The sequence below is a fragment of the Prionailurus bengalensis genome, chromosome B4 (genome assembly GCF_016509475.1).
Source record: "Prionailurus bengalensis isolate Pbe53 chromosome B4, Fcat_Pben_1.1_paternal_pri, whole genome shotgun sequence".
Classification (NCBI taxonomy): Eukaryota; Metazoa; Chordata; class Mammalia; order Carnivora; family Felidae; genus Prionailurus; species Prionailurus bengalensis.
The window spans coordinates 4,621,284-4,732,575 of record NC_057358.1 but is presented as its reverse complement, the minus strand read 5'-3'; the positions used below and the strand labels follow the sequence as shown (position 1 = coordinate 4,732,575).

The window sequence follows — 111,292 nt, the reverse complement described above, 5'->3', positions numbered from 1 at the left end:
AGTGACAAAGGAGAGGGCAGCCCTCCCTTTAGAATTGAGGCAGGACTTGCTAACATAATTTTGTTTTCAGAACACTGATTGTTACTGTTTCCTCCTATTTGTAGCAAGGGAAGCTGGTTTTCTACTTAATAATCATGACATAAGGTGGTCATTTAAAAGAAATACAGAACATGTAGACAACAACATATTCAGTAGAGAATAGGGCAAAAAAAAAAAAAAGGCAAAATAGAGATAGTGACTCTCAGATGAGTGACCTTCTGGAAACACAGGGGTAACCAGATGTCCCCTACATGGAGGAAGGGACCCAGGCCACAGAGGGATGGGCCTGACAAGAGTCCCTGAGGACACCAGGGTGATGGGCCTGGGTGTGGGCAGGCTGGAGAATGGGGGACACAGAGGAGAGACAGCAAGGGACACAGGGAGAGAATGTCACCTACAGAGACTCCCAGGGAGAAGCAGGGTCTCAGGACTCAAGCTGGAGGCCACAATCTGGCTGCAACCACAGAGGGGACCTTTTAAAGACCTTTTAAAGTCACGGCTTCCAGCTCTTCTGATTCATTTCATCAAAGGCTTGGGGAAATTCCGCGAGGCCTCAAAACTTTTGTTTTTGCTCATCAAGAAAAACAGTGGGGCCACTTTTTTTCTGTGACCTGTAGCTTTCGTCTTCCCAGCCCACAGTCAGGCAGAGCAGCGGGGACCGTTAGCGGGGTTGGCACGATGGGCCCGAGGTTCAGAAACAGGAGGACACTACTGACCGTCAGGTCCAGGAATGTTGGAGAAAGAAGGTGCACTTCGATGACGTCAGGAAGTGTTCCCTTGTGGACAGGTGACAGCAGACCGGCCTGTGGCATGCATGCATGGGCTCTGAAGCCAGGGTCTCGGGCCAACCCCTTCTGGAAGCTTCTGATGTACACAGAAGTGCAGACAGGTGCCGAGGGGGCATGCTCTGCCCAGGATTACCCTCCAGGGTGGTCCTGTCTGCATCTCGTCCTCCTGCCGGGCCTCCCAGCTCACGTGGGCTCCGTGGCCCTCAAACACTCCAGCGGTGAAGCAGTTCAGGGATAAGCTCCTGGGCAGAGGTCGGCAGAGCGAGGCCTGTATCAATCAGTCCACAATTGTTTCTTGGGTTCAGATTCATAAGCCAAGCTGTGGAGGAATGGCCACCTGGCATTTTCCTGGATAATCTTCCAACATCATCTCTGTGGAAGTCCTGCCCACGGCCAACGGGCTCCACTAACGAGCCGCGCCTGCCACTCTGAGCTTGTCCCAGAGCGTGACTCCGATTGGCAGCTGATATTTGATGTCCCCATTTGTTATCTCCGTCCGTGGCATCTTGACGAGTACAGCACGTGTGTCCCCATTACAGTCCCTTGGGGGGTGCTCAGCTGCCGAGGGTCGCTGTCAGTCTCTTTGAGTGTCTGCTGTGCAGCTGCCATGCTCCCTACAGTGAATTTCAAGAACACTGGGCCCAAAAAATGAACAACTCGGGCAACAACAGATGCTGGCGAGGACGCGGAGAAACGGGAACCCTCTTGCACGATTGGTGGGAATGCAAACTGGTGCAGCTGCTCTGGAAAAAAGTATGGAGGCTCCTCAAAACAATTAAAAATACAACTACCCTACGACCCAGCAATTGCACTACTAGGTATTTATCCAAAGGATACAAAAATGCTGATTCAAAGGGGCACGTGCATCCCCATGTTTATAGCAGCGCTGTTGACAATAGTTGAATTACGGAAAAGAGCCCAAATGTCCATCGACTGATGAATGGATAAGAAGACGGGGCTTATAGTGTATATAGTGGAATACTACTCTGCGATCAAAAAGAATGAAATCTTGCCATTTGCAACAACGTACATGGAGCTACAGGGTATTATGTTGAGTGAAATAAGTCAAAGAAAAATATCATATGATTTCCCTCACAGGGGAAGGGGAGGAAAAATCAGATAAAAACAGAGAGGGTGACAAACCGTAAGAGACTCTTAAATCCAGAGAACAAACTGAGGGCTGCTGGAGGGGAGGTGGGTGGGGGGAGGGGCTAAATGGGGGATGGGCATTCAGGAGGGCGCTGGCTGGGATGAGCACTGGGGGTCGTATGTAAGTGATGAATCACTAGGCTCTATTCCTGAAACGATTATTATTCTATATGTTAACTAACTTGGAGTTAAATACAATTAAAAAAAAGAACAATAGAATTGAAAAAATAAAATAAAAGAACTTGCTTAAAATGTGAAAAAAAAAAAAAGGAAAAAGAAAAAGAAAAAGAACATGGAGCCCATGGGGTTAGATCAGGCCACACCAATGCCAACCCTGTCAGTCCGTGGAAATACCTCTCTGGCCATTTCCTTGGGATGTAGCAGCGGACAGGAGCTTGAGTCCATTAAGAAAATAAGGTTGAGAAGCAGAAGCAGGCGCGACGGCATTGGGGCACTTGGGGCGCATGCAGGATACAAACTGGCACCAGTGCAACAGCCGTGGGCTCCTGGGAGCCACCATCACGTCCCTGACATGGGGACCAAACATCTGCGGGTCTTCCAGAGCATGGGCCTCAAGGCGCCCGCTTCACAGCCGCTGCACCACGGTGATCCGGCTCCGCGTCCCGTGGCGTGTGAAGAGGAGGGTGTCCTGGCTGGTGGAGGCTGCCATTCGGGGCCCCCTGCACAATCGAAGGCTCTGGTCATGTGCCTCGGTCTCCCCAGCTTGGCGACTGCCCGCGGTGATTGTGTCTGGGCCTCCCAAGCCCAGGCCAGCAGCAGGCAGGACTCAGGACGGCCCCGGGTGATGATCTTCTACGCTTTCGGGGAGCTCCCCTGTGACTCCAGGCCTGTGGGGAGACTGGTGATCTGGGGCTGCAGAGGGAGCCTGAGGAAGGCCTCAGACCCGGTGCGGCTGCTCCCCGCGCCCTGAGCAGGAATCTACAGGATGTGTGGCCAGGCTGGGTGGGGTTGCTGGGCTGCGCCCTGTCCTATCCCCCCTGGGCTCCCCTGCCTGACATCCTCTGGGATTCTGGCCTTGGGCTTGGTGCACCAGCGACTCCCTGTCAGTCACTGGGCCTCTCCACCTGTCACCCGGGTTTGCTGACCAGGCCTCGACCACACAGTTAGCTCCCAGAATGCTCAGAGTCAGGTCTCTGAGCAGGTGGCCCTGGGGCTTCCTGTGCGATCAGACTGAGCCACATGTGAGCCTCGGCTCTGCCGTCGGGCAAACCTTCAGACGCTGTCCGTCATGAGGAGCAAATACAAGAAGTCATGCTTCAAGTGTCTGGGAAGGCACTGCCAACAGGCCTGGGAAATCAGGGCCGCTGCTCTGGGCTCCTCACTTTGGAGGCCACTAGGGCGTCTCCCCACCTCGCCAAGCCCAGAAGGTCAGGAGTCTTCTGGGCCAAGGGATCATGCCAGCCAGAGCCCCGCCCCACTTCTGGATCACGTTCCTGGTGCAGGAAAATGTGGAGTCCCCTCCCAAGTGACCCTGCACCCACTTACAGGGCCTGTTTGCTTCTGACCCGGGGACTGGATCACTGCCATTTGCACACCTTGGCCCAAAGAGCGGGGAGAGAGGGTGTGGGTGTGGACACAACTTGGATGTGTGGGTTGAGCACATGTGAGGCCCCTCTCTGGGCAGGACAGAGCTGGGCAGGAAGAACAGGGGACAGACTGCAGGCTGGAGGCCGGCAGGAGTGGTGGGCCTGGCTATAAATGCATGGCGGGTGCCCAAGAAATGGTCATTCTCAGTGGTCCCGTTATTGGACTGCGATGTTTAGGGGTCTGACAAGTGACAAATCTGGTGGTGTTGTTTTGCATCTAGCAATGTTATCCATGTGGGAGAGAGAGGTGGGGGAGGGAGGAAGAGAGGGAGGAGAGGAGAAGATGAGAGAGAACCCGCTTCTCCATCCGCGAGGGCCGTGCCGCCAGAAGCGGACCAAGCCCGAGCCGGAGAGCAGGGCCCAGCCCTCGGTGCTGCGGCTGCAATCCGGCTGTACAGCATCGACAGGTCAGTGCCCGGCTGTGAAACCAAGTATGATTGTGAAAGACCAGGGCAGTTAAGGTCAGTTCATCTGCTCTGTCCGCTGGGACGCAGGATTCAGGGAGAGAGGGCAGCTGGCCCCAGGGCTCAGACCACAGTCATGTCTGCTCAGTGTTTGTGTGACCTATGCCTCTGTTCTGGGCCCCGGGAGACAAGCCTTGGTTTCTCGTCCTGATATTTACTTCTTATTTGTTCCCTCTGGCTGGGTCCAAATCCCAGGGCACCAATGCGTTCCTGCAGGCCGGACTCCTCCATGATTCTCCCCGCATTAGCAACAACCCAGCTGAGCTTTTAGGGCTTGTATGAGCTATCTATCGCTGCGTAACAAATGATACGAAAACCTCGTGGCTTAAAACTGTAATAAACACGAATTATCTCAGTTTTTCTGGGAGCAACTTAGCTGGGGGTTCTGGCTCAGCACCTTTCATGAGGTTGCAGTGGGTGAGGCCTGATTCCGAGTTGGGGGGCTCTGCCCCCAAGTGACCCCCAAAAGCTGGGGAACCTGTTGTGGGCCAGGGGCAGGAGGCTTGGCTCTGCCTCCTGGGGCCTCTCCGCAAGCCTGTTTGGGTGTCCTGACGGCATGTGTCTGGCTTCCTCCAGAGTGAGTGACCAGAGACCTCCAAGCAGAAGTGGCTGGGAAGTCACACGGCGCCTTGTCCATCTCCATCTGTGCCACGCGGAGCAGCCATGAAGCATTGTGGGAAGGGACCTGAGAAGGTGTGCGTCCAGGAGGCAGGACTCATCAGAGGCCATCTGGAAGGCCCGCCCAGGTCTGGGAGCCTGTGCACCCCGACCAGCTAACTCCCTGTGCCTGGATTCTGGCTAACACGGAGCTGAAATAATTTGGCCTCTGTGGTTCATTCAGTAAACACATTCTCTGTGTTTGGTAGCTCAGAGATTGGTAGCTCAGGTGATACTCAAAGTGGAAAGCGTTGTGTCGCAGCAGCCACAGATCCCTGAGCGGGCGGGTGCGGGCCTGTCGGGGGGGTGGGGGGGCAGAGCAGGCTGTCTAGCAGCGGTAAGGCCCGACTAGGTCTTGCAGGATGAGTCGGAGGTTGCCAGGCAGAGGGAGGGAGGGAGAGAGGGCAGAGGAACAGTGTTCCAGGTGGCGAAGCTGTGTGAGACGTGCAGACCTGAGCGGCCTGGGGTGGAGGGGGGTACGCGGGATGCTGGACGCTGCCCGGTGAGGGTGCCACTTCTCACACGTGCTCGGATTTCAGAACCTCTCAGAAGCAACGGAAAGCTTCACATCCTTTGAACGTGGGCTGTTGGGCGGACAGACGCTAAGGCTGTGCTTGTCTGTTACCGCAACAAAGAAGCTCATTGGAAAGTTCTGGCAGATCAAGCCTGGAGGACCTGGCTGTGAGTTACAACAGCAGGGAAAGACAGAAATAGTTTCCATGGCTGGAAAAGATTGTTCCATGCGCCTTCCCTGTAGGCAAACGTGGTTTCGTGGTTGCTCGCAGATAGGGTGTGCAGGGGTGTGTACCTGCACGCCCCGTGCGCCATTTCCTTTGGGAAAAGCGCATTACCCGTGGGGACGAGCACTCATGACCACAGGTGTGCCCAGACCCCCAGAGTCTAAAGGCTGTGTCTGCAGAGTTTCCAGCTACATCTGCCACCCCGTAAGGTGCACTACACCTTGGATGGAATGGAAGGGTGCTACGCTGGCTATTTTATACGTGTGGCTTGTGAGGTTTGCCCCACGTCTCAGGTCACCGGTTCCTTTGGGGCACAGACTTTGTGCTCAGCCCCTCCCACCTGTCCTGTCCCTAGAGAGGGTCTGTGCAGAAGCATCGGAGATGGGATAGGAAACAGGGGTTCCAGTTCCACGCTGAGTTTTGCTTCCCCAGATCTTCCCCCTCCTCCCTCTCCACAGGCCCTCAGGGAGCGCTCCCCTCCCCCCTGCCCTGTGATCACAGGATCCACATTCCTCCGACGGTTGGGTGGGGAGTGGAGGGCTGAGCTCACACCTGGAAAGCACCCAAGAAGAAGAGAACACAGGCAGGCAGGCAGGCAGGCGCGGGCAGGGTGTGCTGGGGGCCGGGGAGGAGACACACGAGGTCTACGCTTGAGGGTTGGCAGAGGGTGGTGATGTCAGACTACACTCCTTTCCAGCCCTGGAGCAGTTTCCAGGCGTGGAGGGGGCCTGACGCCAGCCTCTCAGGTCACGTCCAACTGACAGCAGGAGCTTGAACTGCTGGAAGCGGGGCCAGGACCCATCACCCAGTGCAGCCTGGCTCCCCATGATCTCATCCTCGACTCTATTGGGGTGAGCGCCCAGCCCTGGGTGGGGTTGTGCAGATGGAACCCAGGCCCTGCGTCCCTTGCCCGGCAAGAGGCGGCGGAGGGAAGAGAGGTGCCAAGGCGGTGAGCCTCTACCCCGCGTTGGTGGACCCCAGCTAAGGAGGCCAGCTCCCATCCCAGGCTCGCCTTGGGGAGGACAGACGAGGTTCGGAGGTCCCCTCCCCAGCCAGCTGGGGCGTGGCTGCTGACTCTGCTACCTTCCTCCTCTGCCCCCTACGAGCGGAGGGGGCCCAGCCTCGCTCACCCTCACACCCTAGGCCCTGGCTGCTCCGAGTGGCCGGGGCCGGTGTCAGAGGTGGAGACCCTGGCCTCGGGACACAGTTTCCCTAAGCAGCCATGGTTCGAGAGCGCGGCTTGTGGCGCAGACGCATCCACGCGGGTCACTTTTCTCACTTGGCTGAGCATTTCCATCCCGTGTCTGATACCCCTAGTGGCACTCCAATTTTGGTCTCTGTAGATAGGACTTAAAAGATGTGTCTTCCTAACTGCACATGTTTTCCTGGGTCTGGGTAATGGCTTTTCTCTTTCCAAGAATAGACTTTCTTCAGTGCAGCTTTAGGTGCACAAACAAAGCAGGTGGAAAGTGTAGATTTCCCACCAGCCTCTGCTCCCGTTCCCCCTCAGCCTCCCCTACCATCGACATCTCCCACCAAAGCGGGACGATGGTCTGTGAACCGTCACCCCAAGTCCATAGCTTACATTAGAGGTCACTCTTGGTGATGTCCATCCCGTGGGTTTGGACAAACGTACAGTGACACGTATCCACCGTTATAGTATCACACACACTATAACCCTGCAAACCCTGGGCTTCACCTGTTCGTCCCGTCTCCCATGCCGACCCCTGGCAACCCCTGAGCCCTACCGTCTCCTTAGCTCTGCCCTTTCCAGAATGTCATAAAGTTGGAATCACACAGTATGGAGCCTTTTCAGATTGGCTTCTTTCACTTAAGTCATACACATTTAAGATTCCTCTGTGTCTTTTCAGGGCTTGAGAGCTCATTTCTTTTTAGTGCTGAGGACCTTATTGTCTAAACACACCACCATTCATGATTGGTTTATCACCAAGAGCATCTTGGTTGTTTCTAAGTTTTGGCAATTGTGAATAAAGCTGCTGTAAGCATCCATGTATAAGTTTTTGTGTGTGGACATCAATTTTCAACCCCTTTGGGTAAATACCAAAGAGCATGATTGCCGGACCACATGGCGGGTTTTGCAGCGTGTAGTTTGGTAAGAGACCGCCAAACTGTCTTCCAAAGTGGCGGCGCCGTTCTGTGCTCCCACCAGCGAGGAGTGGAGTCCCTGCTGTTCCATGTCATGGCCAGCGTGTTGAATGGCCCGGATCTCACCGCTCTGACGGGTTGTGGTGGATTCTTGTTGGAACACACACTTCCCTAGTGACATACGATGTTGGCTGTCTTTGCCTGTGCTTGGCATCTGTGTATCTTCTTCAGTAAGGTGTCTGTTTAGGTCTTTTGTCCATTTCTTAACTAGTTTGTTCATTTTCTTACTGTAAAATTTTAAGGTTTTTTGCTTTTTGGTAAATTTTGGTTAATAGTCTTTTTTTTTTTTAATTTTTTTTTCAACGTTTATTTATTTTTGGGACAGAGAGAGACAGCATGAACGGGGGAGGGGCAGAGAGAGAGGGAGACACAGAATCGGAAACAGGCTCCCGGCTCTGAGCCATCAGCCCAGAGCCCCCCGACGCGGGGCTCGAACTCACGGACCGCGAGATCGCGACCTGGCTGAAGTCGGACGCTTAACCGACTGCGCCACCCAGGCGCCCCCAGGTTAATAGTCTTTTATCAGATGTGTCTGCTATTTTCTCCCAATCTGTGGAGTCTTCTCATTCTCTTGAGGCAATTTTTTTTTAATATTTTCCTTTGTATTTTATTTCCTTTTATATATTTTCTAAATTGAGACTCCATCGCATGTTTCCCTAAAGAGGTCCTGGTCAGGACAGACTTGAGCAAATCTTAAGTTGGGGCCAATAGATGGGTTCGAGAATATCCCCGAGCCCCCCCTAATTGGTGTGGGTGTGTATACACGTGTACATGTTTTCTTGGTGGGAGAGGGCCCATGGCTTCTGTTAGAGTCTCAAAGTACTCATGACCTAAGATCACGTGCCACTGGACCCAAGGAATCACTTGTATCTGAGACATCCTTAGACTTGTGGTTGGTTCTGGGGTTGTTCAAATATGCAGGCAAAAATCAAAACTCCTTTGGATCTAGAAGGTTCTAGAATCCTCTGGATTGAGGGAGACTTTCTTTGATAGGATACTCGTCTCATGGGAACTAGGTTCAGTGGACAAAGGGATAGTATTCTTTCGTAGGTGTTCATGAATGTTGGTTAAGAAAAGCCCAAGTAGGTTGAGGTATCATTTACTTTGAACCCCCTGGTCTTAGAAACACAACGAAGACCAGTTTCATCTCTAGGGACAGGTGGGAATTGAAACTGATGAGTATGATGAAGACAAACTTAAGACGCGCCTACTCTGTCTTCCTGCATCTCAGTTACCGAGATTGACAGATGGAACCTTTAATTAGGCATTTGCTGATGTTTGTAAAATTAATTGAGTAATATGAGGGTTCTCTATATATTTAATAACCAAGTACTGTGCTGGATCTGCACACAGAAAAGCACTGAACAGAAATCTCGCTGGCACGAAAGTAACCCACCACCTGACTCAGTTGAGGAAACGTCAGTCTTACAGACTCAAGGGTGATTTAATGATGCTGGCTTCCCACGCACTGCTAGAGTCAATTCAGGGGCCTTAGTTTCCCTTACCACCTTGTGTGCATACATCCTGAGACTGAGCACCGAGTTTAAAAAGACTTTCCCAGGCAGAGACTAACTTTGCTCAAAGTATAGAAGCACACTAACTGAAGAAAATTAGGAAAGAAAAGAAATACCACTTACTTAACAGACCCTGAATATTTTAAGGCAAACCAAAAGTTTGATATATGCCAATACTGATTACATATCATTTACATAACATCTTTTGGCTAGGTCAGTGATTACTAAGTGCTGACCCAAGGCATTCTCTGTATCAGAATTACTAGGAGGGAGTGTTTACAAATATAAGTCATCAGCCCTCACTCTTACCACCCTTTCCCCCCCTCCAAGATATTGAGTCAGCGAAATGGGTATTTGTACAGGGAGGAGTTAGGGGATAGGTCCACTTACCTTTATATTTTTTAAAACCACTCCTGGGTGATTCTGATGCCCAAACTGGTTTTAGAACTACTGGGCTAGATCATCAAATGGTCTCAAATACAGATGTAATTTCTGAAGTGTTCATTACAGCTGCTGAGTCTTATTTTCTCCCTTGAGTGAACCAAAGGGAGATAACAGTTTTTGATAAAAAATCGTTCCATTAACAGCATTTGAACTTGTCTCTATAACTTCAGAAGCTGATTAAGGTGATTCTGGAAGGAATGATATTCTATAGAACATCTCTAGAAATGATCCGAAATCTTGCTTTCTGACTTTTTAGATCATGACTGTTGGTGTAACCTATATTTTTGACTTTGCATTTCCAGAGTTAGAAACCTGAGATGCTTAAATTAAAATCTGAATCAGCTGTGTCTCCCTCGCTGCCCCTCACCTGCTCACACCATCTCTCTCAAAAATAAACATTAAAACAAAATTCTTTAAAAGACAAAATCTGAAATGCATCAGGATGCTTTGCTATTAGCTTTACTATTATATCCAGAAAGTGGCCAGATGTCCACCTATCTTCAATCCAACAGCTATTTCTGATTACACTGCATTCTAAATGGTTTAAGAAGATGCACAAAATTTGACCTTATAATTCAATCTTTCCCTTACTCCCCAGTGCATTGCAAAGGTTTGGTTATATACGATTTTTAGAAACTTTTGTGAGGCTTGCCATTATCTCTTTGCTGTACCAGCATTTCCTGGCAAATATCCCCCAACATCCACCAGCCAAGAAACCTCTGAAGGTGATTGTGTGTGTGCTTTTTTTTTTTAATTGTATAATTCATTTATACAGAGACATCATTTGGATTATCTATTTACAGTCTTTTTCAATTTTCATTTCCACTGGCCAGATATAGTTCACATAATAGTCAACATTTACTGGAATTGATCACCATTAGAAATCTGCCATGACACAGGGCTTAAAGACTATGGCCTCATCTGAACAAGAAACATTTTACAGTAAAAGATCCATCAGTCGTTTTCCCTCTTATGAATAAATCCACCAGAACTGATCTGATATGGTCAAATGTTCACACATTTCATTGCTTCTTCTCAAACCCGTAAACCAAGGCAAATTAAATTCACTTCCCCCAAGCCTTCTACAACTTACTACACACCCTCGAGTTTAGCTTTTACTATCTCCTTTCATGTTCTGGAACAACCAGACATTTTTACTTTAAGACAAAACTACTCTCTTAGACCCTTTTTTTTTTTTTTAAACTTATTACTGGTCAGTTGCCTTCCCTCTTGCTTTTCAGACAACACTAAAACTTTTAACAAAATCCTTATGGCAGTTTTCTTTCAGTATATACGGAGTCATTTCATGTGTGGTCTCCACTCTGAATGCTACACTTTAAAAAACTGCAATTTTCTTAATTGGCTCAAAAACAGTATGGCTTGGTTTCACTTGGTAAAGTCACTGATTTAAAAAAAAGATATATATATGTATATATATATACACACACACACACACACACATACACACACATTTTTAATCAAAGAGGAAGAATACTTTAAAGACATGCCAATTGAAAAGGCAAAAGCATTGAAGTAAAAAAAAAAAATCAAAGCAAATACTAAAAACTACTTTACAAATTAAAAAAAATTAAGTATTTGGCAGTTTAAATGGATGAAAAATGAGGAATGTGCAGTGAAAAACAAATATAAAGCATTCCAGTTGATACAATGGAAAACTTAATTAAGTCTTATGGTTTGTTTTCCAAGGAATTTATGTTTCAGTGTTAAGTTCTGAAATATTACAAACATATTCCACATAGATTTTAGTTGCATGTAAAGTTTATCAAAGAAACACTGGTAAAATCCCATATTTGCAAAACTTTAGGTTTTAGCAAATATTGTAAATATCACAATTGGTTGGTATTAGAAAGTCACGATGAATGCAGAATAAAGAGAAAATCCATTTCATAAATATTTCATTTGATTAAAAATACCAGGCTTGCATGTTCTAAATAATCTGAGGAAAACATCTTTAAAAAAAAGGGGGGGGGGGCTACAGTTTAACAGTAATCTGCGTATATCTTTAGCTGCCATTAAAAAAAAAAAAAAAAAAAAAAAGGAACAACAACCAAAACCAACCGAAAACACAGAAAATGCTAGGACCGGTCGTTAAGTAGTAGCCCTGCGACGCTCCCACGCTCACATTACACGAAAAAAAACTGTACACATTTATAAATAAACAGTCTCTCCACCAGTGAATACACAGAACTTCCTTTATACCAAAGTCTCTTTCCGTTTGCCACCGAACGGGGCTGTGTCCCTCGCCTTCCGGAAGCCGGACCGTGTCTGCTGAGCTCTCGCACCCTTCGTGTCATCTGGCGCGCGCCCCGGGGAGCCGCACTCTGGAGCGTCTCCGCCGACTTCCACCTGAGTCACACCGGAGGCCACGGACGCCCTTCTCTGGAGCGCGGCGGTCCCGGCGGCGGCGGCGGGGGTGTTCTCCTCACCCTCTGCGGGCGGCTGGGGTGCGCCGGCGGCCGGCTGGAAGGGCGCGATGGCGGTGCGGATGCAGTTGAACCACTGCTGCTTGTGGAACACGTCGTTGGCCTGCAGGGTGTGGGACTGGCCCGGACACGGGTCTTGGAAGCGAACTCGAAAGATATTTTTAGCTGGAAGAATAAGAAACGTAAATAAGACTTTTAAGAAGTTGACTGGGAACAAAATCATATGTTTTCACACGGGTGCTAGCGGCTCTGTCACGTGCACGTGTGTCAGGCGGACACTTCACGAGAGGCCCGCACGTGACTTCTCAGACGTGCCGGCTGGCGAGGGAGCAGCACGGCGCCCCGCTCGGCGCTGGGACCAGGCACAGGAAAAGGGAATCCGCCTCATTTCAGACATTTCGTGCAGGGACAGAATTCTTAGAGACCACAACTCAATTCACGTAGGCTCTGAGTGTATTTACACGGCTTGAGACTCTGCATCTGTACCTTTGTCTGAGTTGCCGAAAGCCCCTCGAAAGGACCCTCCCATTCGCACGTCTCCATCCTGCAGGTCTTCCAAGACCAGCTCTTGGACGGGGATCGGCTGCCGATAAACCTGGTAAGAGTGACGCTCATTTCGTGTAACAGGCCGCGTCAAAACCAAGATGTCTTGAAACAGGAATATGTGCAGTTTCTGGAGAAACAAGAAACGAATACTTCCTCAGCGTGGAACTCGGTGATCTGAAGTGCCTGAAACCCACCATGGAAATGTCTTGCTTCGACATTACTAATTTCATCAAATTCACGGACTACCATCGCCCTACCAACGACCTCCTAACGCAGCGCCTGCTAGGCTCTGCATGTCCTACGCGGAGAGCTGCTCGAACCTCACGCGGTATGAACCCATCTTTATCAGCGGGTAACATCAGATTAGGCCGCAGCTGAGTAAACGCCACGCACTGCGGAGACCCGCCGGCAGGAACGTGATGGAGACACCAGTACCGCGCACCACGGTTTCCTAACAAAGTGAGGATGGAAAATGCAAGCCGGTGAAAGTGCCAGTGGTTCTACCTCGTCCCGCACAACCGTAAGCCTTTATAGAACAGTCAGGCGTCACGACAGAAATCAGACAGGTCGGGCTTCGACTTTTTCTGAAAAGAACCTCAGCTCATGAACTGGGCTTCCCGGGGTGGGGTGGATGGGAATTCAGGAGGGCACCCGTGATGAGCCCCGGGTGATGCAGGATGTTGTGGAATCACTGCACTGTGCACCTGAAGCCGATATACACCGCGGGCTGACTACCTGGAATCAGAATATAAACTGAAAAAAAAAGGGCTTCTTTCCGAAAAGCACGTGACGGAACAAAAACACCACACCAGGCTTATCCTTGGTTCTAGCAGGCACTTTTATAATCAATATTTAAAAAATAAGTTTGAGGGGCGCCTGGGTGGCGCAGTCGGTTAAGCGTCCGACTTCAGCCAGGTCACAATCTCGCGGTCTGTGAGTTCGAGCCCCGCGTCGGGCTCTGGGCTGATGGCTCAGAGCCTGGAGCCTGTTTCCGATTCTGTGTCTCCCTCTCTCTCTGCCCCTCCCCCGTTCATGCTCTGTCTCTCTCTGTCCCAAAAATAAATAAACATTGAAAAAAAAAAATTAAAAAAAAAAAATAAATAAATAAAAATAAAAATAAAAAATAAGTTTGCTTTCATTCCCTCTGCCGTAGAAAGTTGTTCAGTAGTGCTAACAGCTCCTTCCATCATTGTGAAGTCTTCAAAAATTTTTCTGAAGGACATGCGCTTTTATTAGGAAACTGGTAATTCATTCCCAAAGGAACCCCTAGGCAAACAAGTTGATTTATGCTTCAGAACTAAAGAATCAACTATTAAGCATTCTCCACCAAGGCATTTATTTGAAGTCAGTCTGTCACAACAGAAACCAAAGTCTGCTTTACCACAGCTGTTAACGTAAAATAAACACCAGTAACCTTTCGTTGTGTGATGAATTTTACAAACCTGCTTCATAATTTACACGGAAGAAATGAAATACGGCAGGAAGATAAAGGTAATCGCTCACTTCGTGTTAGTGTGCAAAGACACTCACATGTCCACTTTTATTCTTCAGTTCCCCGTGGCACAGCAGCACTTTGCTTGCTTCAATTCTAGGGTCCCTCTGCTTTTCGTCCAGATACTCCAGTTTGTCAATGTAATACTGGCATTCCGATTCGCCTTTCTTCAAGTTGATATCAGAGAGAACTCCTTGTATTATCAGTATCTAAAAATTATCAAGAAATCAAGGAAGCATTTTCAGCACATTAACTTAACTGTTTCCTTACAGGCCTAAAACATATTAAAACGACAGGATAAAGCTTGAATGGCCTCTAGAAATCCGATCATTCAGTTAGTCCCTGCATTTTACAGATGAAACAGCCTCAGCCAAACTGCGTGACCCGCCCAAAGTCACACAGCTAGCTAGTGGGAGGGCTCAGATATTAGAATCCAGTCTTTTACCTAAAACATAACTATAAAATGCATTACACATCTCTCTATTGCTTAGCGTACTAACGTCCTGGGTGCCCAGAAGACTAGAACGTTTCACCGTGTGGCAATACGTGTGACGTCTGACAGCACCACTGTATATACCTTTCCAAGGCAAGTTAACGTATAAACTTGAAAAGTGTTAAGAATCTTCTACTGGACTTACAGCTTCCTCCAGAAGCTGAACATCAGGGTGGTCTTTCGGAGTGTGTCTAAGAATTTCTTTTAATAGCAAAGGGTATTTGACCAGGCGGCTTCGAGGAATATCTAGGAAGCTCCAAAGATCTAGTTTTCGACTGAAGGGAGACTCAAGACACCGCTGGAGGAAGTCTTGGACTCTCGGGTCCTGTTTCTTCTGATCAAGAAGAACTTTGGCCGCCAACTGGTTACTACAGTAGCCTTTGTAGGCATTCAGGCCCGGCAACTGAAGGAGAGGAAGCGAAAACACAGTACGGTAAGTTCCTGTTGTGATTTAGGCCATCAGTAAGCCTGTGAAAACAACACAAGTCTTATAGCTAATTCTTGAAAGTTTTAATAAGCGGTGAGGCCCTCCCTGCAGATGTAACAGGGGTGGGATGGGATCCCGGGCCAACATGAGAGTAGCCTTTCCTAATTTCCCTACAGTTTGGCTAAATCCAACTGGAGACCGACGATCTCTGCCTTCTCCCAGCCTCGGCTGGATGCTAGTCTTCCATTTTCCCAGGGCACCGCGGGTCCCTCTACCACTGTCACCACCAACCTTGGGACTGCTCGTGCTCCCGACTGTCCTCTCACTAGAGTGTAAGTGTAGAGATGTCTCTCCTCACGGAAACCCCCATGGTCCCTCCTACAATAGCACCTGTCATCTGGCAGGCACTCAACCGTTAACTGAAACAGTAAAACACGTAATGTGGGATCTGTGCCCAAAGAGGATCATATTTTTAAAACAAACAAACCCGTATCAGTCATGAAGTCTCTTTTTAAGCCAAGACTGTTAACTTCCTACAGCTATCTAATTTTGTTCAGTTTTAATGCCTTGTATATCTGTCTTCTGAATTCAGTCAGTGGACCCAATGGACCTGGTATTCGCCACAGATGAGGAGTATGGCATATATGTAAAAACTATCTGGTGTCAGCAGCTCACTTCATACCCAGTTCACAAGAACATGACCGATCTGCTCCACTGTTCCACCAGGTTTCGTTGCTTCTGCTATTCTTGCCAACAGATCTGAAGTGGAAAAAGGTAGAGATACCAATAATACGCTCATTTAAAAAAATAACTCCACGCTAAGTTAGAAGTTCAGATTCGAAACAACTTCTGCTAATGCTGTTCAGATACCAATGAGAATTCAATGGCGTATCTTACCTTCATGGAGAGGTATGTAAGCGTCCAAATCACCAAATATCTGGGTGAGTTCCTCCTCTGACATAATAGACAGCTTTAACATGGGGTCATGGTAGGCCTATCAGAGGGGGAAAAGTGGGTCATGCAAAGCGATCAAGCAAATAAAACATGATGAGAGACCTTCTTGAACACAAGCATGACTGACTACATAAAAGCTAGCGTGGATTTCATTTATTACACATCAAAGAAACTAAAGTATATGTTAATACTCAAACAGGCTCTACTGATATTCATATTTGAAGAGATGTGAAACTATAGAAGAAGGTTTTATCCTTTATAATTTGTTAAATAAAGTTTTTTAAAACTAGAGCACATGATAAAAAGTTATTTACTGACCTTTCTTGCAAGCTTGAGATCCTCAATTAAATCCTGTTCACCTCGGGACATTTCATATATTGCCTAAAAAAAAAAAAAAAAAAAAAATCCAGCAAACACTGTAGGTCATTCCTTCGAGAAAGGAAAATTATATACAATTGATACTTATCATGGATTATTTAACTGATGTTATGAATAGCGCTCTTTAAAGGGACTCAATCTGAAAACCAGAATTCAGAATGGAATCTCCATTAAGTGGTTGCCACACGCTTTAGAACTTGACCCCATCAGAGTTAACTTTGATGACCACCACCCATTACAGTGTTCCTGCTCAGCATGTGTTACGAATTAGCACTCAAATATAAAAATGCAAGCTGAGTTTGCCTTAGGCATTAGTTTGCTATTCTTCTGAAAACCTACGTTTAAAAAAAAGACGATTTTTTAGTATGAGACGGATTTCTTAGTTGAATGCTAGCTCACCTCCTGACGTTTGATTTCTTTGGTAGTTAAAGACTCCTTCATGCTGACGTCCAGCATCTCGGACCACAGCACACTGCTTCTCCTTTTGGAAGGTGTGGGGGCTGTTGATCTGCTCGATGACTTCTGGGCAGAAGCCGGGGATCTGCTGTCACCACGAAGGGTAAATGACTTAAAAGTAAAGAAACAAAAAAAAAGAGGTGAACAAAAGAGAAGATTTAAAGGAGATAGTAATTATTCTCTTCTTTTTTAAAAAAAAAAAAAAATTGGAAAGACAAATTAAAAACAAAGTTCTGAGATTTCTCAATGCATAAAACAATTATCTGCCCAAGCTTCAATCTATCATTCTAAAATATTATCCGTCAGAATTACCTCTTGGGGATAAAAACTATTTAAGACTCTGCTGTGATATGAGATGTAACTTAATATAATGAGGTTATGTAAATACTGTTCTGGTAAAAATATTCCTTATCAGCATGTTAAAAAAATGTATGTTTAAATATAATCGTGTAAAACTGTTTGTACAACTCAAAGGAAAACACAAATTTAGGCTTCTCTGAAAAGCCCCCTTCCTACGTTACTCACCTCCTAGCCCCACCCCTGCTTACCTGAATTGTTTGACCAAAGCGTCGGACTGCTCCATTTCTTACAGGAGAGATCAAGTTTGCCAAGGATGTGACCCGGGCGAGAGGTCGAACTCTTTTATTGCTTGGCTCCTGTAAAAACAAAAACAGGTTACGCTAAATGTGTGTTCAGGTATAATGGTTTCCAACAAGTTTGGACAAAGTCGAACACTCTCAAAAAACCAGTATTTGTACATTATAAAACGCAGCAATATGGAACTCTGGAAATGAATGTAGTCTTTTTAAAGTTTATTATTTTATTTTAGAGAGCGCGAGAGAGCATGTGTGTGTGTGAGTGTGCATAAGAGAAGGGCAGAGGGAGACAGAATCTCAAGCAGACTCCATACTCCGCATGGAGTCTGCGTGGGGCTCAATCCCATGACTCTGGGATCATGACCTGAGCCGAAATCAAGAGCTGGACACTCAACTGGCTGAGCCACCCAGGCGTGTCCTGAATGTTGTCCTCTATTGTTAAAATGCTAAGAACACTAACGAGTAACAGTAAATTATGAAAAAAATAAAGGGCATGAGAAAGGCCAGGTGAGTATCACTTTGAGAACAGAATATTATCATTAACAAAAGAAAACTAAAATGAATTAGATTCCAGAATCCCATAGAACTTTTTAGTTTAATTCATTTAGTCACTTTTAAAAAGTGCCTAGGGGCGCCTGGGTGGCGCAGTCGGTTAAGCGTCCGACTTCAGCCAGGTCACGATCTCGCGGTCCGTGAGTTCCAGCCCCGTGTCGGGCTCTGGGCTGATGGCTCAGAGCCTGGAGCCTGTTTCCGATTCTGTGTCTCCCTCTCTCTCTGCCCCTGCCCCATTCGTGCTCTGTCTCTCTCTGTCCCAAAAAATAAATAAAAACGTTGAAAAAAAAAAAAAAGTGCCTGCTTATTATGAAAAATTTCAAATATACACAAAACTGAAAAGCAGCATAATGGTCCCACGTGCTTATCACTCAGCTTCAACAGTTTTCGATGTAAGAGTTTGCTTCACCTATTTTAAAGCAAATCCCAGACACTGTATCATTTCATTCTTAAATACTTCAGTTAGGGATCAGCTTCTAAATAAACATCTCTGCCCTGGAAAGGGTCAACTCTGAAGGAAGAGTGTCCCTGTATTCAAGCAGAGGCAGGACAGTGGTTAGGAGGGCACTCGGGCTCTGGAATCAGATGGGCTGGGTCCAAAGCCTGCTCTGGCACTTGCTAGGGAATATCCTGGGCCTCAGTTCTCTTATCTGTAAAACGGGGCTCATGTTAGACCTTCTCTTCCAGAGTTGTTATGAAGAGTAAGTAAGATATGTTTAAATGGCTTGAACGGGGCCTGGAACACATGAAATTTCTGCTACTACTAACATTCTGAGAAATATTTCCACTTAGTACACAAACACTGGGATTTTGGAATAATTAGGTTCTCTCTCAAACAATTTATTCACTTAAAGGAAAAATATATACAATTTTAGAAGAAATACTTATTGTTCTACATGTATTGTTTGTAATAGGTTAGCAAACATCACTTGATATTCAAGGATCTCAAGGCTTTTTACAGCTTGTATTACTCTCACTTTACTTCTAGGAAAATGGAGGCACACCATCAGGTGACTCATACAGGTACTGAAATAAAGGACATCAGATCATACCACAGCTCTAGCTTTTTCATGTCTGAGGGGTGTAATTATTTGTTGGTATTTGGTGCTTTTGACAATTGTGGCACACTTGACAAAATAACTCTGCTGACAGTTCAGAAGGACATACGATTAAATACACACTTGAAAATAAAATTAAAATTAAAGATAAAGACAACACTTAAAAATTAGCATTTAAAAAGGGCAGATGAAAATTCTTTCTAAAAATTCTTTGATATGACTAAAGTAAGGGGTCAGAAAATGGAGTAAAAATAATTCCCTTAGTATAAATGAAGAACAAAATGGCAGAAAGAGTCAAAATCCTCCAGAAAGAAGCTTCAATGATTTGAATATTCAGTGAGGCAAGGAGACCTGAACCAGCTCCCGCAGGTATACACCCGCAGCTACCCATGCACAGGTACACACGTACCAGAAGGGAGCGTGACTTACGGAGTGAGGAGGCTGTGGAGAGAATCAGAGCAGGTCTTTGAAGGACGTAAGAGGTGGTGTTGTAAACCGACCCTCCCCCACCAAAAGGATTAGTCCTAAAGTAAAACTTTGAATACAAAACCACTCCCGTGCAAATGTTCAATGCACTAAAAAAGAAACCTTCAAGATATGTAGGAAAATGACAGACGCACTGTGAGCCAAGGACATGTGCGAACGCCTTTCCAACGCACATCTGTGCAAGACTCAAGTGACACATGCACGACAGAAGGTCCTGCACGAGGCATTCCTTTCCATTTAGTGAAGACGGCACAAAGAGTCTTCTGTTTGAACAGAGATATAATTACCTCCTCACAAAGTAAGACAGGCCGATGGTAACTAGAAACAAAGCAGCTGTCAGAAAGTTCTGTTCCTTCTTGGAAACAGAGGTTAATTCCTCTTCCCCGTTTAAAGCAGAACAAAGTTGACTTTCTGCGAAGTCACAAAATATTTAATTTCAATTTAAAGCGTCTTTGGAAGGTGATCTTCCCAATGAATTTGAAAAGAAGAGTTAGTTCGGATGGGAGGAAAAGATTTTTGGTGTCTATTTTATTACACAACATCAAGGTAATGATAAAAAATCCTTTTCTTTATAGGATCAGTTATGTTCAACTGTTAATTTCCTAGGAACTCAAAATTATGTGGTATTTAAGGTTTAAACTACAGAATTTAGATTCAGATAATTAAATGTAGATATATCTAAAGCATCTTTCTGAAATTGATATAGATTTTGTTTACGTGGTCTATTTAGGGTGGCAAGTTATTAATGCGCAGAAGCAGTATGTGCTGGTTAAGTATGTTCTGCAGCCCTTCAGAAGGCCATCGATGTGACATCTTCAGAGGATATGGTAGTCTCCTGAGTTTACCTCATCTAAAATGTCTTGGTAAGAGTGCAGGCTAGCTCAGTCACTCAAGTAGGAGACTCTTCAAACGTCCCTGTAAGTACGGCACTAAATCAGGAAATATGGGTTGGGGTGTGGGGGGCGGGGAGGGGAGGACACCTCTGTACTTTTCACACATGTTTCTGGGGATCCAAAAGTAAAGGCCTTACTGCTTTACTAAAAGGACATAGATGATAAATATTTAGGGGACACAACACAAACTTTTAACATACGTATTTCAAGAGTATGAAAAATTTTAGTAACTTATAAAGTGTAGCTGAAACGTAAAGTCGTAACGCTGAATATGGCTCACTTCTGGTTCTAGGATACACATACAGTATTTGAGAAAAATATACAGAAAACTTTTGTGGAAAAGTGATATGGATTAGACCTTCCTCTATTATGTTATAGGGTCACCCTGAAGGCTTGGACAAAAACCTCCCTTTTAGAAACATAGGATTTGGCCTATGTAAGCTATAACCAAAAGGAGTTTTTCTTTAGAGGTCCAGATGAACCATTTTAATGATCTTGGTTTGGTTATTAAGAACCTAAACATGTGCACTGCCACAAAACTATTTCAAAGACCAAGTTTTTCGAGAACTGGTATTACACCCACGTGCGCCGCTCTGCACACACAGAAAGCAGGCCCAGTGTTCGGAGGTGATGAAGGAGGAGAGGGTAGGGTCTTACCTTTCTTACCATCACTCAAATTAAGGCTTACATCATGGTTTCGTCACTGCTGTTATTTTTGTTCTGGAGTGCTGTTTGTTGACAGTGTTACAGTGAATACAAAAAGCTTAAAGAATGAGTGCAGATGGGGAAACTATGCACCCTCCTCAAAAGACAATCTGAAAATCTACGCGAATAAACAAGGAATACCAACAAGTTTTATACACTCAAGAGCTTTCTACTGGAGCCAACCTCTCACCAGGGCCAAAGTTCACTGAAATGGAAAAATACCCCAATACCCTCAAACATAAATTTATGTTGTTTATTTAGGTTAGGTTTTAACCAGACTATCTAGTTTAGCCAGGCAATTGCATGCATTCTTTTATTTTAGGATATCTACTCTTACACTGAGTTTTTAATCAATTTATTTTAATAACCCAGTTGTAAACAGAAAATTGTTAAGATGGATTTGAAGTCTCTTACTGAGATGTATCTTGCATATAAAAGCAAAAACATAGAAAAATTCTGTTGTGAACTCAGTCTTTTTTTTTTTTTTGGAGGAAGTTTTTTTCTACTAATGATGTCACAAAAGAGGATAGGATAGAAAGGTCTCTTCCACCGTCAACCAAATCAAGGCACTTAAAAAAAAACACAGTATGGGGCGCCTGGCTGGCTCAGTCGGTAGAGCGTGTGACTCTTGATCTTGGGGTTGTGAGTTCCAGCCCCACACTGGGTGCACTTAAAAAAAACAAAAAAACAAAACCATAGTTAAAAAGAAAAAAAAAGTATTAAATCTGGGTTTATTTGTTTGGTTTACTGGATGAATAACCTTTTCCTCTATTTGGCAAGAGCTTTAAAATAAGAAAACTGAAAAGAAAAAATTATTTATAAAAAGATAAAAGAGTTATGATCACATAGGATTTCTTCCCTTTCTACTTAGTAATAGAAATTTTTTTTAGTCAAATTTAATCATTTATTTAAGGCTGTTATTGCTAGTACTAAAAACCTGACAACACTCCTGTTGCTTTTCATCTTTGGAATAAAGGTGTGCCAGTAACATGGCCAGTGTTTGATACCAACAAAAAAGGCTAGTTCTTGATGGTCCCAAATACCATCAGTTTCAGTATTTACACTAATGACCCTGTAGGACTTGCTCTACTCAAAGGAAATGCTTACACATTTTGAGAAAACCGAAACATAAAAGCGAAAACCAAAACCATAACAAACACCAAAGCTGAAAGTACACCAAACAAAAGCACAATTCCTGAAGTGGGCAGCTATTTTAACTACCACAAGGTGTATGCATGAGACACAGCTTTACTGAGGTACACAATAAACTGCACATATTTAAAATGTATAATTTGGTAAGTTCTGATAGAAGTACACAGCCACAAACTATCACCACAATTGAGACAAGAAGTATATAGTCAACTGGGGCATCGCTTTGGAATGCCCCCTCTCTGTAAAGACAGCTTTCATACTATTCTTACTTTGTGATCTTATCTTAGGCTAGAATAAACTTCTGCCTGCTGCTCGTTAAAAAAAAAAAAAAAAAAAAAAGTAGTATATAGTTAATTGAGTACAGGAACAGTATTTCTTTTCTTTCTTTCTTTTTTTTTTTTTTAAAGTAGGCTCCACACCCAGTGTGGAGTCCAAAGCTAGCCTTGAACTCATCACCCTGAGAGCAAGGCCTGAGCTGAGATCAAGAGTACAACCGCCAACCGACTGAGCCACCCAGGCGCCCCCAGGAACACTATTTCTATCACGTAAGTGAGAAGACAGTATACATGCCATACAGTATATATATTGTAGTAACCAGTATAAATAGAATATCCATATAAGATTAAATCAGTTGTCAAAATTAAATAAAATGGCACGAAAATCATGATTTATTTTGATAAATGTTCATAAAGACTTTTAAAAACCGCAGTGACTTTAGACGATTAAAGCTAAGACGGGAGAAGTACCTAAGTAATGATTCAATGGTCTAAATGTTCTAACGTATTTTTCTTTCTAAAAAAAAAAACCAAAAACAAAACAAAAAACCGCACACAACAAATTTATTAGATGTGGAAAGAAAAAGAAAAATAAGCACTAGGTCTGATAGCATTTTGGTTGCAATTTGTTCACGAGTGTGAACTTGCAAGGAAGGGATTCTTATTTTCCTTTTACCCTATAAAGCAGTTCCTCAGACTAGGTAATCTAACTGCAAGTTAAAAAGAACAATGTGTTAAGCATCAGAAAAGCGACCAATTTAACCAAATTTAGCAACGTGCACACTCACAATCTTTTTCTTTCTGTAGAAATTTGTGCACACTCAAGCTGTGCTGCATCTAAACCTATCCGCACGGTAGTTTCTAAACTTAAGCCATAGAGCCAGACGCATTTCCCACTTGCATAAAAATCACGTATTTCAACACTCAGATTAAAAGTTAAGTTTAAAATCATATCGTTAAAAATCTTAAAAGTTCCGTGGAATCAGAAAACATTCCTCTGGCTTAAATTTTCTTTCGGTCTTACCTCTTGTTCTCTGAAGGACTGATTATTAACATCCAGGACTCGGATAGTCCTTTTAATAGGCAGGAGACCTCCAATCTCATCATGAGCCACCATGCTTTCCCAAGTATCCCCTAAAGCCTCTGGAGTTAATCCACATGTGAGCGAGCCCTACAGCGAAGCCCTACTCCGGCACACAGGCTGGTCCTCCGAGCGCCCGGCACCCCCCGGCAGCCATCTGCCCAGGCCCGTCCCGGCGGTGGAGACGACTGCTTCTGCCAGCGGCACCGAGCAGGCGGCCGGACCTCCAGGCTCCGGGGGCGGGGCCCACCGCGGACCGGCTCCGGTGGGCGGGCACCTACGGCCACGTGACCCCAGTTAACTGACTGCTGGGCGCACCTAGGCTTCTCCCTTTTCTCTGCGCGGGAGAGAGCTTTCTAAGAGGTTGGGAATTTCTCCAGTAAGACGGGAAGGTTCAAGGAAACTGGGTTAATGGAAGGCTTTTCCTGATTTAAAAAGCATTCCGGAAGGGCAAATTGCTGATCTACGTTACCTACTCTAGGACTTGGCCACAGACAGGGATACTTTTCCTGTAAACCCTATTTCCTAGAAAGGAATTCAGTATGGACAACTTGACGACTTCAAGTAAGAAAACTGTAATTCAGAGTTAAGTGCATATACCAAAGAAAAGCCTGACTATGCAGGGTCCTTTTAGTGCAGGCATATTCAAAACTGTGAGATGAAGCTTTTCCACCAGTTGCCACCATTTTTTGTTAAGACTGGCAGTGAGCACACTTCAGTTCATTCCGTTCCTAACGTAACTCTTCCACAGGGCGATGGGTAAAAAGAACTGGGCCACCTAAGATGTTAAAGTTCAGCATTTCTCAGACTTGGAGGCAGATATTTTTTTTCTGTTATGTTTTAAAAACTTTGTATCTGTGTAACATGTTTTCTAACATAAATACAAAAAAAAAGGTGATTTCGTTCTAATAGCAGAGTCCTTCTCTATTCTGAATTAACTGATCTTGATATAGTCCTAAAAGAATCACAAGACTGGGCAACCTGGGTGGCTCAGGGGTTAAGCGTCAGACTTCGGCTCAGGTCATGTTCTCCTGGTTCATGAGTTCGAGCCCCGCATCGGGCTCTGTGCTGGCACCTCAGAGCCTGGATCCTGCTTCAGATTCTGTGTCTCCCTCTCTCTCTGCCCCTCCCCTGCTCACACTCTGTCTTTCTCTTTCTCAGAAATAAACATTTAAGGAAATTTAAAAAACTCACGAGAGCTACTTAAAATGTCTTACACCTTACAGACGGAGCAAGGAGGTTCGCAGAGGTGAATTAACTTGCCCTAAGTCACGTGCCAGTGACAGTCTCCAACTTTGTAGTCGAAATCCTTTCCTCTGGGGAAAAGCATGCTTATGATGGTTTGGTAGGTGTGCTAAGAAGATTTTCTTCCTCAACAGAAAGCACTGTATTCTATCTTGAAAGGTAGGATTTTATCTTAACTAGATGCTACTATGAAGATGATGCCAGTGATTTGCAAAAAAAAAAAAAAAAAATCTATTCTTAGGATTTATTAGGACGAGAGAAGTCTGAGAAATCTATGTGGAAGGCACTATTTTAGACTATGTGGGGGATACAAAAAGTAGGTTTCACATCTGCTCCGAAGTACTAGCAGACCATGATGTAAAGCTAGCCCACACAAAGAGACAAGTAACAAAAGCCTGCGAAAATTCCGAAGTGGCACAGTTAGCCGGTAAGTGGCACAGGGGTTCAGGAGAACCACTTCTGGCAGTTTTCCGGGGGGAGAGGGGGCTGGGCAAGATGCTATGGGAGAGGCTGTAAGGTGTTATTTGAGTGGTGCCTGGAAGGCCATGTTAGTTCTTCCCAGGTCCAGGTGAGGGAAAAGTGCAAGGCTTTCCCAAAAGAGCATGAAGGAGTGAGCACCCAGACTGTGGTCACGGGCTGTGGGTAAACAGGGATGAGCAGAGGATTTTACTGAGTAGGTGACAGATACCGAAAGTTAAATTGTAAGCTGGCGTTTCAGAGGCCTTGAAAGGTGACTGGACACATAATGCAAAAAGCACGATCCAGTATCAAGAACTTGGCGCTAAGGCAGGGACAGTGGGAAAGGAAAAGGGTATGTCGCACAAGTCAGAGGTGCCTACAATTTTAAAGTTAGGAGGGGTAACAGTTAATGCATATAAAGAAATGAGGAAGAATGAGCTCTGAAAGAGAATTCAGACTTTCATTTTAGATCTGAGTCTGAGGTGGGGCAAGAAATGAAAAAACTGAGCTAGGACTTGGAACTGCTGGACAAGGACTTGGAAGAGGCCAGAGGGCAGATTTAGCCTGGGGAGTCACATGCACAGGGATCAGAGTGGAAGCTATGGGTGAATGAGATGCTTGGGAGAAAAAATCTGGACAAAAAGAACAAGGGCCCAAGGATCCAACTTTGGAGAAATGCCAAGGGAAGAAGACTTTTGCAAAAGGAAAAGTCAGCAGAAAAGAAACATAACAAGATGCCAGCAGACGAAAAGGTGTTCATTGAGCAAAAAGGTTAAGAAAAGACTCATGGATTTGGTACTGACGTGTTTAATGAGGACCTCGAGTGTGCTGGTTCAGTGGGCTGAGGACAGGAGATCAATTACAGAGGCTGAAGAGAGAAGAGAGCAGAAGAAATAGTGGGCACAGACCACGTATGATGACAATCTGCAGAAAACAAGCCATGAAGGGCTGCAGGAGGCCTCGGTGCTGCTTTTCTCTCTGCAAACACCAATGTAATTTGTGTTCAAGATGAGGGTAATTCATCTTTTGGCTCTGAGCCTTTTTAAAAAACTAATGGTGACTGCGAATATTTCGCCGCCTACCCTTCGTCACCTGACCCCCTGATCACGCGTGTGGGTGACGTAGCTGGCCTCGGGAGCGGCTGTGCAGACAGCACCGTGCAGCATGAAAGTGGAACACCGAGCGATCGTGGGCAACACGCACCTGCTCGAGCTCTCAGAGCTAGAGAGGGGCCAGGCTAGAACCCAGCAGTCTGGTTTTGTTGGCTACGTTGGCCCAAAAATGATGCAAGCGAGGCCAAAACTTGGTGGTCACTGAGCCTCATAAGGGGATACGGGGCTTGCACACAGCTGACAGTTAGGAAAGAAGCTGCGAGGGTGATCTCATGGTCTCTTCCCTGACATCTTTCCCCACTGTTTTTCTGTCTAGTTCGGACAGAGGTAAGGCCAAGATAATGAGAAGAGAGTCCTCTCATTTCTCTCCTGCAGCTGAGGACCCAAGATATAAAGGGAGAAGTCTCATAAATGTAAAAATAGAAAGCCTTCAGGAGCCAAATGGGAGTTAACGGTGACAGTCACAGCACAAAAATCCCAGCTCACCAACTCTAAAATCTTTGTTTCATTTCGAATGTTCAGGGTTGTGATCTAAATATAACTTAGACAACTGTAGATAGCATCTAAAAAAGCAACAATGAACACGAGATGTTCGACATGCGCCGAGTGATGAGCCAGAGAGACTCTGGACTGTAACAATGCTCCCCGAAATCAGAGGGCTGAAAAGGTCCTTTGAGATCATTGACTCATCCTCCTCAGTTTTCTTAGGAGGAAAACTGCTGAACGGCAGTGAAAAAAGAGAAGGGAAACTTGTGTCCTTACTCCGTGCCAGGAGTTTCCTGCACAATCTTACCTCGCCAGCTTTATGAAGTATGTGTTATGAGCACCACTTTACAGATGGAGGAAGCCGGGACTCTGACAGTTTCGAAACTTGCCCAAAGTTGCAGAGTTAATCAATGGCTGGACAGGCTTGAAACTGGTCTCGCAGCTCCTGTCACCCACTTTCCAGGTAAGACTGGAAATGTCCTGCCACGAGCACACGTGTGGTACACGCTGCATGTGAGGCCGGAACTGGTCGTCCTCTGGGAGCTGGGCAACTAGTCCCAGGCAATGTTTGTGACATAAATGTCAACATTTTACAGAGAAGGAAATCATAAAACAATTGAGACATTATTTGCCTTAGAGCCTTTTTATAACAAGGCAGGCAAGTAAAAAGACAGCAAAATAGTTCCAGTTGCTTAAGTTTTAGAAGAGATCCTATTTCAACTGTTTCATAATGTTATTAGGATCTTATTTAAAGTATGATTAAAAAAATTTTTTTTTAAATGTTTCTTTATTTTTGAGACAGAGAGAGACAGAGCATGCATGGGGGAGGGTCAGAGAAAGGGAGACACAGAATCTGAAGCAGGCTCCAGGCTCCGAGCTTTCAGCACAGAGCCCGATGCGGGGCTCGAACTCACGGACTGTGAGATCATGACCTGAGCTGAAGTCGGATGCTTAACCGACTGAGCCACCCAGGCGCCCAAAGTATGATTTATAAATACTACATATCACATAACTGAAGCACAGATTGGTTAAGTGTCTTTTCTTTGTGTGGAAAATCTAGAATTTATAAACTTAAAAACTGAGTTTTCTAGAAATAATAATGCAGCTTTGTAACAGATATCAGTTTTTAATGAGAATACAGGTTTCTACAGACCAGTTATAATTATAAGCTCTGTTCTCCTGCCTGTAGGCAGCCTTCAATGCTTTCTTTCCTAAAATATGAAGAAGGTAAAGAGAAAGATAACATTGCTTCCCTTGTATAGAAAAAGGCTACTTACCTTTTTTCCTCCTTTTCATGTGAAATCAGAATTCTGGAATTTAGATTAATTACAGCTGAAGAATAATCATTACTTTTTTTGGGTCTAGATATTATTTGTTTTCACTTACTTTTGTCTGGAAGAATAACCAGCAATTGGAAATTAGGCCAGGAAAGCCATATTATGGGAAAGAGAAAACAATAGCTAAGCTCTCTGCTGCCCTCTGCATGGGATATCATGAAATGCAATTGCCAACCCACTTTTTTTTTCAGCTTTTTAATTATGTTTGTAAACACCTTCTATAGATGACTACATAAACAATCTTATCTGTAAATAAATACGGTAACAGTACAATTTGTTTCTTCAGCCCATAGCTCTCATGTTTTATGTTACTAAATTAAACCCGTTTAAAAGTCATTTAAGTGTATGAAAAGTTTCCAGTTCACAAGAAATATTTTAAGGGCTTTTTCTAAATATAAGAAAACTATGTTTCACTTTAGGGGCACCTTGGTGGCTCGGTCAGTTAAGCATCCAACTTTGGCTCAGGAACTGATTTTGCGGTCTGTGCGTTCGAGCCCTGCATCGGGCTCTGTGCTGACAGCTCAGAGCCTGGAGCCCGCTTCAGATTCTGTGTCTCCCTCGCTCTCTGCCCCTCCCCCACTCCTGCTCACTCATGCGCGCACTCGCTTTCTCTCAAAAATAAACATTAAAAAAATAAACAGAAAAAACTATGTTCCACTCTAAAACTCTAGAATTCAACATTACAAATAGCTACTTACTAGTATCTCACTAAAAATAGCTCAGTTAAAAATAGAACCTTAAATCTTACTAAAAAAGGAAGCATTGATTCAAATATGAAATGGAACTTCTAAAAAACAAGAGTTCCAAAATATTTAGTAACCAGACAAAAATATAAAAAAAGGCAGTTCCATTCGGACTAGATGAGCATGAAAGAAATTAGCAATATATTTATATGTAGATTTGAGTTTTAAAAAATCATTTGGATTAAAATTTTAACTGTATCCAAGCTTTACTAAGAACTTGGTTCAGAAAAAGACCAATTCAGCTCTTTATCCTATTAGAAAGACTATAAACAGAATCTCAGGCTAAGGAGTTTGCTATTACCAAAACCATGGTTCTTTTTTGCAGTAACAATACAAACAGCAAATAAAATGAGGTATTGGTGCTGTTACTGGTGACTTTTGATCTCAAGTACACAGGATAACAAACAACTTCCAGTATAATGTAAGATCACTTATGCTTGTGTAACAGGATGTTGAGTGGGATTTTTCTCATTGCCCCCTGAAACTCAGCAAAGCCAAAACCTAAAGACAAATGGTACCATGTCCTGTGCCCAGGCCCCTGTCCCCTCGGCCCACTTTTACTTCGTTACTACAGCAACCAGCTGCGCCAGGCAGCTCCTGCTTCCCACTGTGGGCTTCCTGGATGCTGGGGTGTGTGGCACTTACGTGTGAGAAATTAACACCCCACTTAATCCAGTGACTAATGGAGCACAGGAGCTGGTGAGTAAAAGCTCCCCCTTCAGTCCCTTGACAAGACAATTTTGCAGTGTATTGTACATGGCTCTTCAGAAGGTTCTAGCACAGTCAAGCCTCAGTTGCCCACAGTGGTGACCAGCTTAATTATAGATACTTGGCATTAACTGCCTCCTTCTGTTCCCTGGGACCACACCTCAAAATAGACGGTCAATGAGCTCACGTCTCAGGCCGATTTCTGGAGGTAACCCTGGCTAGGACACGATACTGAGACTGGCCCTAGAGATTAGACACACAGAATGAGATTCTGCAACAGGGTCCCTCATTAGTAAAATGGCGAGAAGGACTACAGCCTTTGATTGGTAGAGATGGGGTGGTGAGGCAGTGGTGGAACACGAACTATTACATCGGGGGCAACGGTAAAGATTGTAGAGTCTGCTGGCGTCCGTTACTTGCTTTCAGAGCTTTGACAAAGCAGCTGGTGACCTCCAAAATCTTCTCAGAACCATTATGGTGGGAAGGGCCAAGTGGGAGCCCCTGACAATTCTATCCCCTACCCCTGGGACAAGATAATAAATAGAAACAATGCTGCGCACCAAGGGAAAATGCAGAGGTAGTCATCAAAATTACAGCAGGCAGGAGGGATAGTTTCCACTACATTTGCATTCAACGAATCTATGGGCCTTCTTCAGTGAGATGGATCGAGACAGCCAACAGTGGACTACCGTAAACTTAACTCGAGTGGTGGCTTTAATCTTAGCTGTCGTGCAAGATGTAGGTCCTTGACTGGAACAGATCAACACATCCTCTAGCATTTGGCATATGGCTATTGATCTGGTCTGAGGGTTCTTCTCTCCCCCCTCCCCCGCAATGTGTTCTTTTCAATTCCCATTAGTAAGGAGGATAAAATGTAACTGGCTTTTATGGTGGGAAGGACAGCAGCTTGTATTTCATGTCCCGAGGCTGTTAACTTTTCTGTTCTGTCCCAGAGTCCAAAAGGACTTGCTATCCACAGAACATCATGTTAGTGTAGTAAACTGATGACATCATACAAATAAGATTTGGTGAACAGAAAATGGCAAGTATTCTGGACACTCTGGGAAGTCAAATGTATGCCATGAAAATTCCGGGTCAGCCACATTCGAAAAGTTATAATAGGTCCGATGGCCTGAGGCTCTCTGGGATGTCCCCTCTACGGTAAAGAACAAGTTGCTGTACCTTGCATTCCCTGGCACTAAGAAGGGGCAAAGCAACAGGTAGGATTCTATCTGTTGGAGGAAACACCTGCTGCATCTGGGAATTCTGCTCTGACCTGTTAATGGAATAATCTCAATGCTCAGTTTTGAGTGGAATCCAGGGCAAAAGAAGCCTCGGTTGCAGGGTCCAGGCTGTGGTGCGAGCTGCCCTGCTGCACAGGCTATGTGACCCAACACGTCTGATAGAACCGGGGGTCTCCATGGGAGACAAAGGCAGGGAAAGAACTGCAACACAGAGCCCTAGGGCGCTGAAGCGAGGCTATGCCCTCCATGGCAAGGAACCACGTGTGCTCCTGGTGTGCTAGCAGCCCTAGTAAAGACGGAGGACCTGCCCACGGGACATCAGGAGACTGATGCAATCAGACATGCCCAAAATGAAAAGGGTCAAGTCTACCAAGTCACAAGGTTGGGCAGGTACGGTGGCAACCTATTATGTGATGGAACGGTCTGTTTGGAACCAGGCCTGAACAAGACCAAAGGGCGTAGGTAAATTACATAGATGTCCCTGACGGTCCTGGTACATCACACCAATATTACCCCTTCAATTCCTCATTTGGTGGTGGTGGGGGGAGGGTGGGTAGCTGAGGGTGGTGCTTGATTAAGGACAATCCTGAGGCAGAGCAGTAAAGGGAAACAATTGCAGCAGGCAGAGCTGTAGGCAGTTTACTTGGCCGTCTACTTAAACAGAGGGAGAAAGGGCATGAAGTACAGACAGACACAGGCTCCTGAGAAGTAGTGAATGGCCTGGCTAATTGCTTAGGGGCTCGGAAGGGCAAGATTAAAAATGCTGAGAGAAGAAATTTTGGAAAAGAGGCATATAAATGGGCCTAGGAAGTGTGCACAATGTGGGGGGATCTCTGTCTTATGTTAATGCCTCAGAGGCACTAGATAAACACAATGATTTATCCTGTGCATATCAACAAGTGTCTCTCCTGGGCCATCGTGGTGCTTCCGGAAGAGGCCCATGGAAAGAGGGGCAACAGCGCGGGTCTGAAGGATGTGTACGGGTCCACCAGCAGGGACTCCCTTTCACCGAGGCGAGGGAACCACTGGCACTGCTGAGTGTCCACCCTGTCAGCAGTTGAGAAGGGACGATGAAATCGGGACCGTTCCCCGAGCAGACGTGGCAGCTAGTCGACTACGTCGGACCCTGCTACTACGGTGGGCATGATTCGGCCCAGCTGGAACTGACATCTCCACTGGACGCTGGATTTCCTCCTCTATCCTCAGGACCTCTGCCAGCACCGTCCTTTCAGGGCTTGTACAGTGCCTGCTTTACTTCCACGAGACCTTACCCAACACTACTACCTCAGACTTACGGGCCCATTTCATAGCAAAGGAGTTACAACAACAGAAAGGTAATCAATCACCCGATCCACCGGTTCTTCCATATACCCCGCTGTCCAGAAGCAGACAGCTTAACAGAACGATGGAATTGTCTATTAAAGCGTTAGCTATTCTAGCAGCTCAGGGTTAAAATTCTGCAGTGTTGGAGCACTGTCCTTCAGAGTGTGATACACGTGAAACGGCCTATATATGGTGCTATGTCCTCCACAGCCGTCACACTTGGTCCTAGGAATCTGGGGGTGGAAGCAGAATTGGTCCCTCTCACCACCACTCCCAGATGTGGTGTTTCCCAGTTACAGCCTGGCTCTGGAGCCACCAAGGCTCAACAGAGATAAACAAACGAGGGGCTCAGACCCTCGAGGATGAAGTGGGGCAAGCAACTTGGACCCACCGACGTGCTGGCCAAGGCTGAGGGAGACCTATTATGGCAGCAGGGGAGTAAGGTGTTCCTGAATCACGCCTTTATGCAGCAGCAGAGACTGTAACTTGCTCCCGTGTACAAAAACTTCTGCAGAGATGGTGGCACGTCACAACCCAGAAGTCTCTGTGACAGACTGGACTTAAAGGGGTGCGTGAGCACATCTGAACAGTACAAGGAGCTGTACAGTATCCTCCTCCTCACACCCCCTAACCCTACCCCTTAATCAGTTGCATATGTATCAATCGCGTGTTCTGTTCTAGGGCTTCTCAAGTGCATCACGAACGTGCAACCTGCAAATACGAGGGTTATATACCCTATGAGGCAACGTGGACCCACGTGCCAAGTCAACAACTCACTCTGGTATTGGCATTTCCTCCTTTTCCCAGTCCCTTATTTCCCCCCAAAATATCAGCATACAAGCTTTGCCTCAGGTTCTACTTTCTGGGATAAACCAAGATTAAGACCCCCATATTTTTAATCTGAGGAGGCATCAGCAAGCGGCACCAGCCATCAGCTGAGGGTGAGAGAAATCTATCACGGGCAGTGGAGGAGTAAGACAATGTGTTTTCATCATGACTTCCTTGCAGGACTTACTTATTAGAGGCCGATCGGGGATGCACCATCCATACCCCCTACAGCCACCCCCACTTTATCAGAAAAGAACTGAGAAATAAAGCTGTTGGTGTTGGGGGCCTGTCGTTCTATGAAACGAGACTACTCTTTCCACTCTGCAAGCCTTCCTTCCCTTAGGAACTCTCAGAAGGAGAGTGGGCCAAGATGGCACTCACCCTACATGAATTTCTGGTTTCTCTAGTACAAAGCCCAGAGGTGAGATTGAAGATATGGTCTTGCTGGGATGACTGCATGTGGGTGGGCAAAAACCAGCATGTATTGGAAGGCTGCACGGTATGCTACTTGCTAGAGGTTGTCCAAAAGATGGGGCTACTCTTGCAAGAGACTATCAATATTTAGGGAGGGTTCACAGGAACGGTTATCAACATTTGATGGAGCCATTGCTCACGTAATCTCACCCAGTAAGGCAAAGAGACTTTATTTCTGCTCCCCTCTCCTTGCCTAACATCTTGGAGGAGGCTGGGTTTCAAAAAAGTGGAGACATATGCGATGAGCAGTCTGTCACCTCTACACATTTCTAGGGTCACTGACAGATACAATCTATGCCTCCACTGGAATGTAAGCTTCATGAGGGCAAAGACTTTGTTTTGTTCTCTGTGTCTAACACTTAGTAGGAGCTCAATAATAAAGGAAGGAAGGAAGGAAGGAAGGAAGGAAGGAAGGAAGGAAGGAAGGAAGGAAGGAAGGAAAGGGGTGGGAGGGGAGGGGAGGAGAGGGGAGGGGAAGGGAGGGAAAAGGAGGAGGGGAGGGAGGCAGGCCGGCCAGCCAAATGTGCTGAAGAGTGGAGAAGAGCTATGAATCAAATTTGAGATTAAAGTTTTATCGTTAAATACAGAAAACAGAGGTTTAGAATGGTTACATAACTGGGGCGCCTGGGTGGCGCAGTCGGTTAAGCGTCCGACTTCAGCCAGGTCACGATCTTGCGGTCTGTGAGTTCGAGCCCCGCATCAGGCTCTGGGCTGATGGCTCAGAGCCTGGAGCCTGTTTCCGATTCTGTGTCTCTCTCTCTCTCTGCCCCTCCCCCGTTCATGCTCTGTCTCTCTCTGTCCCAAAAATAAATAAACGTTGAAAAAAAAAATTTTTTTTTAAAAAAAAGAATGGTTACATAATTTACACAAAATCACATAAGTAGTAACAACTGGTTAAGTTCACAAGTTTGCAACTTCTAAACAATCTTTATTGGCCTTAGCATAACTTCATTTGATTTATGGCTTATTTTATATTAGTTAACAGAGCAAACAGAAGGAGAGGTTAAAAGCAATATAAGTAATACCTCTAGAAAGGTAACAGAGGCCAATACATCAAGGAAAATAAATACTACTATGGGAAAACAAAACAAAAAAATTAGAGATCTTGGAAATATTTTTAAAAATTGTCAAAATTTTATCTATTGCCAAAATAGAAATGTCAATAGTTCGGGTAGCTAGTAGAATAGACACTAGTGAGGCATTAGCAAGCTAGAAAATGAACCTGAGGAATTCTCCCAGAGAAGAGCATACAAGATTAAAGAGATGGAAACAACAAAAAAAGAGTTAATAAACATAATTCCAGATTTTCTAAAATCTTCCTGAGTTCTAGAAGCAAAGACTAGACAGTGAGAGGATGAAAATAATCTAAAAACAGGAAAATTTCACAAGGCATTTCTGAAATAAATATAATTCTTTACAATTAGAGGGTCTGAAAAATGCCAAATAGGATGAAAATAAAATTTAACTAAAACTCTCAAACTGTAAAAATATTAATGATCCCACCAAGAGACAAAAACAAGAGACTAAAAAACAAAACTGCAACATACATAATAAACCAGAGGTAAATATCCATATGACACAAAGAACTCAAATTACTTTTTTCCCTTTTTTTCTCACATTAAAAAAAAAAACAAAAACGTTTTGAAATGTACATAAAATTTACCACTTTAACCACTTTTAAGGGCACAGTACAGTAGGGAGAGTTCAGAGGCATTAAGCACATTCACATTGTTGTGCAACCATCACCACCATCATCTCCTTCTGTCAACTTCCCAAATGGAAACTGTATACATTAAACTTTAATTACCATTTCCCCTTTCCCCAGCCCCAGGTAACAACTTATATTTTTTACCTCTATGAATTTGACTATTCTAGGTACTTCATATAAGCAATATCATACATTCGTCCTTTTGTGTCTGGTTTATTTCGTTTAGCATGTTTTCAGGGTTCATCCATATTATAGCATGTATCAGAATTCCTCTTTAAAGCTCAATATTCCACTGTATGTATATACCACATCTCATTTATCCATAGGAAATTTCTTTTTATTCCTAGTTTGTTGGGTGTTTTATTTTTTTTAAATCATGAAAGGGTGTTGGATTTTGTCTAATGCTTTTTCTGCATCCATTGAAATGATCACCAGGCTTTCTCCTCCTTAATTCTGTTACAGTGGGATTATTACATTGATTGGTTTTCATTTGTTGAACCATCCTTGCGTGGCAGGAATAAATCTCACTTGGTCTTAGTGTATTAATTCTATTAATATGCTGAGTCCACTTTGCTAGTATTTTCTTGAAGATTTCCACATCGACACTCATAAGGGATATTGGTCTATAGTTTTCTTTTCTTGTAGTATCTTTGGCTTTGGTATCAAGGTATTGCTGGCCTCAAAGAGTGAGTTAATAATTGTTCCCTCCTCTTCAATATTTTGGAAGAATTTGAGAAGGATTGGTGTGAATTCTACTTTAAACGTTTGGTAGAATTCACTAGTGAATCCATCCGGTCAATGGCTTTTCTTCGTTGGGAGGTATTTTGGTTACTTATTCAGGCTCTTTAATATACAGATCTATTCAGATTATCTCTATGATTCAGTCTTGGTAGGTTATGTGTTTCTAGGAATTTGTCCTCTTCACCTAGGTTATGCAATCTGGTAGTGTAAAATTGTTCACAGTTCTCTCTTATAATCCTTTTTATTTCTGTAAATTGGTAGTAATGTCTCCACTTTCATTTCTGATTTTAGGTATCTGAGTCTTCTCTCTTTTATTAAGTCACCTAAAGATTTGTCAATTTGTCAATCTTTTCAAAGAACCATATTTTAATTTCATAGATTTTTCTCTATTGTTCTATTCCCTAATTTATGTAATGCCCCCTCTAATCTTTATTATTTCCTTGCTTCTTCTAGCTTTGAACTTCGCTTGTTCGTCTTTTGCTAGTTTCTTAAAGTGTGAAGCTAGATTGCCGATTTGAGATCTTTCCCTTTTTAATGTAAGAGTTTATAGCTATACGTTTCCCTCTTAGCACTGCTTTTGCTGTATCCCACTAGTTTGTTATGTTGTGTTTTCATTTTCATTTGTCTCAAAGTATTTTCTAATTTTCTTTGTGATTTCTTCTTTGATCCATTGGTTGTTCAATAGTGTGTTCTTTAATTTCTACATACTTGTGAATTTCCCAGTTTACCTTCTGTTATTTCTAGTTTCATTCCATTGTAATTGCAAAAATATTTTGTATAATTTCAGTCTTTTCAAATTTATTAAGGCTTATTTTGTGGCCTAACATACAGTTTATCTAAAGAATGTTCTGTGGGTACTTGAGAAAAATGTATCCTCTGCTCTTAATGGATAGAGAGTTCTTCTGTATATGTCTTTTAGGTCCAACTGGTTTATGTTCAAGTGCTGTTATTTCCTTATTAATTTTCTGTCTGGTTGTCTATCACAATTGGCAAAAATTTAAAAGATTAAGAAAGTCCAGGATTGAGAAGAGTGTAGAGATATGTTTATTATCATACACTGATAGAGAAGTTTAAATTTGTCAAATTATTGGAAGGCAAGTGAACAGTATTATCAAAACTGAAACTTGCAACCCAGCATTTCCACTTCTTGACATCTGTATTAGAGACATAGCAACAGTTCCTCCTTTGTGCACAAGGAGAAGATACACTGCAGCATTATTTTTAATATAGAAGAACTGGAAAACATACTAAAGTACCACTGCTAAAGGATTGGTTAAGTAGATTATCATACTCTAGACTATGGAATACAATATGGCAACCAAAAAAGAATAAGGCAGCCTTATATAGTAACGACAAGAGACAAAGAGAAGAAGCAAGCTGTAGCACATGTACATGACAATCTATGGGTCACCATTATATACATTGTGTGAAAGTACGTAAATAAACAGAAAAGAACCCGGGACACATCAAATAGTAACTGGTTACTTCAGAGGATGAAGGTGATACAAGGAAACTTAAAAAAAAAATTTTTTTTTTTACATTTTGAACAAGGACAGTGCATTCTTGTATTACTTTTGTAATTAAAAAAGGACACAAGCATTTAAATGCACATATCAGTCCAGGAATGATTTACAGTGGTCTAGGAACAATTAAGCTTAAGGATAAACAGCTCTGGATACTTCAATGGCTTCTCAGAGCATTATCAGGAATAATTGTTTTACATTTTACTTTTGTGTTTTTGGCTAAGAACCATTTTCCTATATCTATCTTCTGTTCCTCTTCACTTTCATCACCTGTACTAGCAGCTGGCTTTATTTTTTGGACCTCTGTCGAAAGAGAAATCATGTTTTATTGTGTTATCTTACAGGGCGGCCAGTAGAGATCGTAAGTTACATCAAAATGCAAGATGGAGGGCAGTAAGCTATTCATAAATGAAGCCACTAGGCTTTAGCCTACCAGCTAGCCTCAAACTACTCAAATCTGTGCCTCAGAATAACTGCCAATTACCAGTCATGGTTCTAAGAGGTGGGTTTCTCAAAAGTAAGATTATATTAAACCAGGAATTGACAAAAGACAATTATAATTCTAAACAAATGCAAATGCTTTTAAAATAATTTATTAGGAATAATATACATATCTCATTATTATGTTTAACCTAAAATTTACAGAGTATACCAATACTCAAAGTATAACCCTTTGGTATACTATTTAACTTATAAGAAATGAGATCCCTAAATCTGGCCATTCTGAAAAAGAACAAACCATTTATGTATTTTAGAACATTCTTTTGAAGTATTCCGGTTTGTTTTTTGATCACTGACGATCAGAGTTAAAGAACTTTAGTCATAAAATATGACACAGTATTACTCATCCCAGTATTACTTTACATTAATAAAGTAAAAAGTCACTTTGGACTCTTCCTATCAAAAGAAAAGGGCAAGGTTATGGTTGCTAACAAACAGCTGAGAAACGCCTTTGGAAAACAAATACTGTGTTCCTTTTTGAAAATAATTTTCTACATAACATAGTAGTAAGGCAAACTGATAAAAGATAGTTCTAAAATTTTACTTAGAGACAAATTTGATAAGCAACCACAATTTCAACAAACAGCCAATGATCTACTACATGACAATTTGTTAACATCGGTATTAAATTGTTAGTGTGAGAGATCCAAAATCAAAATATATAACACGATGCTCATGTTACATGCTTATCTAAGTCCAAAGTCTTATTTCACTTATTTGACCTATACTACTTTATCTGTTCGTTCACTAAATATTTACCAAGCATCTATTATGTGTCAGGCCATGTGGCTAAGGTGACTGGAGTATAGAGGTAAATAAAGTAATGGTTCCCAGCAACAGGCATCAAAAGATTATACAAACTGATTATATATTTAGCTTATTACATAATAAAACTGCTGTATTTAGAGGAAAGGCCAGGCAGAAAACAGGGCTGGGGGAGCTGGCAGAGTATCTGTTTCATGGTGTGTTTCTGGGGAGAGAGACAACTTTAAGAATGTCACATTCTAGGGGCGGCTGGGTGGGTGGCTCCGTCGGTTAAGGGTCCGACTTTGGCTCAGGTCGTGATCTCACGGTTCTTGGGTTCAAGCCCGCGACGAGCTCTGTGCTGACAACTCAGAGCCTGGAACTGCTTCTGATTCTGTGTCTCCCTCTCTGCCCCTCCACCACTTTCTCTCTCTCTCTCTCTCTCTCTCTCTCTCTCTCTCTCTCTCAATAAATAAACATTAAAAAAAAGTCACATTTTCAGTTTTCAGCTGTGGCCATACTGCAGAATCACCCAGACATCTTCAAAAACAAACACAAAACCTAGATGTTCTCAGGTCCCAATGTCACCCATCCTTACTCTCCTGCCCCCACACTCAGGGTGTCTGGGACAGGGCTTGGCAGCCCCCTCCTCCCCCAAAAGCTCCCCAGGTGACTCTGGCCTGCAGCCAGAACTGAGTCGTTATTTTCAAGGTGTAAATACAGCTTAATGCTTCTGTGATGATCAGAACTTTATTGCTGACCCTCTTTCCTTCTCAAGAAATCCCATTTACTCCTTCTCTATTCATTTCTCCCTACCTAGGGCGTTCATGGTTCAACCAGCCCAGGTTGGTGGGGGTGGGATACAGGGAGAGGGGTAAGACTCTGGGAAGGGCTCCTGGAGATAATGACCTCGTGGGGATAGGCAGGCATTCTCCAGGCAAAGAAAAGGAATAAGGATGTACAAGGGAAAGGAAACAGGAAGTATGATAAGAGAAATTTTGGAGAGACAGAGTAGCGGAGCCCATCATAGTGGGGATTACATGTTACACAAGACATTTGGGTTCTGTCTTTAAAGCAATGAGTGGCTACTGAAAGAATTTAAGCAAGGTACTGAAAAGACCAAAGAAAGATCAATAAGGCATCAGAAAGAGGCTACAGGCAGGGAGGCCAGTTAGAAGGCTGTATTTTGGAAGCAACTGGATAAAAGGATCCGAAAAACAGGACTGTGTTCTGGCTTAAAGATTCAGATCAGGGAGTCATCCGTTACAGACGGTGAATCTGGCGAGTGAGTGAGCTCTCCAAAGAAAGATCAGACGTAAGAAGAGACAAGCGATGAAGACAGAACCTGTCTGCTCTTCTCATCTCCACAGCCCCACTCTTGCTCCAGGCCTCCATGCCCGGTGCCAGGCCCTCACGGACTGGCACTTTCTACACAGATGGAGGGACCATGCTGTGGAAGATCAGTTCAAGACTCCACAATGTCGTCCCCGTTGATTTTCAGATGAATGAACTCCAGCCGATCATCTTAAGCCTTCAGATTAAGGGACCAATGAACCCTCTATACTACTTCATGTCTTAGTTCTTCCTCATATATTTCTTAAAATTTTCTTTCATGTTTACTTTTTCGAGAGAGTGAGACAGAGCACAAGTGGGGGACGGGCAGAGAGAGGGGGAGACCTAGAATCCCAAGCAGGCTCCAGGCTCCCAGCTGTCAGCACAGAGCCCCACAGGGGGCTTGAACTCACTAACCCTGAGGTCATGACCTGAGCCCAAGTCGGCCACTCAACTGACTGAGCCACCAAGGCACCCCATTCCTCATATTTTTCTTTGGCTCTTTCAAAATAATTTGTTTATCATTCCTTACACATAACTGATTTTAATTCTTGACATTTATAGACGCTTCTTCTCTCTCTGCGGTTGGTTTTCCCCAGTTCGTGTTGGCATTCATAAAAATCCAGCTCTAAATTAAAACCTCCCCAAATCTTCTATTTCTCTCTCCCATTCCTCCTCCTAACACCATCATACTTCTGTAATCTATGCATATAGGGTTTTGTCAGAGGCTCTTGTTTCCCGTCTGTATGTAGTCTTATCTGTAAGTTTAAGTATAGGAACTGAACATTGTGGGCGCTCCATAAATGTTTGTGGAATTAAAAAAAAAAAAGAATAAAAGAAAGAATTTAGACCAAACCCTAGTCTAGGTCTTGGTTGTTATTCAATAAATTATTTCAAATTCATTCTTTTCTTATCACAGTTATACATGATTCCTTAGGTTTGGAACAAATAGAGACTACAAAGCATAGGATGCAGCTGGGATTGGTTTTTTTTTTTTTAATTTTTTTTTCAATGTTTATTTATTTTTGGGACAGAGAGAGACAGAGCATGAATGGGCGAGGGGCAGAGAGAGAGAGGGAGACACAGAATCGGAAACAGGCTCCAGGCTCCGAGCCATCAGCCCAGAGCCTGATGCGGGGCTCGAACTCCCGGACCGCGAGATCGTGAGATCGTGACCTGGCTGAAGTCGGACGCTTAACCGACTGCGCCACCCAGGCGCCCCAGGGATTGGTTAATGTGACCAAACTTTTATAAGGACTTCTTTCTTGAATATAATTCCTCAATCTGAAGAAGTTAACAGTAGTATATGCAAATGTGTAACTATTGTCCTAAACTTGATAAATTTTGAACGACAATAAAAGCTTATCTTTTGGCTAGTTGATGAGTATTAGTATCGGTTCATAATAGAAGATCTATCCTAAAAATTATAGCAATTCAAGTAATTCCAGTAAATTCAATGTCAATAAAATCTGCTAAAATTGTATTAGGTTTAGAGGAAAGCCGAATTTGCCTTTCACCACATCGGGAGACATAACTCTGTGACTAAGGTGGTGTTAGTGACATAGTTTTACAATTTTTCCAAATCCTTTCATAAAAACATACAGAACAAGGACAACAAAACCAAACCCCAAAGTCAAAATGTACAGCACCATGTAATAAGGTACACACCCCCATGAATCCAAACATACAAGTTAATGTGGATAAACTAGTAACAACTAACTGTATGATAACCTATATAGTATCAGCAGAGAAAAACAGCATCTGTCATGTTTGAGTACAGAAGAATCCCCAAACTATCAATAGCTACTCACTGCAAAGTGAGGCAGCCCATTTTGAGCACAGTAACTGAAACTGGAAAGGGTTTCACCTACTCAAGGGTGGCAGTAATGGGTTCATGGCTGGAACACGTGAGCTTAGAAACCCTCAAAGCTCCTTTCCAAGACAAAACCCTACACTATGGTGCAAGTTCTGGGAAGAGATTTCAAGTAGAGTGGAACAGAGGTGACAGATATACGGGAAAGAGCAAGTTTAGATAAAAGTTGAGGAGGAAAACAGGTCCTGAAGAACTCAGAGTGTATCTGTATTTATCATTTCTTAAAGACAAGAGAAGAGGAAGCTTTAGAGTCTGAAAGCTAGAAAAGCTCCCTGGACTCATTCTTCCTTTCGAAAACTATTTTCACATAATAATGACCAATAGAAAAGGAACAGTCAAATCCCATATGAAGTTTTCGTCAGAAAAAAAGTGTAAGGGAAAAAAATAATACCCCTACAAAAAATAAAAGCATGGTAGAAAAACATGCTCACCAAAAAACTCTAATATTCCAAAATTAGCTATAAAAGAGCCGACCTCAGAATTAGAAAGGTGGCAAAATTGAGGAAAGAGTTAAAAATAAAAGAAAATATCCAAAACGTGAAATCAGACAAAAGGAATTCCTGAATGTCCTTTCAATGGATTATCTCGTTTTCTAGGGCCATGTACCTTTTGTCTGATTTACTATCTGTTACTGATTAGGTTTCCTGCAACTCTGTCAGGGTAGATGTGAGCTGAATGCCGACAGCAATGCAAATACATTTTGTAGGTAGAGACGGAGATGAGGACATTAATCTGTTCTGCATCTAATTTAATTTAGCAATCTCATTCCACCATTCTTTCTTTCAGTAACTGGAAGACTTCAGTGTTTCCTATAGTCCTTTGATTGGCTTTACCATTCTGTTGGTTCATTAATATGTTAATTAAATCGTTGACGGTCTTCTCTCTTTAAAGTAAACAGAAAAAAAAAAAAAAGAAAAAAAGCAGCTGGAGCACCTAGCACAGCCAACAGAAAACACAGACTACAGTGAAAGGAAGAGGCAGTGTTTCCCCACAAACCTTTTGTCTGTCAGAAAGTGACGAAGCGGACGACTATGAGACCCCCACGGTATCAGCCTCTGTGCACAAAGGAGCGGAGGGAAGGCGACTGGGCTTCTCCGACGGCCCTGAGAACAGGGGAGCCACTCTCTGGCACCCAGTAGTCTAACCTGAGAAGGGTCCCGGGATCAAACTCTCAGGCTGAGGGCAGGGACCCTTCCAAGCAATAAGGTTAGCAGTCTGGGCCATTTAAACTCTGGAACTCACAGCACTCCGAGAACTGCGAGGAGGAGGGTCCAAGCAGTGAATAGGGCAATAGAGGCAAAGACCAGAAAAAGCTCAGACAGAAAAAGGAGGGAGCAGAAAAGAAAGGTCTCAGAAAACATGAGGCTCTCCTGTGACAAACCACTGGGTGGCTCAGTCGGTTAAGCATCTTGTATTTCAGCTCAGGCCATGATCTCTCAGTTCCGGAGTTTGAGCTCCGCATCCCCATCGGGCTCTGTACTGGCAATACAGGGCCTGCTTGGGATTCTGTCTCTCTGCCCCTCCCTTGTTCGTGCTCTCTCTCAAAAATAAACTTTAGGGGCGCTTGGGTGGCTCAGGGGGTTAAGCGTCCGACTTCGGCTCAGGTCACAATCTCAAGGTTCGTGGGTTCGAGCCCCGCGTTGGGCTCCGTGCTGACAGCTCAGAGCCTGAAGCCTCCTTCGGATTCTGTGTCTCCCTCTCTCTCTGCCCTTCCCTTGCACTGTCTCTCTCTCAAAAATAAATAAACCTTAAAATAATTGTTTTTAAATGAACTAAAAAAACCCCCCAAACCAAAACCACCTCCTGAAGACACCAGAAGAGGGAGCTCTGGAGCGATGAAGCCGAACAAGGGCTGCCAGGGCCCACTCCTCCTCCCCTGACCACAGGAGAACTGACTGTACTTAACAAAAGAGCAACAGAAAATCATAAATCCCCTTTAAAGCTATTATAAGAAGGCAGAAAATGTGAAGTAGAATAATTTGTCTATAGCATAAAATCAAAAAGGAGATTATAGAAGCTATGAAAGAACATCAAACTCAAAAATTAGGTGGGTAGAGAACGGAAGATGTGAAATGGGGGAGAGAACTAAAAAAAAAAAAAAAGAAAAAAAGAAGAAAAATTATTTCAGAACAAAAAAAATCAGTCTACTGCATTAAGAGAAAAAGACAAAAAGGAAGACAAGTTTAAAAATAAAAAAGATATATAAAGAGATAAATATTTTGAGACGAAGTAGTAAATATAAAAGATTTTTAAAATCCATGCTAAGTATAAAGGGCAGGGAGGGAAGACAAAACAGTGGAATAGACAAAAAATGACAAAAATGGTAAGAAAAGATGTTCCTAACATAAAAGAGGACTCAAAAGTATACATTTAGTGAAACTTCTCAACAGTGGCACTTTATGCAGAAAACAATGGAGTGAAATATTTGCTTATCCAAGGAAAAAACGTGAGTCATGGGTTTCAATCCATCCGAACTAGCCTTCAAGTACAACGACTGCAAACAAACCGACACGGACATTCAGTAACTCATGTAATCCTGTTCCCATTAACGAGTCCTCTGCATTTACTCACCTCTAGAGCAGGGGTCAGCAAACTCTGTAGAAAGCCAAAGAGCAAATATTTCAGTCTTGGTAGGTCAGATGGTCTCTGTCACTGCCACTCAACCTCTGCCACTGCAGTGTTTTAAAAAGTAGCCATTAACAACGTACGTGAATCACTGAGCAGGTCGGATACAGTTTGCGGACCAGAGTTTGCTGACCCCTCTGCTAGGGAACGAGCTTCAGACAATCCACAACCTAGGAAGGCACGGACACAAGGTGCTGAGCACTCGTGCAGATTTACTGCAGAGCTAAAGTCGAAGTAATGGTTATCAGGGTACGCGGCACAGTTTGTGATGCCTACGTGCTCTGTTCTTCTAGATACGGTAAAAGTATTTTTAAGAAATGGAGAATGGTGAATGTACTTGGAAAGTAAAACAAGCACTCAATATTTTAAATGTACCAATGTCGAATAAAGAGATATTACTTAATTTTATTAACAGGAGAGAAGGAGAGGAGGGAGAAGAGGTGTTAGTTGATTAAAATATGCTCATAGGAATAAACCAATTTACAAGAGCTAAAAAGGGGAAACTGAAGGCAAAAATAACCAAGAGAACGAAAACATGAACCTTGCTATATAAAGACATATCACAGCAAAAACACACAAGCAAAACAAACAAGGAAATAAAAAAGAACACATGATGAAAGACAGCATGCTGTTTAGCCAGAGAAGTGAAATATACGGAACATATATGCAATTGCTTATATTTTTCAAAAGTGAAAGAATAAACCATAATATTTGAAAAAGAAAAAAAGGATTTTGTATGAAAGAAAGATGTAGGGTAGAAGATCCAGGAATAGAAACAAGAATCTTGTGGAGCTGACTTTGAAATTCCATACAATTTTATTACATGATTAAGAAGAAAAATTAAGTTAAAAAAACTTTTTTATGTTTTTATTTTATTTTTGACAGAGAGACAGAGTGCGAACAGGGGAGGGGCAGAGAGAGAGAGAGAGAGAGAGAGACAGAGAGAGAAAAAATATGAATCTGAAGTAGGCTCCGGGCTCCGAGCTGTCAGCGCAGAGCCCGATGTGGGGCTTGAACTCACAGACTGCGAGATCATGACCTGAGCCGAAGTCGGATGCCCAACTGACTGAGCTACCCAGACACTCCGAAGAAAAATTAAATTTAAGAAGTAGTTCTTAAAAATTGAAAATAAAAAGGAACAAGTAGGTTTCTGGCATAATTACACATAGAAAAGTCTCAGTTCAACAATTTAAAAACACAGTAATTTGTATATACTTACTATACCTTTTAAGTAAAAATCAAAAAATCTGAAAAATAAAACATAAAATGTTTTCAGTAATTGTCTCATTTATGTAATGCAGTAGTGATTTGCAGTAATGTAGACTACTTTGAACTGTGAGTAAACCAAGTGAGTAATTAATGTCAGTGTCCCTAAGACTGAGATTTTTGGTGTGGCTGAGAGCTCTAGATAGTAATATTGATGCAAATTAGTAAAAATACTTTAGCCTTGAATTTGAAATATCAGTATAAACTCATAATTTATTTCTTTATCTGAAAAAATGACTTATGTTTCCTATCTCTGTGCATTAAAAAGGCACAGAAACAAGAATGAATAAAGCAGCAAGGAGTGTTCAGAATGCCCTGGTTTAAGCCTCTATTTCCTAAGGAAACCAGGGTTTTTAGAAATGACCACTGACACCGGGTATGGAGCAGAAACAACAACAACAACAACAAGGGGCACCTGGGTGGCTCAGTTGGTTAAGCAAGTATCCAACTTCAGCTCTGGTCATGATCTCATGGTTTATGAGTTCAGCCCCACGTGGGGCTTGGTGCTGATAGCTAGGACCCTGGAGCCTGCTTCAGATTCTGTGTCTCCTTCTGTCTCTGCCCCTCCCCTGCTCACACTCTGTCTTTCTCTCTCTTTCTCAAAAATAAGTAAACATTAAGAAACAACAACAGCAAAATGTACAAGTGGGCCTGGAATAACTTGTCATCCTGGGAGAAAAGGAGGCTAGGCTTAAGTGTCTAGATATGAGGTGAGGGTCATGTCAAAAGGATACAGGAAATCCATACACTGCATTCCTTAAATTTACATTATGCTGTATGTCAATTATATCTTAAAACTGGGGGAAAAGGGGACATAGAAGCCATCCTGAAGCAGCATCCAGTGGCCAAAGATGGGATAACTTAAGCACTGTAAGAGTAGTAACTGAAATAGATCAAAGCACAACAAATGTACAAATATCCATAAGTTCATAGTCACATAAAAAAATCATTAATTACGTTTAGAGAATTTTAATGAATAAAACTCATTTCTTTTGAAAACTGGTAAAGGAATCAAGCACTTACCCTCCTTTAGTGGAGGTAAGTACCTCACAGTAACCAAATGGTTGCTGAGGGGAACTTTCTTTTTATGGAAGTGTTCCCATTAATAAAGATGACTGATCAAGGCATGATGTCCACTTAGCAACCTTCAATGAATAAATAAATCTAGGCAATGATAATTAACTCATTTTGATAATAGCACAAAATGATTATTATATACCTCTCGAGGGAAGTACGCAGCCCAAATCAATCTCGATCTATCCGTTTAACAGAAATAAAGGAAAGAGAGGGACAAAAGAAATACCATGGAGCTATGAAAAGCTCTACACATCATTTCCTTTTCGACAACAAAAAACTGCAAGAAAGCAAAAAGCTAGAGAGAGAACCTACATATTAAACCCACAGAACCTACCAAGAGACCTATAATCACAACGTATAGACTTTATTATGAATTTCAACTCCAGACAAAATGAAATCCAAAACAGAAAAAGGTGTCAGATAAATCAAGGCAGTGTGAGCACCAAATCTGATGATACAGAGAAAATGATACAACCTAAAGGATTTGCTTCAAAATAATCCAGGGGCGAGTAGCCGAGTAGACAGAGAAATGACTGTCATTTGATCGTATGATGGTAACTGCTGAAGTTGGGGTAAACAAAAGGAGGATCATGTTTAAGTAGATTTGACCGTGGATTTTACTGCGGCAAACTATGAAATACTGTCCTATTTCTGTACGTGGTCTGATTTGAAGCCTACCGAAAAAGGGTTGCCATTTCATCCTTTTTTTTTCTCTTTGAATACAAGATTTTTAAATGTAACTGAAACTGTTTTGCAAAAAGTCTAACACTTAAAACACACAATTCTTCCATAAAGACATTACGTATGTTCGCGCCTATGTGTGTGTGCGCGCGCGTGCACACACGCATACACACACACACACACACACACACACACACACAGGCCTTGCTGGATCTGGTATGTTGATGGGCAGACCTATAAAACATCTTGTCTTTAAAAACAAGTAGCAGCTGCCATCATTAAACATGATGCCAAACATTTAAAAAATCTCACTTAAAAAATGTATAGCCTTTACATAACAATCTTTAAAAAAGGTTCTTAAAACTGAGATGATTCTGTAAAATTTGGCAACCGACAAAAATGGACTAAGTAATTCCGGGGATACCAGGTTTGGGGACTTAACTACAGTTTTACATAAAGGGATACACAATTATTTTCAAGTGTGCCCTGGAGGTTAGTTTGTGATAGGTCACACATTGGAAATGCGCAGCCACGTCTGACCTGCAGACGAGCTGTTGGGCTTGCACAGTCTAACACCTAAAGACCCGGAGATTTCACGTAGCAATCCGGATTCGACCGTCCTACAAGCAGCACCGGGAGAGAGCGCAGGAGCAGGTGGTGCTTCCAGAAGGGCACACTCCTCTTTTTCACCACAGTCCCTACCTTCCCTGAAGGGTAGGTAGGGCCGGGCCCCTTTACGCAGGTGAGTGGGAGATCACTGGCTAAAGCCCCACAATGTTCTGAGGGAAGCTTTCACCTCATTTTTAACAAAGAAGTGGACACAAAAAAGACAGTATCTGTAAAAGCCAGTATTATTCGGTTTTGCACTTTTTTTTTTGCACTTAAAAATTTTTAAAACCTTAGCATTTGTTATTCTTACAGCACAAGAAGAAACACTATCTGCATATTTTTAAATACTTTATAATTTTTTTAAAGTGTTTTTAAATTTTTAAATTCTTTCAGGGCAGTAAGGCTTACCTTCAGATCAAGGCTGTTAAGGCTTATGACATCATCATCTTTCTCTCTCCGCTTTCTTTTCTGTATGAAAAAAAAGATTTCATTCTTATACAGAAGGAATGCATGTTACTTCATTAAACAGAGACTCCATAAAACCGGAGAAATCACGTTAAAAAAGTGAAGCTGTACTCATAAGGAAATTATTTCTATGAGGGATCCCAAATCACTTCTAGCATATATACTGTTTAAATAGCCCCCTTGACTGAATCATCTCATGCTGCGAATTTCCATTCCATTAAAAACCCTTAGGTAAAGTTTTTTCAGAACAGAACTCTTATGTAAGTCGAGGGCTGTCTGTACTTGTTAGAGAAAAAGTAAAATATGTTTTAAACACAAAGGCACCAATTTTTTTAAAAAAAGGAACACATATTATTTATCCTATAGAGGGAGGAGGGTCTTCACTAGGAAAAAAAATACCCTTTTCTCATGGCCCAAAGTAATGAAGACTTGTTGCCTGAAGCAGGATTTATAAGCTAAGACCAACACGCTCCTAGTTATTAGTCGTTGTCCTCACTCGGCCTGCTGGTGCCTGTAGCGGCAAAACTGTGCACAATCTTTAATTTCTGTCTTCTCTCACTATTGAACAATGCCTCAGTAACACATCACCCACCCACACCTCAAAATAACTTTTCAGATCACCAGTGACACAGCCTAGCTCTTGCAATTCTCAAAACTGACCGGCCAGGGCTCCCTTCCAGGACCTGGCTCCACCCCAAGGAGAAACTGGGGGGAACGGAATCAAAATCGAGCAGGATAGGGACAACAGGACAAAGGAAAGATAAAGTCCAGATGGAGGTGGGGAAAATTGATGGAGCCTGGAAATCTCAGAAGGCACCACAAAAACAAGAAGAAAGGGAGCTCTGTGAAGTCAGAAAAGTTATCTGAACCAAGCCTCTTTGTAAAGTTTTCAGAAGAACTAAACCCACATTAAAATGAACAGAAAATTCTGAGTCAAATCCTACACAAAGTAACTCCAGGAAAAAAGAGAAAAGGGCAAGAATAACATCCCTACCGGGAATGAAAACACCTCAGAAGGAAGTGCTCAAAAAAGCAGAGCAAAACTATGACATGCTATTCCAAATTTAGCTAAAAGACATTAAGAAAATGGAAGAAGACATGAGAGAACAATATACATAAATCAGGATTGGGAAACACTAAAAAAAAATGAAGGGACAAGAAATCTTAATTGATCCTAAGGTCATATCTAGAAGATCTGGAAAAACTGTGAATATGATCCTAATTTTGAAAAGCAAACTAAGCAAAAATCCTGCATGTGTGTATCTTATATGTGAGGCCGTGTGTGTTTGTAAATAATTGTATGAGCAAAAAAAAAAAATTTAAAAAAGGGGGCTCCTGGGTGGCTCAGCTGCTTGGACGTCCAACTCTCGATTTCGGCTCAGGTCATGATCTCACGGTTGGTGGGTTCGAGCCCCACATCGGGTTCTATGCTGACAGTGTGGAGCCTGCTTGAAATTCTTTCTCTCTCTCTGCCCCTCCCTCTATCTCTCAAAATAAATAAGTAAACTTTAAAACAAAAATAATCGTACCAGCAACACAAAGGGACTGATAAGGAATCGCTGACTCGGCTTAGAGTGGAGGGGCTGGGGTGGAAGGACTGAGGGAGAGGAAGGACAGGAGCAGGAAACTGCCAGGCAAAAAGAAGTGTACTGAGGGAAAACTCTCATACATGACTGTACTTATGCATTTATATAAAGCCACATGCATGTGTTAGCATACGTATGAAGAAATTTAACAGATTTTAAAACATTCTACTGTGTTTTCTTTCAAATATTCTCAAGCTGAACTTTTCACATGGATACATTCCATCCACCTGGAATTTGTGGGTACCCGGTATGAAGTGGCACAGCTAGCTGCCTCTCCCCCACTACCGCGTGCCGTAAGCACGGCTCCTCGGTCAGCTCTCACCTGCACGCCACGTCCCGGGCTCTCTTTCTCACCGCAGGTCTACCCACTACACCCGCACCCACGTCACGTGCCCGTAGTTACCGTACCTGTGGAGGAAGTCTTAACAGCCCACACGAAGGAAGACATTCCCCGACTTTCACATGCTGTTCTGGGCCTTCGACTTTTCTTCCTGAATTGTAGAGCGAGAGCTCTAACACTCGAGTGGGTTTTCTACCAGAACTGCACTGAATTTGTAAATATGAGGTGTCCTGACATTCTAATCTTATTGAGTCTCTCCTTGCTTGACTATCTCTCCATTTAATTTGGTGTCTATGTTCTTTATTAATGCTTTCCAATTTTTCCCATAAAAATCTCACAGATCTTTTCATAGATTTATTCAATTTTAAAAACTGCTTTTGTTTCAATAGGAGCATCTTTATAAATTACATTTAATTGAATATTGCAAGTGTATATACCTTCTGTTGAATTTTTATAAATTGTATAGCCAGTAATCTTGCTTGAACTCTTACTAGTTCTAACAGCTGCTATTAATATTCTCTTGGATATTCTGTGTAGACGGTCATAGTGTCCCTAAGTAAAGACATCCTACTGTCTCTCTTGGATATTCTATGTAAACAGTCATCTTGTCCCTAAGTAATGACATCCTGTGTCTCCTCCTTTCTAATGTGAACAGCACTTGTTCTCCTGTCTTACTGTCATTTTTGCAAAATCAAGTTTGGAGATATTTCTCTACTAAGGTTTTTCTGTTTGAGTTTAGACTTGTCATCTCGTAAGGGAAAGAAACCAAGATGAAAAAAGTTTCAGGGACGATATAGAATTGTATTAAAGTCAGGAAACTCTTGCTATGAATGCTTTACTGACCAACAATACACGTAATTTGTATAAGAGTACAGAAATCTTAAAAGAAGTCCCCAACAGAAATATAAATTAAATACAAAAGAACAGAATACAAATGAATATGTATTGCCGAACCCAACAGCACACGACCAAGTAAAGCTTTGCAAACTAGAAACAGAATGATTTTTGCTATTTCCCCCAAATAAGGAAACGTAAAAATCATGCTCTATTTGTACATGTTATTTATACAATTATAAGGTAATGAATTTTTAATTATAAAAAATCAATTTTCTGGTGTGAGTTTGCACAGTTAGATGCCTCTGTAAATCTCATTCTGAAAATAATGAAACAGTCCCTCTATACGAGGATGATTAATAACAGAAAATAATTCATTCATCCTATATACTATCTGCAATCATTTTTATACTTTTCAACCAAGAAAAAAAGCTGTAAGACTATGTACATAAAAACAACTTCATGTCTCATCATATATTCTCTTAATTTTCACACTGGTAGGACTAAGAGGAAGGACTGCATAAGGCTAAAAATAAATAGATCTGGTACTTTTCAAGATATATTTTGTATTTAATTGAAATAAATTTTTACCTTGTTAGCAGAAAAGAATTACATCAGGCCACCAAAGATGTAACTTTGTAACAGTTACATTCACATACATTTACATACAAAGATGTAACAAAGATGTAACAGTAACTCTAGACCTCAAGATACTCAGATAAGTACAGACAAGTGAACTGGTACACCAGACTGAAAGACAACCTAAGAATTAATCCTATCAGTGTCTTAAAATAAAAAAACCTAGTTTGCTACTCACCAAAGTGAAGTCCCAATGGGGGCCAGGTGTTAAAAATGTGAAGGAGCTACCTCTCCGAAGGGAATGTCTGTAAAAAGGAAATTCAAGCAATAAATAAATTGAGAGTAACTTCAGTAACATAAAGCAGTAGACACATAAAAACCTACCTTTTTCATAGGTTCAAAATTGTTTAAAGCAGCTTTTATTAATCAGTCAATTGTGAAAATAAAAATGAGGGAATGCAAAAAAAAAATCGGGGTGTAAGTTCTGGTCACTTTTAGAATCTTTATAAAAGTGAAAGGGCCTTGGTAAAATTAATAGACAAATTAAAAATAATTCACCAAACCAAGCAGGGTTATTTTAGAAACATATACATGATTCAGTAGTAAGTAATCTACTTATACAGCATATTAAACTAATAGGATAAATGAGAAGCAATAAATGATGCAAAAATTGTCTAATAAAATTCAACATGCACACCTAATATCTTAAGAACAAGAATAAAAGGATGCTCAACATAATAAATAAAACCCAAATGCAATTAATTTGCATTTGTTTACATCTCTTCCATGCACTGATTTTTTTGAAAAATTATGGTTTAATTAACCAAAGGGGGGAAAAAAAGAACTCTGAATAACTACATCCAAGACAAAGATCTCAAGCAAGATTAAAATTTGACTAGGATTTTGTCTGTTACTATTAAGTGACAGATTTTTCTTCTGTGTTATTTTTCCATTCAATGTAAGGAATTAAGTAAGAAAATCCTTATAACAAAAGCTGTCTTCACCATTATAAAATATAAACCTCTATGTTTGTGAAACGTGTAGAAAATCACAAAACATACCTCGCACAGGAAATACAGCTTATAAACTATACTTACCATTAACCACTTCAGATGTAAATATATATAAAATGGGTTTTCCCTCATACCGAAATAAATGAAAATTAAAGGAGAAAAGCAAAGGGTCTTTATTTAGAGCTTGCTAGAGGCGAGGGAGTCCCCCACCATCACTGACCAAAAGGCAGACCCAAAGGGAAGTCTTCACGGTGGAGAAAAGGGAAGGCTTCAGGTGTGCCCAGATGGGACGCTATGGGCCCGGAAGCTGAGGTGAGTGCGCTTCCTCTGCGATTGCCTGGGAATGCACATTGGACTTGTTCTGATTGGTTCAAAATTGGAAGGAGAAAAATTAGGGAATCTCACAGTTACTGATGAAGCCTGGCCACTGTGGGTTGACTGTTACAAAGTTATTGCTCAGCTTTCTGGATTCTAAGGCCATTCTCCATTTGTATATTCATTCCACTTCTCACCCTTGATCCTCACGGTCTTTGTTCACTATAAGTTACAGAAATACCACAGATGGCTACTACACCCACAAGAATTTGCAAGCTTAAATCAAATACGAGGGCTTTGGTAGTTTTCTAAGCTAAATATAAAGCAGAAGTTTGTATTTTGACAAGGAACACAAGGGAAAATGGCTACAGGGAGAAAGAGGATATCAAAAAGGCTTCACAGAAGAATCGACACTTGAGTAATACTAAAGCTGAATCTGAGAAACAGCAATTAGCAAAGCATACAAGAGCTTTTTGGGGCTTTTTGGGCAAAGGGAACAGCACACGTTAAGGGGGAGTGAAACGAATTATATTGGAGAAACTGTAGGTACAATAGTTCCTGATGTTTGCGTATCAAAAGAAATAAGGAAGGGCCTTCCGGAACAACCCTTAAAGAGAATGGACTTGATCTTGAATACGTAAGGTGGCAGCTGTCAGCTATGGAATTCTAAGTAACAAGAAGGATGAACTGGAAGAACGCAAGACTGGTCAGAAAGACCAGTTAGGAGGAACCTCCACTACTGCTTCCAATAGATGGTAAGGGGCTAACGCAATAGCAGCGAAGTTAGAAGCAGATTAGAAAGAGGGTTCAATGACGAAACCGGTAGACTGTTCCTCTTCCTCCCTATGCCGGTTCAGTTCAGTGTCTACCAAGGTTGCTGACATTGGGAAAATACAATTCCACTAATAATAATTAGAAATAGATGCTGAAAGATCTTAAGGCATTTAAAGCAAATATTTCCTAAAAATTGTTTGTGAAAGATTAAAACACAGTAAGCCTGTTATTACTCTTAAAGCTGTTTTTTTTTTTTTTCTGACAGCCTCTTTAGAGGAGCTAGATAACTTAAGAACTAGTTTTCCTTGTCACTGCAGAAAAAGTAACAATGAAGACAACGGTATGATTCTTGATAAACCACTAGAATAGGTACCGTATTTAGGTTAAACCAACTGACATCTGAAATAATTATAATCCATACGACTAAACAAGTCGTACAGGTTTATAAGGTTTTATAAGGTTTCATAGGGAAAAACGGGACCTTCATACCATAAGGATCCATTGATCACACTTTCTAAAAACACTGCTCTCAGTTCTGTCAGATACTACGTGGTTTGTAAGATCATCAGTGGGGAACTGTGCTGAGAAGCAGCAATTAGGATTTCTCAGAAGATTATTTTTAATCGAATGCAAATATTCATTACAAAGTAGTAATCACGGTGGCACTTAAAATATTCAGTAAGTACTTCCTTAAGACAAGTGTTGAGGAGAGCACAAAACCAAAGTTACTCATTTCTCTAGAATCAACCAAACTGACCCCAGAATGAATTTGATGTTTGAAAGCTGGGAAGAAAAATAGCTCTTAGGAATTTTAAATAGGTCAACTGGAAAAATACTTCTTCCAATCATATGGCAAGATTCTTTCCAGTACAGGCTGTAATCAGTTTTACAGTAATGCTATTTTTTCCCAAGTCAATAACAAGCACCTATTTGTTTTGAATACTCATGGAAAAAAAGAACCCAATAAACAAATTGTGCCCAGAAATCATGTAAGCCAGTGCCAACTTTTAAAAATCTTGGTAAGACATGCAGTCATCTTTCACAGGGGTCAGACTCCAAATGTAATAGCTATTTTAGATCCTTGTGGGAAAAAATGTTTGATTTCATGAAACAAAAAGGTTATAAGTGGCCTTTTCAGAAAATACTAAGTACAGTCCATTTGAAAAGGTACCAACAGCTGAAATGAGAACCCCATCTTCTTAGTAATTTGTGTCCGATGCCTTTTCTACACATCCAAACCATTACAATGCTTAAAACATAAAATAAACACGAAGGAACAAGCTTGGTGTAGTAAACCATGTTTTCTATTAATCCCATTGGGATTATTCCTTGGCCTCTAACATCCGTACTTCCTTTCCTACCTTTTGGTGTGGTTGTGAACAATGTAAATTATTTTTACACTGAACTAGTTTTGGTCTAAACAAAACATAACTACAATTATAAAGTTGATGTTCAAAAAGAGAAAAAGTTCGTTAATTCACTCTTAAACCAAATTGTGTTTTCAAAGATTATGATTTGTGTCATTCCCCTCCTCTATCATGGCACGTAATTAAGAGCTAAGTTGAATTATAAGGAGTGGAAAGGTAGCTCAATGAACATTTTCATAAAATGTACCGGACAACATAAGTGAGATAATTCTTCCAATTAAAGGGGAAAACCACAAAAATGTAAAGATACTGTTTTATTTATAATAAGGTAGATATTTAGGGGTTTACAATGAAAAACAACCAAAATGAGTTAGCAAAGTAATGTTTTTAAAAAGCTAGCAAAATAGAAGGACTCAAGATAGGAATATAGCCGACTAGGTCACTGACATTAGCAATAAGACTTGAGGCCTGGGGCACCTAAAACATGAAAACGTGTAACTGAAAACTGTTTGTGATGCCCCTGAAGCTGCTACGGAAAATTAGCCCCCATGTGGTAGGTAAAACAAGAAAAGAATGCAGCAGTTCTGAAGGACATTGGTCCCACACACAGCAGTGCAATGTCAGTAAATGACTCAGCCTAGTTACAGACTACTTACAAACTCCTGAAATTTAAAATTTGAATCTATTAATGAATGCCAAGGGTACCATGGATGTAGAAAGAATGATGAAAACTATTCTCTGTAGTTAACATTTGTTGATGTTTGGGATGCTGAACTACTCAGGTTCTCAATTTCTTGGCAAATTAGGCAAGACATAATGACAGATATTATTAAAACAATTCATTTATTTGGGTCAATGATCTGATGTACTGGACTGTTTGGACTGCTTTGCATCTTCGCTATTAGGAAATGATCTCTTTCGCTTCATAAAGGTGCTGCAGGAGCTGAAACTTAAGCAGACTATATCCCTTACCCTACTGGGGTTTTCTCAACTTTACCTGTTGAGCCCCAAATAATAGATACACCTTGGATCCTCTCTAGTCTAGAACAACACTGAGCATCTAGAAGCCAGCACACACACATTCCAGGTATCAAAACGTCCTACACCAATAGTCAAACTATCACATAGTGTCTTTAAAAGATTCAATTCCAATATCCTTATCAGGTTGCCTTGCCCATAGCAGGGAATTCAGGGGAGAGGGCACAGGGGATAACAGTGGCAAGTGACGGTGAGGGAAGAGAACAATCTCTAAAAGCATACATATTTAGAAATCTAGGACTTTGCAAAACAGTTTGGCAATTTCTTAAAAAGTTAAACACAGGGGCACTTGGGTGGCTCAGTCAGTTCAGCGTCCAACTTCAGCTCAGGTCATGATCTCACAGTTTGTGGGTTCCAGCCCCACGTCAGGCTCTGTGCTGACAGCGCGGAGCCTGGAGCCTGCTTCAGATTCTGTGTCTCCCTCTCTTTCTGCCCCTCCCCTGCTCACACTCTGTCTCTCTCTGCCTCTTAAAAATAAACGTAAAACATTTTTTAAGAAATAAAGTGGTGATTTGATGTGGGAGCAAATAGCCTTAGGAACTATTGTGGGTATCCTTTTATTTTTAGCAACTACATAAACAGTAATAATGACAATCCTAGATTATAAAGAACTGGCTCAACTACTTGTTTATATGTCCTAATTTAGTTTAAAACATGTTTGGAAAAACAGTCTATCCAAAGAGTTAAATCTCCTTAAAGGGAGCAGGAATCCTTAGATCTGAGTTTGCACAATGGCTGGCCTGGCTTAAGAGTGTACCTTTAGCCCTGGATATCATTCTACAAATTCATCAATTTTACTGGACAAACACAATTTAAAGAGTCAGTCCCATCACTACTGGTAGATCATAGGCATGGTATTATCTTTCTACCAATGGAGAGCATGACTTCACATCTGTTAAAAGGAAAATGTTATAAAATCCTTAAAAGGATCATATGGATTTACATTCCTGCCATACAAGTGATGTACAGTGTTCAGTAGATTCTCCCAAGGCCCCAAAGAGCAGCAATAGAATTATTTAAATGTTATTTATATCCAATAATTGTAGTATTTGCAAAGAAGAGCTCCTTAAACGTGGTTACATGAGTGATAGTAATTATTTTGTTGGTTGATGTTACTAATACGTCTCTTTAGAGATATTCTGTGGAGGAAGCGTGAGAAACAACATTAAATTAGGAGTTAGCAAATACAGGACAAACTTTTTCCAGTATCTAGCTGTGAAATTTCACAGAGCTTCACACGTCTCATGTATAAAAGAAGTTGTGCTAAATGCTAAGGCTCTCTCTTTCAGTACTAAAATGGGAGTCAGTTTTGTTTGTTTGCTTGCTTGCTTGTTTGTTTTGATAACAGCAGCAAGAAATTTACTGAATGCTTATTATGTACATATAAACATAGACGTTTATATGAGTTCTGTGCATGGACTCAATCCTTAGAGCAACTCTATAAGGCAGGTCCTATTTCTACTTCCACTTTACAGATGAAGAGGCCGATGGCATGTATCGATGAAACGGGCCAAGGCCTCCAAGTGGTCAGCGGCAGAACCAGGATTTACCTCCAGTTAGTCCAGCTCTACCACGCCGTGAAAAACCATACTACACCGCCCCTACAAGAGCTGACAACAGAGCTAACTGCTAAATACTCTGTGATACACAGTAAATAAGTGATAGTTCTGGTGTTTCCTGCAAAAAATACAAATAATGATACCTAATATTCTTGGAATACTTGCTAGGTCTAGGTACGTTCTAATGCTTGACATGAATTATGTCAAAGGATTTTCACAACCTTATGAGACAGATACTATGAAGTAAGATTTAAAGAGATTAAGTTCTCAAGAGCCGGAGTCTGAACCCAGGAAAAAGCCTTACTGTAAAGCCTCAACTCTTTAAAAACTAAAATTTTATTTGGTTGTGGGCCTCAGTCTAAAAGAATGTACATTCCCAGAGGAAACGCTGAATTGAATCAAAGGTGAAGCCAGAACAGACTCGGCGTCAGGGAAACTAGATCAAGAAAGCAGGCCGTCTTCCAAGCTCTGAATCCTATGGGAGGGCCCAGGGCTGTCCGTGCACAAGACCCTTTCCTACTACCCAGAGCAAAGAGAGGATGTAAGGGGAGGAAGGATTTGAGAGGCCCGCTGAAAAACCTGCACAGAAGCTTACACCCTACTGGATTGCAGCTGTTTCTACTCTTTCTTCCTCCTAATCATCTCTCCCCTGCCATGGCCTATAGCAGTCATCACACATATGATATGTTCCCCCAGAAGTAATATTTAGCAGGGCAAATCATCTTCATGATCCTTTATTTAACGCGACACAGACTTAAAACCAGCAGCCGTCCATTTCTCCTAGGTTCTGTGCATCCTAGCCATTTCTATCGCCCAGGGCATCCTCTAACCTACCTGTTTCTTGGTTGGTGGGCTACCATTAATAATTAGCAATAGGTATGGCTGGAAATGAGCTCCAGGCCTGTGGGCTGATTAAAGGTGGGTCCCGTCAACAGCAGTGTTCACCCATGTGTACATGTGTGCCAACACACGCACACGCACACTCACCCCCACCCCCAACCTGTGGTGACGAGTTTCACTTTAAATTCCTGACCGCACATTTCATGTAGGTCTTTACTCTGCCCAGCAATTACATTTCCCTTGTCACTTCCTCTCCTACTCTTGGAAAGAGCTACTTCAAACCTTTCCCTCTTCACTCTTCCAATACTCCCTCCTCACCCCCATCTCACTTTCAGCTTACGACTCTGACTCTGCATCGTATAATATTATATCCTGCACACTTACACTGTCCAATTTACCAACATACCATAAACTTTTCCTTCTCTTTTGTTACAATGTATAAGCTGTATTAACTAATTCCAAACCCTCCATTTATACATTGGGTTATATCTGCTCTTCTCTACTCTGAAAAGCAGCCAGAGACAAAACACATCCATTTCAAAAAAACAACAATTAATTATGAAATGTAAATAGGTACAATGTAACAATCTGAAGATAAAAATTGCCAGAGGAAGATCCTTTCTGAATAAGAGAACATAGGCAGTGCAATGATGTTGTCTTGAGGAAAAGCAGTAGTGTAATTAATGGATTTGTGAATTGAATTAGCTATTCATTTTCAGAGAGCAATATTTTTACTTGAGGGACCCACTAACATAAACTACCATCATTTGGACTTGGGTATTTTGCAGGCATTAACTCTACAATGAAGTATTGCTGCCAATGATAAAAAGTTGTGCTTTCAAATGAAAATTAGAATTTTTGAAAACTGTATCCATCGTTGTGAACATGACATCTCAACCCTTAAAAGCTTTTCAGGTGAGACCAGTGATTATATAAATGACTATGACCTTTTGATAGCATGTGACAATATGTTAGTATGTATCAACCTTTGGAAGATCTGCTTAACTCAGTACACCAGTATTTTCCAAACGACAAACACATAATGTCTCAAAATCATGGCTGAGTAAACAGATCTAAAGACAGTGGATTTTAATATAAGAGAATGAAAAGTTCATTGATACAATTTCAGATTCAAACTGCAGCCAAACATTAAGACACTGCCACTTGCCAAGTTTTGGTGTATTATCAAAGAAGAATACCCATAACTGTCTGAAAAGGCTATTAAAGGATTTGTGCATTTTTGAACTAAAAACCTGTGTCAGGGCAGATTTTCTTTATATACTCATATACTTCATTCTCTATATACTTCATCTTTATATATTGCAAGCAGCAGATATAAGAATCCTGCTCTTCTGTTAAGCTTGATACTAGATATTTATGAAACTTATAAAAAAACTCGACACTTCTCACTAATATTGTTTTTGAAACTCTTTCCTTTAAAAAATATGTTGTTTATGCAAACATAATGGGTCTGTTTTAAAACATTTAACAAAGTAATAATTTTTAATAAATATAATCCACATCAACAAAAGCTCTCTGGTATCAATAATTTAAAAGAAAGTACAGAAGTCCTAATGCCACCAGAATGAGAATGGCTGCCCTAGAAAAAACCTGCACAGGTACGGAAAGGAAATGCATGCCCGAAAAAGAAACATGTATCTTATATGAGATAACACATAAAACTCTGTCTGAATTATGGAAAGAGACTTAAAACGATTATAGTTAATGATATTTCATTGTGTGAAAGTATCATAATGTATTTAATTTCCTATCACTGTTTTTTCTCAATTTTTTACCATAAAGATGTGTTGTGACGTACTTTTTTACACATACACCCACATATACGGTACAATAACTTTAAGATAAATTCCTGTATGTATAATTCTCAGTTTAAATATATGCACTATTAAAGTTTTGTTGTATCTGCTAAATTTCTTGTCCAACATACATGTAATGGGAGTACCAGGAGGAGAAAGGAGCAGAAAAAATATTTGAAGAAATGACTGAAAACTTCTCAAATTTACTGAAAAACAATAACCTACACATCCAGAAAACGCAGTGAACTCCAAGGAAGATACATTCAAAGAGACCCACAGATAAAATCACAATAAAAATGGTCAAACATAGGAGAAAATCTCGAAAGGAGCAAGAGAAAAATGACTTGCTACTTACAAGGGAATCCCAGCAAGATTAATGGCTGACCTATCAGCAGAAACCATAGAAACCAGAAAGCAGTGAGACGTCATATTCAAAGTGCTCAAAGAGAAAGACTTGATAGAATCCCAATTCCATCAAAACTAGCTTTCAAATACGAAGGTGAAATTAAGACATTATCTAGATAAACAAAAACTGAGAAAATTTGTTGTCTGTAGACCTGTCTTACATATTAAAAGGAGGTATTCAGGCTAAAAGCAAGTGAGTCTATGGGGCGCCTGGGTGGTGCAGTCGGTTAAGCGTCCGACTTCAGCCAGGTCACGATCTCGCGGTCCGTGAGTTCGAGCCCCACGTCAGGCTCTGGGCTGATGGCTCAGAGCCTGGAGCCTGTTTCTGATTCTGTCTCCCTCTCTCTCTGCCCCTCCCCCGTTCATGCTCTGTCTCTCTCTGTCCCCAAAATAAATAAACGTTGAAAAAAAATTAAAAATAAAATAAAATAAAATAAAATAAAATAAAATAAAATAAAAGCAAGTGAGTCTAGATGGTCATTTGAATCTACCCAAAAAGACAAAGAGCACAAATAAAATCAGTCTAAATGAAAAAAAAAAATCAGTAAATAAATTAAAATGCCATTAATTAGAAAACATTCACTTAATGCAAAAGAAAGCAATAAAGGCCAAATAGAGAAACCAAGGTCAGACATAAAACAAAATGCAAAATAGCAGGCATAAATCAAACTATATTAATAGAGAACATTAAATGTGAGTGGAGTAAATCTCCCAATAGTAAGACAGAGATTGTTAGCCTGTATTTAAAAGAAATAAATATAATCCAACTATATACCATTGACTCTTGAACAATGTGGGGGCTAGGAGCACATCATGAACCACCCCCCAATGTGGTCAAAAATCCATGTATAACTTTTGACTCCTGCAAAACTTCACTAATAGCGTTTTGTTGACCAGAAGCCTTAAGTATAACATAAATAGTAGGTCAGCACATATTTTGTATGTTATATGGAGTATATACTGTATTCTTACTATAAAATAAGCTTGGGAAAAGAAAATATTAAGAAAATCATAAGGAAAAGAAAACAGATTTACAATACTGTAAAAAATCCACTTATAATGGGACCCATGCAGCTCAAAACCACATTGTTCAAGGATCAACTGTACCATCCATAGGAGACATACTTTAGCTTTAAAGATACAAATAGCTTGAAAGTAAAAAGAAACTATGCGAACAGCAAACCACAAGCTAGGCTGGTTATATTAATATAAGACAAAATAGAATCTAAAACAAAACAAAAAAACAGTTACCAAAGTTAAGGGAGCCATTTTATAATGATAAAAGGATCGATCCATCAGGGAAGTATAACATTACAAATATATATGCACCTAATAACAAAATAAAATACAGATAGCAAAAACTGACCGAAAAGAAGGGAAAAACAGACAATTCAACAATAGCGGCTTCAATACCTCATCTTCAATAATGGCAGAATAACTAGAAGATCAACAAGGAAATCTAAAACTTGAACAACTCTATAAACCAACTAGATCTAACTGCCATCTCTAGACACTACAGCCAAAAGAATATACATTTTCAAATCCACATGAAAAGCATTCTCCTTGAGAGACTATATTCTAGGGCATAAAATAAAAATATATTTAAAAGGACATAAATAATAAAAATATGTCCTCAACCACAAAATTGGCAATCAACAGCAGGAAAAAAATTGGGAAACTAACAAATATGTGGAAATTAAACAATGCACTCATAAATAATCAATGGGTCAAAGAAGAAAGCAATGGGAAATCACAAAATAATTCCATATTAATAATAATGCAGACACAAAATATCAAAACTTATAGGATCCAATTAAAGTAGTGCTTAGGGGGGAATTTATAGTTATAAATAGCTATATTAAGAAAAAAGTGTCAAATAAATAATTTTCCATCTTAAGACACTGGATAAAGAGGGGCAGAATAAACCTAAAGCAAACAAAGGGACAGAAATAATAAAGGTTAAAGTAGAAATTAATGACACAGAGAAGAGAAAAACAGTAGAAAAAAAAATCAATGAAGCCAAAAGCTGGTCCTTTGGAAAGATCAACAAAATGGACAAATCTCTAGGTCGACAGACCAAGACAATAAGAAGACTCAAATTACTAGAAATGGAAATAAAAGAGGAGGCATTACCACTTATCTTACAAAAATAAAAAGGACTATAAAAGAATATCATGAATAACTGTATGCCAACAAATTAAATAGTGTAAATGAAATGAGCAAATTCTTAAAAGACAAATTACTGGAAGTGACTTAAGAAGAAGTACATCTAGAACAAAGGAAGAGACTGAATTAGCAATTAAAAAAAAAAAAAAAATCCGCAAAGAAAAGTCCAGGTCCGGATGGCTTTATCCCTGGATCCTACCAAACATTTAAAGAATTAATATCAATTTTTCACTAACTTTTCCAAAAAACTGCAGGGTTTTTTTCCAAAAGGAGCAGGGAACACCATCCAACTCATGAGATCAGTATTACTTGATACCAAAACCAGACAAAGACACCAGAAGAAAACTACAGACCAATATCTCTTGTGAACATAGACGTAAAAATCCTCAATAAAATATTAGCAAACTAATAAAACAGTACTGAATTCAACAGTATAAAATTATACACCATGACCAAATAGGATTTATACCAGGAAGGCAAAGTTGTTTTAACACCTAAAAGTTAATGTAACACATCACATCAATACATTAAAAAATAGACCAAAGTGGGGGTTGGGGAGAGAGAGACAACATTTGACAAAGATCTAAAACCCTTTCAAGATGAAATCACTTAAAAAACTAGGAGTAGAAGGGAACTTCCTCAGTCTGATAAAGGGCATCTACAAAACCCCACAGCTAACATTTTAGTTAAAGGTGAAAGACTGCATGCTTTGCCCCTGAGATCAGCAACTAGATAAGGATTTTTCCAGTCTCAGTGATTCTGCTCAACAGTGTACTGGAGGTTACAGTGAGAGCCATTAGGAAAGAGAAAGAATTAAGGTATCCAGGTTGGAAAAAAGGAAATATAACTATTTATATTCGCTGATGACATAACCTTGTATGTAGAAAATCCTAAAGAATTCACCAAGAAACTTTTAGAATGTGTTCAGGAACAGTGCAGGACACAAAATCTACTTACAAAAATCAAGTGTACTTTTATACACTTGAAATGAAGAAACAAATTCCATTTACAATAGCATCCAAAAGAAAATATATTTACAAATAAATTAAGCAAGTAGTACAAAAGTTATACTCTGAAAATTATAAAATACTCCAGAAAGAAGTTAAAGATCTAAATAGTTGGGAAAACATTCCTTGTTCATAGACTGGAACACTGAACATTGCTAAAATGGCAATGCCCCCCAAAACGGATCTACAGATTCAATGTAATCCCTATCAGAATCTCAGCTGACTTCTTTGCAAAAATTGACAAGCTTGTCCTAAAATTCATATGGAGTTACCAGAGACCCAGAATAGCTGAAACAATCATGAAAAAGGAAGAACAAAGTAGGACTCGTATGTCTTGATTTCAAAACTCACCATAAAGGAATGATAATCAATAAGCTGTGGTGCTGGCAGAAGGATATACACACACGTCAAGGGAATAAAATTGAGAGTCGAAAAATAAACGAAGACACCTACGGTCAACTGGTTTTTCATAAGGTGCCAAGCCCATCTGGTGGGGAAAGAACAGTGTTTTCAACAAATGAGGCTGGGACAACCAGACAGCCACAGGAAAAAGAAATAGTACCCCTACGTTACACCATATATAAAAATTAACTCTCACAGATCAAAGACCTAAGTATCAGAGCTTAAACTAGAAAACATAGGGGTAAGCCTTCACAACCTCAAATGCAGCAAAGGAATCTTAGATGTGATGCCAAAAGAAAAAGCGACAAATATAGATAAATTGGACTTGATCAAAATTAAAAACTTTCGTTCTTCAAAGGACATCAGGAAACTGAACAGACAACCCCCAGAATAAGAGAAAATATGTACAAGTCATATATCTGATAAAGGACTTGAGCCTAGAGTAAAGAACTCTTAAAACTCAATAATGAAAAAAAGGACAAATAACCCAACTAAAAAACGGGCAAAGGATGGGCCACCAAAAATGGCCACATGATTCTGTTCATATGAAATGTCCAAAACAGGGCAATACAGACAGAAAGTAGATCAGAGCTTGGGATAAAGAGTGGGGAGGAGTTTGGGGGAGGGGAATAATAACGGAAGGAGATGGGGTTTCTTTTCGATATTAAAATAAAATGTTCTAAAATGGACTATGGTGATGGTTACACATATCTGAATACATAGAAAAACACTGTACACTTTAAATGGGTAAAATTGTATGGTATGTGAACACTGGTTTTAAAAAACCCAGTAATACTTTCACTTTTCTTGTATGTTGTTTTTCAAATTACTGTAGAGCGACCTTACCTACAGAAAGTTTTATATTTACGTAGGCTTATACATCAGTCTTCTTCCTTACGATTTCTGGATCTGATGTCAGCTTAAATAAGTTGTTTCTTGCTCCACTATTAACGGACATTACCCTGGCATATTTTACGTATTCTTGGAAATGTCTTACACCCTTTCTGGAAAATGGAATTTGGATTAGTTACTTCACTGCCTAGCTTTTCTCCAAGGCTCTTCTAACTTCATTCCTATCCTCATGCTGCCTGTGCCATCATCCTTTACTCAGACCTCATTTCCACCCTCACACGGAAAAATGGAAGCCTGCTGGGAAGGATCTCAAATTCCTGCTCACAACCTACCCCATTCCCCAAACTTACCTAAAAGTATACCACCCGTAGCTTTTAGCCAGGCTAAATTCTTTACCCTTAATTTGAGTTCCATCCTCTTCTGCCTCGTTGGCTAATCATCTCTTTTCTCCTGTCTCTTCCACTTCTCCCTCTACCTACTACCCAAGGATAACCAGTTTATCCCTTAAGAGTCTCCTGCACAAACTGTTGCCTCCCTATTTCTTCAAAGTGTAATCCACACTCAGGATTTCTTGTTTTCCAAACTCATTGCCAGCTATCAGATTCAAACACCCCTCACCTTTCATTTAGGCTACTGCAGACTGACTTCCCACCAGTCACCATCTGTACCTGAGATTTTTAATTTGGTAACCACAGTTGTGGTGAAAGGGACCACAAATTTGAAATTTTATGTGTATCAGCACTTTTCAGAAATAGTTTTTATAAGACTTAAAAGAGTGTTATGACTCCCAAATGCTACTTATTTTTCTCAATGAAGATGCAATGACATTTTAAAATGCAAGTATCACGTCCTTGGCTTCTCTTTCAGTATTTCCCCATCACCTTGGATAAAACCCAAACTCTCATGCATACAAGGCTCCTTCATCATGTGGTTCTTTAGGATAATCTCTCATCACTATCCCTAAATCCTCCCGGTGGTTACACAATTAGCACCTAGTCAGAGCCAGCTAGGCGTGATATCTAGAACTCCTGTTCATTTGCCTCAGGACCTTTCAGCATGCTTCTCCTCTACATGAAATCACCCATTTACACCTCTCTAACCTGGTCCTTCAAGACTCAGGGATTTCAACAGGAAATCATTTCTTGTTCTTTTCATAAGTGTTCCTTTTATCTGCATCTGTGGCATCCGGTTAGACCTCTACAGTGACTTTTATCACAATTATTAATTTATCTTTATTTTCTATAAAATTATAAACTTTTGAGTAAGCATAGTATTTTCCATACCCATATTTCTAGTGTCTGGCATTCACATGTTTCTTGAAAAATCACACCTCATTCTCTTCTCAACCCATTGCAAACATTGTAAAGTCAATATTTTAACTAGTCTATGGAAATGATCTAAGATAATATGCTCTTCTCATTACCAGATTTAATGGTCTTTTTGTTCCTTATCTAACTTAAACTTTCCAATCCTTCCTTATCACTAATATGTGACATAGTATCCCATGTCCTCCTCCTTGAAATCCTTTCTTCACTGGGCCTCTGAGGGACTGTTCTTGGTTCTTTTCTTACCTCACCGGCTGCCCCCAGTATCCTCTTTACCCTGACCTTTAAATGTTGGGAGGCCCTCAAGAGTTAGTCTTGAAATTATGTATTTATATTCACAATCTAGATGACTTCCCAGTTCCATGATTTCAGGTCTATTTGTTGACAACTCTCAAATTTATATCTGGTTCCATAGGTGGGTTTGCTTTATGAAATGTCACTGAGCTAAATGCTTAACATTTGTGCACTCTTTAATTCAAGAGTTATAGTTCAATAAAAGGTTAAGAAAAAGCAAAAAAGAGAGCAACGAGTAGAATATCAAATCACTGTGTTGTATACCTGAAACAAATATAACACTGTACGTTAATCATACTTCAATTTAAGAAAGAGAAAAAAAAATTGTGATGAACTCTTGCCTTCTCCTGTCAACGCCACAGTTAATCCATCTGCAAATCCTGTCAGCTCTATTTTCTAAATTTTTTTTTTTATTTTTTTTTCAACGTTTATTTATTTTTGGGACAGAGAGACAGAGCATGAACGGGGGAGGGGCAGAGAGAGAGGGAGACACAGAATCGGAAACAGGCTCCAGGCCCGGAGCCATCAGCCCAGAGCCCGACGCAGGGCTTGAACTCACGGACCGCGAGATCGTGACCTGGTTGAAGTCGGACGCTTAACTGACTGCGCCACCCAGGCGCCCCTCTAAATTTTTTTTAACATTTATTTTTAGTATATGTGCTGCCGAAGCGAGCACAACATTTATTTATTTTTGAGACAGGGAGAGACAGAGCATGAACAGGGGAGGGATGGAGAGAGAGGGAGACACAGAATCTGAAACAGGCTCTCGGCTCCGAGCTGTCAGCACAGAGCCTGACGCGGGGCTCGAACTCACGAACTGTGAGATCATGACCTGAGCCAAAGTCAGATGCTCAACTGACTGAGCCACCCAGGCGCCCCCGTCAGCTCTGTTTTCAAACACATCCCAAATATGAGTATTTTTCATGTCTCCCACTTTGATACGATGTCTCAACTACAATACCCTCTGCTTCTAGGTCCCGGCTTCTCTCGCCACCTAAGTCAGAGTGGTCCTTTTAAAATATAGATCACATCATCTGTTCCTGCTTCCCAACTCACTAATTCAAATGGTAGGTATCCCAGGTGCTGCACGATCTGGCCACAGCCACGTCTCTGACCTCGTCCTCTGTGCTTCTTCCCCTTGTTTCCTCCACTGGGTCTTGGCTTCTCTGCAGATCCTCAAACACACCAAATGGGATTCTAGCGCAAGGCCTTTGCACTTGCTGTCTCTCCCTCCAAATACTCACATGCCTTATTCCTTAAGGTCTTCAGATCTCAAATGTCATCATCATGGGAGCTTTTCCTTTTGCTCTTTTAAAAAGAGCAACACTGGGGCGCCTGGGTGGTGCAGTCAGTTAAGGGTGTGGCTCTTGATTTCAGCTCAGGTCGTGACCTCAGGATTCGTGAGTTCAAGACCCCATCAGGCTCTGTGCTGACAGCACCGAGCCTGCTTGGGAATCTCTCTCCCTCTCTCTGCCCCTCCCCTGCCCACTCACTCTCTCTCTCAAAGATAAATCAACAACAACAACAAAAGCAACACTACCCTCTCCTGATCTCTATCCCCTTTACCATGCCTTAATTCTCTTCACCGTATGACCACCTGATACTGTATATACTTGATGATAGTCTTTCTCACCCAATTTAAGCTTCATGAGAGGAGACCCTTCATCTATTTTATTCACCAGAATTCCCAGTATCTACAACACCTGGACGTGCCCAACAGTACAAATGAATGAATGCAGAATGAATCTAACACTGCCTCTGTTGGATATTTCCGAAATTCTATGTTTCTTAACTAGTCTTTCCATCTCTCAGGCTGACATGACTTCTCTTGCTCTTCCAACGCTCCTTAAATAGAGGCTGTAATCACTACCGAGATTTCACGAAGGTGTGAGACCACAAGTACTCTAAACCACAAAACAATAAAAATGTTTCTAGTGAGAAAACCCCTAGGTCTCTCTGCAGAGTAACTTAGCGATGGGCTTATAGGGGCGTCTGGGTGGCTCAGTTGGAGGAGCCTCGCTGGTTTCGGCTCGGGTCATGATCTTGTGGTTTGTGGGTATGAGCCCCGCGCTGGGCTCTGCAATCACTGTGTCAGAGCCTGCTCGAGGTCCTCTGTCTCCTCCTTCCTGGCCCTATCCCGCGCACCCTGTCTCTCAAAATTAAGTAAATGTCAAAAAAAAAAAATTAAAAACAAAACAAAACATCCCAATGGGTTTATAAATGGCTTGTCGATGAAAGGTGTCCTACCTCTCAAACGGGGAGCAGCACCTTCAGGCGTAAGTAGAACGTAAATTTTGCAAGGGACTGTGGTCTATCCCAAGCAATAGGTGAGACGGACCACAGGGCCTTTTGAAACGACGCGCAGAGGTGGAATTGTTACTTTAAAACCCAGCAAGCAGTTAACACGGATCGAGAGCGCTCGGTGTCGAGGCGCATTCTCGCTACATTTTACAACTTCTGGGAAGTGGGTCCCAGCTGAATCCCCACTTCACAGCTGAGGACGTGGGCCTAGAGACGAAAGGTCCAACAGCCAGAAACCGGCACCTGCCACCTCCAGCAGCGTGGCGGGAGGGCAAGGTTTTCAGTACTCCAGTACGCCGCCCCTCGCCCAGACGCAACCCTTTCCAGACACACGACACAGAACGGGGAGCGTGTGACGACAGACAAAGCCAGCGACCATCCGCGGGGACCTGTTCCGCCGGGAGGCTGGAGCCGCCGCGGGCTGTGCCCGGTTCACGGACAGGCGTCCGCAAGGCGTCTCACTCGAACGCTCGCTTTCAGCCCAAGTTTCGCGCCCGTTCCAGGTCGCGCGGCTCCGGTGACGACCCCTCCCCCTTCCCGAGGCCCGGAGGCTCCCGGGCGGTCGGTCCCCGGGTTTGCGTTGAGCACCCGCCCCCGCTGCAGCCCCCGGCCGGCCCGCGGAGAGCCCACCTCCTCCGCCGGCCCGCGCCGCGCCCGCCCCCGCCCCGGAGGGAGGGGCGGGGCAGGGGGAAGTGGGCAGCGCGCGCCGGGCCAGAGGAAGGGGAGGAGGGAGGAGGAGGGAGCAGGAGGGGGGTGATGGGGGAGGAGGAGGAGCAGCAACAACAGGAGGAGGACCGCAGCCCGCGCCCCGCCTGGGACCAGGAGGAGGAAGAGGAGGTGAGTAAAGAGCCCGCGCCCCCGCCAGGGGGAGGAGGAGGAGGAGGGTCAGCAGCGCGCGCCCCGCCTGAGGACCAGGAGGACGCGGAGGGGGAGGAGGGGGGTGAGCAGCTGCCCCTCTCCGCGTCCCTCCCCGCCCCCCGCCCCGCGCTCGGACCGGACGCCCGGGTCCCCGGTCGCTGCGGCCCCCAGCGCTTACCGGCCGTCGGGCCCCGGCCTGGGGGTGTCGGCCGAAGGTCCCGCGGCGCCGTCCGCGTTGAGCCCGGAGGCCCGGCGGCTTCGCCTCCGCGGCCGGGGCTGCTTCTGGGCAGCCTGCTCGGGCTCCATGGCGCGGAGGGGGGTGGGGCGGTGGCCGGGTGCCCGGGGGACCCGCTGGGTCGGGCACCGCGCCCGACCACTGCTGCCCGGAGAGCAGTTCCTGTCAGGAGTGCGCCGCCACCGCCGCCGCCATCTTCCGGGGTTTGAAAATGGCGGCCGTGCGGCGCCCAGCCAATCGGGGGGCAGCGGGCGGTTGCTAGGAAACGTGAAGTCCCGCCCTTTCGGCGCTTAAATGGAACGGGGCCAGGCAGGATGGTGAAGGGGTCAGTCCTGCAGATTCCTGGATGGCCTTGGATTTAGTTCAGACCCAAATTCTAAATCCCCAAGGCCCGTTACCTATTTCAGTGTTCATTAGGACTTAAGCCACAGGCCACGGCAGATTGGAAGCACTTTAGATCTTTCTTAGTATCGGGGGAGAAGAGGGATCGAGAGTAAGGACCCAAACTGATGTTGCGTTATTGGCCGCATATGCGCTCAATTATTCAATTATTTGTGAGATAAATCCCCAGTTACCAAAGGTGGTGGAAATGTGTTCTCAGGGCTGTCTCTAGGAAACCACTAAGAACGAATTATGAGCCGTCCTGTCTCCCAAAAGGGAGAGACATTTTCTCTTTAGCGAAAGAGAGTGAAGGTGCCTTCATCCTCTAAGTGTATGAAGGCGGCAAAAAGCTCAGCATCCAATAAAGGGCCTCCTTAAATAAAAAAGACGGTTGTTAAATAGCACATTCTTTGATTTTAAATATTGCTTTTTATGTCTCAAAGTCTTTAAAAATAACTTCTTCCGGGTTATTATAGATTAGTCCGTTAAACGTTGGACTTCGGCTCAGGTCATGATCTCAGGGTTAGTGAGTTCAAGCCCCGCCTTGGGGCTCTGTGCTGACAGCTGGGAGCCTGGAGCCTGCTTCGGATTCTGTGTCTCCCACTCTCTCTGCCCCTCTCCTGCTCGTGCTCTGTGTCTGTCTCTCTCTCTCAAAAATAAATAAACATTAAAAATAACTTCTCCTTTGATACTATGATTCCATTTCTGGGAATCTGTCCTAAGGAATAAAATTATACATACATGAAAGGGTAGAATATGCCAGCTGGGAATATGACATTAGGATTATTTTGAGCTGTGGGCACTTGAAGAACAACAGATACAAGAAGGACATTCTGATCTCCACTTTTCTTCCTAAAAACTGGAGGTAAAACTTCCATGTGAGCAGCTGCTGTCCCTGTGCCAGGAAGAAAGGAATCTTCTTGTCATCAGAGATTGGGAGGACAGGTGTACAGAGAATTCTGTACAAACAGCACTTATCAGAATAACTCTTATCTTCCCTTGGTCTCCTCATGTATTTTAGCTACTTTTGCACGATTGCCTCTCTTCATCTGACCTACTATATGAGCACTAAGGTTTTGCCATTTCGTGGGATCGTCTTTTTCCTGTTGGGGTTGGGGAGCTCCCATGTACATGTGAAAATTTATTTGCTTTTCCCCTGTTAATCTGTGTTCTGTCATTTTAACTCTCATGCCCAGCCCGACACACTGAGAGGGTAGAATTGAAATTTTGTTTTCCCTGCAATGTGAAGATATTAATGGCATTGATGTTTATAATATCAGAAAAAGTAAAGGTAGTCTAAATAAATAATGATGGGGAAATGGTTAATTATCGTTGACCCACTGGAAAGAATATTTTGTTGTTTTTTTTTAATGTTTACTCATTTATTTGGAGAGAGAGAGAGCGAGCAGGGGAGGGGCAGAGAGAGAAGGAGAGAGAGAATCCCAAGCAAGCTCCCTGGTGTCAACACAGAGCCCAACGTGGGCTTGATCCCACGAACTGTGAGATCATGACCTGAGCTAGTCAGACACTCAACTGACTGAGCCACCCAGTTGCCCCGTGGAAAAAATATTTTCAGTCAACAAAAATGAACTATGAAGTGTATAATAGGATAAGTATACCGTAATTTTTAAATAAAAACATGGACTATAGAGGTATAATCAGTACATCCTGAGTCATGAATTATAAGAGATTTAACGGAGGAGGAAGATAAAAATCAATGTATTAAGATATCTCTAGGTAGTCAGAGTATGAGTATTAAGTTATTATTTTTACTTTCTTGTGTTTTATAATTTTTTAAATCACGAGATGCTGAACTTGAATTACGTTTATACCACAAGGAAAAATTATTGTGTTATAAGAATCATGTTGTGATATTTTACTTTATCCTACCCTACCCAAAATTAAAAAAGAAAATATTGCTTTGCAGCAGTTAGAGTAAAACAGTACAGAAATGCTGTCTAAAGAGCTTTGTTTTTTTAAAGCTTATTTATTTAAGCGGGGCTTAACAACGGGCTCGAACTCACGACCCTGAGATCAAGAGCCTCATTCCTCCAACTGAGCGAGCCAGGCACGCTGAAGTAGCTGGTTTCCACCCAAACAGCGATTTATAAACACTCTCTTGTGGGATGTTCTCAGATCATTTCAACGACTAGTATACTAATACAAATTAGGACCCAAATCAAGAATTCTAAAACCTATTCTCTTATATTCTCTAAAGAAATCAAACTCTCTTTTTGTAAACCTGCTTACCAAGTGATACATATCATGCTTGTATCAGCAACCAGCAGGGTCACACAGTGTGTACTAGCTGGTGTATAAGGGGGGTTGTAGAGGAAGAATCCCGAGAATTCATCCTGTCACTTCTGACAGTCTGCCTGACCACTCTGTGCCGTGGATTTACTTCTGTTCTTCCAGCGAGTCCTCAGACTCGTGTCTTAAAGCTATTAAGGCTGTGCTTTCTTAAACTGCCAATGAGGAGGTTACTTTACGGTAAACTTGCTTTATGAAGAAAAGTTTCGCTAATCTTACCGGACCAGCAGAAGAGCGTTTATTGGCACAACGGGGCAGACTATTTGAAATCAGGTTTGTTGTGTCTTAAAATCTATCATGTGTGTTTGTGTGTACGTGAAGTGAAAGTTGTTCATTTTTTGCATCTATCTATCATCATTTGCTATATTGGTTTGCTTTTAGATATGTCAATGAGACAAACTGTAAAATTGGAAACTGGAGTGCTAGCTGGAGGGTTTAAGAGGAATGAAACTTGGGAGGCACCTGAGTGGCTCAGTCAGTTAGGCATCTGACTCTCGATTTCAGGTCAGGTCATGATCTCACAGTTCGTGGGCTCAAGCCCCACGTTGGGTTCTGCGCTGACAGCGTGGAGCCTGCTTGGGATTGTCTCTCTTCCTCTCTCTCTCTGCCTCTCTCCTACTCACATTCTCTTTTACTCTCTCTAAATGAATAAATAAACTTAAAAAAAAAAAGAAGAATGAAACTTGGAGGGAAAAATGTGTAACCAGGAAAAGCATTACTAATTAGAAGTAGATTGGGGCTAATTTCTTTCATGCTTAGACTATCTTAAGAACATGCCACTGAAGTTTTAAAATACTGAATCATGTTAGCAATGGGAGAGGAGGATGGAGGGGGAACAAGGTAGGCATGTGGGTACCACGGGGGAGGGAATGACAATGGAAAGTGACTTTGGCTGTGGCCACCAGGGCCGCCAACAGAGAATTAGCAAAGATAACTTCAGAAAGGTCAGTGTATCAATGAGAATTATTTCTCAGAGCTGAAGAATTTTCGTTTAACAAGAATTTCTCACTTAGAAGGTTTCTTCTCAGTTTCTTAGCCAGCAAATTGACTGGCCTATATTAAAAAATACTGAAGGGAGGAACTTTGTAAAGAAAGGAAATCCTAACCATAAACATACACTTTTATACTTGCAAGTTTTCTTTCACTCTCTCTCAGGACCTAAGGACAGCCACGCCTGTGTCAGTGAGGGTTCTACCAGAGAAACAGAGCTAGTAATAAATAACGTTTATGTATATGTTTATATTTATAGAAAAACGGAGATTTATACAGAGAGAGGTTTAAGTATATGTTTATATGTATACGAGGTAATGGAGTCGCATGTTATATATCTGTGGAGATTATTTCATGGAATGGTTTATTCATTGTGGACACTATAAAATCTGAAGTTAGTGGGGCGGACTGGCAGGCTGGCAACTCTTGGGTAGGAGCTGAAGCTGATAGTGCTGTTTTGCTTTTAAGGCCTTTCCACTGATTAAGTGAGACCCACCCACATTATCAAGAGTAATATTTACATAAAGTCAACTGATTGTCAGTGTTAGCGGTATCTACAAAATGACTTCATAGCAATACATGGATTGGTGATTGATTGAATAAGCACCACGGGCTATCCAAGTTGACACATGAAACTAACCATCACAGCAGAAGACTTCTCCAGACTTGAAATTCCAATTATTATTAGTTGAAGAAACTTTATTCTTTTAAGATTTAGTCTTCTAAGGAATAAAGGAATTACTAAAATAAAAGGAAAAAAAAGGATATGTTTCTTAAATTACATTACAAACGAGATTTTTCTAATTTTGTTCTAATTGCAAATCTTAAGTTAATCATAGCTCTAAGTGAGGTTGAGTATTAAAAACAAAAAATTAGGGGTGCCTGAGTGGCGCAGTCATTTAGGTGTCCAACTCCTGGTTTCAGTTCAGGTTATGATCTCACAGTTTGTGGGTTCGAGCCCCGCATCGGGCTTTGCACTGACAGTGTGGAGCCTGCTTGGGATTCTGTCTCCCTCTCTCTGCCCCTCCCCTACTCATTCATATTCTCTCTCTCTCTCTCTCTCTCCCCCCTCTCCTTCTCTCTCAAAATAAATAAACGTTAAAAAAATGAAAAAAAAGTAAAAAATTAAACATACCGAATGTGTCAATGGCCAGAAATGAGATACTCAGATCTTCTGATTTTCCCTTACCTTGTCTCAAACTAAAAATATCAGGGGCCAAGGGGAGAAATCTGACACAGCAACAAAATAAACAAGATTCTGATTTTATAAAATGGGACAGACTTACTCTTTGTCTTTATTACATGGAACGATCAGAACCCTAAAAATTTGGGGGATTATTGGCAGGTAGAGACAGACAGGATTGGTTTCATGAAGATCAAATTCTGTAACACATAGACCTCATAAATTCAGGAGAAAACTGCTGGAGAGCACATGATTAAGGGAGCTCCCCAGGCAGAATCAACAGATACAAGATATGGAAGGAGTTTGAGTGATTTGTTGGGGTGATTAAATGGGGAGGTACATTTGGAGCAGGGGTGTCAGTTGGCCTCTTCCCCCTCCTCTGCATGTGGAGTACACTTGCCCACAGGCTAATGCAGTGGGGATCCAGGAGCTGGACATACGGAGTAGTGCCTCAGGAAGCTGAATATTCCAGGGAGGATGGGGAACACTAAACCAGAAGAGAGATACAAGCCACTCCAACTGGCGGTACATTCCAACCCTCCCCCTTTATAACTAGAAGCAGGCTGTAGAAAATAGCACAGGCTGGAAAACAGAAGTCTAAGACAAAACTGGGTAAAAGACAAAACAGTGATTGCTAAAAGATTTAAGGAAAACCTTCACAATGAGACAGACCTCAAAATCCTAAAGGGGGAAGAATTAGGACACAAGGAAAGAGAGTAAATAAAGCAAACAGAAGAAGACTTCAAAGGGAAAGGTGAGATGCCAATTCCATGAAAAAAAAAAAACCACACTAAAATTCTGGTCATTTAAAATATAAAGTAAACCAAAAGACATATCAATAGCAGGACTAACACAGATGAGAAGCAAATTAACTGGCCAAAAGTTGTAGCTGAGGAATTTTCCAAGAATATAATGCAGAGAGCCAAGAAAAGGAAAGCATGAAAGAAGTCAAAAGTCAAAAGGGCAGAATTAAAAATTTCAACTTACATCCAACAACAGTTCCAGGAGAGAGAACAGGCAATAAGGAGAGGAGAAAACAAATAAATAAATAAAAAGCTCAGACCCAAGAAAGAATATGACCTGAAGATTAGAAGAGTCCTCCAGGTATGGAATGAGGTGATTTAAAGATTGCATATAGATACATCATGGAAATGTTCATGTTAGAAGAAATAAAGAGAAAAATCATAAAAGCGCTCAGAGAAAAATAGCCTATCTCCAAGGAACAAAGATTCAGAGCAGTGCAATATTTTTCATTGGAAGAAGGAATAATGGTCAGTATTCTCAGAGTTTTGAGGAAATAAAATTTGGAGCCTAAAATCTCATGTTCAAACAAATTGTTATTTAAGGGTGGGGAAAAATGAACACATTTTTGGATACGCAAGAAGCTATCAAATGTACCACTTGCAAAATTGAAAGAATTACTTGCATGTATAATCCAGCAACATGACTAACAAATCCAATAAGAATAAATGGGATATAGGAAGCAGTAGTGTGTTAAGAAGGCAGTACAATTTCTATTTATGCCTAAATAATTGTTGATGGCTAATGTAAAATAGTTATTTTAATGACACTAAAATTCCAGATATTATCAATTTTGGAAACTGTGGGGGTGAGGATGGGCATTAAAAAGGGAGGATTGGGGTGCCTGGGTGGCTCAGTCGGTTGAGCGTCTGACTTCAGCTTAGGTCATGATCTTGCGGTTTGTGAGTTCGAGCCCCACATTGGGCTCTGTGCTGACAGCTCAGAGCCTGAAGCCTGCTTCGGATTCTGTATCTCCCTCTTTTCTGTCTGCCCCTCCCCTGTTCACACTCTGTCTGTCTCTCCCTTTCTCTCTCAATAAACATTTAAAAATATTAAAAATAAAAGGGGGAAGATTGAAAGTGTGTGTGTGTGTGTGTGTGTGTGCATGTTTTGGGGGCAATTTATTTCTAAAAGACTAAAATATGTAAGATTAAAATAAAGTATATACATTAATGTATGTAATTAAATTTGCATATTAAATTTTAAAGTAATAGAAGTACTGGAAAATGTGTTACAACTTACAAACCATGAGCGAAAAATTTGTGGTACAAAGAAAATTTAATCAGTCTTTCAAATTGGAGGAAAGTAATAAAAAACATAGTGGAAAACATAAAGTAAGACAAGAGTATACCCATGCATATTGTAATCACAGAAATGTGAATATGCTACATTTTCCCAACGCACGACAGAGACTCTCACCATTTTTAAAAGAGGTGCATCCACAGCAAGTTTAAAAAGAAGCGATTGGAGTTCCTGCTCCAGTAACAGGATGTGACAAGTTATCGTGACCGCTTTGACCACTAAGTAAAAGAAAACTTGCCCAAACAAAGCACAAAGGAACATACTGAAAGCACTGATGAATGAGATAGTAAAGAATTAGTAGGCCATTTCTTACGAAATGAGAGAGGTGAGTGGAAGCCAGAAATCCCCTTTGTGTTACGGGTGTTTGCCAAACGGGGACACTTCATTCTTCATGGACTCGATGGGCACACGAGGGACAGCGACCAATGCCCAGGGCCCAATCCAAGACCGTTTCATAGGAGACCCTTCTCCATAATGGTCAACTCCCCAAATACGTTTAGAATAAGGGTAAACGCACCCCAGCTTCTCAACACCCAAGAGAGACAAGGTGATTTTCCCTGGTGTTGAGCAGAGCAGGGTATTGGGAGGGATTTTATAGCCACAAGCTGGCCTTAGATTACAAAGTAACCCCAAGTTGCTTCCCTTGGATAGTCTGAAAACTAAAACTCGAAGGAATCAATTTTAACAGATGATACCCCCTACATGACTTGAAGAAGGAAATGCAAATCCTCTCTGGAGAAACGTGTCCATCCCAGACCTCAAAGACTTCAAATAAGTTTTCAAAGAAAACCAGAAGCTCACAGTCAAAAGCAAGCACACAAGGAAAAAAGGTCACTGGTGGTAAGAATCAGAAAAAATAACTGACATGGGCGCCTGGGTGGCTCAGTCGGTTAAGCATCCGACTTCGGCTCAGGTCATGATCTCATGGTGTGTGAGTTCAAGCCCTGCATCAGGCTCTGTGCTGATGGCTTGGAGCCTGGAGCCTGCATCAGATTCTGTGTCTCCCTCTCTCTTTGGCCTTTCCCCTCTCGAGCTCTGTCTCTCTCAGAAATAGATAAACATTAAAAATAAATAAATGAATAACTGACAGAGGAAAGAGACCTGAAAGATGTTTGTTTTGTCGAATAATCATGCAGATTAGGAAACATCTACAGTGACTGTGTCTAAACAAATAGAAGACAAGATGGAAAATATCATCACAAAATAGTCAATTACCAAAAAAAAAAAAAAAAAAAGCTGGATGCAGCAGATTTGGAAAAAAAAATTCTAGAACAATAATTAAAATTGAAAACTCAGTGTGTGGCCTTAAAAAAAAGATTAGGGAAAGCCAGAGAAAGACAGTGGATGAACAGGAGGATAGCTGGAGAAATTAAGCAGGATGTGGCAGAGAGATACAAAGTGACTGAAAATAGGAGATATTAAGAGATGTATAAGCCACCGTAAAAAACGTCTAACGAGGGGCGCCTGGGTGGCTCGGTCGGTTAAGCGTCCAACTTTGGCTCAGGTGATGATCTCACGGTCCGTGAGTTCGAGCCCCGCGTCGGGCTCTGTGCTGACCGCTCAGAGCCTGGAGCCCGCTTCGGATTCTGTGTCTTCCTCTCTCTCTGCCCTTCCCTTGTTCATGCTCTGTCTCTCTCTGTCTCAAAAATAAATAAACGTTAAAAAAATAAAAAAAAAAGTCTAATGAAAAGAGGAAGGAGAAAATGGAAAGAAAGCCATATTCAAAAAGATAACGAGAACTGTCTAAAACTTAAGAAAGACATGAATTGACAGATGATTAAGCCCAACAGATCAAAAGTAGGACAAATAAAGAAATCAACATAAAGACACATGATGGTAAACCTAAAGCAACCAAAGACAGAGCTAAAAACTCGAACCCAGCCAGAGAGACCTTCAAAGGAATAACATTTTTACGGACAGCTTCTCATAGGCTGTACCAGAAGCCACAAGCCAGTGGATCCGGGGAGAGATACCGACATAGAATTCCGTACCCAGTGAAATACCTTTCAGGAAGGTGGGTGAAATAAAGGTATTTCAGACAAAAGCAAAAAAAAAAAAAAAAAAAAAAAAAAAAAAGAAAAAGACTTCACTGAAGGACATTCTAAAGGACTTACTTCAGGCAGAAGAAGTTTAAAAAAAAAAGTTCTGAAATGGGAGAAGGCATGAAAAGCAAAGAAAATGGTAATATGTGGGGAAGTCTAAAGCAAACGTTGATTTTATAAAACAACAGCAATAGTTCCCTGCATGCTTAAATTCGATGGTTCAAAAGATCAGGAAGGATACAAAAGACAACCTAGAAAATGGGGACAAACAAGATAAAGGCCCAAAATAAGATATCTAAACCCAGCTATATTAGTTATTGCATTAAATGTCGTGCACTACATTCTTCAATTAAAAGATACATAGAGGGACGCCTGGGTGGCTCAGTGGGTTAAGCATCCAGTTCTTGATTTCTGCTCAGGTCATGAGCTCATGGTTTGTGGGTTTGAGCCCCACGCCGGGCTCTGTGAAGACAGTGTGGAGCCTGATCAGGATTCTCTCTCTCCATCTCTCTCTGCTCCTCCCTTGTTCACTCTCTCTCTTTCTCTCTCTCTCTCTCAAAATAAAAAAAAACAAAGATACAGGGGCGCCTGGGTGGCTCAGTCGGTTAAGCGTCCGACTTCAACTCAGGTCACGATCTCGCGGTCCGTGAGTTTGAGCCCTGCGTCGGGCTCTGTGCTGATTTCTCAGAGCCTGGAGCCTGCTTCAGATTCTGTGCCTCCCTCTCTCTCTGCCCCTCCCCCGTTCATGCTCTGTCTCTCTCTGTCTCAAAAATAAATAAACGTTAAAAAAATAAATAAAATAAAGATACATAGAAAAAAATCAGTTACATTATGCTTACAAAAGACACATAAAAATATGACAATACTGAAAGATTTTTACATTTTTAAGAATGTAAAAAGATGGGAAAGACATCATTCAGATACTAACCAAGAAATCTATATTAAAGTAGTAATGTTGAGGCACCTGGGTGGTGCAGTCAGTTAAGCGTCCGACTTCAGCCAGGTCACGATCAGCCAGGTCATGATCTCGCGGTCCGTGAGTTCGAGCCCCGTGTCGGGCTCTGGGCTGATGGCTCAGAGCCTGGAGCCTGTTTCCTATTCTGTGTCTCCCTCTCTCTCTGCCCCTCGCCTGTTCATGCTCTGTCTCTCTCTGTCCCAAAAATAAATAAACGTTGAAAAAAAAAATTTTCAAGTAGTAATGTTAACATTCAATAATAAAGGGGCATCTGGGTGGCTCAGTTAGTTAAGTATCTGACTTTGGCTCAGGTCATGATCTCACGGCTCGTGGGTTCTAGCCCTGTGTCGGGTTCTGTGCTAACAGCTCGGAGCCTGGAGCCTGCTTTGGATTCTGTGTCTCCCTCTCTCTGCCCACCCCGCACTCATGCTCTCATGCTCTCATGCTCTCTCACTCACTGTCTCTCAAAAATAAGCATTAAAATTTTTTTAAAAAATATTCAATAATAAAGACTTTAAGGTAAAATCATTAGTAGATATAGTCATTTTAAAATGATAAAACATTTCAATTCCACAGAAAATATAACAATTTAAAATTTACATGCTCTCAATAACACAGCCTCAAAATATATAAAGCAAAAATTGTCAAAAAATTGTCAGAAAAGAAAAACAGACAAGTCAACAATCATAATGGAAAAATTTAACACATCTTTTTTTTTAATATTTATTTATTTATTTTGAGACAGAGTGCAAGTGGGGGAGGTGCAGAGAGAGAGGAGAGAGAGAATCCCCAGCAGGACCCATGCCGTCCGTGCAAAGCCTGATGTGGATCTTGAGCCCATGAACTGCAAGATCATGACCTGAGCCGAAGTTGGACGCTTAACCGACAGAGCCACCCAGATGCCCCTGTTTGAATCTTATATAAGGAGAAGACATTCACATAGTACTTATATACTAGAAAAAGCTATTTTTCTAGCTATTTACTAATTGCTATTGAAGCAAATTTTACTCATCATCTTTCCCCATCCATGCTTGATACATTCTTAATAGGAGAGGAGGATCTTTTTAAGAAGACATTTGTTATTTTGAACAAAAGTAAGCTTGAGTTGGAAGCAAATTTGGGTAAGCTCCAATTAAGTCATCTGTAGTTGTGCACAGACTCTCCCAGGGTGTTCAGGTCCCGCACAGACCCTTTGAGAAAAGAGAATGGAAAGACTGAGGGGAGGCTGGACTCCTTTAAGAGAAGCAGGTGTCTCAGCCCCCAGGTGGAGTCATTTCCTGCCTTGTGATAAAGTCCGCCTGGGTGTGCGCCTCTGTCATTACCGTGGGCCAGTGGGGCACCTCCAGAGCAGCATGGTAAGTGGCTATGGTCCCCTACCTTGTTATCACTGTCGCTTCGGTGTGGTAGCAAATTTTACCCATCATATTTGGCCCACTTCACTACCAAACCATCCTTAATAAAGTCTTAATACAAAGGAAGAGATTTTTAAGGAGGCCATTTGTTTCTTTCAATAACTGTGTTTGAGGCAGATTTGGATAAGCTCTCATCCCATGCATCTGTAGTTTTGCAGCTTTTAGGAGAAGCTTGGTTGATTTGCAGTTGTTCACTCCTTTTTTCCTTAATTTTTTTTTTAAATTTTATTTGTATTTTGAAAGAGAGAGAGAGAGAGGCAGAATCTGAAGCAGGCTCCAGGCTTGGAGCTGTCAGCACAGAGCCTCACATGGGGCTTGAACCCATGAACTGTGAGATCATGACCTGAGCTGAAGTTGGACTGAGCCACCCAGGTGCCCCTGTTCACTGCTCTTAATTGAAGTGCTGAAGCAGGGAGCCCTCCTTCCTTTCGTTCCATGTTTGTTTTAGACCTGGCATGCTGGGTTTTCTGTAGAAATCAAATTGCTTCACTTTTAGGTAGGCTTGTAGAGTTTCTGGGGACTTCAGACCCAGGTCACCATTGCTAAGCTCATAAATGCGTGGCCGGGTAAAGTACACGGACATCTATCTCCTTGTCCTCTCTTGATTTCAGTTCTCGGGGGACAACAATGAACATAGTTACTTATAATTCCTGCCTGGGGATCATCTTTTAAGATCCACTGGCCTTTTAGTATCTTATGTGCCAGTCTCAGTAATTTTTAGTATGTTAGAATTTTGAATTCTTAAATGGAAGCAGCCTTTCATACTGCTTATTCATCTTCGATGTTCTTAGCCCCTTGGACTCTCTCTTCAACATTTTAAGGATGTTTTAAGTTGTTTTGTTCTTAGAAATGATGCCTTCCTACGTGGGGGCTCCCTGTGGTCCCAGAAACGTTCTGTGTCTCGACTGAATCACTTTCAATATTCTGGGTGTGATATTGTACGATATATGTAGTCTTGCAAGGTATTTCTGCTGGGGGAAATGGGTAAGGGGTACACGAGATCTTTATGGTTTCTTACAACCATGTATGAATCTACAACTTGTCTTTTTTTTTAAATTTTTTTTTTTAACATTTATTCATTTTTGAGAGACAGAGAGAGACAGAGCATGAGTGGGGAAGGGACAGAGAGAGGGAGACACAGAATCTGAAGCAGGCTCCGGGCTCTGAGCCATCAGCACAGAGCCCGACGCGGGGCTTGAACTCACGGACTGTGAGATCATGACCTGAGCTGAAGTCGGCCGCTTAACCGACTGAGCCACCCAGGCGCCCCATCTTGTCTTTATCTCAAAATAAAAAGTGAATTAGAAAATAGTGCCTTCCTAGTAATTCAAATAGCCACGGTAGCAGCATTTATGAATGTGCGGTGACTTACCAGTATTGGTATTTGGTGGGCAGTTTACAGTTTTATTTTATAGTGTGACTAATATTTAGCAGATACTCCGAAAGGAGGGAAAGGCTAAGAGAAGCAGAAAGTATAGATAGCCTTCTGTACTTTGGGACACAGTTATGTCTTGATTGGTCCTTCTTGGGCCAAGTATTCCTGGCGAGTCCTAAAAGGACATTATCATGCCTATGTCTGAATCATAGGGTAACAGACCTTGTGAAGACACTGTTACCTAAATTTAGGGAGCTTTGATCTGATTACGGTAGCTGATGTGCAGAGATCGTTGGAAGCCCAGCAGGTACGGGAGGGATGAGGCCGTGCTTTAAGAGTCTTAGAAGCTGGTTTATGATGGAACATGTTGTTTGATTTTTATATGCCATACAGAGGTGGGAATATTGGTTGGTACTGAGTCAGGTGCTTTATTTATTTTTTTTAATGTTTATTTATTTTTGAGACAGACAGAGAGAGAGAGAGACACACACAGAGAGAGGGAGAGAGAGGGAGACACAGAATCTGAAGCAGGCTCCAGGCTCTGAGCTGTCAGCACAGAGCCGGACGCAGGGCTCAAACTCACGAACTGTGAGATTGTGACCTGAGCCGAAGTCAGACGCTTCACTGACTGAGCCACCCAGGCACCCCTAGTGAGGTGCTTTCTAAATTGAGCTCACAGCCTTTGTCACAGGAGACCCGTAGCTACACAGAGAAGGAACAAGGGGGAGGAGGTATTCAAGCGGTGAACTTGAATCCCTCATAAAGCAGAGAGGGCTGTGCCAGACCTTGTGAATCAAGGAGACAAAGTACACGGGCTTGATGCAGCAGGAACAAGAACAGAGTCCAAGTCTGACTGCAGGGCTGTGATCAGCCAGAGCTGCCTCCCTCCCTCCCTGGACTGAGTGGTCTTTTTGTCGTTGAGTCTCAACCTGTCCCATGCCCACTAGCCACCGAACCCAACAACGTGCAAATCCCCAACTGCTGTCCTTGAGGTTTTCAGGATGTAACTTTTTCTTTCCTTCTCTCAGAGGAGCAAATATTCGTGTCTGTGTAAATTATCAAGAAAGTTAGTTGGTGGCCTTTAAGAACAAGATGTGAATGGTGATTTAAAAGTAGGAGGGAGAGTAGAGGCCAATGAGGGTGGTAGGAAACAGTAGACTTTACACAAGAAAAATAATCACTGTCCAGACACAACTGCTGTTAAGATTTAATGTTTTTTTTTGCATTTTTAAAGATCTTTTTTGGGGCATCTGGGTGGCTCAGTTGGTAAAGCGTTCGACTCTTGATTTTGGCTTAGGTCATGATCTCACCGTTTGTGGGTTCGAGCCCCGTGTCTGGCTGTGTGCTGTCGGTGCAGATCCTTCTTGGGATTCTTCCTCTCTCTCTGCCCCTCCCCCACCTGCACTCTGTCTCTCAAAATAAATAAATTAAAAACTTAAAACAATATCTTTCTATGCTTACTTTCTAATGTATTTGATATCATACTTTGTATACAACTATACAACTTACATACTTTTTTACTTGATAATTTATCATAAGCATTTCCCATGTCAAAAATATTCAAGGGTTACTTAACCCTTTTGAAAATGCCCAACGATACATGAATGTAGACTGGTTCTTGATTTTCACTTTCTAAATAATGCTGTGAGTGCCAGTGTGTCTAAATCTTTGTATTTGAGACTCCTTTCTTAATAATCCACCTATGTATGTCATTTGCCTATTTACCTACTAGGTATCATAAGTGGGTTTTTTTTTTTTTTAAGATTTTATTTTGGGGATGGGTGCACCAGGGTGGCTCAGTTGGTTGAGCATCTGACTCGTGATTTTGGCTCAGGTCATGATTCCAGGGTCATTAGATCGAGCCCTACATTGGGCTGTGTGCTGGTTGTGGAGCCTGCTTGGGATTTTCTCTCTCTCCTCCTCTGACCCTCTCCCCCACTTGCATGCATACTCTCTCTCAAATTAAAGGAAAAAAAAGAATTAAATACATACAAATAAAAATAAACTATTTTATGCAAACAAATGGTTAGCTCTCCAACATGTATTAATAGGTAAAAAAGAAACCCGATGTATAGTAACATGTATGTTACACTTCTGAGTGTTTTTAAGTATGTATGTGTATATGTGGGAAATTTCCAGAAGTATAAACAAAAAAAGTACTTTTATGGAGTATACCTTATGCTAGGGTTTTGAGGTGTTTTTTAAAATTTTGTTGTGGTAAAATATATGTAAAATAAAATAAAGTAAAATAAAATAAAATAAAATAAAATAAAATAAAATAAAATAAAACTATTGAAGTCTAGGGAAAAAGGAGATTTTACTTTAAAGTAACCTCTACCCTCCACGTGAGGCTCAAACTCACAACCCCAAGATTGAGAGTCACGTGCTCTACTGACTGAGCCAGCCAGGCACCCCACAAGTGTTTTTTTTAAATTAATATATATAAAATTGCCTTATCTATAGCCCTTAATGTGAAGGACTATATGTAAGTTAATTTTTACATACATCAACATTTTTGTTTGTTTATTACAGTATTGAGTCTAAACATTTCTGGGTTGTTAAATCCCTTACATGTAAGTTTCCTTGGTAAATTTTCCACTACTTTTATGCTTAGAACATCCTTCCTTATTCAGAGCACATCTGAATAGTAAATATAAAATCTCAAGATATGAAAAGGTAGCACTTTAAAGTGCACTGGGTCTTAATACGTGTCAAAAATTGATTTTTGAGGGGGCGGGGTTTATTCCTTTCCAGTAACTAGCAGCTATTTTTCTGGGTGAGGCAGCTTGATTGTATACATATATGGTATTTAACATGTATATAGCCTTACCTCATTCTTAGCCCCATTGCACAATAGGCGCTTAAATTACATTGTTGAAAGAAACCTTTTAGTGAAATTGGAGTCCTTGGTTTAATTGTTCCTAAAGCTTACCTGCAGCCTGGTTTTTGCTTTCCGTGAGACTCTTTTCATTAGCTTTATAATACATTTCTGTTGCTGGCTTCAGCTAGTTGGTTTCTCTCAATTGTGAGCAGAATTACTGAGGGACAGAGCGTGTGTTACCTAAGAAGGCCTGCTTCGTTCTAACTTACTATGGCTTATTTCAGAGGGAGTGCCTTTCCATTCACATTGGCCAAGCTGGCATCCAGATTGGGGATGCTTGCTGGGAACTCTACTGCCTGGAACATGGAATCCAGCCAGACGGCGCTGTTCTCGACAGTAAAAAGGATCAGGTGGAGAATGCTAAAATGGAGCATATGGGCGCGTCTTGCAATACCTTCTTCAGTGAGACCAGAGCCGGGAAGCACGTGCCCAGAGCCCTCTTCACGGACCTGGAGCCAACTGTTATAGGTAATGTGGGGCTGGCGTTCTAGCGTGCTTAACCAGGTCCACAACCACAGCACACAAACCCAGTACGAGTGCCTGGGATCATCAGATTACACTGGATCTATCTCAACAGGATCACAGGGACCCTTTTTAAATTTAGAAGGTCACTCATGACCATGTCAGGTACCCAGAGGGCATACTAGCTTAGCTCTCTTTTCCTATGTGATAAAACACATTCAAACCTTGTGAGTTTCTCCACACACGTCTGTTGTAGCAGAAGACTAGATCTTTTCCTGGATTGGAAAGCCGGTTGCTAGAAGCTTCTGACAAAGAATCTGAAATTTGGCATGACCCGAACATGATTCCAAAGAGGCAAGGAGCCAAATAAATCTTCTAATTGTGGGGGAAGTGAATACAACGTTATGATTATTAATGGAAGACTTGAGTAAGCACTTGAAATGGGTCTACAGAAATGCTGGGGGGAGGAAGGGGTCTTACTGACTTGGAAAGGCTGGAGAGGAGGGTGGATTTGGGTTTGGTATTATGCATCCAATTATTTACTGCTGTGTAATAAACTGCCTCCAAAATTAGTGGTTTGAAACAATAATGATCACTATTTTGTCCATGACTCTACAGTTTGGACGGGGCTCAGAGGGCAGTGCTCCTCTCTGCTCTACAGGGTGTCCTAAGGAGGCTCAAGTGGGAGCTGGAGGATCCACTTTGAAGAATTCTTTTTTTATTTATTTTTTTAATGTTTATTTATTTTAGAGAGAGAGAGACAGACAGAGTGAGAGCGGGGGAGGGTCAGAGAGAGAGGGAGACACAGTATCCGAGGCAGGCTCCAGGCTCTGAGCTGTCAGCACAGAGCCCGACGCAGGGCTTGAACTCACGAACTGTGAGATCATGACCTGAGCTGAAGTCGGACGCTCAACCGACCGAGCCACCCAGGCACCCCTGGAGGATGCACTTTGGAAGTGTTTCACCCTCATGGCTGGCAAGTTGGTGCTGGCTTGTTGGCTAAGAGCTGGGTCAGGGCTGTGGGGGCCACGGGCCTCCCCGCGGGCTGCCGAGACTTCCTCACAGCACGGCAGCGGGGTTCCAAGAGCAAGCATCCCAGGAGCACAAGGCTGAAGTCCATGGCATTTTAATACTCTAGGCTTGGAAGGGTGTTGACCTGCTGTCATTCGCTGGGTCAAGGCCATTACAAACAGAGATTCACCGAGGAAGGGAGTATAAGACCTCACCTCTTGATGCACCAAGAGCGAGGTCTGAGAAGCACACATGAGATGAGAAATACTCTGGTGGCCATCCTTGGAAAATGCAGTCTGTACGTGCTGGATTAGAGTTCATTTCCCGATCAGAACAATGTCAGATCAGGTATCACACTGAAGGTTGATTGGTGCCCGTGGGAAGCAGAAGCTGGAAAGGGTTATTATGAGGGAAACATGAGAAACGCTGAAGCCCGGATGCCTGCAGACAGATTCAGTATTTGCTAGACGTGAAAGAATTAAAAATAAGGAAATAGCAGTGGCTTCAAGAACAGGCGAAGCTAGTCTGAGGCTAAGAGAGGCAGTTACGTTGTATTTGGACTCTGAGTTATCAGTGCCCGAAGAGAATATCTGAATTTTTGTTTCTGACAAGTGGGACTTTGCAGCCGTGAGCTTCAGTTGCAGTCTGATATCCCCGAAACCCGGACCGAGTGGAATATGTCCCCAGAGGACTGCGGTAAATGTAACTAAAGAAGCAACGCGAGAGGCCACATCTCAGAATTATGAATATTGTAGCAGGTATTTTAACTTGTGCCAATCCGAAGACGCTGGGCCAGTTGGAGGTTTAAGACCTGGGATCAGGAGCTGAGCAAGTCAGGGAAGAGCTAGGAGGCAGGAAGAAACCAGAAGAAATTCCCCAGTCCTCTGGAATACAGCATAAAGAGAGGGTCCAGAGCTGGCCCAACCAAAGAGGCGTATGCTCCAGCTTGGAGGAGAAGGTGCTGATTTTCCTTGTTCTCTTCAGCAACTAAGAGAGCCTCATACGTGTGAGGCACTGTCCTTGACATTGGAGGTGTATGTAGTCGTACTCTTCATGGAGCCCATATTCTAGTGGCGGGCAGTTCTATAAAAACCAAATAGCGTGCCTGATGGTGATCGGTGGATGGGGAAAAATAAGGCAGAGCCGTAGGGGTAGGGAATGTTGTCCAAGTGGTGGGAGGTGCTTTTTCTAAAAGAATGTCAAGGAAGGCCTTGAAGAGAGGGCTAGCTGAAGGAAGAGAGGGCGAGAGCCTTACCTCTCTGGAAGAGATCAGAAAAGACTTGATGGACAAAGTGATAGTCCAGCTGAATCTTGAAGACGGGGTAAGAGGACTTTTAACAGTTCACAGATGAAAGAGAATGGAAAACACGAGCAAAGACACACTCAGATACCTGTGAATATTGTTTCTGCTTGAAAATGGAGAGGATGTTGATACAGTGGAGTCACAGAAGACTTAAACTGGCATGGAGGCAGACTATGGAATTTCCTTGAATAATATGTGTGGTATGAATCTGATGGGAAATAAAAAGACTTAGAGCAAGGGAATGGCAGATTTAGAACTATACTTCAGTAATATTAATCACAGAGATGTATTCATTCCTGTATTCAATATTTCTTTAGCACCTGCTCTGTGCCAAGTACTGATCTAGAAAGAGAGTAGATTAAGTTACAAGATTTTTGTGTTGGTTGGACTGGAATGGAGAATACCAATTTGAGAAGGGTCTAAACAGTAGAGGATTGAGGCGCCTGGTGGCTCAATCAGTTAAGCATCTCACTCTCTCAATTTCAGCTCAGGTCATGATCTCATGGTTCGTGGGTTCAAGCCCCGTGTCGGACTCTGTGCTGACAGCACAGAGCCTTCTTGGGATTCTTTCTTTCTGCCTCTCCCCTGCTTGTGCGCGCGCTCTCTCTCTCTCTCTCAAAATAAGTAAGTAAACTTAAAAAAAAATAAAAAGAAACAGGAATGGAACATTTGCCAATGGATGTTCTTGAGAGAATTCGGGGGTGTCTCCCAGATTTCACTGTTTCAATAATGGGGTTGAGAAATGAGGTAGGAATTCCAGAAGGGGACCTAGTTTTGGGCATGAGGAATTTGAAGGGTCTGCAGGTTGGTCCCTTCCCCTTAGAAGATGGGAAACCAGAGGTGTTCAGTGAAAAGTTACCCGATAGAGTTAGTACTAAAAAGCTGTGAAAGTGGCTGATGTTCTCCAAAGCCAGCCTGAGTGGTTTTGAGTAAAGGGAAGGTAAGTTTAGGTTGTGTTTGTGGAGTAGAATTCTACTAAAGATATTCCTAGGCAGAACAAGGGAGAGAGGGGAGGGAGGGACGGTTCAGAGTGGCTGTGGGGCCCCATGACTGAGGGTGCATCGTTCTTCTCCTCCTTCCCTGTCTTCTCTGGGGTAGTGACCAAGGATTTGGTGGCGGGGAGGAAGGTGCTCATTGAGGAGTTCTGATTGGAATAATGGGGTGATGGTGTGTGAGACCTTGGAGATAGGAGTAGAGATTTAAGACATGTTTGGAGAGGAGGACAGAGGGTCAAGTGACGTGTGAGGAGTGTGCCAAGTGTGAGTCTGAAGGGGCCGAGAGCAAAGCTGGGGTGGATGGTACCCGTGAGGTGGGGACCAGGCGAGGAGGGATTTGGGGCGGGCGGCAAGCCTCCGGCTCTGATCACCCGTCGCAGGGCCAGGCCGTGTGAGCAGACCCGTGAAAGTAACACGAAGGGAGGAGGAGTGGGAAAAGAAACTGCCGGGAGCACAAGGTCGTGGTGAGAAGGAATTTAGCAAAATTCAATGAACATTCATCCATCTAGGTAATGGGAGTAGACAGATGAATGAATATTGATCCCTTCCCTGCTGCCGTCCTAGTGAGTTCAGGCTGTTGTGACAAAATATCGTAGACTAGGGGTTAAACGGTGGAATTTATTTCTCGCTGTTGTGGAGGCTGGAAGTTCAAGACCAGGGTGGCAGTGTGGTCGGTCTCTGATGAGCGCTGTCTTCTGGCTTTGCAGATGGCCACCTTCTTGCCATGTCCTCACATAGCAGAGAGAGAGGTCCGCTCTCTGTCCTCTGACAAGGGCACTAACCCCATTCACGAGGGCCCCACCCCCATGGCCCGGTGACCTCCCCACACCATCACGCCGGGGGTGAGGGCTTCAACACCTATTCAAGACAGATCTTGGGGAGACACGAACATTCAGTCCATAGCAGTACCATGTATCAGTGAGGAACTGCACGGATATTTTCCTATAATCCCTTTAGTATTCTGTCAGGAAACCTTGCTATCCTCAGTTGACAGATGAAGCCGCCCAGTCTTGGGCAGGTTCTGGAACTTGCCTTAGATCGTTGAACTTTTGAGGGTAGAACTGGGTTTGGCCCCAGATTTGCATACTAATAAGAGCTATTCTCTTTTTTTTTTTAATTTTTTTAAATTTTTTTAATTTTTATTTTTTTCAATATATGAAGTTTATTGTCACATTGGTTTCCATACAACACCCAGTGCTCATCCCAGCAGGTGCCCTCCTCAATGCCCATCACCCACCCTCCCCTCCCTCCCACCCCCCATCAACCCTCAGTTTGTTCTCAGTTTTTAAGAGTCTCTTATGCTTTGAAGAGCCATTCTCTTTTAACAACAACAACAACGAAACAGCATAAGCTAGTGGAGAAGACAATGTAAATGGTGGTAGCAACACGAACAGCTGTGTTAAGCCGAACCATATAAAGTTGCCAGCGGTTAATTATTTTTTACCCAAAAAATGTCAGTGTTGTACGATGCCACCTAGTAACAATAGAAATGTCTGCGAGGTGCAGAGGTGTCCCCGAGGAAGGGACGAGTAACTAGAGAGCCATCCAACGTCTTCTCCCGAGGGAGCAGCACTGACAGATTCACAGAGGCCTGGAGGAACCTGCACGTGTCACAGGAGTTCCGTGTGGTGTGGCAGGAACTTGGGGCCGAGTGGGGGGGCAATGGTACAGAAAGACCACCGGGCTGGGTCGTGGGCTAGGAGGTGTGGTTGGAGAAAGGCTTTGGCAACTTTAAGATTTTGGGGGAGACAGTTGTAAGGATTTCAGGTGGAGTGGGGCCGAACAGCTTTGGAAGTAAGGAAGCAAGGATTGTCAAATCATCCTTTTAAAAAACCACTTCAGGGGCGCCTGGGTGGCGCAGTCGGTTAAGCGTCCGTCTTCAGCCAGGTCACGATCTCGCGGTCCGTGAGTTCGAGCCCCGCGTCGGGCTCTGGGCTGATGGCTCAGAGCCTGGAGCCTGTTTCCGATTCTGTGTCTCCCTCTCTCTCTGCCCCTCCCCCATTCATGCTCTGTCTCTCTCTGTCCCAAAAATAAATAAAAACGTTGAAAAAAAAAATTTAAAAAATAAAAAAAAAAAAAAAAAAAAAAAAACCACTTCACTTCCTGAGGGTGCTGGTTAGGTAAAGACGCTGGGCCAGATTACTCGTGTCTCTGAGCAAAGTGGAAAAGGTGCCAGGAAGGGAGCGGACAGTTTGGGTGTGCTCACGAATGGCAGTGCTATAATCACTGATCTCTGGAAAAGTCGATTTTACTGAAAGAATTTATGGAACTACCTTCAGAATCTCAACTGGACATTATCATGAAGAACCGGGCTTCCAGAATGCTATAAATTCCCTTCTTAGGCTGAATTCAGCCTTAGACTTTTAGGTGAAAAGCAGAGTCCACCCAGAATTATATGCCCACTTCTATCTTGTTTATAAGTGTATCTTTTAAAAACCTTAACTTTGGGTTTTTTGTTTGTTTATTTTTTTTGGTGTGCATATGTTAAAACTCATTTAAATAAATTTTGGTAAATTTAAGTATTTGGGGGTGTACAAAATTGTGGTTTAGAAATTCATGGTGATGTGCAGGGGAGCAAGGTGAGTTGAGAGAGCCATCTTGTTCTTAGACATTGGCTCATTTCCTCTTAGGCAGTGATCTTCTGAAATGAACTATAGGTATCTGGTGACGGGACCAGTGTGGTATTTGCATAAATACATGTCCTGAGCTAATTGTATCATTAAAAAAAATTTTTTTTAATGTTTTTATTTTTGAGAGAGAGAGAGAAGACAGAGCACGAGCAGGGCAGGGGCAGAGAGAGAGGGAGACACAGAATCGGAAGCAGGCTCCAGGCTTCGAGCTGTCAGCGCAGAGCCCGATGCCGGGCTCGAACCCATCAACTGCGAGATCATGACCTGAGCTGAGGTCGGAAGCTCAACCGACTGAGCCCAGGCGCCCCTGTATCATTATTATTTATAATGGTTTCCTGTGGGTTGTGCGTTGTGCCCTGTGATCTCATTTAATCCTTGTAACAGTTCAATGGGGCAGGTCTTGTTATTATCCATGTTTGTGAGATGCGACAATGGAGGCTTAGGGATGGTAAGTGACTGCCCCATAGCTGAATGGGGAAGGAGAACCTGAATGCAGGAACCGGATTCTTGGACACACGCCCTTGCTGCCGTGCAGTGTCCCGCCGTAACCAGGGCAGCGTCCCCAGAGCCTGCTTAGCCCTCCAACATAATTCTTCAGGAAGTGCGCTATGTGGATGGTTCTAAATTTGGGGAGGGGGACATGAACCCGGGACACATGTGTCTTGGCATTTCCTCATGCTGCCCAGGTTTCTAAAAGGCAACAAAAGTAGGCAGGAGTTGCGCTTGGTTGTACTGAAGATTGCCAGTATCGTAACCCGTTTCCCTGTTGTAGGCATTTATGTTAACTGCATTTGAGTTGTGTGAGTGTTTGAGTTGGCCACACCTTCCTTGTTAAAGCCTCTTTCCTTGCATCCTACTAATGATTTAGATTGGTACGCTTTTCCTTGCTTTGCTGGCACGCAGTTGGCCATTGGTGGATAGAGGTACTTGGCCTTGAAATGCCAGCGTGATCCCAGGGTGTGTGATGGGTGTGAATAGTGTCTCTTAAATATCTGTGTCCACCTAGAACCTCAGAATGTGACTTCATTTGGAAATAAGGTCTTTGCAGCTGTACTGAGTTAAGATGGGGTCACACTGGATGGGGGTCGGCCCTACATCCCACGGTCTGTGTCCTTATGGGAAGAAGAGGGGACACGGCAGGGGGAATGGTACGTGTGACAGAGGCAGGCACTGGGGTCATGCAGGTACACTCAGAGGAACTCCCCAAACTGGCAGAGGTCACCAGAAGCCAGGAGAGTGGCATGGAACAGCCTCTCCCTGTCACCTCCGAAGGGACCAGCACTGCTAACACCCTGATGTGCGACTTCCTGAGCTGTGAGAGAACAGATTTCTCTTGTCTGAAGCCACCCAATTTGTTGTCATTTGTCACGGCAGTCCTAAGGAACTGATGAAGGGTGTGTGATAGGGAAACATACTTTCTGCTTATCTGGGAATAATGATACCTGTCCCTAGACTAAGGAAGGGTGATTCCGTGGTTTCAAGCCATTTGTCCACCACACAGGAGGACGGAGCAATTGGGGTCCTGGGCTGCGCAAGAATTCGGAGCAGGGCGTGCTGACCTCGTCTCCCCCTGCCCATGGGAGCACGCTGACCTCATGTCCCCCTGCAGATGGGAGCGTGCCCACCTCGTCTCCTCCTGCAGATGGGAGCGCGCTGAGCGCCTCTCCCCCTGCAGATGGGAGCGCGCTGACCTCGTCTCCCCCTACAGATGGGATCCGAGCCGGCCGGCAGCGCTCGCTCTTCCCCCCGGAGCAGCTCGTCAGCGGCAAGGAAGACGCGGCAAACAACTACGCCCGAGGCCGCTACTCTGTCGGCATGGGCATCATCGACCTCGTGCTGGAGAGGATCCGAAAGCTGGCAAGTGGCTCCCCTCTCCCTAGACAGGTGCCCCGGTGCCTGGGCCCCACCTCCCAAGGGACCGGCATTTTCTAGCACAGGCATCACGGCATCCAGCCTCTCCCCTTGGAGCCTCCTGCGGATGCGCAAAGTCGAGAAGCCACTGTATGTTGGCTCTGATTACGCTTTGTTCCGTAGGAAGGGCCGAAGAGACCTTTACCCTTGTTATATATAGCCCCATCTGCTCTATTTTGGGTTTTTTTTTTTTCTAGATTTATGGGGAAATGTTTTATTTTTCCCCCACTGCTTTATTGAGGTCTAACTGACACACAACATTGTGTAAATTCAAGGTATACATGTGATGATTTTATACACCTGTCCTGTACAGCGATTGCGGGAATATGGTTAACGTGTGTGCGTGTGGTAAGAGCGTTTAAGATCTCTCTTAGCAACTTCCTTTTTTTATTTTAGTTTTTTTAATGCTTTATTTTTGAGAGAGAGAGAGTGTGAGGGAGGGAGGGGCAGAGAGAGAGGGAGACACAGAATCTGAAGCAGGCTCCAGAGCCCAACGTGGGGCTTGAACCCGTGACCGCGGGAGATCATGACCTGAGCTGAAGTCGGTCGCTCAACTGACTGAGCCACCCAGGCGCCCCATTTCTTAGCAGCTTTCAAGCATACAATACAGTATTGTGGACTAGAGTCACCATGCTGCCCGCTAGATCCCCAGAACTCATTCACTTTCTAACTGAAAGTTTCTGCCCTGCAACCGTTGACTCTGGGTTGCCCCCACCCACAGCCCCTGGCAGACACTCTTCTCCTTTCCCTTTTTATGAGTTTGATCCATGCATACAAATGGGGTGATACAGTATCTGGCTTTCTATGTCTGACTTCCCTCACTTAGCGTAATGCGCTTAACGTCCATCCATGCTGTACAAATGGCAGGAGGTCCTTCTTTTTAAGGATTAGCCCCCTTCCACTCTTGCTTCTGCCCAACTCGTGGCTTATCTTGTTATCACAGACTTCCAAAGCATCTGGACACTCGTCCTTTTCCAGTAGCATCCCACTATTTGTGAAGTTAACAAGAGGCACATCCTACCTGGAGATGAGTTACCCTACTTACGAACAGTCAGTTCTTCTTCGGGGATCTGGAGAATCCTTTGCCTAGGACCTGTTTTGGTGTTTGACATAATCCTTAAGTAATGCGATGCCTTTTACACCCACAGAGTAGACTGGGAATAGAGGTGATAAGTACTTCATCTACTGGCGGAGGGGGAGGGATCTGTTGCTTCAGTATTTTTCCAGTCATTTTCTTGTCCTTGTTACTGATAAAGACCTTGCTTTAGATCCCATGCGGATAAATCCATGGAGGGCAGCTAACGACAGGTGGATGTTCAGGTTTTGCCTACGGTAAAATTCTAAAGCGCTTCCCCTACTCCACACACTCTCATGTGTTACCGTGGCGCTGATCACGGTTGACCAGTCCTTTGTGAAGGTTTTGTTTGTTCGGGGGAGCTTGAAGTGTCCCCTCTCACTGCTTCTGGCTTCGTTGGGCCCATTCTCACGTCTCCTTTACTTCCCCAGGCGGAGCACTGCAGTGGGCTTCAGGGATTTTTGATTTTCCGGAGCTTTGGAGGAGGGACTGGATCGGGATTTACATCTCTCTTAATGGAGAGGCTCGCGGCAGAATATAGCAGGAAGACAAAGCTGGAGTTCTCGGTCTATCCGGCCCCCAGGATCTCCACTGCTGTCGTAGAACCTTACAACTGCATCCTCACCACCCACTCCACCCTGGAGCACTTGGACTGCACCTTCATGGTGGACAACGAGGCCGTCTATGACATCTGCCACCACAAACTCGGTGCCGAACGCCCCTCTTATGCCAACATTAATAGGCTGATAGGTCAGGCGGTCTCTTCCATTACTGCTTCCCTCCGGTTTGAAGGGCCCTTGAATGTGGACCTGACTGAATTCCAGACCAACCTCGTACCGTATCCGAGAATACATTTCCCCGTGACAGCCTTTGCCCCCATCGTCTCTGCCGACAGCGCCTACCACGAGGAGCTCTCCGTGTCCGACATCACCGCTGCTTGCTTTGACTTCTCCAATCAGCTGATCAAGTGCGACCCTCGGCTGGGGAAGTACATGGCCTGCTGCCTCCTCTACAGAGGGGACGTGGTCCCTAAGGATGTGAATGCAGCCATTGCAGCCACGAAGCTGAGGAACTCTGTGCAGTTCGTAGACTGGTGTCCAACCGGTTTCAAGGTGGGCATCAACAGCCAGCCACCCACGGTGACGCCAGGAGGGGACCTGGCCAAGGCCCGGCGGGCTGTGTGCATGTTGAGCAACACCACGGCGGTCGTGGAGGCCTGGGCCCGCCTGGACCACAAGTTCGACCTCATGTACGCCAAGAGGGCGTTTTTACACTGGTACGTCGGAGAAGGCATGGACGAAGGCGAGTTCTTAGAGGCCAGGAAAGACTTGGCAGCCCTGGAGAAGGATTACGAAGAAGTGGGGCAAAGTCCCTGAGGCAAATGTGGCCGGTGAGGATGAAGACTCCATCAAAGCCCGTGCTTTCTTTTCAGGACACTATTTACGCCTCGCGGATAGATGTCCCCATTAGAAGAAACTGGAAACCGAATCAAGCAAGACCCTGAGTTCCACACTAGATGAGATGGCTCGGTACCAACAATGAGCTCAGATTTCCTTGTCTGTAGTGCAGTTCAGCACGGCTCTTGAACCTTTCAGGTTTGGGGTCCTTCGAGCTACTGGATCACCTCTATGTTTCTTTCCTTCTTTTTTTTTTTCTCGTAATGGAAGCCTAGCTCTATTCTTGCATTTTGCAACAAAAGACCATGAACCCCTAAAGTCAGTGCTCCTGCTTTCCCTTTCCTGAGGTGTAAAACAGCACATATTAATTATTACTGTTATTTCCCCCGTGCCTATATTTTGTACGTTGATTAAATAATGAATATTTTCAGTATCATTCTTTTCTTTCTTCCAAATGTGGGCCTTAATGTCTGAGTTTGCTGTTTATACAAACAAACCAGTAGCAAGAATATTCTTGGGTCTTTGAAATACTTTTTTTTAACGTTGATTTATTTTTGAAGGAGAGAGACAGAGCGTGAGGAGGGAGGGGCAGAGAGAGGGGGGAGACACAGAATCCAAAGCAGCCTCCAGGTCTGAGCTGTCAGCACAGAGCCTGACACAGGGCTTGAACCCGTAAACCACGAGATCATGACCTGAGCTGAAGTCAAAGGCTTAACCCACTGAGCCACCCAGGCGCCCCGGGTCTTTGAAACATTTGCATCTGTGATCCTGTGGGTCAGAAGGTGAAAGTGAGCTCCCTTGGCTCCCCATCCTTGAAGAGATGTTCTTGAAATGTGGCCAACAGAGCTCTGCATCAGACCCAGTTGAGAGGTTTGGGGGAAAAAATGCATAATCTTGAGCTTCGCTGTGGACTTGCTGGATGAGAAGCCCTGGGGACTGAAGAGGGCATGATGACGCAAGAGTTTGAAGTAAAAAAAAAAAAAAAAAAAACATGTAATGGAATTCATTTTTGGTACTAAATTATCCCACTTTCAAACCAGCTATAACTCAAAATGGAAAAAATAGCTATAAATGCAGTAAAACCATCAGCCACTTTTTTTTTTTATATATATAATTCACGATATTTAGTCTGCCTAATTGTTGGAAGGTGAACTAGATACTGCAAAGTCTTGCTCTTGAGCTGATGATAGTTTCCAGGTGCCTCCATCAGCTGTGGTGTTTACCTTACAGCCCTGGTCTTCCTGTGTCCTCTCTTGGCCTCAGCGTGCTCAGGGCTTTTGGTTCGGGCAGATACTCTGAGGGTAATAGATGCCAAAGCCTTGGCTGAAGGCGTAAAGCCGAGTGTCCTATTGAGAGGTTTGCCAAACTGCTGCATTACCATCTCCTTGCCTATGCCAAGACCCAGAATGGCCCCTCCACCTTTACTGGTTTCCTGGTAGATGCTTTTAGGTACTGACCTCACCGCCCTGGGATGTGGCCTTCAAGAGCTCCATTCGCACGATGGACCGTTTTGCCTGCTTTCCGCTCACACGTTGCCACCACGGAGGCCAGTGAGCACAGTTTGGTGGAAATGATGTCTCCACACCTTAAGACATGCCTGTCTGTCAAGATACGGTTTTCCCCAGCCCAGCCATCGGTGAGTTTTTGCTCCAGTCCTCAAGTCTCTGAGCATTTGGCTGGATCCGCTTCGGACTCTACTTCCGAGGCCCCCTGCCAAGGGCTGAGTCTCCACTGATACTAAAACGACTTCGTACCAGAGTTCCCTTTGGACCCCGAGGCCTGTTAATCCTATGATGTGCCAAGACTTCAGCATAGTAACAGGGAAAGGAATACGATTCTCATTCCTATATCTCTGACTTGCTGTGATCAAATATTTGGAGGAAAGTAAAAAAGAAAAAAGAAAAGAAAACTTTTTTCTACAAAGAAAGGAGTGATTCGGTGCGCTCTGTGGTCACTTTCACTAAATCCAACATAGACCAACAGTGGGTTGTGTGGCTCTGTATTTAAGGGTGAAAGAAAGCCTTCAATACTTGAAGGATCCCTCTGCCAATATCCAAATTTACGGGGCTCCATTTTTCAACCAACCTATGTGTCCAATATGCTCTCTTATTAAGTAGTAAATAAAGATATTTGATGACCTAAATATAATGGATAGTCCACATACCGGTGAGTTTTAGGATTAGGTCTCCTAAGACGTAGTCATCAAAATGCAAATACTAGTCTCTAGACTGTTTTGTTTTTTTTTAATAAAGTTTATCACCAAATGGTACAGCGTAAGTCGTGGCATTGTTACAACTATGTGATTTTGAAATGTATACCTCCCCACATCTTAAAATCCCCGCCTTGAATACAGTTACTTCTCAAGGTCCTTGCCAGTCCCAAGATTTTGTGAGTCTAAGATTTGATTCACTTGTGATGCCACATGCCTCCATATGCCATACGTGGTATTAGATTTGCCAGGTATTTGTATTATTCATGTTTCCTCACCATTCATTAAACATTCATTTTTTTCTTTCTTTTCATGACACAACATTCAAACTTGACTCATTAGCATCATGTTTCCACTACTTCCTGGACACTGAAAAAACCATAGATCACTTCCACTCAGTTACCATCCGCCTGTCTTTTGTGTATTGTTGCCTTATATTGTAGGGCCGTGTGTATTTTATTTTATTATTTATTTATTTATTTATTTATTTATTTATTTATTTATTTATTTTTAATATGAAATTTATTGTCACATTGGTTTCCATACAACACCCAGTGCTCATCCCAACAAGTGCCCTCCTCCATGCCCATCACCCACCCTCCCCTCCCTCCCACCCCCCATCACTGCCGTATGTATTTTAAACCTTACAAGGCATGGACTATCGTTGCTGCTGTTTTAAACTGGATGTCTGCTTAGATTTACCTTCCTAGTTACCATCTGGTACTGTTCATTTCTCCTTGTGTTACCAAACTTCCACCTAGGATCATTTTCCTTCTGGCAAAAGACCTGGCCTTGGAAATTCTTTCGATGTGGATCCCGGGTTGAGAGGGGATGATATTTGCCTTTTCTTCCTCAAAGAGGGAGATCACCTGAAATCCTGATGTATGGTCTCCAGGCAAGGACTCTCTTATTCATCTGTGTATCTACAGTGCCAGGCACAGAGTAGGTACTCCCATACTTATTAAGTTGAGAAGTACCAGGAGATGACCTTATTTCCTACTTTACTGAAATCACTTCCATCTGATTCTTAACTTCTTCCATTCCTCTTCGTACACTTGAACTTGTTTTGAATCTGCACATACCCAGAGGAGTAGCTCTCCATTGCAAGGACATCTGTCATTTTTGTACCTTCTCTTGACTCCTCCCTTCTAGAAGACCTCACTCCTTCAGTCCCCTTTGTATATTCGGTCTCTTTCTCCACTGATTTTGTTGTTGTTGTTGTTGTTGTTGTTGTTGTTTTCCTTACTTGTATGTCCAGGTCTCTTCCTTCAAAACATCAATCCCTTTTTCTAGATTCTACTTCCCCCATAACATACTCTCACATCTTTCCGCTCTGCCAGGCTTCTCAAAAGAATATATACATATGATGCCTGCATGCCGTCTTCTCACTCCTCAGCAGTTGTAAGCTGTCTCCCCCACCTTTCTACTGACACCTTTATCTTGAAGATCACTGATTATACCTCACTTATCAAACGTAGACCTTCTCAGCCTTCAGATTTCTTTACCCTAAGCGTTTTGGTTACTCCTTTTCCTTGAAACTTTTTCTTTGGCTCCTGGGGTTCTACTTGGTTCTCCTGCTACATCTGGCCTCTCTGTATCTCCTCTTCCACCTGGTCTGGCCCTGTTGGAGATGCCCTTGGCCTTCTTCTCTGGCCCTTGGTTATCTCATCCACAACCACATTAGCTCCATGAAAACCCTAAACATTCCTTCTCTCAAGGTTTGTGCTGAAACTTCCGACTGCTTGCTGGACCTGTCTTCTCAGATGTCTTATCTACACTGAAATTTAACTTCTTCCAAGAAAACGTTATCATTTTCCTCAAAAAGAAATCTGCTCCTCCCTTAGTGTTCTCTGTCTTGTGCATTGACGTCATCTTCCCAGGTTCTAAACAACACCGTCCTTTCTGACTGTTTTCTTGCTCCCTACATAGCCTGAGTCCTCTCAATTCTATCATGTTCCCAGGATCCATTGCCTTCCCGCTCTCCCCAATGAAACCATCATGGCTCAGGCCATCACATCCTCTTCCCAGGGCCAGCACACTAGCGTCCAAAGGCTCTTCTGCCTTTCCCTTTGTCTTCCTCACCCATCCCACACTCCACTCTGACGACATCCTAAAGCACAGCTGAGGTTATTTTGCCCCTTGGCTCAGAGCGTTAGTGATCCCCGTTGTCTTAGGTATGAAGTCTAAATCCCTGCACATGGTGGGCAGGGCCTGTCCCCATGAGTCCCAACTTGTATTTCCAGTCCCAGCCAGACTGGAGCATTCCCTGCTTCCCAGCACGTGTTTTTCTCTCTCCTCTGCCTTTGCTCCTTCTCGCCGCTCTTTCTGCCTTCTCTCTGTGACCGTGTGATGTAACGCCTACTTCAAACCCAGTTCTTCTGTTCCTTAGAGCTTTTTGGGCGTCCATTTACTCCCACCCCAGGATTAGGGATAGTTGGGATATGCTGTGAAATCTCTCACTGTGTTGGAAATATTGTAGTAAATACTTATTAGTGAAATAGAGATATTTTTGTGGGTGCATATCCTACATAGAGCTTTGAACTTGTATTAGACTTTTACTATTTAATGTACATGCGTTGTTTCTCTCTCCAGACACCAGAGGGCACTAGTGGCATGCTTAACTAACCCCTCAGTTCCTGTAATTTTTGGGGTGTTTTGGACATTTGTATGTGTGTGCATGTGTGCATATTCTCACACTCAGAAAAGACCATTCAGAGGTTTTCTTTTGCTTTTAAAAATTAGTGATCTACCAAAATGAAGATCTAAAACCTAATTGTTTCCTAAACTTTTAAGGTCAGCTTGAGAACCTTACAATTTCTAAGTTTAGCAAATGTAAACACTTACTTTTGAAGGGAATACACATAAATTTGTGGTTTCCTTTGCAATCTTAGATGGCTGCTCTTAAACATTTTAGATTGTATCAACAAACCCATTATATTCCGTTTTCTTTTAAGGACTCTGTCCCACAAACTTTTGCAAGTACTCTAAGTAATTCTAAAAATCTAATCGGTGAAACTATAAATGTGCTGATTAGGTACATGCAAGTGTCTCACACTTTATGAACTGGTGCAATTTCGATTTAAGATCACAAATGTAAATTATTCACTCGGCTCACATATTTTAAAATTGGAATTGTAAGCCCAAAAATGTTTCCCTTAGGCCATGTACCCTTAACTATCACAAAAACTACTTTAAATGCTAGGTATGCACAGATTCCTTGTAGCAAGAACGTTACTACGTTATTTGATTGACTCATTCACTAGTTATTTACTGGCCATCTACCATGTGCTACTTACCATTCTGATCACCAGGGATACAACATTGAACAAAACAAGAATAATCCCTTCCCTCAAGGGGTTTATATGGTAGTGAAGGTGGGGGGTGAAAGACAATAAACACGGCATTCAATTATTTTGGGTGTTAGAAGGTGACAGGTACAATTGGGAAAAATAAGCCATGGTAAGGGGCTCTCGAGAGGAGGGCGGTCACTTGAGGCCTCAGTGAGAAAGAGGCATTTGACAAAGACTTGGAGGAAGGGACATGGAGAATGCAGATTATCTGGAGCAAAAGCGTTCTCCAGGAAAAGGAACCAGCAAAGAAGATTTAGAGGAGTGGCCGGTGGGGAAGAAGGGAAATGGAGTATGGCGTCCTGAAAGTCAGGCTGGAAAATGGTGTCTGAAGGCGTTAGTGGTCCACGGGGAGAAATGATGCTTACAGGTCAAGAAGGAGGAGGGCTGTCCCTTGACCATTGAATTTAGCAACATGGAGGTCTTGGCTGACCTGGATGGCCAGTTTCAGTGGAATGGGAGGGATGGAAACCTGATAAATGTGGGTTTTATGGAGAATGAGAGACACTTATTCTGCCCAAAGAGGATTTGCCATAAAAGGAGCAGAGTCGTAGGCAACTACCTGGCAGGGGTGGCAGGTCAAGGTTGATTTGGGGTTTGTTTCTGATGCAGGCAAAGTAAAGTGGGTTTGTGTGCCAATGTGAGTGGTGCGGTGGGGGAGGTAACGCGGATGACGTGGGGGAAAGAAGGGGAAGTTGTCGGATCAAGGAGGCAAAAGGGGATGGGAGCTTCATGCGTGACACAGGATTGTCCCTGACACGGGGGCACGGGTGGTGCATCCAACTTAGAGAAGAAGGCGGAGTGTGTGAATAGTGTCGCTCTGGGTAGGTGAATGTGGTGATGGGATTTGTGAAATTCTGCTTCAGAAGCATCTGATTTTCTTACTGACATGAAAAGCAAGGTCACCAGCTGAGGTTGGATACGGGGAGGAGATAGTTGAGGTTTGAGGAGAGAAGAAGACGAGCGGGAGCCTAAGGGAACGCGATGTCCTCATGACGCAGCAGGAAGAGCTCGCCAGGATTGTAAAGTGACAGCACTGACTGTGTGTGCGCACGTGCATGAGTGCGTGGGCGCGCGTGCGTGCGTGTGTGTGTGTGTGTGTGTGTGTGTGTGTGTTTGAAGCATCGTTCAGCTTCGGGTGCAGCGGCAGAGTAGTGGAGTGTTCGAATTCACCAGGGTTTAATCAATAAGGCAAAGCAAAAGCAGAGCACGGGAATTGCAGGTGTCCACAAGGGAACCATGATTGGTCACAGCATTTACACTGGCAAAGGGTGAAGAGAAGTTTTGAGGACTGATGGATTATTATTGGTCTCGGTGTGGCTGGAAGATGGTTGGGGTTGGCATCCTGGAAAGAGCAAGCTGGGAAGATAGGAGGGGTGGTCAGACAGCTTGGGATTCAATGACTAAGTCGTTAAGGGGAGCAGAAGCGACGCCCAGGAAGCTGGATGGGTCCTCGAACGTGTGTTGAAATCGTGAAGGCGGGAGTGGTGTCAGAGAGACTGATGAGCTAAAATGATCAGGAAATGAGGTGCACTGACCCAGGTGTTGGTGAATGGTAGCAATAGTGGAGGGCAGTGAGTGGGGTGATCATCTGATGACCGAAGGTCCGGGGGTGGGGGGGAGAGCAATGGCTTAGGGAGGAAGCAGGGAGAATTATTTCCTGGGACGAAACGTGTATCTTTAAGAAAACACTGTGTCATCCCATAGACTCGAGGTTTCCTTCCAAGATACTTTTTTTTGTCTTTTGCCTTCTCGGCTTACTGAGGCTTCTTAGTGACATCCACCAGGCTGTGGCAGGTTCTAACCAACGTGCTCAACCCTGGGGATAGTGGATGATGGGAACTTCAGTCGTTAAAGAACAAGGTGGGATCATTATTTGTACCCTTGAAACTAATATAATGACATCATGGGGTATGTCGATTATACTCAATACATTTTTTTTTAAAGAAGAAATTGTTCCATAGCCCATACGTAGATTAATGTCAGATTGAACTTCATCTCTAATTCTTTTTTTTTTTTTAAGTTTATTTATTTATTTTGAGAGAGACAGAGATAGCAAGAGCAGCGGAGGGGCAGAGAGAGAGGGAGAGAAAAGGAATCCCAAGCAGGCTGTGTACCATCAGCACAGAGCCAGATGCAGGCCTTGAACTCATGAACCGTGAGATCATGCATGACCTGAGCCAAAATCAAGAGTCAGTTACTCAACCGACTGAGCTACCCAGGTGGCCTCATCCATAATCCAATGGTAGCTAGTAGCTATACCATTGGACCAGATTTCGTATTTCTTTGGCTCCTAATATATGTAACTCTCTTTTTAGCTTAATACTACGTACTTGTGAACTTGTACATCTCCCATTTCTTAGAATTATATAAAACACTGGATTCTGGGTAGCACTCAGCTTTCCCTGATTATTTTTGGTCACAGCTTCCAAAGTCATTCCACTGTCACAAAGCAGGCCCCTTTGCTGGCTGTTGGTGTTTGTTTTCAGATTTCTTGCGAGGTAAAACATTTAGAAGCCACATCATCCATTCACTGGTCTTGTCTCCTTTGAGGAGTTTCACTTGACTTTTGAGCCTTCTTTTGTTTTATTATTTTTTTAATAATTTTTTTTAATGTTTATTTTTGAGAGAGAGAGAGCACAAGCAGGGGAGGGGCAGAGAGAGAGGGAGACACAGAATCCGAAGCAGACTCCAGGCTCCGAGCTGTCAGCACAGAGCCCGATGTGGGGTTTGAACTCACGAACCGCGAGATCATGACCTGAGCCGAAGTCAGACGCTTAAGTGACTGAGCCACCCCCGCGTCCCAAGGCTTGTTTTATTTTCAAAAGAGAGTTTTGGAGCGCCTGGGTGGCTCAGTCAGTTAAGCGTCCGACTTCGGCTCAGGTCATGATCTCGCAGTTCGTGAGTTCAAACCCCACGTCGGGCTCTGTGCTAACAGCTCAGAGCCTGGAGCCTGCTTCCGATTCTGTGTCTCCCTCTCTCTCTGCCCCTCCCCCACTCACACGCTATCAAAAATAAATAGAGAATAAAATAAAAAAAGAGTTTCAACTACTTTTTCAAGGGAGCTCAAACCAACGCGTAGAATCTGGTGGAAATTGTGTTGAGAATTTTCACTGATGTGAACTCATCGTTCTCACCCCGTAAAACTACTTCCAAATTTTTCCTGTGAACCTCGTACACCTTTGCATTCCCCACAACTTTTTCTAAATCTTTTCTGTGGTGTGATTTGCTTTCCTGATCATGAGGAATCGATACTAGTGATGCATGAGTCATACTGATCCTTGACAAGGAAAGATCACTGATCCCTGTGGTATTATCCATCCCACGGTCTCTCTGTGGATACAGCCAAAGCATTGTTATAATTATGATCGTTATTTTCATTTAAATCCACTTCAGAGGAGGGGCCTCGGTGCTAACTCTTCTGATCATTAGAAAGTCCATTGACCTTTATAGGATAACTTACCGTCTTTATTTCCTGGTTTTTAAAAAATGTATTTCTACAAAGTTCTGTCAAAGGTGGCAGGTGGAGCGGTGGCCATCTGTGGGTGTGGCTGTTGGCTTTCTAGCGTGTGACCGTGAACCTCGCTCTGGCTGGGGCTGCACTCAGGTCAGAGGCTCCGCCTCGGGAGCTCAGACAGAGAATGCTGGACACGCTCCTGCACAAACCCGCCCTATCCCACTGTCGCTGGGGCGGGTTTTGGCAAATTTCTAGTTGGTTAACTGCACTTATGCTCACATTTAACTCCTGGGGAAGGCTCAGAACGCACCTGCTGGGGACGTAATAATCCCAAATCCGAGTGAATGCCTGTGCTGCTTCCCGGTGGCTTGCACGCCCGTGGGTTGCTGAGGTTCACGCCAGCTTTGTGAGGCAGGGGCTTGGCTGGCGTCTTTATGCCCCCGGTGCGTGGGAAGGGTCAGCTCTGCATGCAGGGGCAAGTGGAGGCATCGTGGCCGCTTCCCAGCCAGGGAAACTTGGGCAGGTGCCCTCGCTCCTCCAAGCCTCTGTCTTCCCGCCCCCCCAAAGGTAAATTTTAGCTTTACCAGGTGGTGGTATATTTACAAAAAGAGAAAAAGCACTCTGGTTTTTGCAAGGACCTGTGTCTTTACCACCCTCTTGATCGGAGCTTTTGTAATGCATCTACTATGATTTAAAAAAAAAAAAAAAATCGGGTCCAGACAAGAGCCAGGAGTGACACTGAGCCTGCCTGCATTGTGATGCCAGCTCCAGCTTTTTTTTTTTTTTTAATTTTTAAATATTTACTTAGTTTGGGGAGAGAGAGAGTGGGGGAAGGGCAGAGAGAGAGGGAGACACAGAATCCAAAGCAGGTTCCAGGCTCCCAGCTGTCAGCACAGAGCCTGATGTGGGGCTTGGCTTGAACTCACAACCCGGGCGATCACGACCAGATCCGAAGTCAGACGCCCAACCCACTGAGCCACCCGGGTGCCCCACCCGCTCCAACTTTTATGTTGTAGTTTTAGGTTGTTCGTGAAACTAAAAATGTGGCCCCCTGCTTGATTTTTTCATCAGCCAAGTTCGTCCCGTTTCCTGTCCTTTTGTGTGAACAGAATATGCATTATCAGACCAAAAATAAAGTACAAATTTAAAAATCCTCAAAATGGAGAAAATAATATCTACCTTAAAATATACTTGTGAGAAATCGATGAGATCACGTTCATGAAGCAGGGTTCCCGGGGCATCGGCACGGGGAGTGGAAGGATTTGCTCGGGGCCACGGAGTGAGGAGACCCTAAACTCCCATGTGGGTATTCTGAGTCTCGGGCTACGATTCTTTCTGCTCTGCCATGGGGCTTTTCCAGGATGGAAAGAGTCAGCTGGACTCTTACTGCGGGTCTGATAAACACCTGCTAACGGCCTAGCGGCCCCATGCCCAGCCATGGAGGCGTTTGGGGTGTCATGAAAGCTCTCTCCCCAGCAACCCTGTGCCCATTCTAGAGCAGATGCCAGGTGGTGCCTCTTGGGTGGGAGCAGACCCCGGAGACGGCTCTAGCTTGAGCCACGGCTGGCAGGGTCCTGCCGGCTTGGCCTTTCCAAGCCCTTCTTTACCCCCTCCTAGGACCACCAAAAACCACTCTGTCCCCGGAGAGATGGGGAATGGACTCATCAGCTACCTCCCTCATTCACCTCCCCTTTTGCACGCTCAGAGGTGTGAAGGCCGCTGGCTGAAGGAAGAGGAACTCAAGCCAGCCCAGGGTTGCAGAAACCATTGGTTTTAATGGGGGAGAGAGGGAAGGGAAGGGGCCCTAAGTCAGGACGGTGAGCGGTGCGACGCCTCTCCTGGCTGGGCTGGTGTGCGGGGCGTGGAGGAGGAGCGTGGAGAGCGGGACCTCAGGACCTTTGTCTCCCGTCACGGGGAAGGAGGAAGGAGAGTTCAAATGTAGGGAGAGGGGTTACGGGCCTCCCGTCTGTGCAGGGTGGCAGTGCCGTTCTTCTGTGTCTGTGTGCAGGGGAGGAGGGAGCTGGCTGGGGGCGGAGGAGGAGCGGAGGGGGCGAGCAGTGAAGCCGCGTGGAGAGCTGGATCCATCCCTCAGTATACAGAGCAGCTGGCCCGACCTCCGCCCCTGCCCTTAACCGTGCGCTTCCTCCCGCCGGCCTCTGCTCCTACTTCTTCCGGCCAATCTGTGCCATCAGGTGCGCGTTGGCAGCCGCCTTGGCCTGCAAGTTCTTGGCCTTGGCGATGTTGAAGAGGATGTTCATGATGTTGGTGGGGACGTCGAGGGACAGAGTGAACTTGGTGCGCCGATCGCTCTTGGCCTTGTCCTGGGACGGCCTTCCCCTGGGCTGCGCCGGGGACAGGTGTTTGTACCGGCCACTTCCGGCCCCGCCACCACCCCCGGAGCTGGGGAAGGTCCTCTTCTTCTTGTCCTCGTCCTCCTGCACCCGCTCCTCGTCCTCTCCTGAGGATGGGTCTTGGCTGGGCAGGTAGAGGAAGCTTCTCTTGCTCAGCAGCGGTGCGTCCCCCAGCGGGCTCTGCTTGGCCTCCGGCAGGGCTGTGTTGATACAGCTGACCAAGGACTTGGCTTTGTAGAACTTCTGGGGGAGGCCTGGCCTGGGGGCCCCTGGGAGCAGCAGCAGCAGCAGCAGGAAGTGGGCTGGCTTCAGCATCTCTCCCTGGAGTAGAAAACAGGAACATGGGGCAGGGGTGTGAGAAGGGCTTGAAGCTCTGAAGGGCAGGGTTGAACATTCACTAGGGCTTGGTTACTACTCACCAGTGGTTCTCTGAGTGTGATCTCCAGACCAGCATCATCACCGGGATATTCGTTAGAAATGCAAACGATTCTCAAGTCTTGCCCCAGAACTGCTAGATCAGAAAGTCTGGCGCCAGCCCCGTGGGTTGGAATAAACCCTTCAGGTGATTTCTGATGGCTCAGAGTACGATCTCACGGGTCGTGAGTTCGAGCCCCGCGTTGGGCTCGGTGCTGACAGCATGGACCCCACTCAGGATTCTCTCTCTCCCTCTCTCTCTCTCCCCCTCACCCCCCTCAAAAATAAATAAACACTTAAAATTTTAAAAAGAAAGGAAAGGAAAAAAAACCTATATTTAGTGTATGGAGCAGGTGAGGCAATGGAAGTGTCCAGCTCAGGGGCCCTCCTGTAACCCGGACTGTTCTGGTCTGAAGCCATCATGGTGGTTGGGCCCCTGAGCAACAGTGCTGGGCGAGAACTTAAGCTGCTTTCTCCGGCAGCGGAGAAGGGCTCGCGCGGGGCCGTTCCCGCCCTCTGCCCAGCCTCCTGTGCAACAGTAGCTCACAGCGTGTCGGAAGGCGATCAGAATTTGGGTTGTGTGTGGTCACCGTGCCTTAGGAGCATGGTGAAGTGGGTAGAATTTACCTCCTGTGTCCTAGCACCAAGCCCAGCCCACACCCCGGCCCCCGTGGCCTCGCCTGGCCGCACTCTCTCCAGCTCTGAAGTAAGGACAGGAGGTTCCTTTCCTCTACCGTCACCTTCATGCGTGAGAAAGACACGCAAAGTCAAGGGGTGGGGTTTCATCTACTCACCCCCAGAGGAAGGGCTTCTGGCCATCCTGCACACCCGATGTGCTGATACCCGTACGTACTCCCGTATGCACTGCTGGACCATCCCAGGAAGCGCAAAGAGTAAAAGGCTGCCCTCTTCACTTTGGTTGCTTGACCTGAACTTGGAGTTTCTTTTCTTTCTTTTTTGTTAAATGTTTGTTTATTTATTTTTGGGAGACAGAGAGAGAGAGGCAGACAGAGAATCCCAAGGAGGCTCCGCACTGTCAGTGCAGAGCCCAACGTGGGGCTGAAACTCACCAACCATGCGATCGTGACCTGAGCCGCAATCAAGAGTCAGATGCTTAAGCGACTGAGCCATCCACGTGCCCCTGGAGTTTATTTTCTGTCTAAGACATCCTTGGCTCCCATAAAAGGAAGCAAGAAAGATGTGGTTAACTATGGAACTTTGGGGGGACTGCTGTCATTAAGGTAGTTTTTAGTAAGTAAGAAAAGTTGGATAAATAAATCAACACGGGGGTCCTTCTGGGCATCGAGAAGTGCTAGGCTAGCATACGATCATTCCATTTTCTGTGGTTACAGGCAGAGGTGAGAGGGGCTGGCAGTCCCATGCTGAGTTCTAGCCTCAACTCTGCAAATCATTGTCACCATGACCTTGAGCAGGTCATTTCCCAGAAAATGAGTGGGAATGAGTGAACGCACTCCCACTTCCCGACTTCTTTACTCTGTGAATGGACGAGGCTAGAACAGACCCTTAAATACCTGAGCCTTGTTCTGTCTCTAAAGGAGAATCTTGTAAGCCCTCGCTCTCTCACTTACCCTAGACACACACACACTGACCTGGCAAGTTTTCTCTAGAAGCCTGCTGTTTTCTCACACACTCCACATTGCACCTACTGCCTTCTTCTTCTTCTTCTTTCCCCCCCCTTCTTAAGAGACCAGGCTGCTTTATTTGTTTGTTCATTTCTTTTTAAATCATAAAAATGTTGAGTTTATCAAAACAGTTATGAAAAAAACAAACAAACCGTGATCCTTTATAAAATCCCAGTGCATGAACTAGCTACATCTGGGCATGTACGTGGCGGTGTGCGGTGAAGTCAACACAGACTTGGGAGTTAGAGAGACACAGGTTCCAATCCACCTCGTCCTGGTTTGCCTGAGGACCGTGGGCAGATTGTTGAACCCCGGTGCATTTCAATTTCCTCATCTGATACATGGCAATAGCAATGATTGCCTCATAAAGCTTATGTGGAAGATTAAATTGAGGCAGATTAGCTCTTGCTGTAGCCAGATACTTAGTAGAGGAGACTGTTTACACATAAATGATCTCCGGGTCCTAATAGGATAAGATTCAGTTCACGCACGACCATTTTAGAAGTGATATCCATATCTATATATTTCTATCTCTATCTGTCTACACCTACATCCACACATGCCAGCTGATTTGAGCCAGTAATTTGATCCTGCAGACCGCTATTTTTATTGTGGTATATTTCTGGCTTTTAGTTTTTGGTTGTTATACCACTCTCTCCATCCTAGCCCCGCGGCCTCCTCTTGCCTTGAACGCAATCTAGGCGCCATCGGTAGGTTTGGGATGAGGCATCTCTAACACCCTCATAGAGGACACTGATGCTGCGGGTCCCTGGGCCATGTGGTGAGAACCAGCTTTCTTGGTGTCCTGGTCCTCCCGGGCGCTCCTTAGAATTGCACGCCAAACGCCCAGAGAACTTTTTCCGGGGGGTGTAATGTGTTCGATAAGCA

At 43.3% G+C, this 111,292-nt stretch overlaps 3 protein-coding genes across 5 annotated transcripts; 1 reads left to right on the top strand and 2 right to left on the bottom strand.

Moving 5' to 3' along the window:
• Positions 1-10,348: 10,348 nt before the first annotated feature.
• NET1 (neuroepithelial cell transforming 1) lies at positions 10,349-70,794 on the bottom strand. 2 transcript variants are annotated; one of them, XM_043563356.1, is made up of 12 exons: positions 70,511-70,794; positions 52,238-52,304; positions 48,604-48,663; positions 17,307-17,414; positions 16,702-16,869; positions 16,243-16,305; positions 15,868-15,964; positions 15,653-15,729; positions 14,689-14,946; positions 14,089-14,259; positions 12,499-12,685; positions 10,349-12,177 (listed from the first exon to the last, which is right to left on the bottom strand). In XM_043563356.1, exons 1-12 carry the CDS (start codon positions 70,636-70,638, stop codon positions 11,783-11,785), a joined length of 1,779 nt encoding a protein of 592 aa, XP_043419291.1. In that variant the 5' UTR covers positions 70,639-70,794; the 3' UTR covers positions 10,349-11,782. The 2 variants fall into 2 exon arrangements, with proteins under 2 accessions (XP_043419291.1, XP_043419292.1); XM_043563357.1 differs by lacking the exons at positions 48,604-48,663; positions 52,238-52,304; positions 70,511-70,794 and adding an exon at positions 23,500-23,812.
• Positions 70,173-97,416, top strand: TUBAL3 (tubulin alpha like 3). 2 transcript variants are annotated; one of them, XM_043563359.1, is made up of 3 exons: positions 70,173-70,311; positions 94,309-94,457; positions 96,018-97,416. In XM_043563359.1, the coding sequence occupies exons 2-3, from the start codon at positions 94,416-94,418 to the stop codon at positions 96,960-96,962; spliced, it is 987 nt and encodes a 328-aa protein (XP_043419294.1). In that variant the 5' UTR covers positions 70,173-70,311; positions 94,309-94,415; the 3' UTR covers positions 96,963-97,416. The 2 variants fall into 2 exon arrangements, with proteins under 2 accessions (XP_043419294.1, XP_043419293.1); XM_043563358.1 differs by lacking the exon at positions 70,173-70,311 and adding an exon at positions 85,866-86,667.
• A 10,335-nt stretch (positions 97,417-107,751) lies between these two features.
• On the bottom strand, positions 107,752-109,023 carry UCN3 (urocortin 3). Its single transcript, XM_043563355.1, has one exon. It carries the CDS (start codon positions 108,660-108,662, stop codon positions 108,159-108,161), a length of 504 nt encoding a protein of 167 aa, XP_043419290.1. The 5' UTR covers positions 108,663-109,023; the 3' UTR covers positions 107,752-108,158.
• Between the last annotated feature and the right edge of the window lie 2,269 nt (positions 109,024-111,292).

Coding starts and splice junctions, on each gene's coding strand:
- NET1 (XM_043563356.1), bottom strand. CDS start 70,638: ATGGAGCCCGAGCAGGCTGCCCAGAAGCAGCCCCGGCCGCGGAGGCGA. Junction 52,305..70,510: donor AGGCCGGGGCCCGACGGCCG/GTAAGCGCTGGG, acceptor TCCTTTTTACAG/ACATTCCCTTCGGAGAGGTA. Junction 14,260..14,688: donor TTCAGCTTCTGGAGGAAGCT/GTAAGTCCAGTA, acceptor GATAATTTTTAG/ATACTGATAATACAAGGAGT.
- TUBAL3 (XM_043563358.1), top strand. CDS start 86,565: ATGGAGCATATGGGCGCGTCTTGCAATACCTTCTTCAGTGAGACCAGA. Junction 86,668..94,308: donor CCTGGAGCCAACTGTTATAG/GTAATGTGGGGC, acceptor CTCCCCCTACAG/ATGGGATCCGAGCCGGCCGG. Junction 94,458..96,017: donor TGGAGAGGATCCGAAAGCTG/GCAAGTGGCTCC, acceptor TTACTTCCCCAG/GCGGAGCACTGCAGTGGGCT.
- UCN3 (XM_043563355.1), bottom strand. CDS start 108,662: ATGCTGAAGCCAGCCCACTTCCTGCTGCTGCTGCTGCTGCTCCCAGGG.